General features: G+C 32.3%; 12 protein-coding genes across 25 annotated transcripts; 1 reads left to right on the top strand and 11 right to left on the bottom strand.

The window, feature by feature from the left end:
- Positions 1-1,774: 1,774 nt before the first annotated feature.
- FATB1B (myristoyl-acyl carrier protein thioesterase, chloroplastic-like) lies at positions 1,775-6,132 on the bottom strand. Of its 4 annotated transcripts, XM_006600108.4 has the most exons (8): positions 5,943-6,132; positions 5,754-5,825; positions 4,216-4,725; positions 3,909-4,042; positions 3,278-3,391; positions 2,717-2,888; positions 2,542-2,610; positions 1,775-2,459 (listed from the first exon to the last, which is right to left on the bottom strand). In XM_006600108.4, the coding sequence occupies exons 3-8, from the start codon at positions 4,705-4,707 to the stop codon at positions 2,190-2,192; spliced, it is 1,251 nt and encodes a 416-aa protein (XP_006600171.1). In that variant the 5' UTR covers positions 4,708-4,725; positions 5,754-5,825; positions 5,943-6,132; the 3' UTR covers positions 1,775-2,189. The 4 variants fall into 4 exon arrangements, with proteins under 4 accessions (XP_006600171.1, XP_006600170.1, XP_006600169.1 ...); XM_006600107.4 differs by lacking the exon at positions 5,754-5,825; XM_006600106.4 differs by having other exon boundaries at positions 5,754-6,132.
- Positions 6,133-18,595: 12,463 nt separating this feature from the next.
- LOC100788219 (dnaJ homolog subfamily C GRV2) lies at positions 18,596-35,932 on the bottom strand. Of its 2 annotated transcripts, XM_003549749.5 has the most exons (22): positions 35,015-35,932; positions 34,104-34,340; positions 33,830-33,917; positions 33,521-33,729; positions 32,703-32,804; positions 32,557-32,619; positions 30,095-32,329; positions 29,386-29,748; positions 28,988-29,128; positions 28,083-28,475; positions 27,461-27,955; positions 26,674-26,897; positions 26,213-26,557; positions 24,303-24,597; positions 22,773-23,225; positions 22,349-22,694; positions 21,906-22,249; positions 21,347-21,811; positions 20,349-20,473; positions 19,739-19,862; positions 19,219-19,287; positions 18,596-19,063 (listed from the first exon to the last, which is right to left on the bottom strand). In XM_003549749.5, the coding sequence occupies exons 1-22, from the start codon at positions 35,441-35,443 to the stop codon at positions 18,857-18,859; spliced, it is 7,752 nt and encodes a 2,583-aa protein (XP_003549797.1). In that variant the 5' UTR covers positions 35,444-35,932; the 3' UTR covers positions 18,596-18,856. The 2 variants fall into 2 exon arrangements, with proteins under 2 accessions (XP_003549797.1, XP_014625182.1); XM_014769696.2 differs by lacking the exons at positions 33,830-33,917; positions 34,104-34,340; positions 35,015-35,932 and having other exon boundaries at positions 32,703-32,814; positions 33,521-33,724.
- Positions 35,933-39,073: 3,141 nt separating this feature from the next.
- Positions 39,074-42,638, bottom strand: LOC100788744 (uncharacterized). Its single transcript, NM_001252735.2, is given in 3 exon segments — positions 39,074-39,683; positions 39,817-40,081; positions 42,162-42,638. Coding segments are annotated over 3 exon segments (933 nt in total). The 5' UTR covers positions 42,444-42,638; the 3' UTR covers positions 39,074-39,297.
- Positions 42,639-45,495: 2,857 nt separating this feature from the next.
- LOC100789274 (uncharacterized) lies at positions 45,496-48,726 on the bottom strand. Its single transcript, XM_003549751.4, has 4 exons — positions 47,466-48,726; positions 47,106-47,324; positions 46,552-46,643; positions 45,496-46,366 (listed from the first exon to the last, which is right to left on the bottom strand). The coding sequence occupies exons 1-4, from the start codon at positions 48,564-48,566 to the stop codon at positions 45,664-45,666; spliced, it is 2,115 nt and encodes a 704-aa protein (XP_003549799.1). The 5' UTR covers positions 48,567-48,726; the 3' UTR covers positions 45,496-45,663.
- Positions 48,727-50,711: 1,985 nt separating this feature from the next.
- LOC100802345 (glucan endo-1,3-beta-glucosidase 8) lies at positions 50,712-53,121 on the bottom strand. The gene is made up of 2 exons (XM_003550796.5): positions 52,513-53,121; positions 50,712-51,972 (listed from the first exon to the last, which is right to left on the bottom strand). The coding sequence occupies exons 1-2, from the start codon at positions 52,860-52,862 to the stop codon at positions 50,859-50,861; spliced, it is 1,464 nt and encodes a 487-aa protein (XP_003550844.1). The 5' UTR covers positions 52,863-53,121; the 3' UTR covers positions 50,712-50,858.
- Positions 53,122-55,750: 2,629 nt separating this feature from the next.
- Positions 55,751-60,579, bottom strand: LOC100790336 (tRNA (guanine(37)-N1)-methyltransferase 2). Of its 3 annotated transcripts, none has more exons than XM_006600712.4 (11): positions 60,274-60,579; positions 60,102-60,199; positions 59,901-60,005; positions 59,521-59,583; positions 59,163-59,236; positions 57,686-58,199; positions 57,506-57,595; positions 57,102-57,260; positions 56,514-56,620; positions 56,225-56,299; positions 55,751-56,099 (listed from the first exon to the last, which is right to left on the bottom strand). In XM_006600712.4, the coding sequence occupies exons 1-11, from the start codon at positions 60,423-60,425 to the stop codon at positions 56,040-56,042; spliced, it is 1,497 nt and encodes a 498-aa protein (XP_006600775.1). In that variant the 5' UTR covers positions 60,426-60,579; the 3' UTR covers positions 55,751-56,039. The 3 variants fall into 3 exon arrangements, with proteins under 3 accessions (XP_006600775.1, XP_006600774.1, XP_014625523.1); XM_006600711.4 differs by having other exon boundaries at positions 57,476-57,595; positions 60,274-60,578; XM_014770037.2 differs by having other exon boundaries at positions 57,476-57,595; positions 59,901-60,009; positions 60,274-60,415.
- A 527-nt stretch (positions 60,580-61,106) lies between these two features.
- Positions 61,107-69,577, top strand: HDA17 (histone deacetylase). Of its 4 annotated transcripts, none has more exons than XM_041011175.1 (19): positions 61,128-61,352; positions 61,486-61,603; positions 61,739-61,805; positions 62,077-62,274; positions 62,495-62,606; positions 63,630-63,706; positions 64,579-64,654; positions 64,733-64,797; positions 65,288-65,343; positions 65,853-65,976; positions 66,078-66,203; positions 66,313-66,363; positions 66,581-66,649; positions 67,281-67,389; positions 67,900-67,979; positions 68,229-68,311; positions 68,397-68,442; positions 68,665-68,836; positions 69,103-69,577. In XM_041011175.1, the coding sequence occupies exons 4-19, from the start codon at positions 62,200-62,202 to the stop codon at positions 69,192-69,194; spliced, it is 1,413 nt and encodes a 470-aa protein (XP_040867109.1). In that variant the 5' UTR covers positions 61,128-61,352; positions 61,486-61,603; positions 61,739-61,805; positions 62,077-62,199; the 3' UTR covers positions 69,195-69,577. The 4 variants fall into 4 exon arrangements, with proteins under 4 accessions (XP_006600778.1, XP_040867109.1, XP_040867110.1 ...); XM_041011176.1 differs by having other exon boundaries at positions 61,497-61,603; XM_006600715.3 differs by lacking the exon at positions 61,739-61,805 and having other exon boundaries at positions 61,107-61,352; positions 66,078-66,185; positions 69,103-69,492.
- Positions 69,578-71,866: 2,289 nt separating this feature from the next.
- Positions 71,867-73,447, bottom strand: MYB109 (MYB transcription factor MYB109). Its single transcript, NM_001248965.2, has 2 exons — positions 72,924-73,447; positions 71,867-72,688 (listed from the first exon to the last, which is right to left on the bottom strand). The coding sequence occupies exons 1-2, from the start codon at positions 73,349-73,351 to the stop codon at positions 72,208-72,210; spliced, it is 909 nt and encodes a 302-aa protein (NP_001235894.2). The 5' UTR covers positions 73,352-73,447; the 3' UTR covers positions 71,867-72,207.
- A 4,012-nt stretch (positions 73,448-77,459) lies between these two features.
- Positions 77,460-82,081, bottom strand: LOC100790861 (protein DENND6A). 3 transcript variants are annotated; one of them, XM_006600718.4, is made up of 6 exons: positions 81,768-82,058; positions 81,393-81,602; positions 79,507-81,290; positions 79,153-79,345; positions 77,799-78,132; positions 77,460-77,703 (listed from the first exon to the last, which is right to left on the bottom strand). In XM_006600718.4, exons 3-5 carry the CDS (start codon positions 81,120-81,122, stop codon positions 77,911-77,913), a joined length of 2,031 nt encoding a protein of 676 aa, XP_006600781.1. In that variant the 5' UTR covers positions 81,123-81,290; positions 81,393-81,602; positions 81,768-82,058; the 3' UTR covers positions 77,460-77,703; positions 77,799-77,910. The 3 variants fall into 3 exon arrangements, with proteins under 3 accessions (XP_006600781.1, XP_006600780.1, XP_006600782.1); XM_006600717.4 differs by lacking the exon at positions 81,393-81,602 and having other exon boundaries at positions 81,768-82,081; XM_006600719.4 differs by lacking the exon at positions 81,393-81,602 and having other exon boundaries at positions 81,667-82,058.
- A 4,435-nt stretch (positions 82,082-86,516) lies between these two features.
- LOC100791390 (uncharacterized) lies at positions 86,517-94,930 on the bottom strand. Of its 3 annotated transcripts, none has more exons than XM_003549755.5 (14): positions 94,471-94,930; positions 93,059-93,149; positions 92,716-92,800; positions 92,311-92,395; positions 91,920-91,989; positions 90,913-90,982; positions 90,045-90,090; positions 89,686-89,932; positions 89,403-89,608; positions 88,499-88,573; positions 87,891-87,960; positions 87,581-87,661; positions 87,024-87,103; positions 86,517-86,887 (listed from the first exon to the last, which is right to left on the bottom strand). In XM_003549755.5, exons 1-14 carry the CDS (start codon positions 94,584-94,586, stop codon positions 86,809-86,811), a joined length of 1,401 nt encoding a protein of 466 aa, XP_003549803.1. In that variant the 5' UTR covers positions 94,587-94,930; the 3' UTR covers positions 86,517-86,808. The 3 variants fall into 3 exon arrangements, with proteins under 3 accessions (XP_003549803.1, XP_025982210.1, XP_014625397.1); XM_026126425.2 differs by lacking the exon at positions 94,471-94,930 and adding an exon at positions 93,454-94,413; XM_014769911.3 differs by lacking the exon at positions 87,581-87,661 and having other exon boundaries at positions 94,471-94,929.
- A 4,914-nt stretch (positions 94,931-99,844) lies between these two features.
- Positions 99,845-111,356, bottom strand: LOC100792272 (DNA mismatch repair protein MSH2). The gene is made up of 13 exons (XM_003549757.5): positions 111,082-111,356; positions 110,881-110,930; positions 109,873-109,905; positions 108,173-109,246; positions 107,367-107,921; positions 107,118-107,228; positions 106,897-106,986; positions 106,725-106,796; positions 106,381-106,491; positions 103,682-103,808; positions 102,249-102,448; positions 100,919-101,071; positions 99,845-100,345 (listed from the first exon to the last, which is right to left on the bottom strand). Exons 1-13 carry the CDS (start codon positions 111,131-111,133, stop codon positions 100,145-100,147), a joined length of 2,829 nt encoding a protein of 942 aa, XP_003549805.1. The 5' UTR covers positions 111,134-111,356; the 3' UTR covers positions 99,845-100,144.
- A 13,268-nt stretch (positions 111,357-124,624) lies between these two features.
- On the bottom strand, positions 124,625-125,906 carry LOC106796621 (uncharacterized). Its single transcript, XM_041011038.1, has 4 exons — positions 125,852-125,906; positions 125,363-125,767; positions 125,147-125,281; positions 124,625-125,011 (listed from the first exon to the last, which is right to left on the bottom strand). The coding sequence occupies exons 1-4, from the start codon at positions 125,864-125,866 to the stop codon at positions 124,625-124,627; spliced, it is 942 nt and encodes a 313-aa protein (XP_040866972.1). The 5' UTR covers positions 125,867-125,906.
- Between the last annotated feature and the right edge of the window lie 2,512 nt (positions 125,907-128,418).

The following is a 128,418-nucleotide window of genomic DNA, read 5'->3' on the forward strand; positions in this document are numbered from 1 at the left end:
GGAACTGCAGGAAAAAAAAAGAAGACATCCCGCCAACTGCATTAGCGGGACTGCGGATAAAAAAAAGATATCCCGCCAACTGTATTAGCGGAACCGCGAAAAAACAAAACTCGCCATCTTCAGTGGCGCGGCACCAACGTGTGCAGAAACAGACCCGTGTTAAAAGTTTGAAAACAGACCCCATTAGTAAATAGTTTTTAAAACTAACCCTCTTTGGAACCTTTAACAGCGAGAATAGTTCTGTAAGAGGTGATTACAAAATATAGTACAGCGAGAATAGTTTTCAGAAGCTCAAAACCATAGTTTAGTAAAAAAAAAATTGTTCTTGCTAAAATCATGAATTTCAGTTTCAAACAAAAGTTTAATTTTACACATTATAATTATAAAAAAATTATATTATCAGCCAATTAAAAATTACTTTAGATATAATTTTTAAAATAATTATAATAAAAGTCAACTATCTTATCGCACAAAACAATTTATTTTTTTTATCAAAAGGACAATGTAAAAAAAAAATCATTCGGTTTATTCTAATTAAATTGTTGAAACAAAACTAATCATGCTGACTGTTTGTAACAGGAATTCTATTGGCGTGATTTGTAAATTTGTACATATAACTTCATTTGATTTTTGGTATATTTATTGTTTTCATAAAAGTATATTATTATTATTATTATTATTCAATTTTATACATACCTACAAACACATAATTAGTAAGAAAAAGTTTTGTAACTGTTTCAAATTAAAAGTATATCTTTATTTTTTGGAACAACAAACTACTTCGTGGGCTATTGTTTGTTGCAACAACTTTATTAACTATACAGTGACCCGTTAAGGTTATATTATATCACCCTAAGGCCTAAGAGATATATATGGATTATTGGATAAATTTATCAATAAATAATAAAATATTTGTAAGAGATACATAAATTTAAAAATTACAAGTTAACATTAATTTATACACATAATTTTTTATAGAAATCTTCTCATCTAATTCCTCTTAATATTGAAATGCATAAATTAATTTTAACTTTAAAAAACTAATTTGTTTTGCTTTGGATCTTCTTCTATAAATATTTACTGATAAGTTTATTCAACAGATCTAAAATTACTTAAAATTGCTAATTGCAATAACTGAATAGTAGCGAAAAAATAGACCAAAATTAACCTGATTCAGAAACAAAACAATCTAGTTGATCTTTTTTAAAAGTTGAATAATTTTTTGGTTACAAAAAGTTCAAAAAATGTATATCTTATAAAAGGGAAAAATAACATTTTAAAGAAAAAAACTGAATAGAAGAAATACGATTCGTCTCTAGTCTCTACTAATAAAAGTCAAAATGAAGTTCGGTCAACCGGACCGAATTTGGCTCCATGTAAATTGAAACTAACATTTAGAAACTTAGAATAATCATCAAATTACTAATACCTCCTCTCAAATTTTCTGACAAAAATTATAACCTGCATGTGTTTATCTTCTAAAAATACACGTCTCATTTCAAAATAACCAAAGCAAGCAAGAACTTGGACACATTCTTCATTGTTCAACGAGCAGATATTTTCAACCTTGTATAAAAGTTTTAAGTTCTAAAAGGTAAGAGTCGTGAGCCCAATTATAGGGTCCCAATACGTAGGACAGCACATGTACAGGCCCCCACACATTGGAGACTCACCCATCAACTTAAGATAATAAGTATTATTATAACAGGCTTGAAGGAGAAGGGATGTTTTGCACACAATAATTCCCATGTGGGAAGCTTGCATAAATACACGCTGGAGCATACAATCACGGTTGTATTGGATGGACAAGTCATTCTTGCATACAGGCTATACAAAAATAATAAGAATAATAATTATGCTGTGTTCACAATGAAAATTGCATCTTTAATTGAGCCAAGAGAAAAGAATAATAATATACATGCCTAGCTATTTTGATCAAGCAATTAAATATTGAAGACAGCCTAGCAGTAGCGCAATCAGAGATGAAATGAAATATGGAGCAGCAGAAAGAGAGAATGAGGTTTACTGCAGCTTTTCCCCCTTACCCACCAAAGTAACACAAATTAGAAGGATATAAAGATATGTAGATTGATTGGACAGACACAAGCAAAACTCTCCCCAGGGGCCAGAATAAGTCTAAACATAGCAAGGAGACTGATGCAACTCCAACCGTTAACCATTTCAAAATCTTAGGTGCTTTCTGCTGGAACCTGGTTCACAACACCAATGTTGTTCATAGGTTTGGGCCTCCACTCAGTCCTGCCCCTCACAATCTCAGCACCATTTTCGAGTCGAAGCAAATGCTTGCACTCAACATGTCCACTGTGAGCTAGATTGCCCATGTCGGCCCCAGATACAGCAGTCAGGGAATCCAGCACACTGTCCCTACCACACTCCCTCCTATACTCTAAAGTCACGGAAGAAAGCTCATGACTCTCCAAGATTGGCTGTGGAGCACTCTGCAAACAATCAAAGGACAGTCCTTTGGTTAACAACAAAACAAGGACTGCAGTGGATTAGAATACAAGAACAGAAAAATACCTCCAGAATCCAGTCAATGTACTTCACATTGTTGACATGCTGATTGATATCTAGATCACTCCACCTAGACTGGAAGAATGAAGATACATAATGTAAACTAATTAGAAAGCAACATCTGAAATAATTTAAGAAAAGAAATTAATGACAACAATTACAAAAAAACTAGTTGACATACACTTAAACCGGTACGAATATAATCTGCTGTGTTGTCGTCAAGTTTAGTCAGTTTTCTGTTATCCTCTTCTAGAATTGGATCAGAATCCACAAAATAAGATCCTATCTCCTGTCTGACTTCTTCTGGAATTTTAGACAGCCTCCGTGTCAGCTTATTCATCATGACCCAAACACTGTAGATCACCAAAACCATAACATACAGTTCAGAAAATGCTAATATGTAATTCATTACAAGCTCCAAGGTGATGCATCAGTACACATGATAAAGTCTGATAAATAAACTAAGATACAATGTTCAGTTTGTTCAATTAGAGGTTTTTGCCTGCAAAATATGTAGTTCATTATCTTTTTTAACATTGCAAAATTCAAATGATTTCCTCAAACTTCAGTCGTGACAAATTTGCATCTTCAAGAGAGAAAAGAAAGGGTTCCATAACTTTTGTAAATGTTTGAAAGATTTAAAATTGTGTCCAATCAGCATCGTGCACATTAAGATACACATCTTAAAATTTGCTTGAAGCAGAAGGAAAGGGGAAGGAAAATTACAGAGAATGATTTCTACCTGGAAGCTCTTGTCAAGATTTCACCAGTTTTGCAGTCACGTAAAACCCAATCACGGCGCATAGCATTCTTCCCTGATCCAGAAGCCCAGGTGTCTACTTGAACTACGTCACCCCTGAAGCAAACATAGACACACAATTTCAGCTAATTAGATTCAGAATAACCATAATAATACTAATAGCTTATCTAACTTCAATCCAACACCAAGAAGCCAGAATAATTGCATATTTTATACATCTAGTACTCAAACAGAACAGAGGGTATATAACTGGTAAGAAAACAATTGCAAAGAACACATAGTATCAGTTTCTCTTTTTACAATAATTAAACAAGGATAAGTCATCATATCTAATATGTAATTAATACTATACTACATCTCATGTATAGATCAACAGCTCTGTTGCACAAGGCTTCCCATAGTTCATCACGTATAAAGCTTGTGTATCTAATCAATTTTCATCCCAGACGAATTTCAAAAGTATTGTGGTTCTCATAATTAAGTCTCAATAGTTACCATGAATATATTTAGGAGTGATCATTCCTCATAAAGATCACTAAAATAGACAGAGAAATAGCAGCTTAACAAGGGCACATTGCGAATGACATGTAATGGGTGAATCTAGATGACTAACCATGTAGGATAGCGATCCACCACAACCTGCATCCGAGTAACTACCCATATCAAGTTCTTTTTGCACATTTCTGGCGTGGAACCGAAGCCATCACCAAGAAGCCCAGCACTTTTAACATGATTAAGTGCAGTTTCCTGTTGTTAAGCAAATAGTTGATATAAATCAAGTATGAAAAGTAACAACAGGATGATATTATCTATACATGAAATTCAATTATGCAGTGTAACTAAATATACAGCCCTGTCCTAGTCAAAACATACTCATCTCTGAAGCTCATAAAGATTCACTTGTATGAGGACGAACTTACTTGCAAATGGTTCATTACTGTTTCTATAGATGCGGTTCGATCAGCACCAATCTCATATGATCTAATAGAAAAGTTTTCACGGAACACGAGACCATCCTGAACAATTTTTCCTATCCCAAAGGGGTCAATAAGCATGTCAGGTCGCCTTGGCTTCCAATCAAGCATCATCCACTGCTTTTCAGCTGCCAAGAAAATTGTTGTAATGGCAGCAAGAAGCATGCTCCAATCAGGTAACTGGTTGATAAAAGTCCTGGGGGGAGGTGAAGGTAGATCATCCTCATGCTTCAAGATTTCTTTAGATGTAACAACTGTGGTTCCATTAATTTTCAAAGGGGCTTGTGCCTTTGCCTTCAAGCCACCAGAAGACACAGATTTGGATTTTAGACCTCCAAGGTTCGCAGGCCCACCACCAAGTTTGCTGCCTGCTCCACCAGAGTCCGGCGAGGGTGAAGTAACAGGGAAAAATGATGAAGTTGCAGCTGTTGCCACCATAATGAATTTCTACGGCAGCTGCATGCAAAATTTACGCAAGTCATTGTTTTTCTTCTCCTACCTTTCACGAAAGGGGATAATGAAAAAAATAGGCAAAGAAGCACTGTAAATGATAAGAGATAAAAAAAAAAAAAACAATCAACCACAAACGAGTGGAAGGGGTCAACCTAAACCTTAAATGATATCGAGAAATCAATCTAACTAAAAATGCTCCAAGTTCACCCAAAAATTATACTTCACCCCAAATAACAAATAATTACAGCACAGCACTTATAAGTAATATCACAAACAGAAGAGAGTGATCATAAATACTTTTGGCAAAAGAAACGGGAAAAAATGTAAAATAAAAAGCAAACTTGTTCTTATTAATACTAGTAAAAAAATAGCAACTCGAAACAGTGGCTCCAATTTCAGAACAGATCCATAGAATTCTCTTTTTTTATGCCCCCAGCCTCTATATTTGGAACTCCTGATTCAGAACTTAAACCTGCAAGTTTAACCTACGAAAAACAAACCAAAGAGCTCCCACGCATTGTTTCCCACTTCCTATAATCCAATTAAGCTTTTATCGGAAAGAATCGAGGAGGAAAATGTTTATACCCCCACAAAAAAAGCCTGATTAAAAACCACCCGTGTAAGTGATCGTAAAAAGAATGCTACAAAGTGTGTATAGATTCTACTTCAACTAAAATAGCAGCCTTATTTGATCACGTGTGAGATTCCAGAGGTAAAACAGGTCAATCAAGCGGAAAGTCACGAATAAGAACAAATTCGTCGTATAAGCCAGCGCAGATCTGAAAACATCGCAAACCGAAAAAAAAATGCAGAAACAAAGGCAAGACCGAAAACATCCCCAAAATTAAAAATAAAAACAAGGCAAAGAAAAAACGGAGAGGAGGAAAGCAAACAATGCAATCTGTAACGAAAATCAGAACCCCATTGCCTCGAAATTCACAACGAACAGACGCATCCAGCTCTCATTATTATTTTTATTTTTTTAAAATAATAATAGTCTAAAAAAAAAAGAAAAAAGAAGAATCGAGAACCTTGTAGGGTAGAACGTCTAGAAATGCAGAAAACGCGGGATTTTGTCTTGAATTATATGAGGAGTTGGATCTCTGAAGCGAAAAGGGAAGATTAGATGGAATGAGTGGAGAGTGGAGGTGCAGTTTGCGGACACGTACGTAGATCAGAGAGAAAGAGGAATTGATTGAATAGCAGATTTGTTAGCGTACCTGACTGAGTGAAGAAGAGGGAGAGGGAGAGAAAAGCGCTCAACAAACGAGAAGGAGAAAACCTGGAAAGTGGAAACAGGGAAGAAGGACTATTGTGTCATTTTGCTTCCTTGTTTCCCTAATTTTAAAAAAGAGAGACAGAGTTATTGTAATGTAATGCTCTCTTTATTATGTGTTGATTGGGATAAGGAATTAGCAATCCTGCCACTTCTTTTTATACCGTCCAGCTGGGCCTCCCGCCTCCCTTTCAAATATCAGCCACTATTTCTTAACCACATTAGTTATAATTTTTTGGTTGATGTTCGCTATGGTTTTTTCTGCTAATACCAGCTAGGTATTTTTGACCGACATCAGGCATGACTATTTTTAGTCAACATCGACTAGGTTCTTTTAGTCGATATCCACTAGAGTTTTTTCGGTCGACATCGATCAGAGCTATTTTTAGTCAACATTAACCAAGACTATTTTATAGTCGATGTTGGCTAGGATTTTTTGTCCGACATTGATTATGACTATTTTTTAGCCAACTTAGACTAGGGATTTTTCGGCCAACGTTGACCAATGATGTCTTTCAGCCGAGGTCAGGTAGGTTCTATTAGTTGACATTGACCAAGCTATTTTTTAGCCAATGTTGGATAGAATTTTTTTTTTGTCAACGCCTACTAGGGTTTTTAAGGTTGATGTTGGTTAGTAAGGGCTATTTATCGACTAAAAAATCCCTAGAAGACATCGACCAAAAAATCCCAAGCCGATGTTGGCCAAAAATAGTCTTAGTCAATGTCGTTCAAAAAAGCCTTAGTCGGTGTCGGCCAAACAAACCCTATGCGACATTGGTAAAAAAACCCTAGCCAGCATCGACAAAAAAATAAACTCAACCAACGTTAGCCGAAAAATAGTCCTGACTGACATCAGCTGACAAATATTCCCGACATACTTTGACAAAATAAACCTTATTTGATATCAACCGAAAAATAGCCTTGGTTGATGTCGGTTGAAAAACGTCACTAATTGTGGTCAGGAAAAACAACCCTAAATAAAATTATCAATATTTTGTATTTTTAAATTATTAAAAATGGAAAAATAATTTTTAATTAATATTTTAAAATTAGATTGTGTTTGTTTTCTATAAAGTTCAATATTGAAATTTCATCTATTTAAAATATAAAATTAAAATTTTACAGATGTAGAAAATTGAATTGCCTTATTCAAACAAATAATTTAAAATTGAAGAAATTTGAATTGATTTATCCAAACAAAGCATTTGAAAAATGAAGAAAATTAAAATTAAAACAACTCAAATTCCAAGCATTTTAAATTCCTTAAAATTTTGAAATTCCTAATCCAAAGGTAAGGGATTTAGCTCAATTAGTTGAATAAGATATGTAAGTTTTATAAATTTTTTGGTATCATATTTATTTTATATGGATGAGAAAAACATCTCATGACTTTTTTTTACGCTAGACCCTTATTTTATTGTTTCTATATATTTTAATGAAGGTTTAAAAAATTAATTTATAAAAAGAAGAAAAAGAATATTAATTACTGTATAAAAATAAGGTTTAATCTTATTTTTTCTACTTTAGAATTTTTAGATATTAGTTACTTTTCTTTTTTAATGCCTTTTTATTATAATTTTAATATAAATACATTTTTTTTAAAAAAATTTAGCTTTACACCTAATTAATATACTGAATTTCATATTTTATATAAATATTTGTAATTTCTTTACCCAATAAATTTAGTACGCCTCATTTTTTTCAGCTTAAATATCTCTTATACAATAAAATCTAATTTAATCTATTTTTCAAATTTATTATTTAAAATATTTTAAATTTTATTTTTATTTAATTTTTTAAAATAGAACATATACTTTCATTGTGTTGGAATTTTGCATCATTTACTTCATGTCTGTTATAGAATTAGGTGTTAATTAATACTACATCCTTTTCTATTTATAAAAAAATAAGTTATTTGTATAAAATATAATGTAACTTATTTTTCTTATAAAAAGAAACGGAACTAATACTACATTAGTTGTTAAGTTATATTATTATTATTATTATTATCATCATTATTATTATTATTATTATTATTATTATTATTATTATTATTATTATTATTATTATTATTACTGCTGCTGCTGTCAATCGATAAAATAGCATCTCAAATCCATTCGCAAAAAAAAAAAAAAAAAAAAATCTCAAATTGATGTATCTTCGATTTGTTACTCTCATTTTGGTTGTGTTGGAATAGTTTTATGCCTCTTGTTAGTATCTTATACTTGTCAGTAGCTATTAGTATTATTATCTACAAATCATCTTACGCAGATTAGCATGTTAAATATACATATTTTTTCAGTAAAAAAATATACTTATTTTTAAACTACTTTCAACATCTTTTATGCATTAAATTTTGTTATTCATTTTTTCTTAAATAATTTTGGAAAAAAATATGTAAAGAAAATTTGTATCTATTGCTGAGCAATTAAAGAAAAATAAAAATTTCAAAAATAAGGTAATTTTTTTATGTTTTATATTTTTCTCTTATAATGCATTTTTCAGAAAATCAACAGGAATTAATGCATTTGATTAAGTCTTTCCCTCATATGAGTTGCGACTTAGGTTTGATCATCAGATTTTATCTATTGGTTAACTAGGTTTTTAGTAATTTTTTAATGTTTGATTTCACATTAAATAATTGATTATGACTTAAAGTAATTTTAGGTAATTTTTTGTATTTAATCAAAAAATTTACATCGTTTTTTTTTTTACTTAAAATTTACAGTGAATTTTACTATTATTATTTTTATAATAAAAAATCTAAACATAAATGACATGACTTTAAATCCATTTTACAAAATTAATTCTGTCATCCGAGAACACAGCATCACTCTACAAAACAAGTTAATATATACAAGCATATTGTTAGGACGTAATCTTTGTTGATTAGTTGGAATTTTCTTTTTCTCATTATGCTAATGCATAACAGAGATTACGTCCTATTCCTATACAATTGTATTTTTGTTATTATTATTATTATTATTATTGCAACAACTAAAAGTTAATCAACTTCATGCAACTCACAAGTGATTATACGTTTTAACTGTTGTTTTGTCTTGTGAATGTGTTGTGCTTTAGATTTTTAACCTTAAATAATGAAAGTATAGATAAATAATAAATATATAGGTTCCTAAATACAACCAGAAAACACAAAGTATAGGCCGAAGAAATCATAAAATAAGAGAAAAAAGGATATTTGTTTCGTGAATGAAGGCCTATGAATCGTGGTCAATATCCATTTTCTCTCACAGAAGAAAACAAGGAAACAAAAATCGGAACTTTCTTCCATTTATTTTACTTTGACGAGGAGTCTCACATGACATCATAATCAATTAGCAGTTCGGTGAACGATATTTCCCAAGTTCTTGTTGGGTCGATAACTTTTTGCTCCAATCCACGATTTCTTTTGTTTTCTTTATCATCACAATTACTCAATAAATGTCATATATAATTGATGAACTCGTTATTCTTTATGATCTTACAGGGAGTAGTATTTTTGCATGGTGTAGTGTTGTAGATTCATTAAAACTATAAAGTAAAAATAGTCATACAAGAAGAAGGTTTATGCTTTATATTGTTAAAATTTATAATATATATTAATATTATTAGTCATTTTTCTGTTTAAAAAAATATGAATTTATATTGAATAATTTAAATTGTGATATAAATTTTTTAAAATATTAATAATTTATTTAAAAAAATATTAAAATTCAATTTATAGATCGAAATAAAAAAAACCATAGATTGAAAGTGATAAGCCGTTAAAAAGGTTGGTAGAAATTTTTAACTAGTTGCTAGGATAGTATGTGAATGCGCACCTTTATGATAAAAATAATAGAATATTAAAACTGTTCAGTTGAGAGAGTAAAAATAGTGAAAATCTTACGGAGGGTTTATTTGATTGGTAGATTTTTTTAGCCCCACCGGAGCCAAAAAAATAATCTCACGTTACCAAATAATAAAATAATTAATCATAAGTATTTTTTACTTGAATAAACAATAATGTTACATTCAGTCAATAATTAACTCCGAGAATGAAAATGGAACTTAAATTCTTTGTGAATATATATATATATATATATATATATATATATATATATATATATATATATATATATATATATATTCTTATATATTATCACACTTTTCTCTTAATGACTCTATCATTTAAGTTTTTTAATTTTTATCTTTTTTAAAAATTTTATTCATATACCAATTTTTATTTACGTTAATTTTTCTTACATGTATAAGTAGTGCAGATATGTATATCTATTTTGGTTCCATTATAGTGAATAGTAAAAGAGTACTGAGAAATTTTGTCATTAAGAACACGAGATATATGATATTTTAAGTATAATTTATTTGTCATTTATTAGTTTTATGATAAAATTTGTTTTATAAAAAAATACTCCAGCATCTCTAAAATAATAATTATAATATATATTTTTAGGAAAAAATAATTTAATCAAACATATGTTTTAATTATTCTCAAGAATATAAAAAATATTTCCAACTAAATTTATAATTAATCAAACACATTTTAATTAAATATTCAAAAATAAAATTTTCATGTTTTATTTCCATAAATAATATTCCTAAAACTGAAAAAAAATATCTTGCAAAAGATTGTTTAAGTTGTTTTTTTTAATTCATAATATAGGAGTAGATACGTTATAAAAATATAATAATTATAACATTAAATAATCTTATTAATTAAAAAACAAATACAATAGTAACTTTTTTTTCACAACAAAATAGTTATTTATTATTTTTATTTTTTCCTAAGTGATATATATATATATATATATATATATATATATATATATATATATATATATAAGTATTTGTTGAGTGAAGTCAACTAACTCTTAAATACATTATATATGTAGTTCAAGCAATAATCAATATTTTTTGTTTCTATTAAAAGTTTAAAACTATTATTTGATTTCTTATAACAAGGAAAAATCACATTATGACTAGATTTTAAACTTGAATTGAGTTTGAAGTTTGAAGTTTGAAAGGTATAGGTTGGTAAACCAACCGTTTGACCTTTTGGGGGTATTGAGAATCTAAAGCTTCAAAGAAAGATATTAGTATTTTACTGCATCATTCTAGAGTCTAGATGTTTCCATTTCCACCCAACAAAAGAGCTATCATTTTCACTATACTTGGAAAGCCGTCAACGTACTAAAGTATTCAAGTCTAATTTTCTACAATGCTAAAACCATATTCGTCCGTTAATATGATACGTAGTAGTTTTTTATTTGAGAATCATACGTAGTAACCATACATTATAAAATAACTATAAATTTCTATTCTGTAGGAATTAAATAACAAATTAAAGCTCTCCCGTTTTATCTCTAATTGTAAATTGAATATACAATGACTAAAAAAAATGAAGAATTTAAAGAATAAGTCAGAGTTTAAGGTAAGATAAGAACAAATTCTAATAAGTTTCTTTTTTATATATTCTTTAACCTAATTGCCAAGCCTTTATTGGCCTTTTTATTTTATGAAACATTAAAATTTAAAGACGTCAGCTATTCCTTAATATATGTATTTTTTATTAACGAGAAAAATGAATCATGTTAAACCAAGCTTATAACTCTCGTCTTCAATTCCCATCATATTTAATGATCATTACGTAGCTTCACAGCTTTAATCTGACGAACTATAAACTCAAAATCCTATTGATGAAGCTAACTTTTAGGCCAATAAGAATTCCGTTTAAGTTCAGCCTGAAGAACAGTAGCCGTCCCAACCGCAAATAAAAGCACCTGTGTAATTTAAATATTCTATAAGAAAGTCACATATACATAAAAGGAGTATGCTTGACAAAAAAAATTTCAGTTAATTTTTATTTTTTTATTAATTGAAAAGTTTATTTAATTTTTTAATAAAATTTTTTAGATGCCACTTAAAGTAATATTTTTAAAAGGTTAATTTTTATTTTTTTATATTTATTATTTGTTGTTCTTGAATATTTATTAGATTTTCTTTTTAATATTTTCGTAAAATTTGTTATCTTTATTTTTTTTACATTAAGATTTTTCATTTTATGTTTTTATTATACATGATATTGATAGTGATCTACTAATATATAATAAGTTTTTGTAGTTTTTTTTATATTTTATAAATAAAAAGCTATAAGTGTTTAAATTAATTTAATAGTAAAATTATAAATATTAATAAATATATTTTTATCAAGAAAATCAAATTAAAAGTTATATAAAAACATTACATAAATATGTCTATTTATGTAATTTTTTATTTTTCAATTATTTCAATCAATAATTTTATCAAACACTTATTTAATATGTTAGTCTTTAATTCTTAATTATTAGTTAATTTTGTCAACCATTACCTTAATGTTTCATATTATTTTTTTGTCAAACAACTCAAATATTATATTTAAAATAAATTAAAAATTAGAGAAATTATCATAATACAAAAAATATTCTTATAATTCGATAAAATTTTGGAAATTCTCTTATAAGTATATGTTTTGCCGATGAGGTTGATTTCCCCGTAATACTTCGAAGTATTTCTAATTTAAATCCGGTGAATAAACCATCCTTAAGAATAAACAATCAATATTATTTATAAAAAAAATCTAAACCAAATGGATACTATATTTTTTCCATTTAATAATTATATCTCCTTTTCTACTTCATATGCTGGCTAATCATTTGAGTGGAGTGTAAAATAGATAACGTGATGCAATTAACATAATCTAATTTTGCCTTTCAGTAATTAGTTTCGTTGGCTTGAGTGGTTATCTTACCATTATTTATATATCTAAATATAATTAGCTGTCAGCCTGTGGCACGCACACAATAAAAAAATGAATAATAAATAGATAGATAAATAAATAAATAAATAAATAGTGTGACTTGTGTTCATTAAATTAAGCTGTGTAACTTAGACAAATCAAGTTTACTTTCACCCCATTACTAAATGTGGACAAAACTTTGATGGGTCTGGAATCTTGGTGAGAAGCACGAAGAAGCCCATCAATTTGTGGACAAAAATTAACATAATAATAGCATTAATGAAAGACCGTTGAGAGAATGAGAAAAATGAATCACGAGGCAAATAACACATTAAAAGAGAGATACATTTGACTTTCGACAACTAAATAAAATTAATTTGGCTTCAATCGAGATCTCACCAACATCCATAAGAATTCAATTAAAGCAATATCCTATCACCCGAAGACATTTCTTTATTTCTCTTTCTTTCTTATGGGGTTCCATGAAGGGTAGGTTAGTTTGTTGAACCGTACGTACGTAGAGGAAATTATGGAGCCCTTTACGTATATCACATCCACGTACGTACATACAGCTGCTACTTCATCTTTTTCATTAAGCCACCTCACTTTAGTTTACATATTCACATTGACTTTGTACAAAAAAAAATTATAATACATATTCGTATTGACTTGTACTTTCATGTTAGTAGAGCTAGCTAGCACCTCCATTCTTGTGGACCATATATATACATCGTATCAGTTTCAACTTTCATGGGATGTTAATAGAAAGTGTATGTCATGAATATTTCATTTTTTGAATTTTGCATACTCAACTATAAACAAATTAATTAATCCGCACCTAACTTGTGCTCTAAATCAAGAGGAAGATAAAGGTCAAAGGAAAAGTGACAACCTTTGCTAACTTTTTGGACCCTTTTTTGCCGTACGTACGCGCACGTTGAGCGTAAATGAACCTATACTTCACATGCATACTTAATAAGAAATATATTATTAATTATAATAAATGTAAAAATATATGTGTTTTTTTAATTAATTGGATTTGTCTTCGTATATATTCCAAGAGGAAAAAATGTTATCATCCAATCACAAGGTATAGTGTATGATTATTATTTTTCATCAGCCAAAGTAAAGAATGATATTATAAATAGAGTAACAAAGGCATAAGAATACCCCAAACAATTAAATAATGTATGGTAAAATTAATAACTTTTAAAATAGTTATTTTAAAAATATATTAATGATAATTTGTGATTGAATAATAATATAAAATTATTTTATATTACCATTAAACTCAGATTTTAAACATCATAAGAATTGAATTATAATAAATGAGAATTAAAAATAATTGAGAAAAAAAACTTTATTAAAGGTGATCAATTATGTTCTTTGACAAAGATTAGTCACTAACTAATAAAATACATACCAATAAGTCATTCATTTGAATGATAGCAGACTTCATCTTTCTAAATAAGATCTCAAATTTGTGTATTATGAATAATATGATTATAAAAAAATTTCATTAAAATTGATGAGTTAGGTTTTTCAATACAGATTGATCACCAATAAAAATGATTATTTTATATCAATGTCATGATAATAATAATAAAAAAAAACTATCAGCATACATGCTTAGTCAAATTCTCATGATGAACTTGCGAATTTTTTGACAACATGAGCTTGCGAATTCTTATTTTGTCCCAAGGCATGTGGAGTTACTACGTAAAATGCGGCTTATTCTAATTATCTGAAAACAATTTTGAAGGGAGTTTAAGGTGGGATCAAAGTTTAACACGATGAGTCTTTAATTAGCAGGTTTTATGGTTATATTAATTAGCAGGTTAGGAGGAGCTCGACATAATTGATGCTAACGGGATTTATAGAGAGCTGGCCAAGCATTCATCTATTAATGCCAAATGTTGAAAATGCAAGGTTTGTTGGTGTTTTTTTTTAAAGTAACTAAAGATGCTCAATATCCATATTTCTTTTATATAGATATATAGATTTTCTTTCTTTCTGATTTTGGCTAAAAACATTTTTAGTTTGTTTCTGGCACTTTGTGCATAAGATGAAACTAATTAAGAAAAGAGATTGGTGTGCATTACCTTGCTACATTAAAAGTTTTTTATTTTATCACTTGAAACAAATTATTTTGTAATGGTAGCTGGGCACTCTTTGTGCCTCTTTATCAATATACTTATTTGCTTTTTTTTTTTATTTTTAAAAAAAATTAACTACCAAGATGCACGTGCACTATTGAAAAATTTGCCCTGTGATTTATATTAGTAGTTCTGATTTGATATATTAAATTACATTATATTTTATCATTTTTTTTTATCTATTTTAGAAATTTTAAGGCTCCAACTCGCATAGAAATTCATTCTAATTTATACTCTGTTTGGTTTAAATGTATAAAATGCAGAAGTCAAAGAGAAATAAATTACTAAAAAGGTGTTGTTTAAATAGATAGAAATAAGAAAATAAAAAAGAAATGAATAAAGTTCTGCATGCTTGTTTGGATAAATAAAAGAGTGGTTTCCAAAAACAAAAAAGATAAAAAGTGGAAATAAATAAATAGTATAAAATTTTAACACTAATAAAAAGATTAAACTTGTTCACTCTAGTATTTTCCTTAACACACAATTGTTTATTATTTTTAAATTATTATTATTATTAAAAAATACAAAAAATAGCAAATGCAGCAAACGTGCATTTTCATGACAACTTGGGGGAGAAATGTTCTTATAAGTGAAACTCCAAAGAAAACTTCTTTCTTATTTTTCCTGTTAAACAAAGTGAGAGAATTTAGTATGTTCATCATATCTCCTCATGCATTATATAGTATCACAACAATTTTCATGGTTCTAATTTCTAAAACTCCACTCTTGTCAACTGTCGTCTCACGATGACTTATTGCTCCTTGAGTACAAATACAAGGGAAAAGGTAAAGCCGAGTACAATAGACGAATGCAACCACTATATATACTAGACTACAAACTAGAAATTGAACGTTGATGAAGCTCTAGTGGCTACAAGTTTGTGACAATGTTGGATGAGCTCCTCTAATGGCTTTGTGGAGTGTATTGGCAAGGGAATGGTCCAATCTAGTTGTTCTAGATGCGTTTAGAAGCAAGCTACTAGATGATTTTGTTCTTTCCTCCTCAACGAATTAAGTTGACTTTGATGTGCCAATCTGTTAAACTTGCCAAGTTACCTATTTTCGATCAAATTATTTGCATGTACGATTTGACAAGTTAACTAGCTAGACCAGTCATATAACTGATCATTGATCAAACCAAATTATTCAGTCTGTATTTTATAACATTGGATGAGTCTTAATAGTCCCTAATCAGCATGCCGCTGTTACTGTTAGACATGAATTTCAACCAAGGATAAATAGTGTGTTGAAAAGAATAGCCTAACCAACAATGAGTGTTTTAAAGTTCCTACTTAAAAAGATTTTTTTTATAAATAATAGTTAAAAAGAATACTAAATACATCATATTATTTGTTTCTAATTATTTTAAACATATTTTTTTCGACATTTTGTATGTTTGATTGCAAAATTTGGTTGGACTCCTTACTTAACAGTGGTATTGCTCCTCTTCGATAGTCGCAATTCCAAAGACAATCCAATATTCGTGTTAACTAATATTATAACAAAGTAATTTCGTTGTTATCTTCAACTGCCCTTAACAATACAAAATGGTGTTATATATATTATAGAAGATTGATATAGCATAGGAGGAAAAGATGATAGAAAACCACTTAAGCTGATTTGGGCATGTAAAAAGAAAAGAGGTCACAATAGTATCTGTTATAAGAGTGAATAACATGATTTTTAGTTTGAAAAAAAGAAGAGAGACCAAAAAAGACATTGGAAAAAATTATCAAGAAAAATCTTAGACTTAATAATATTTTTAAAATTTTAATTTTTAATGTGTCGAATGAGATCGTGTAATTCATGTCACCGACTCATCTAATAGAATAAAATTTTATTGTTATTATTGTCATCATCTTCAATGGTCAAGAGATGTGAATGTTTCTAAAAAAAAAGTAGGAATATTTAAGAATTAAATATGGTTAGCATACACTTTGTACATCAATATAAATTGAATTAATCCAATTTATCAAAATTCTAATTATTGTAAGTTGTGTGTCAATATAATTCACACCTTATTTATAATATGGAAAAATGAAATTATAATATCAATCAATTACTGATTAATAGAAAATAAAATATTCTAATAATAAATACAATATCAAAGAATAATATCAAAACATATATATATATATATATATATATATATATATATATATATATATATATATATATGAAAAATGAAAAAAAATATCATAAAAAATTAGATATTACAATTATTTTCTCAATATAAATATATTTAAAAGTAATTATTATTATTATTTTAAAACATCATTATTATTATGACTGTTTTGGGATTGATACCCATCCAACCAATTAAAATATCATTTTTAGCACGCCTAACGTGCAGTAATGTAGAAAGGACTATGTTCACCACTTTTCTCTATTACTGCCCCCTCTTCTTTTGTTATTGCTTTTTTTTTTCTTTCTTCTGAATTTTCTTTTGATTTTGCTTTTACAAGTTTCCATTGTTATTTTTTTTGAAAAATTTAACAAAAAAATCATTTTTCCATTGTCTTAATTTCTTTATATATAAATCTAAAGATTTACACAAAATCTACATTGTTGGTGTATGTTAATCTTATGATTTATAATATCTTGATAAATATGAAAACTTTAATATATTTAATGATTGTCAGTTAGTTATCTTTAATTATTAAATTAAATCATTTGATTTTTTAAATTAATTATTTATTAAAATTATTAACAGTAATATATTTTTAATTTTTTTCATGCAATAAAACATATCATAACAGTTTATTTTTTACTAGTTAAAAAATACATTTATTAGAAAATAGAAAAAAATAAATGTATAATGTAATTACAATATAAACTTATTTATAAAATTATTATCTTACTCTTTATTTTATGCATTTTATTGTTAAAGCATTATGCAATATTTTTTTTAAAGGGATGCATAATTTTTCTTTAACCTATATTAAGGGTGAAAATTGTATATCATAAGCATAAAAAAATATAGACTTTATTATGGGAAACATTTGTAGAAAACATTATTTTGTTAATAAATTTTAGAAATAGTTAAAAAGAATCAATACAAATAATGTAACCGATTGCTTATCTTTAATTAATTGATAGTTATAAAATATGTTAAAGTTATCATATTTATTAAGATATTATAAACCATAAGATTAACTTATATTAACAGTATAAATTTGACTAAATTTTTTAGACTTACACATGATGTCAATGGATCATATATATATATATATATATATATATATATATATATATATATATATATATATATATATATAACTCAAACACGTTACCATTATCTTAAATTTTTTGACAAAAAAAAATTAATACAGTAAAAACATGTTTTGTTTTACTTTTTTTCTATTCACATTGAAAACTAGTTTCTATTATATATTTATACACAATGAGATGGATAAGAAGATAAGAGGCAAAAGAAAAGTGTCTCATGTGAAAGAAGAGAGTGGGATGGGACGGGAGAGAAGAGAAAAGGGTTAAATAGACGGGGAAGTGAAGAGAATGGAATGGTAGGGGGAGAGTAGCAGAGGGGGAAAAAAAGGAATAGAAGGGGAGGGGTGTGAGGGAATTGGGTAGAATACGGATTTTAGTTAAAACAAAAAGGTCAGCTGCTTCAGAGATCATGTCAATAACACCACAAATAAAACTCAACTTTGACGATAATGCGCAAAATCACCTCACTATTTTTAGCAATAGTAAATACATCATCCAATTTACAAGGAAAAAAGGAAGGGAAGGTGAAGATCCCCTCTTTACACAAACGAATAACTCTAGAGAAAATTGCGCATGCTTCCCAGTTAACCCAGGAGCAACTAGATAACAAAACTGTACAGTGCACTATACAGGTGGGTTACAGGTATAGGTTTGTTGGGTATATGCTCCATCATGTAAAAACATTTTATTTTTTTTAATACTATAAAGGTTGATCCTGCTTTCCATTGAAGTCGGGAGAGGATGATGGAGGAGTTCTAGAAGTAGTGGATTGTGGTGGAGCAGTAAGAGCATAAATGAGTCTCGACGATGATGAATTCTCAATGAGACCAGCAATGCCAGCAGCTGCAGATTGAGCATTTGAAGGGAGGAAGAGATCATGCTTCTGGTCTTTGTAAGCACTCCAAACCTGGAACGTAGGAGGGAAAATGATTGTAGAAGGTAAAAACTTAGATATGTATACTTGCAACAGGATGCAGCAAAATGCACAGAGGTGCCAAGAGGTAAAAGCCAAAAACTCGAACAACCATGCCATATTACTACTCTACATGTGTTGAGACTTACATCAGAATTGTTCAATAGTTCTCGCACTTTAGTGCAATGGGCTCCTTCAGTAGCAAAGGCATGCAAGACCTGATTAAGCAGATAAGTAACTAGTCAACAACAAATAATTAATCATCAACAGAAAATTGTTACAAATTAATCAATATCATTTTTTTTAGAAACAACAACTGCAAGTACTTTCTTTAATGTTAGTCAAATTGTGCAAATAAATTAATGAAAAAGAAATAAAATACCTGCAGAAAAAAATACAAAATCCAGACTCAAAGTAAATGCAAAATTATTATTTTAAAGTGCAAGATGTCAGAATTAAGAAATGGGAAATTTAAAAGTAATAGTTGATTCTATGGAAACTCAGATATACAAACAAAATGTGATCTGATTAAAAACCACTGAAACACCAGGTACTGGAGCATACAGAAATACAATTTTTTAAAAATTGCAGAAAATAGTAAAGAAGAAGATATGGAGGAGAGAGAAACTCAAACTCAAGAGGAAGAATAAAATTGACCGAGATTCCAACCTCAATAGCAAGCACCCTGCCAATAGATGCTTCAGATTCATTCCACTTCATCTGAGAACAAAAGCCATTCCTTCCACCAGCCCTCCAGTCAAGAAGACCAAGAAGAACTTCAACAAGACCAACTCTGCATTGTTTGTAAAATTTATTTTAGAATTGAGAGAGAGAGAGAGAGAGAGAGAGAGAGAGAGGGTTTGCAATTCTTAAAAAATATATATATAACAGAATCCAATGGCATCATGTGATTCTTGTAGCCAACCTCACTTGGTGGGATAAGGTGGTTGTTTGCAGTTATATTTCTGTAAAATTAAGGGGTATTTAGTAAGTTTTTTAATTACTGACTCAAATTTCAAACTCTTCACACATCACTACCACGACTGAACTTCAAATCTACAAAAACAAGGGGAAGTTAAAGGACTCAAACCAGGTTTTTATATAAACAAAAAAAAAGGCCTTATAATTGAAATTGATTTGATGAGTTTTCTCTTTCACTTGCATCTTGTGTAAGTTTTATGCAGCTAATGCAAAGTTATATCATGAACTTGGATCTCCAAGTCAAAAAATATTGAATCAGTTAAAAGCGCATCAATTTTCAATTATACAAGGTACTCACTTAAGTCCCTGTGCAACAAGAGCATCCCTGGCTCGGTTTCCGGCAACCACAACACGTTTTAGAGTCTCAAGAGCTAAAATGCTTCCACCTTGCCACCCTATGGCTTTCATTAGCAGCGGAACAACCTGGAAGAAGAAATTTAAACAACAAAATAAAATTTTTGTTTGGTCAAAGACAGTTAAAAATTAGGTCAATGCAAGTTATATATACAGATAATGGAAGTAGAGCAACAAAAGCATACTAACAATATCAAAAAGAAATTAGAACCCTCCCTAAAGCATGAGGCTATCAGAACATGTAAACTTTTAAATCTTTCTTTTTACATACTCATCAGCTAAGTCACTCAATATCAACTGCAGCTGAATGGTATGTCCTCCCACAATCAATATTTAGCCTTTATCACCAACAGAAGCATATCTAAACTCTCCACCCCACCCTAGGAAATAAATAATAAATAAATGACAGCTGTCATCGAACCAAAGATTCTCCAAAATAGCATGATTTTCCCTACAATTGCAAGTCTTAACATTTTCCGTTGAGACTTATATATTCTGAAGTAAAAAATAAGTTTAAAACTAGGATTAGCAGCTAAGAAACTGTTGAAAAAAAGTCAAAAGTTGCTTCTAGATCAGGTGAACCAGGATCACACACTTAATGGAATTTGGAGATGAACAATACAGGATCCAGAGAGATTTGAGGGAAACAAGTATTAGAGAGAGATGATCCCTGAGAAAAACAGAATATTCTCATGACAGACAAGCAAGTGTCGTATGATATGTTTTCACATTTATTTTTCTTTCTTTGCAATAAGAGGTAAGGATTTTGTTCAAAATATTATGGTATAAAGCAGGTAGACAAAAGACCATTTTCAGCAGGCTCCAAACCAAAAAAGGAGCCACGATAACAGTTTAATTAAAAGCAGAACATTGCATAACTGGCATAAAGCATTGTAAAATTGTAAATTAATAGATACTTATAGAACATGTCTTGTCAGCTACCTGAGGTGTTCCAACACTGGTTGCTGCCATGGCCTCCGCACAGGTGGTACTAGCTGCAAGTTGATGCAAGACACGCAAACAACTCAGGCGCACACGTTCTTGAGGAGTTTGTGTGTTCTCTGCTGATTCCTTATCTGGGTCATATGTTTGTTCTGCATGTCTCCCATTGTTTACCTCACCTGATGACATTGTTTCTCGCCTTCCCTCAAATGCAACAGCAGCAACTAGTTTTGGTACATATCCAAGATATCCAACATGATCTGCTAGTGCAGGATGCACACGCAGTAAGGAAACCAGTGCAGCCGACAGGAGCAAAGGAAGCTCTGGATCAATAACCTGCACCTCATAATGGGTGGCAGCAATGGACGACAAATACTGATCTAGTAGACCTTCCAAGAACCTTTTAGGGTTTCTAAGAGGGAATTTGGGATCTTTCAGAAACAGCCTAACATAGATGCCACCAACCTGCATCCACACAAAAGTTGAAATCCATTTATGAGAAAATATATTATTCTATACATAATTTTATAAAAAAAAATCACATATATCTGGTGAATACCTGTGGCTCATCTCTCATTTCCTGCTGTCCAGATGCCTGCTCAGGCACATCCCAATCAACAACACGCCCTTTCATCTGCTCACGGTATAGCTCTGATGCCATAGTGGAAATTTGTGCAGATAAGGAAGTCGCCATCGCTGGCGTCCATACAAGTTCTGGTGTCTCTGTAGTCTGCTCAAGGGCAACTACAACTGCTTCACCAGGTCCATCCCTGATTACTGATACAAGGCCATCAGGGAGAAACCTTGCAAGTGTGATAGAAACTCTTGGTCCGTGCATTGGTTGGCTAACAAGCTTCCCCAACAAGGAGGCCGCCATAGCTCTTTGCTGGAGTGGAATTTCTTCTGCATGGAATTATGATTTTTATCAATATGTATAAATCTGCAAACCGATTCTAAAAATGAGAATAATAAATGACCAACTAAGATGTACAAGTCTTCTACCCTTCAAAGGCAAGAGCAATTCAAGAATGTAGACAACACCCCCATGTTTGGCAGCAGCCCAGGCTAGCTCTGGTGTGCTTGCCAATGCGTAGAGAACATGGAGAGACCCTTCACGACAACTTGGGGATGAGTGAAGCATTTGTAATAAAAGCAGAAGACTAGATCCATCTGCAACCATGGCTTGCAAACAAGGAGCATGTGCTGTTAAGAGTGATAACACTCCTAGGCAAAGTTGAGGAATGTTACTGAGTGATGCTTCGGGCACAGAAAAGCATTCAAAAAGAGGCAGTAACTTGTCTTTATTAGAAAATATGGATGCCAAATTGGGATTATTAGTCAGAAGGTTCTGCAGAAAATAAAGAAGAATAGTCAGACATGCTGAATAAAAGTAGTTCACTACATAATAAGGCAGTTATGAATTAACCTGAAGGGAGGTCAATGCAGAACGGAGATTTTTAATCAGCTCAAGCTCTTCCTTCCCTAAAGATTGTTCTTCAGACATTGTGCCAGAATTTTCCAGAACCTGCTGCTCATTGACAGATCCATCAACAGCCTCACTTGTATGCTCAAAAGTCTCAAAGAAACTAGAGGTGCCTTCAACCTTATGACCGGCATCTTCAACACATTGATTGTGTACAAGATAAGATATAAAATCAATCAGAGCAAGGCAAAAAGTTTCTGGTTCACTAATTTCAAAGTCTGGTTGATCATTGTAGACTCTCAAGTAAACATTTCCAATGAATAATTCTCTGGATAGTGCTTTATAGACAAAGTCATGTGAATCCTTAATATCATATGAACCATCAGGACCTTGAGCTGCACGTTGCTGGTCCACAAATTTCAGCAACTCTGCTCGTGTTGAAGAGTTCCAGATAATCTGCACAGTATTCAAAAGATAGTATAAACATCAACATCAACATGCAAATACAAATAAGAAAAGGCTTAATTTTATTTTCTTAAAAGTTGAAACATAAATATTCTAAAGCAAAAAATGGTTAACTATTGCAGGAATTCATGGATTATCTCATTGAACACTACAGGTAGTCAGTAGATAGAACCTATTAAATGACCAGGAAGACTAGTGACTAAAAGAAACAACAAATAACTATACCAACTAATTTGTACGACTATATCAACAATACAATAGTCTGGTATATTTTCCTTTTGTGCCTTTTCTTCTTTAGGGGGAAGGAGAGTGCCATTTACACCGGTGTAAGTATTTTAGAAACATTAGGTTACATATTTTGAATTTTAATTGCTGTGTCAACTAGCAAGAAGCATAGTAGCAGGCTCAAAATGAGTTGAAGGCTCTAATAAATTTGTTCAATCAGTTTTAACATAAAAAGTTCAGTTCTACTTTCCCAGTTGCCAGAGGACCTATCTCCTTTTTGCCTATGTTGTAGATCTCTTCAGCCTATTCTTTTCTCTTCAAAAAAATTTCAGCTCTTCAGAGTTCAGATTTTATCTGACGTTCTTTTTCCCAAAATATTTAGGTTTTTCTTTATTCAACTCAAAATCTGCCAATCTTTTCCTTCCAAAATTTCTTCAGCTTAACAGTATTCTAAGTTCTTTCCTATAAAATGTGTAGCTTTTTATCATCGGCCAAACCAACAGTTCCTTTATCTCAGCATGCCGATTTTATTAACAATAACATCATTAACTTATCATCAATTTATTCTTACATCCTAAACAATAATCTTTTCTGACTGATTCAAAAATGGGCACAGACTAAAACCTAGCTACTAATGACTATGCATATAGTTTCTTGTCCAACATATTTGTCTTGTCACTTAAACTATGTTCCAATAACTGTGCAATCAGAGACATTAATAAAAACCTTTACAGAGTAAAACATTCATTTTTATTCCAATGGTAGTCCCACAAACAAGAAAACAAGTGCCCTTATCAAAACAATTCATCCTTACACAGGGTTAAGGATGATGAGAAAAAATACCTCTGGTGACTCCAGGTTTGCATTTAATTTGGACAGTAAATCTTTGGACATTTGATCTTTTAACATGCTAGAGAGCTTGGGAGTTAGCAAAACTCTGACGGCATCAGCAGCTGCCTGATTGTAAGGGGTTGCACTCTCATCTCCACACAAACCACTGAGCCTTGACAAAGCGTGTGATGCTTTTATGGCATGCATGTTTTTGGCAATTTGAACACTAGCACCGACACCATGAGATTCTGTTGCATCAGATTCTTCTGCAGTTGAGTCATACTGAAGCAGCAGAGGCAAAAGGTACCTATTATGGACCATATTAAATAGATAAGTCCAAAAATATTTACAAGTAAAACTAAATAGGATAAAAATATTCTTTATGTACCATAAATAATTATGGTCAACATATAAAAGTTAGAGCTCATTAGCTAACCAACAACTGAAAAAGTAATACTTCATTACCAGGATTAACTGAGATGCCTAGAGGAGTAAAGTATAAATTATAATACTAGGTGAGAATCAGATGGTATTATTATGTAAATTCCGTTTATGCCAACTAGATAATGTGTAAGGTTAATGTGTTGAAGTTAAGGTTAAATTGTTCGGGTACTACCCGAGTTTGATCCTTGGCGGAAGCAATTCTTGATCAGGCTTTACTTACCTCCTGACCGAACTTTGAATTAGTCAAGGTCCCTTTCCCTTGATGAACTGGAGGGTTAAGACAAAAAAAATGTAAATTTCTTTCTTATGCCTACTAGATAAAAGGTAGAGCTTGTACTATATTTGGTCAACTTTCACATAATGCTCAGTGCAGCACATTTAATGAGGTATTGAATCAAACACAAACAAAATTCAGGTTCCAAAAGGAACGCTTGTTTCAAAGTATCATGTTATATTCCCAAGAATATTATGACTAGGAATATTATTCCTGAATATATTTAAAATGTGCTTGGTTACATTTTAGACGATAACTTCCCTTACCACATGCGAATAAAATTGTAGGAAAGTATGGTAAAAATGGAAGTTACAACTTTCCCAGGAATCAACAGTACCCGGGAAGAATTTTTAAAAGCTTGTACATTCCCATGTTTACATCCCCAGGAATCAACTTTTAATCCGTGAAACAAATGCACTCATAAAGATTATCACAGATGGGAATAGCTCCCCAATTGAAGGGAAGCTAGTGTTTGAGGAGGAAACTCTATGTATGTCTTCTGTATTTGATGATATCAGTTTCATGCATTCAGGAGAAGAGTGTTGCCCTCAATGCCTCAGCTGGTAACCCTGTTACTGGTAACAATTCTTTGAGTAAGGAAAAAAATTAATTTTGGCTAATCATTTACAGGGAGTATTTGTCTTAATCCTTTTTTTCTTTCCCTTGTTAGTTGTTCCCACATCATTGTCCCATCATTCTTTGCCTAGCTCAGTTTCAAACTTGGATCCTGTTCATTCTATTACAGGGATCAACATGCGATACAAGATTTAGCCATTTAGGTGATGGTGTCCTACTTTAGAAGGAGACTGGAAGAGTGAGTCAGGAATGTCTCTGGAGATGTCAGAATTAAAAAAGAAAATCTTCAAGATTGATAGAAGGCATTCAGTTGTAAACAAAAGTTGCAATAAGATAAGGATGGCAACACATTCAAAGATCTCTCATAAGGTGATCCTAAGGAGGAAGAGGAATAGTTTAAGAGAATTGGAAAATAGAAACAGGATATCTAAACTGGGGAGAACTAGTCAAGACCATTTTGAGAACAAGAGTTGGAATGCACTTATAACAGTAAACCCATGTAACAAGCTGTACTTAAATACGTAACTGTAGAAGCTACTTATCCTATTTAATCGCTAGACTCACCCTCCTACAAACTTGAAATAGATATAAAATAATTTACCCTAAAACAATAATTGAAGAGGCATACCATAAAACACCAGCCTTCAATAAAGCATCTTGCAATTCAGAGGAAATAGAAACATTGGCAATAGTCTGTAAAGCAGCATTAACAGCTGCAGGTACAAGCTCAAATTCAGTACAGTGCACAATGTCCTCAACTAGTCCGGAAAACTCAAGTATCTCAGCTCTGGCAGCCTCAAACTGACTAAGAACTGAAAATGTTCGCATGATGTTTGTAACAATGATGGCAGATGGTTCATTTCCAGGAGTAGTTGGCTGAACAACACCCATGCAACGGGAAAGAAGAGTTGCAAGAAGATGTACTCCTCCATCCCTTACCAGCTCTTCACCATTCAATGAAGAAGATGCACATCTAACCATATGAAAATTCAATTAAGGATCAAAAGTTACCACAAAATGTTGCAACAAGGACATGAAAGAACATGAAACTTATTTGCATAATCCTAAGAAAGAACTTGAAACTCTTACGTCAGCCAGACAAGCTCTGATGCAGCAACAAGGAGAAGTGCTCTATCTGAAGAAAGAAAATTGTTGTCATCCTTGTCCACAGTAACAGCACTCAGCAACATGGGATAGCCGGCATATTTGAATGGCTCCAATACATCTCCATGTCTTCTGTATAAAATACATTGTCCCTTCAATAAAAGTAGCAATCTCCAAGGCTGGGGACCTTGCAACCCTTGCATGGTAGCCTATGTTTTGGTCACAAAAAATATAATCGAACAAATTATAAAAGGCATATGTATTCTTGCTTGCAAATGAAAAAAAAAAAAAAAAACTTTAGTAGAACAATTCATTGTAATGGAGGATATAAACACACACAAAGAAATCAAAATGAAAATCAATGAGCATTATGATTTTGATGGCCCATTTTTGTGCTAGTATACAACCATTGTAAGCTTGCATGCATGTATTCTGCAGTGGTGGTTCATTAGAAGATTAAAACATATAAGCTAAAAAATAAAATTGTATAAATGTGCAACTTTTTCCCCTATGAGGCTTTTAAGTCAATAGCATACCGAAGAAAAATTACAACTAGATTTCAGATTTGTATGCACAAGATACTTGATTCATAAATTAATTGCCCAAGAGTTAAGACAACACAAGTCTCCACAATTTTTAAGCTGAGATACTAAGACAATATAAGTATGAGAACCGTTATGTAGAAAACTAGAAATAATCATGCCATCTTAGTGACATTTACTGAAACATGATTCGAAAGAAGCCTGTGTATGACATGGAAACTTATGTTTACCTGGAGGCGTTCATAGGCCTTCTGTATAGCAAGAAACTTCTCCCTCCCTTCTGGATTTTTGTCAGGATGATATTTCATAGCAAGTTTCCGATATTGTCGCTTTAATTTTTCTTCATCAATGTTCTCAATCTGCTTCGATAAGCTAGATGCTTCATCCATAACTTCCAGAGAATTTCTTTTATTTACACCATCACTAGACACATCCTCAAAGGATACTTCAAGGATCTTGCAAGCTTCTTCTTCAGAAAGATCCATAGGCTTTCTAGTTAACTCTTCACGCCACATTACAAGTAGTGACTGAAGAAACTCTACATGTTCAACAATTGGCCAATTTGGAAAACGAATATCATCACATAGGTTCCTGAGGTAATAACGGTGACACCACATTTCATCTCTCAGCTCTGGGTATGTCACTGGAGGCATGGGGGCGTAGTCATATAAAACATGGCAATGCTGTGACAGTTTCTGCGGAAAATCACCAAGATGCTGCAAAACCTGATAAAAAGCGAAGGAGAATGGATTCAATTATACTATGTAAATATCATATTAGTAACCCAGTGAATGTAATATTATAAAAATTGAGGAAAAATAAAACTCATCAGGGTGGCTAAGTTTAGATTACCTGACGAATTAGATTTTCTGCCCTCATTTTGTGAGTCCATATTATCTCTGGCGTGTCAGAATCAGAAACCATTGCTGCAGCAAATGCTGCTGGACCACTACGTTCTAGTACGTACAACAAAGATTCAGGGAGAAGTCCACCAAGAACACTACGTTTTGCCAAAGGCAATGAAGTTGAAACTGCAGCCTCTTCCCCACCATGAAATGCTTGATGGACATGGGTGACAGAAAAGAGTTGCCCAATTGAAAGTAGATTAGACCCAGGATATGCCAGTGCAAAATAAAATGCACCAGTGCTGTATAGACGGACCATAGCTTTGGGATTCCGTGTAACAATAGCCTTAAGCAATGCAGCAGCTGCCTCAACAATACTTGGTTCCCCAGAAAGAAAGGCCTGTCCGCACCCCCAGAAAAACAAAATGAAATGGAAAAAAGGAAATCAAAATATTATAATATTTAATTTGTTTAGAAGTTGGAAGAGTAGACAAAACATACAATTTTATGATATCATTTTTATATCTTGGAATATTTTAGAGTATCCTAGATTATCTCTTGGGATTTATTCTTCTTTTATATTTTATTATTATTTGTTGAACTTTGTAGTTACAGGCATATAATATCATGTAAATAGGAATATTATCTCCAATATCTATTTGTATTTATTGCATTAAGTCTATATAAAACGAACTCCATTGTGTAGTCAAGACACACAGTTTCAGCCTCTCTTGCATCTGTTTCTCTCTCTTTCAACAAGAATGATAAAGACAATCAAGAATCAAAGAATCTAGCCAAAATAATTTTGGGAAAGAAATGCTACTTAGAAAGATGCAAGTCATAACTCATGATAACAAATATCAATATTTTCTAACATGGCTGATTAAAAAAATGAACAATTACTAAAATTACCTGTGCAATATGTGGAAGGCAGCGTGGACTTGACAAGATTCGCTTTACTCTAGGAGTTGGAGTAACAATCTCTCCAGCATCATCTAAATCTGAACGTGCAGACACCATGCTATGCAATATGGACAAAGCAGTGTCCCCAACCTGAATACAATATACATATTTTATCTATTAGTAGGATACAAGGAAAAAAAAATTAAAGAATGAAGTGTCAAAAAAATGTTTTTGACAAGACAATTTATTAGCCATAAACATAGCTATCTTCTATGACTTTCGGTAGATTTCCAAATGGGCCTAAGCTTATAGTTATCAACAATTCAAGATAACAGCACAAAATCTACAGAAAACATCACAAAAGAAATTATTATCAATATTATCTTCCAACTCCAGCATGATTCTACCTGAGGTGGGGTAAGGACAGGAACTCTGAGGGCAAGTGCCCAACGAAGCTCACGGATATCACGCAACTTTTTCCAATCTAGCATCCCAGATGCCCAAAACCTTGTTGTCCAATCAATAGCCTTCTTGGACCACAATCTTCTAATAGCATCTTTTTCCATAGGACCAACTTGAGCACCATCTTTATCAATATACAGCCATTCCTTAAGTGGTTCCATAAAAGCACTAGCAGCAATTAAATTGGATTGCAAGGGAATAGATGTCCTCTCTGAAGTTTCATGAACCGCAGTAAGCAGATCAACAGCTAATACACAACCTCCAACTAGAACACAAGCCTCAACATTTGATAAAACCTTCATCAATGCCTGAAATTCAGTAAACCATAGTTAATTTAAATTTTCAAACAATAGAATTGACATACTGCAATGTTTACTTGAGCATTTTGAAAACTTTATTCCATTTAGGATAATCATTAAATCAAATAATCAATATTGACCACCAATCCTGTTACAAATTGCAATTACCAGCAATGAAGGTCAAAATTTAAAATGTATTTTCTTTTTGCCCAAATAGTGCCAAAATTGCAGTACTCTAAAGGACAAGTATTAGGATGGCCTTTGAACAGAACTATGATACAATAAAAAAGCATAGTAATCCTTCCTCCCACTCAGAGAAGACAAAACAAGGAAAAAGTAAATTCAATTTGCACACCTTCAGAAGTAAAAGAAGTCGATGCCTCAAAGCACTGTCATCTGTCCTATCCAAGAGAACAGTAATGTGAGCTGTACCTTCAAAAGGGCCAATGGTCATGTAATGCTGCTCATATACAATTGCCATTGCCCTTGCACAAAGTTCTCTCACTGATGATCCACCACCTCCACCAAAACCATCTAATCTACCCATGTCGCACCAATCATCAGACGCACCTAATTCATCAGGAACAGCACCATCTACAGTAAGCCCGGTGTCAGCATCACATAAGAACCGATGGTAAAGTGCCCTGAAGAAAGCAACAGGATCACGCAATGGGAAGTCTTGCGCCCTGCCACCACTGCCACTCTCAAGCAGTAACCGAAGATAATACTGTCCCACGCAAACTTCTTTTGACAAGCTTGGGTAACGAACAGAAAATTCAGGGTAGTTCCAAGATATTTGTGGCACACTCTCAACCCCAGATACCATATCCAATGTAGCACCCCCTGGAACAATATCTTCAGTACGCTCTTTCTCAACATCTAGTTTATGAACTTCAGCTTGCAAAGATTCTCTCAATTCTTGCCTAGTACGCTCATTCCAAATCAAGTCTGCACGATTGTGATCAAGATCAAAAGCTCGCCAAAATTCAGGCCAGTTACATAGAAGTCGACCAGATCCTACAGGGGTGTTCTCCACAACAACTTGGGCGGGAGCAGGAATGCCTGCATTCTGCAAACCAACTGCATTGCTGTCAGGATCAACTGAATTTGAAAATTCAGATCCTGGAGCTTCATTTGAGTTTGTTGATACCGCAATAGCTGAATCCACAAAAGTTGAATGCCCATTTTGAACTTCTCCTGTAGAAGATCCATTGTTCAAATTTTCACTAGTGTGAACAACTGATGATTGAATATTTGAAGCCTGTCCAGAACCTGGGTCCATAACAGTTTTATGATAGCTGTCTGAGCCTCTAACAATAGCACCCACTGTCTGCCTAGCTGAATCAGAAGCATCAAAGTTATTAGCTGAAGGGAAAGGTTGTTCTTGCGAGGTAAGTCCTCTCCCAATGCGACCTTTCCTGTGCTGAAGTAAACGTCTTTTTCTTTTCCCAATTGATGACTCTTCTTGATTTGTGTCTTCGGCTAGAACTCCATCAGCACGTGTGTGCAAGTAAGCAACGAGGCCAGGAGGCAGTATTCGGGATAATAGCTCCAAAGCTGGTTGATAGGAATCTGCCCAAAGAGCAACAAGTTGTCGACTAACTTCACGCCGCTCACCAGACGGAAGGAAAAATGCATGCAGTAAATGTCTCAACAAAGCACCATCACGCAAAGAAGCATCCCGCATGGACTCTGCAGCAATAGCATCTTCTTCTGCAATTGATCGCATGATCATTGCTACTGTTTCTCTAACACTTTCAGCAGGGTGACCAAACAGTGCAAACAAGCGACGCTTCAACCCTGCAACTTGGCGTAACAATTCAACAAAAACAGTATATTGGGTAGTCTCACCATGTGGATCACAGATCATAGCCTCGAGCACTTCGACAACAGTCATTGACAGTAAAGGCGATACTGACGTGGGCTTTAATCTGTTGACAAGAATGATGATATAATTATGATTAGCAAACAAAACAGACTTTGTATGCATAATTGTGGCATGCCATTCTCCTTTAGAATCTGTTACATTTGCATCACCAGGCCCACCACCAATAAGTGCAGCAACAAGCCCTGCAGCCTCAGAAGCTACACCTTCTGAACCATTTCTGAGTAAACCCATTATCCTTCCAACTGCCGCCGGAAAAGACATCACATGTGAAGCTGCACTTCTTGAGGCAAGTAGTCTGCGTAAACATGCAATAAAACCCATCACAGTTGCTGCAGCTTTTGGTGAAGGGGGTGGCAATGGAGGAGATTCTGGAGGAAGATTTGGGGCAGCAGGAAGCATAGTAATCAAGGCCATCAAAGTAACCTCCGGTACTTCAACGTTTGTAGGCACACCACCATATGGTATACAGGCATTGAACTCCCTTATTCTACGCCATAGTTTAGCCCTAGATCCAGGAACAGAACCACCTTCAGCAACGGCATCTTTGGCAGCAGCTGCTAAATGTTTCAAATGCATGGATGCACTTTCTGCATCAGTAACAGGCTTTTGTTGACCATATTGCAAAAAAACTCTCCCACAGGGAGGATCAATACGATGACCAGGCATTGTCAGTCTTGGCAATACAGGTATGGCACATTGACCCTGTAAATAAACATCACTAGAAGTCAAACAAGCACTTGGACACTCCATTCTGCAATAAGACATTCTTTCTTTTTTATAACATCATATAAGATTGCCTCCAGTTCAGGAACAGGTTAAACAATGATATTATGAGATTAGACAAGCATTATAGGAAATAAATCACCATGCTTCAATGTACACATACAATTAAAAACAATTCTCAACCAAGATGAGATACATCTACCTACTTCAGTTTGTAAAGCATCACGAACTGCTGCAAGTAAGCTATCACGAGATGTGCTTGCATAAACCTACAATTCATGCCACATTGGTGAGAAAATTTATAGCATAAGTGCATAACAAATCATAACTAAATAGCACAACAAAAGCTTACATGGATGGGGCATCCATCACTAAATTCAATTGCAAACATCTGGGGCTCTTCAGCAAACCGAACAAGAGCACTTACTGAAGATAAAGGACGAACAGTAACAGCCTGCACACATCTAGTAAAAATTCTCAACACTTGACATAACCCCTCTGATTCTAAGTAAAACTCAGCTAGCATAGACACATATAAATGCATTAAATGAAATTGGTTGCATCAAAACATGTAAAGCCAACATAAAACTATTGACAAAAACACAAATCCACATTCTTTTGATGATGCATATATTGTTCAAGATTAATATATCTTTAAAATCTGTTCAACCTGGCTCAGAATAAGATACTGCTTGCTTGCTGTTACCATAACAAATTGAGGCCGCATTTGCTCAAGCTTTTTCTTAGTACAAAGTTTTTTTTCTAATTAAAAGGAACGTTTAAAAAAAAAACTGGATAACTTTTTAGGGGGGAAAATCAATTAGGACTTTTCTCAGACGAAAAAAGTTATATAATAAAAGCACTCTATTTCAAACCTTATCCACATGTACCCTAAATGTGCAGCCTTATAGAAAAAAGCATAAATCACCGTGGTAAAAAACTCCAAAAACCTATTGCACACAGTAGCATCTTATGCTGCAAATCTGTAATCATGTCATTCAAGATTTATTAAAAAACAATATTTGAGAAAAACAATAGTTTATCAATGCTTAATTTCTTGTGCAAGAAATTCCATCAGCACGTATCAATGCCTATAATAGATTTTCATCTATAAATGGGCCAAATGGCTACATCCTATTCACAAGTTGACTTAATAAATGCGTCACTTACTTCATAATTCTCAGGACGCCTTTCCACAAGTGAAACCTTTGTAAGAATGAGCTGACGAGATACAGAATCACCATGCTCACCTAGTCCTCCTTTTGGGCCAACTCCTAAGCTCAATCCTGGAACATTTAGAGTTCCATGGGCAGCAGAACGCAGCCTTGTTACAGACCATCCCCCCATTGGGGTATCTTCTGCTCCAACTGCCTCTTTTGCTGCATTACATTTGTTTGTTCAAGGTTAAAAAATAAATTCACTGCAATAAATAATGAATTTGAAAGTGGAAGGAACATAAACAAGGTTATGACTAGTTACCCCTTTGTTTTATATATTCAGAAATAGAGAGAGTTTGAGAACTCTCCACAGACAAGGATAGCCCAACAGTGGATTTTGCAGTTTTAGTCTGCAATAAAATTTATGCGCTGTTATTACTGTTGATATTAAAACAGGTAGCATTCCTTGGTTATCAAGAAAGCACAAGTAAACCATTCTTACAAATGCTGTTTTATTTCATGCCTAAAGGCAACGTAATTTAAGGATCCAATATCTCGCAGAATAAATATTGAAGTTTAAACAAATCCATCCATACCAAATTTGAGATAATAGCTGATATTGTGCATCCAGAAGCAGCTTGGAAAGCTTTAGATTTTCTTCCATATAAGGGGCAAAGAACAAATCCGCTACCATGATCAACATTTGTTTTTCCAAAAGCATCAGATAGAAGAATAATTGCAGGGGAATCCATGTCTCTAAAATCCAAGCACCAGCGAAGGTCACCCGATTTTGTATCGAGAAGTTCAACACCAACATAAGTTACTTTCAATTTCTGTGAAAGCCACCAGCCATATAGGATAATTAGTTTAGCTTATCAACCACTCATTCTTTTTTTTTTTTTTTGTATAAGTTCATCATACAGTATATCAAAGACAACTGCCGGTTATTAAAAAAAACTATCTCCCCACCATCCTAATCTCCACAATTCTCACAATATAAAACATTAAGGTAATGTTAGGATTAAGGATTTTAAAATTATAAGGAATTTGGCATGCATGGAATTGCTTCAATTAGATTATTTTCATTTACAAAATACTTTGTTTGGATAAGTCAATTCAAATACCTTGTGTTTCAAATGGTTTGTTTAGATAAAGTAATTCAATTTCCATATGTAAATTTCATTTTGTCAATTTATTAAAACCTTGCTTGACACACTTATTTTTTCTTTTCTCTTGATTGGCATGGAACAAATGAATGACACAAAAGCACATCCTCACAATTCATCCATCATCCACAACAAACTATGAACAACACAAGACAACTAATAAACAGTACCATAAACTATTAACCATCGCAATGCAAACAAAAATAATCCCAAAATCAAAATGCATGCATGTCAACTCTTCTCTGCTCTCTTTACTCACGTCCCGGATAAAGCTCACAGAAAAGCAATCATCATCGAAAAACAAGAGAACCAATCACAACTAAAGAAGCAATGTGACTTACAAAAGGAACCCACTGAGCTGCCCTTCGCCGAAGATGAAGCACCGGGAACTCAGCCACCGGCACCAACCGGTTCCACCGAATCCGGTGCAACTCCGTCAAAATACTCGCCCTGTACCGCGATGAGAACTTCGTGGCCTTGAATTTTCCGCGTCCATCGGTCCTCACACTGAGGTTAAACTCGTTCGAATTCTCGTCGCGGCCGAGAACGGGCGAGGCACCTTCGAAGTCCGTCGCCACGTCGTAAGAGTTCGTGACGGAGAGCGTGGAAGGATCGAGAGTGAGAACGGTGACGCTGGAAATGCAGAGAATCCGCTTGTAGCGACCACGCCACGAGTGCTTAACGACCATATACCGAGCCAAGTACTCGGGCTCCTCGAGCGGCGGGGGACCGGAAATGACGGCGGCGGAGGCGTTGGCGGCGTTTTCCATGACAGGCGGCGGGCGAAGCTGGACGGGGCGGTTGAGATCAGATGCGTAGCGGCTCACGGATTCGACCTGGGGGAGATACGCGAGGGTGTGGACACGTGGCGCATTGTGGAAGCGGAGGAAGAACCAGAGTCCCTGCTGCTGCGACGATGGAGGTGACGCCGCCGCCGCCGGGCTTCCGAGTGGCCGAGAGTGATTCGCCCCCAGCTCTGAGACTTAAGAGCGGTGTGGATTACATTCAGTTTTTCCGCGCGATCGAATCGGAACCCTAACTAAATTGATTTGTTCATCCAATGCGAGGTTTCGATTGGAGTTTCGATGAGGAAGGGAGGGGTTAGGGTTGCGGGAATCGGAAAACGGAAAATCGAATCGGAGCAAGCAGTCGCACGTTGGAGTGAGAGAAATAGCGAGAGAGAAGGGCGTAGTGGGAGGAGGGGGAGGAATAGGCGAGGACCGAACGCACCGTCTGATGCTGATCAAAATGACGTGGCCGTTTCTTATTCGCGATGACTCCTAATACCTCCTTCAGAATAAAGACACTAATGAAAAATCAAAATATTCTATTACGTGGTTTTTTTATTCTGTTTTAAGTTACAGGAGCAAAATTCTACTTATGTGGTTTTATACGTAAGAAACAAAAACGATAGTGTGTTTTAGAACAATGAAAAATCATATTTAAACTATTGGGATTTAACATTTTAAGAAAGATGAATTTTGTTTTATTTTAATATTTTTTCTCATTTACATAGTAGTTGCTGAATAAAGGAGGTGAAATTGATAATAATTAAAACTACTAAAACTTGGATCAAAATGCAGCTATTCAGTAAACAACTTGAAATGAAATAATATTCAAAATTAAATTCTTTCTTATTTTAAATTTATAAAATATAAAATGAATTGCTTCTAGTAATTCATTAGGTCTTGAAAGAAGAAAAGAAAAAAAAAATCATTATAGTAGATATTTTTTATTAGTTTAGTTTAGTTTGAACTCAATCATGAATATAAAACAACTTTAGATCACTAAGTTGTTTCTATTCAAAATTGGAAATTTTCTTTTTTCATCATAAGTCAAAATTAAGAAGTTTTTAACCCACTAAAATGGACTTTATGATGAGGATTGAGATAAATACATGACTTAATTTCTATTGACACTCTTGTTCACTAAAAATAATTCGAGAAGGTTCTCACTTTAAAGTTTAAACAAATTGGTCCTTTGTTTCATCACTTGTCCACATCTAGAAGACATTATTCTAAATATGCTTCCCTAGTTTTGGCATGAAGTACTACAATGAAAGCATTCTCTCGGCTTTAACATCGATATCAGGGAGACCTATTCGTGTTGATGTTAATATTATAGAAGCATATCAAGAGATGAGTTTGTTAGAGACTGTAAGAAAATTAATCAAGAACAACCTGTGGTAGGTAAGGTTTGGTTTAGAAATTTAAATTAGTTTAACATGGAATATGAATGTTTCCCTCCTTTACAAAAAATGTGGCCACTGTTACCATACTTCACTGAGTTATGGGATTCTCATGGGTGTGCCACCTGTGACATTGGAGCAATCCAACCAAATGAAGGGAATTCAACGTTGGTGCTTGACAAACAAGGGTCAACATGCAAATCCTAACACCGATTGTGAGGAGGTAGTTAATGAAGGTAATAGCAAATTTTACTTTTCATGTAAAATTAGGGGTATTTGTGGATTTGAAACCGGTTTTAGTCAAATTCAGGATTCAATCCAATCAAATTTAATCGATTTGATTCGGTTTGATTTTCATAATTTTTTTAAAAAACTCAACCAAATTCAATTCATCTATGAACGATTTGGTTCGGTTTGACCCAACGAGTTATCTATTTTAATTTAATTTTTTTTTCTTATAACTACTATTTTATATCATGATTCCTTCAAATATCTAATAAAATGAACACAATATTATTAAATGTCTGTAAAATTGATTCATTTAATACCATCAATATAATATTGTAAAATAAACTAATATAAATTAAGACAAAATATTATTAAGCGATATTTACTATAATAGTCTGAATCATAACTATTTTCTACAAACTAATTTTTTACCGTAAGCTTTGCTACAACCAAATTTAATGAAACAAATGAATAAAATATGATTCATTAATATTATAAATCAAATAGAAAAAATAAATATGAAAAAAGTAAAACAAATAACAATGTACGTTAAATTAATACCTTAAGAAGTTTCAATAGTGTCCAAGTCACAACACTTAGAATCCCAATATTAACAGTATTTAAATTCAAACCAAACAAGTATAAAAAAAATAAATCTATAAATCTAAAATTGTGACACAATCAACAATTTTGATCGATTCGATTCAATTTTACCCGATCAAACCTAAATTGTTTGAATCATTTGAGTCAATTTGAGTTCGTGAGTACTCCGTACCCATAAACTCTCCTAAGTAAACTTAATCGTGTTTATGACTTTTTATTTGATATAGATAAATTTAACAAAAATTACCTAAGTGAAAAATGATTTTTGTACAGTCACTTATAATGCTTATTACTTTTTGTCTATTCTATAATTTTAAATCACATCTGAATTAATTATACACACTTTCTTTTAATTTAAATATTTTTCTTTCAAAAATCATCTATTATATATTAATATTTTTCAATTACAGTAAATTATACTTAAAAAAATACACAACTTACTTATTAGCACTTTAATTAAATTTATGCACTAAGCTACTAAGCTACTGGTACTCATAAGTAAATTGATCGAATAAAGTTTATATTTATCTAATAAGTGTGAGGCGCTGACTTTATATTTATATTATCGTCCAAAATAAAGTTTCAACTACTTTCACGCCATGTGAGCTATTGTTGCACTATTTTCAACTTTGAACCGGGAGGCAATGAGACATCGTGCACAAACTGAAATTCAAAACCTAAAGCAATGGAAAGTGCCTCTAGAACTAACCCGTTCCTGCCAACTCAATACGGATTTTCTTCCTGCATATTTTGGGAAATCAAAAGATAGTCTTACATATAATCTATATCAATGGTCAAATTGTCAATTCACGTGACCCTACTTTACTAGCTTGAGGTTCTAATCAATTCAACTAATAAATTATGTTTTCACCAATCAAATTAATAGATTAATTATATTAAAAAATAATTAATATTAATATATAAATACTAAAATTTTTAATATATATTTAATACACATAAATTTATATAATTAATTTTAATCTAATAATATATTTAATATTAGATTAAAATTTATTATATAAACTTATATGTATATTAAATATCTATTAAAAATTGTAATATTATATATAATGATATTAATTTATTTTTTAACATAATTAACCTATTAACTAACGTTGAACCATGAGTCCAAGACCTACATGAGCCATTATTTTAAAATTATTTTGTTGTCAATCCTTATCAACCATACAGGCTATTTTGGATTTTTTCCTCACCATATTGGGTGTGTATGAAGAAATATGCGGAGAAAATCCAATCACCAGCTACTATCCAGATTTCATTCCAACCGGACCAAGAGACCTTCATTCGAATTCCAAAACAAAGAAAATAGATCCGGCAATAAGATAGGGGCAATACTGAAGAAAGATGAACAACAACAACATACACTAATAAATACTTCTATTCCCCACTAAATATAAAAATTAGACAAAACTTACTCAAAAGTCAAATTACCTAAAGCCGCTCCAATGTTTATTTTGCATTTGCAAATGAACAAAGAGCATATGCTCATTATATGTGATATAGAAAGATAGCAAATGAAAAAGGACAAAAGGAAAATTAAACACCAAAGAGAAGATACAGTCACTTTGACACCCACCACCCCGTTTACCGCACTGGTTGCTGATTGTAGTGGGCCTTCTCTTTTTTCTTGGATGCAGCCAGCCTTGCATTCCTTGCAGCAGCCTCATTTGCAGCAGCACGAGCAGCAGCATCCATCTCCTTGCTTGATTTCTTCTTCTTCATTGAAGCAACCTTCTTAAGCCTCTCTTTAACATCAATTGCAGATGCATCCTCAGCCTTCTCCGTTTCAGCAGTTTCAGAAGTTGCATTTCCAGTTCCAGCATCCACACCATGAGGCTGGTCTTGTGATTCTTTCTGCTCCTTTGAAGATTTGTCCTTCTTCTTCTTCTTTTTAGCATTTTTGCTTTCCCCGGTAGCATTCTCCTTCTTTTCCACAGCACCATTAGGATCCTCTTCTTTCTTCTCAGCACCTAAATTTTTTAAGGGCCAGACAAAAAATTCCAAGAAAATTTCAGTTAGATATATAGTTCAGTTGAGATAACTAATATATTTAGGGCAATTTAACTTTTTTATACATGAATATGATTGAAAGCACTACATTACCATTGGAATCATCTTCTTGGCCAGTGGGTTCCTTCGGTGTGTATCCTAGCTCAGCCAAAACAGCTTCAAGTTCTTCAAGCCCCTTTTTCTTTAATTCCTTCTTAGAAAGTTGCCTTTCAGCTTCTTTTGTAACCACTGGTGGTTCAGGAGGCTTCCGGAGAACAGGCTCAGCTTCTTCTGTCACTTCTAAGTCATTTTCATTTTCTTGTTCATCCTCAGCATCATCATCTGCATCATCAAGACCTTCCAACTCACTCTCACTTTCCTGGTTTCAAATATTCATCAAGTCGACCAGTTAGTGGATATGTAACCAACAAAACCACCCAGAGAGATAGTAGACATACATACAAAGGGAGAGAATTACAGTGAAGACTGGCTTATTGATTGATTTTAAGCAAAAGACAACACTCAGGCTCTTTTAGCTTCCTGATTGTGAGCAGGGAAAAGTAACCTCGTCTACATGTTAGATAATTTTATTCAGTTCTTTATTCCCAGTAATAGCCAATGAATGGATTTTTTTTTCCAGCAAATTTGCTAATGTGTACGAAGTACTAACCATCTTGGCTTAAGCTCCATTTTTAAGTTTGATTGTTGTTGGCATATAGTGTAAATCTTTATACCTTCCCCTTATTTTGCAGGAATTTAGCTCCCAATACCCCATTTAAATACTGTTCTCTTCTCAAAAAGAAAAATACAAGAACAGATTGTTCCTATAGCCTTTGAGATGCTTGCTTTAAGAACTATTTTAGCCAACATCAGCTTGCCTGATACTGATTAACAAAGAACTATCTTAGAAACTCTAAATTAGCTAGAATGATCCTATCATTTCTTTAAATGTTAAGGTAGAAAAAAGAACCTCCAATTATGTCATTTTTTATTACTTCCAAAACCAATTTGCAATGTGCAAGGCCTTTCCATGAAAATTACAGGCTACATTATTCCACATTAGTTTGTTGATGGTAACAATATAATAACAGTTTAACAACACAAGATCAGACACATGGGGAAGTATAAAGAACCATTGTACCATTATAGTCAAATCAGCAAAACAATAAAGACTAGACCATTAATTGCAAGTAAACAAAACGCCAAATCATGAAACCGTTAACAAAATCATCCACATGATAAACACAAGACCAGACACAGGGAAAGTATAAAAACCCGTTGCACCGTTATATTCAAATCAGCAAACCGACAAAGACTAGGCCATTGATTGCAAGTAAACAAGATGCCCAATCATGCAATTGTTAACATAAATCATATTACAACAGTTAAACACAAGATCAGACACACGGGGAAGTATAAAGAATCAGTGCACCGTTATAATCAAATCTGCAAAGACTAGGCCGTTAATTGCAAGTAAACAAGACGCCCAATCATGAAACTGTTAACATAAATCATACATACGCAACTCCTGAAGGATTGATAAATATTATCATAAAGCTAGACAACCAGAACAAGAACCAGCAAAGACAAAAACTGGGCCGTTAATTGCAAGTAGACAAGACACCAAATCAAGAAATCGTTAACGTTAACATAAATCATATATACGACAACTTGGTATGGATAGATAAACATTATCATGCAGCTAGACAACCGGAACAAGATTTGGATAATCATTATAAGAAAACAACAACACAAATTGAACATTTAACATTGTATCTTGTAAATTTGAAAGGTACTCAGCTTTCATGCAAATCATTCAATATTCAACACCAATCTTTCTCCCCAGATATATAAAGCCACCCGGCAACACTAAACACCACATGTAAACAAAACTTAAAAAATAACAGATAAATACGCCAACACAATCAAAATTCCTGTTGAAGCACTTACACTCCCATTTACATCATACATAGAAAATGAAATATTTCAGCGCAGATTAATTTCATCAATATGAGTTTATATAAGCATTATCCATAGATAGATAAACATACAGATTTTGGTATAGTAGTCGTCGTGTCCATGCAACTCAACCAATCCACAATCAGGTTAAAGAAAAAGACAGAGACAAACAAAGAACCATCCACACCAGAAACTAAAGGGCACACAAAATCATCAGGAGTAACTAGAACTATATACTGCATCAATTAATAATAACCATCAAAATTAGAACATTTTTTAAAGAAAATAAAAATCTAATAGAAAACACAGATTTTGGTATAGCAGATTAATTTTCATAGATAGATAGATATAGAAACACAGATTTCGGAATAGCAGTGATGTCCATGCAGTTGAACCAATCCACAGTCTGGTCAAAGACAAACAACAATCCAAATAAATAAGTAAAAGCAATGAATCTATAAGGAGGGAGGGAAAAAATAGGGCAAATAAAAAAATGAAACCTCAGCAGCAGCGGCGTCGTTTTGAGTGACGGTCGGCGCGGCCCAAACAGATTCGGGAGGAGCGGTGGTGGCGTAGTAGTCGTCGTCATCTTCGTCGTCAACATCGGCCCATGACTTGGAGGTGAGAGGCGCGGGGGCCCAAAAGACGTCCTTCTTGTCCTTGGGCTTGGACGGGCCCTGGTGGTCCTTCTCGGGCTTCTTCTTCTTCTTCTTGAGGCTTCCGAGGGCGGCGAAGACGTTGGTGCTGTTTATGGCGGGCGCCTCGTCCCTCCTGCTCCCCATTTCCACAACGGCTGCGAGGGGCAAGATCGAAAAATTGAATTTAGGGTTTTGCGGTGGTGTGATCTGATTCTGAGTGAGAGGAATGTGAATGAAAAAACGGTGCGTTTGGGTGGAATAGTGAGTTGAGGAGGGAGGCGGAGATCAACAACAACAACAAAAGATGGATGATGACTGTTTGCATAGCAATAGTAGCATACATACATACATGCATTGGGATTTTATTTATATGCGCATGTATGTTCATGGGCCTCCTCATTCCTCAATATCTTTTTTATCAAATTAAAAATGTATTTAACTACTCAATTCAATAATTAATTATTTTTTCATAGTTACGCATTTTTTTTAAATGAAAATAAAATTAGCATTCGTTCCAAACTAGTAACTTTCATCAAAGACAAACTAAAGTAAAAATATATATTTCTTTTTGTCTCATAATTGCCGTCTTAGATTATTTTATATGATAGTAAATAATAAATAAATAAAAATATAATAATTTTGTAAATTAATTTTATATCTTTATTCATTTATTTATAGATTTTATTGTTTGTCATTAATGTTACAAAAGATGTAACTAAAAAAATAAAAATAATTAATGTTATATTAAAAGTTAAAATAAAATTATTTTTAATTTTTTTTACATGATAATTATAATAAAATTGAGGGAATATATCATAATAAAAATATTTGAATCTTGAATTTATAGAAAAAATTATAATTCATAATATATTATTTTTCTCAAATAAAAGTATCGTCTCCCACAAAATACTTTAACAAACCAATTTAGGATGAAAAAATTTCGAGTACTTGGACTTTCGACACACATTGAAGCCGCGGCGGCATCTTTATGTATCTTTTAGGTCAGAAAGAAAAAAAAAATGTAGAAATTATTTTTCGCCTTAAGGTGAATCAATTATTGCTAGAGATCAAATCAAATATGCATCTAACCTGAGCATATTCGCTTATGTTAAAATTATAAATTTCGATCTAAAATATTTTTAAAAAATCTTATATAAATGTGAGGGTTAAGTTTATTTTATATGTATTTTAGAGAACAAGTTAAAGTATGGAATTTTGATAAGATTAATGAATTAAATTTTAATAATTTTTAATTTATTTTATAAATGAATTGGCGTAATTTTAATCATAAATTAATTTAAATATATTACAATATATCTAGAGAAATTTTTAGACATTGTATAAACAATAAATTTTAATTAATAATTAAAATTTTCCATTTTATTATTTCATTGAAGTGAATTGCCTTGGCCACGAATATTTATATTAATTATTAATTGTTTACACTGGTTCATACTTAAAATAAAAGTATGTTTGGCTTAAAAAATATTTTTTTATTTCTAATTTTCTCTAATAATTATGTGGCGCGTTTTTCTGTTTCATATTTTCAAAATGCTAGACAGTATTTTTTTTATAATTTTTAAACAAAATTTTAAAAATGAAACAGAAATTATATGATATTTTTATAATATTATGGAAAAATATTTTATCAAACCCAACGTGTCTAATGTTTAAAAAAAATTAAAATAATACTAATAAAATAAAATAAAATATCCGAATGTGATGTTATTATCATAATTCTTTCAAAACTTAAACTCCTCCGGAAAAAAAACGCAATTGAGCAAAAATATAATACATTTTTTTTTTCAGTAACTTGGTTTCAGTTTTCATAATTACTTGGTTGATTTTTTACACGCAAAATAGGGGCTTCTTTTGACAATTCATCCATTTTACATTCTGTCTTTGTCTTTACGTAATTTAACATCTCGCAAAAAGTATTCAAAATAAATCAGAAAATTAATGACTGAGAAATATTTTAAATGAATGTTAGAAATAATACATGCATTGAATAGATCTACGAAAACAATAAATGCAATGTGCCAAAAATATTCATGAAATTATTATTTTTTATTAATTATCATAAATATGGTGAGCGATACATCAAAAAGGTGAGATAAGATAGTAATTCCTAAATTTTATTTGCTTGCAAACAAAACAACCGCTTCCAAGTATCAGGTTTTCTAAATTTGTCCAAAATTATACATAATTCCAGTTCTTTCATCTTAAAATAGAGATATTTAATTTTTTTATTTTATAAAATCCATAAATTTGACCAAATTTTCAAATTTGTTTAGGTTTATTTTGTTAAATTAAACATTATACTTAATATATTCAGGTACCATTAAAAAATATTTTAATTAATTAAAATATAATAAATAAAAGTATTTAAAACTAAAAAATGAGTCAAAAATATGAATTTCTTAAAATAATAACATCAAATATTTCTATTTTAAAATAAAAGGATTAAAACTGTGATTTTTGACAAAAATAGGTGACAAAGTTGTCTGTAAGTTAAAATTGTGCCTTTATTATATATGAGAAATGAAAGTACTTTATATGATCGAAACCAAAGCAGAACTCGGAAATAACAATTTTTTATGTACTCAATATAATTACATCAAATAAAAGAATATAAAACATAATCAATATAATCACTTTATTAAACAATATAATATCGGAGACAATGATTTTTTTTCAATAAAATAAGAATTTATATTGATAAACAAAAATTTATAACTATTAAAATTTTGGGAGGAAGAATAAGTAAGGGAATTATAAGTTATAACATCTCAAGAAATATGAAAAAGCAAATAGAGAAACGTCTATCGAGACATAACTATTCATAAGATTAAAATGTTTTTTACTTTTACGCATTCACTTTCTTCACATTTCTCTTTTTTTTTTTGTTGTAAAAATTGATGTAAAATTTTGTTGTAATTACTTTTCCCATCATTCAGCAAAAAAAAATATCACTTTTCACATCACAAAATAGCTAGTTTGGGAAGAGAGAAATGCTTCCCGGTCGTGGCTATTAAAAAAGAAACAGGTTACTTAATTGATTTTCTTAAATTCAACCTATTCCAATTCAATTAAATCTTTTTAACTTTCATTTAAGTTTTGTGCGTTCTTAACTCATGGTAATTCAAAATGCTTCAGATATCGTTAGCCTTTGAAAAATGCATGCAACAACTAATAATCAAGCTATAAACTGATCAATCCTTATGTGAAAAAATACATTCAGTCCATTATCTCACCCACACCGAAATACAATGAAATAATAATAATAATTTCCCTATGACAGAAGAAGCACTTCCTTTCATCGATTTCAAGGTCCATAAGTTAAATGGGAGATAAACTCAAAAATTCATGATGAAGCAGAGGAAACAGAACTATCAAAAGTTGTTCCTACATGCTGAATAACAAATCCGTAGATCTTTCTCTTCAATTTCTCAATCTTTTCTGTAAGTGAGTCATCCCCTTTGGAAACAACACGGTCCAGCCATGCATTTACACGTTTCAAGTGTGACAAAACAACAGCAATGGAGCCACCATCCAGGGGCAATGCTTTTTTCCCATCAGCTGTACACTCTCCAAACACTTTGAATCCTGCATCAAGGGACTCTTCAACAAAATGTAGAAACCACATTTGCATTTCAGACAGCAAATTTGCTCCAAGCTCTACTGTCTCTTTCATTCCACTACCTCTTGTCCACACACCAATACTCAGACTGGATTGTGGTGATGAAGGAACCTTTTGGTTCTTAGCTGCACCGAGAGAGTGTCTTTTTGATAAGCTTTTTTGCAGTGTCGATGGAGGATCCGTGGTTGTGCCAGTAAGAAGGGACACTATCTGGAGATCAGTGGCCAAGGCAGCATCAACCCAAAGAGAAAGTGATTTTGAGTGTTCTGTTGGAATGCTTTCATCAGGTGTCTCAGAATTATGTCTGCTGGCAACGGATTCAACTGTTGCAGTTGATTTCAGAACATCATCATAGATAGTGAAGAATCTGTCTATGGTTGGCAATGGATTTCTGGCCTGGCACACTGAGCAGAGGTCTGAAAACATGCTGATAGGCAGAAAAAACAAACAAAAAAAAAATGCATCATTCATACTAGCCTAAGGAGGAAGTGAAATATGTGAAAGAAAGATATGAAGTGACTCCCTTTAATAGAAAAATGGAGTTTTCTATTGAGGGTTTAAAAATTGAAACCGCCAATGGAATTCAAAAGTGAGTTAAAGTGTAATTGTTACCTTAAATTTCTTATAATACATTCAGTAGCATTGGCCTCCTCTAACGCTTCAGCAGCAGCAGTAGAAGCAAGGATCTTCCTTTGCATTGCTTCCTGCATTGAGTTGATAACAAGGGATTTTAACATTTTAAAGTGAGTCAAGTAACCAAATGAAATCAACTGAGTCTGTTCTAGCCCTTCATCAGGATGATAACAAAGGATCTTAGCTTGTTTTGGTTGGATTAAAATCTACTTGTGTCGTGGACTAACAATTATGTCTGAAAAATCAGTGGTTTGGATGCTAACACTAGTAGAAACAAATTATAATATGCAAAAAGTATAATTCAATATAATTTGTACGTGAAAAATAAGTTGCTGCCCTTAATATTTCTCGTACACTTACTGTCCCCAGACTGCATTTTACTTTAGAAGGATGCAAAATATGTTTTTTTCTTGGGACAAAATTAAGGTGCAGTTGCATAGATATGTTCAGTATTATTATCTAATTGGAACTAATCAGTGCAATAAAAGTGTGACCCTGTGCCAAAAGCATTATTAATTTTTCAAAATCCATACCTTTCCAAGCCTAGCAAGGTTCCCAGACACAGCATCTAATGGAACACTTCCATCAGTCCATTTCTTCTCATGAATGGTGAAACCCGTTGCTGCAAAATTGGATTTCTCTTCAAGGACACAACTTTGAGGAGAACCAGCTTTAGTTTTCTCATTGCTCGAAGAATCATTACTACCTGGTTTTTTACCACTCACGTCACTTAACCGCCTTGACATCGCAGCCTGCAAATTTGCATCAGCATTAGTTGCATTGTTTCTAAAACAGGAAACAGAATTGCAATTTCCCACTTCATCCTCAATCACAAGCAATTGCACTCTAAATACTTTCTACTTTGTTCATCTCAAAATATCAATTTCATTTACCTGAGTACGCAAAATTGCTTGTGCATCAACCTTACTCTTGGAACCACCAGCTTCAACAGGCGTGGCCGGCGGTTGCTCATCCCAATTCTTCCGGGCACTCTTGGATCCAACCAACGCATCGGAGACCTTTGAGATTCCGGCGACAATGGTGGCCATCTTCTTCTTCCCGGAGGAGTCCACCACCAGCGGCGAAACCTTAAGTCCCCCGGACAACCTCCTCCCGGGAGAAAGCGAAGTTCGCCGTGGACTCGGCGACGGCTGCTTCCTCCCGGTCGGAGAAGGCTGCCGGTACCTCGACGGCACGATAATCGCCGGCTCCTTCGACACCTTCCGGTTCTCCTCCCGCGCCGAGACGAGGCTCGGAACCACACACTTGGAAGGCACCGGAGACGCGGACCTCTTCCCCTTCCCCGCGGGAGAGGGATCCCTCTCCGCCGCCGTAGTAATAACACTCTTATTCCTCCCGGCGGACTGTGACCTTTTGGCGGTCGCCGGAGATGAGAATCTCTGAGGCGGTAAGTTGTTGTCGCGAGGCGCGAGAGGGTCTCTGGAGATTATTCGTTCTTTGGTGCTGTCTTTGTGATTGTGATGTTGTTTTGGTTCTTCAGGGTTAGGGTTGGGGTTAGGGTTAGGGATTGGGGATTTATTATTGTTGTTGTTGAGGGAGAGGTGGGAGAGGGGGTCAAGTTCGGAATCGGAGAGGGGTTGGATGAGGAAGTGGCGAGAGGAGGGGGAGATGCGGGTGATGAGGGGCTCCGGGGTGCCGAGGAAGGGGTGGCGGCCGGCGAGGGGGCGGAGGTTGGAGACAGAGGGGAGAGGGGAGTCGAAGTGGAAGCGGTCGACGTGGACGAACTGGCCGAGCTGGAGGCGGTTGGAGAGGATGAGGTCGGTGTCGGGGTGGGAGAGGAGGACGTAGGTGGAGTTGAGGGAGTCGGAGAGGTTTAAATAGAAGCCCTGGTTGGACCAGAGGTCGGAGCCGGCGAGAGCGGGGACGATGCCGATGACCTGGAGGAGAGGGGAGCGGTGGTCGCCGGTGACGCGGGTGTTGGTGTTCATGGCCTGCAGCATTTTCAGGAGAATGCCTGGGGTGAGGGAAGCCATTGCTATTGCTCTGAGTGAGTGAGAGAGATGTATCTATGTATGTATGTGAGAGAGAGAGAGAACGGTTACTCTTCTCTCTCTACAGCTGCTTGAATTCAAATATTTCTCTCTCTACCGTTTCATGCCATTTATTTTTGAATTAAGCTGCCCCCACGCCTACGTTACCGTTGCACATCCTCTTCACATCTCGTCTCGTGCTCCTTAAATTTCTTCCTTTTGTTGGAAGCAGCCATTAACTTCACCGTCAGCATACACGGATCAAGATTCTTTTTAATATGATTATTACTTATTTCAATTTGATTTATTCTTATAAGTCATGATTTTAATTTTGAACTATTTGATTAAGATACTTAAGTCATCATTACTTGTCAAATAGAATTTCTAATATAAACATCTAAAAAATTTATTTTTAACTCAAAATCAATTTTAAATTATTCTCCTTTATAAAATTAAACATATGAAAATAAATCTAAAATTTGAGATCAATTTTAAACTTAAAATTAATTTTCTAACATAATACCAAATGGTCATTTACTCTTATTTCATTCTATTCATGTAACTTTCAACCTATAACAATTTTCAAATTTTTTGGATTGGGATTCCTTTTTCCGGTGTTTATTAATTGTTCACTTGTATTTTTTTTTAGAAAAATTGTTAACATGGTTGGTAGGATGGGTTATGCCTATGATAAGGTTGCCTGGATATAAGTCATCTCTATAATAGTAGTCCCTTAAGTTAGTTGCTTGAGAGATAAGTAACTAGTTTAAGGTTAATTGGATATCTCATGTTGATTTAGATATAGCGTGACTTCAATTTTTCCACCTTTCTGGTTTTCTACAATTTTTTTTATTGAATCCATTTAGGTTTGACTAAATGTGTGAAAGAGAGTCATGTGTTGATCATTTGACATGTATGTGATTGTTCATTTTCAAAAAAAAAAATAAAATTCCACAAATAAAGGGAAGGGTGTCGCTTCATGTTTATTCTTCTACTTCTCTTGCACTTCATTTCTTTTTTCCTTGCCTTTTGTGTTGCGTTAAGTTGGGGGGTTTCAATTTTCTACTTCTGATCTCTTTTTGTCAACTATCATTTCCTCACTTGGTTGTACTTATTTTTTAATTCTCATTGTAGTTAGGTTTTGAAGGGGTTGTCTTGTAGATAACGAGGTTTCATTTTTTGTTTTTTCATTCAATCCAGAGGGGGGTTGTCCATAATGATCCCTCATCCCCTTTTGGTGGGGACTTTCTTTTGCGAAGACAATCTTCACTTGGAAGGGTGTCAAGATTTACCCCTTTCATTCTTACATTTGTTTAGGTTGGGATGGTAACAAATGAGTCTCATTTAAGGACTTCTTGTCAATTTTAAAAGAATTTCTTTAGGAGGCACCAGGTGGATGCAACTTAGGTTTCATGGTTCTTTTCTAGAGGGGAGTAGGAGTGGCTTTCTTTTTGGGCTCTAAGTGAGGCTAATCAAGTCCCCCTTAATTATTGCTCAAGCTTCAACTAAGCAGTGGCATTTGAAATGACTCAGTGGTGGCAATTTGCAATTTGAAAACAGAATCCTAAGAAATTGAGTTGAGTTATAGTGACTATGGTGGTGATATTTTTTTGCCTTATTTAGGTTAGATTTTTCTCTAGCAATGTTGAAGAAATGTCAAAGGGAAAGATTCATCAAAACAAGGATGATTATCCTTTGGCCTTGAAGGAAGAAGATTTCATGTAGGTCAACATAAAGGCTCTAGGAACACAAAGTTGTTTTGTGGGTTTGTTAGACTTGACTCATTTTTATAGTTTTATACTATATTCTTTTCAAAATATTGGTGATGAGAATTGAAAAGTTGAATTTCCTTGTGAAGATAGACATATATGTTAATACATGATGGATTTAAGAGATGAGGTAAAACATTTTTTACTGACTTACTAAATCTTGTTAAAAAGTTGAATATTTGGTCAACTTTTTTTGCAAGTTACTTTTAGTTAAGTTTTTTTATTTATTTAAAAAAGCTATTTTTTCTTGTCTTGTTTAATCAAAGTTATGTTCTTTAATTTTATAAAAGTATTTTCTCTGAATATGTTTGACCCAGCTTCTCTTCTCAGAGAGAAGATAAACAAGAAAAAAAGTTACATCAAACACTACCTAACTATATTTGATAAAAAAATTATGTGTTTTTCTTTATAATATTATCATATTACAGTAGTTAACAACATAGAAGAATAAAAATCCTTGAAAATGAAGAAAAAAAATGGAAGGGGCACATTCTTTAAGTGCTCCATAGCTTCTTTAATCAGTAAACTATAGTAAAATTACAAATATATATATACCCAAAGCTTTCTTCAGAATGTTTGTTAGCCTTTCCTGCTGTAGTAAAGAAGAGCCATAAGAGATCATTATCGGGAATTGACAACCCTTTTCAGATGGATCCTCATCTGTTACTGTAGCCAAGCCAGAGAAATCACAATCCCAATCCTTTTGGTTATTTACTTGATAATACATATTAAAGGCATAAGAAGCATTCCCTTGGAGACTTAGACTGTTACAAGAAGAACCATAGCCCAAAGCAGTGCAATCTGATTTGCTACAAGCATAGTCAATACTCTCAGCTAAGTTATGCAGGTCCTTAACATTTGAATCCAAGATACACCATTGCTTTTCCATGTACCTTATACCCTCCACAGGGACCAAACCGTTATTCTCTTCAAGTCCTCTTAAGTCCAATTCATACTTTGGCTTGCCATCAAACTCAAAAATCCCCCAGTGCCTCTCAAAGTTGCCAGGAGCAATACTTTTAGCATTCTCATCAACCAGACTGAATAGATAAATGTCAATTATGCCTTTTCTTTTAGGGGTACCGTTTCCACTCAAAGCATGCTTAAGCAAACCCATGTTGAACCTTTTTGCATTCTGGACATTAGCATTTTTGTCACCATCAGTTGGCCATCCAACTTCTCCAACTATAACTTCAATATCTGGATACCCTGACTTCTCTAAGGCCCAGAGAAGGGTATCCAAATTTGCATCAAACACATTGGTATAAGCCGAATTACCGTCTATAAGAGGCCTGTTGCTCCCATCAAAAAATGCAAAATCAAAAGGGAAATGATCATTTCCATAAAGACTAAGGAAAGGGTAGATGTTGACTGTGAAAGGTGCATTGTTTGCATATAAGAATTGGACTATTTCAATGGTTTGGTCTCGTACTTCAGGCCTGAAGTCACCAGCTGATGGCACTTGATTTGAGTCAGGGGAATAGTAAACATCAGCATTGAAGGGAACAGTGACTTTAATCTGTGAACCAAAGCCCCAACTATTGAGTGCTGTTTGTATGTTCTTAAGAGCTGGCAGAGTTGACTGTAGATAGGCGCCATTATATTCCTTAAGGAAAGGTTCATTTCCCACAGCAATATACCTGCATCACAAGCATAGTTCAGAGTAGTGTTAAAATTGGACTTAAACATACACATGATAGAATATTAAGTTACATTACATAAAAGAATGATGCCATTTAAACTCCTTAATTGAGGTACTGTATCAGGCTTCTGATTTATCAACATTCGTTGAAACAGTAATCATATTTTATTACTACTTCAAGAAGCTAAGTAGATAAAGATCATGAATATGCATTGGAAGAAGAAGTGTGGTTTCAACTCCTTAGCATAAAAATCAATTGCTACCAAATGTAGTAATAGTGACTTCCATGAAAAATTTGGGATACTATAAAAAATTTGGACCAAGAAAAATGAAACACAAGCTAGTAGCATCTTGAATAAAAGAATAAGAAAATATAATAAACAAGAGAAAAAAAATGCAAGATACAAATGGAAGAAAGCAAGAGTGAGTCAAATAGTAGAAACATTGAAGAGCAAGAAACCATCTGCAAGGAAAAGACACACAAATGATGTGATCATGAATGTTGTATATATGTATAGTATACATTGGACTACTTAACTTGATATTTAGTCCACCAGGGTACATGTAACCAGTGACATTTTCATAAACCCAAGAATCTGCAACCTGAGGATTCCTACTCATTTCCTCCAACATGTTATTGGGTATTGCCAGCATCACTTCAATATCAGTCCCCATCAGTGCTGCCATAATCCACTCTTCAGCATCAAACAGCTTCAGTTTATCGATACGGTTTTCTTGAAGCATCTTGACCACCTTATTTGGGGGAAGCTTATGAGTTGCCATGGTTCCCCAGTTAACTCCAACACCTGAGCCGCATGAGGCCATGGTGAAGAACACAAGAAGGAATGCCGCTAGGTATCTAACACAAAGTGCCTTTTCTTGTTCCATTTTATGGCTTTTTTTTCTTTCTATATTCTGGTCTTGTTGGCCTTGCAAAGATTCAAGAATAATGACAGAAGAGAAGGCCAAACAAATGTTAGGAAAAAAAAGAGAAAGAGAAAGGGGAAGGTATGATTCTTCCCACAGGAATTTATAGAAAAGGAGAGGTTTTTTTTCTTTCTTAGTGCTGCGTGCGTTTCAGTGCCTTCACAGAGAAGGTAAAACAAGGACTGAAAATTTTGGAGTTTTATACAATATCATAAAAAAAGCAGGAAATGGAACAAAGATTCGTTCCTTAATTCAGTTATAATGCCAGCATGTGTTGCATTAGTGTTAAGCTCTTGGATGATCATCATCATCATAATCGTAATCACAATAATACTAGTAAAAGACTAAAAGGAGAAATCAAGTGGCTCTCCCCTGCCAGCCAGCATGCATACGAAATCACGCACATCACAGGGCATTTGGGCCATTAGATAATTAAAATGCTCTTTAGAGGGACAATATTTTATTTGATGTTTACACTTCTAAAGAGAAAATCTAATCATTGATTAAAAAAATCAATAGCTAATATTATATGCATATACATACTAATTACTAAATTACGTCATTATTATTAAAATCAATAGTTTTCTCATCTGCTACACAATTGGGTCATAGACTCATAGGTGTACCTGATGAGTAACATATATTTCGTCATTTAGTTATTTTCTTTGATAACAATGTGTGTATTTTTTCCCCCTTTGATCTCCTAATCTTAGATTGTTCTAGAATTGTCTCAGTATGCTATATGCAAGTCTGTCTCTACCCCACCTAATCATCACAATATATAAAAAGCAAAGCTAATTAACACACGTTGGAAGTTATAGCTTTAAGAGAAGTTTATAGTTTATACAGTCAAATCTCCATATTTTCATATTATAAGAAATATAAAGTATCAATTTAAAAGCTTCAAGCTCTCATTCTCAAAAGAAAAGGATAGAAGGCAATCACGTAGTATTCTCTTTGCCAACAAGAAGAAAATTATGCACAGAATATTCACAGAGCTACTTTCCTATAGTTTAGAAATATTCTAGGAGGATTACAATCAAAACCGATCACATTTTTTTTGCCAGCTACAATCAATCACATGCTAATATACATCTAATTATGTCAATATTTTCTTGTGATGCTCAAGTGACTGACTATAAGGCATGCTTGTTTAGTTTTTGGTGAACTGTCCAACTTAGTGCCCTCACTATATTATTTTATTTTATTTTGTGCTAACGAATTCAACAGTAGTGTTGTTGCTTTCAAAATAGAAAAGCTTATAAATAAGCGCATGCAAAATGGGGACACAAAACACTTTGGTTGTGGACAACGCATTGACTAGTAATTGACTAGAATAGAAGAGAGACAGACAGGGTCGTCAATTCTACAACTTTCCACCTTCAATTTACGTGTACTCTTAATCCTATTATCCTTTGTATATATCTTTTTAGTAAAGCATAGCCTTTTGCTTTAATAAAAGGGGAGTACGTTCTAAGGACTCAATTTTGTATTGCAAAGAGCAACAGCACTTCCCAAATCTAGAAAATTAAATAGTCAAAAGTTATCCTCACATGAGGCAGCATTCTAGTTTTTCAGTTATTGTTTTATGATTAAGACTTTCAAAATGTTGGACAAAAGTTTTTGTTTTATGAACATGATTTTAAAAATGAGTCATGTGTACACCTAGTTAATCCAAAATGTATTATATTTTACTAAAATGTAGGTGTAGATGCATGGTTATTAAATTTTGTAATATTACTAATGTCAAATTATCTGAACGTGATAATACTAGATTTTTTTATGATCATGATATTAATACGAAATAACTTTCGTTAAATAATTATTAATTTTAGTTGGAGGATATACAAGATGTATGTTCCATTCTTAATATAATTTATTTCATACTGAATGGTTAGTTAAGATTCTAACCTAAATCACTTGATTAAGAGACACAAATCAACATAATTTTCAATAATCAAAACAGCATACAAGTTCTCCTAACAAAAAAAAAAAGCAAACTAGATTCCTAGACTAAGATGTTTAATTGGAATGTTTCTTTTGTTATTTTTTTTTCCAACGTGACGCAGTATTTTTCAGTTCCAACGGATGAACGATTGTTTGCAAAGCAAGCATGAAACTTGTATTGGATCTTCTGATTAAACAAACTAAGCTGATAAACCGCTCATAAACTAGTCCACTTGTCCATTGTAATCCTCCACTAAGTCCTCTCACCCTTTTTTTTATCCTTTCTTTTTATCACTTTACTTTCGAACTAATCAAAATCACTATTTTGAGGAAACCTTTGACCTGATTCAAAATCTAATCCTTTAAAGAGATTACGATTGAATAAATGATTCTACTGTTTCCTTTTTTTTAGTTCATTAAAGGTTTTTCCTAATCAACAAGAGATTTATCTCTATTGAAATATAGAGATTACCTAATTAAATTGTCTTTCTAAAAAGCCGTTTTCTATACAGATAATTAGTAATCAAAATCACTGTACTTGAGGGACCCAGATATATATACCATCGTCGTATTTAATAATATATATTCCTTTTTGCCGAAAGAAGAGACATGATATCATTTAAGATTGCATTAGTCCAGTACTCATCCCCCTTTTTCCGATAAAAAGTAAACTAATATTTAATATATTAATTGAATTTAATACTTCTGATAGAAAATTCCAGTTTTTTTTATACAATTTAGTGAACCGTTATAATTGCGAAAAAAGTGTTGCTTTGCTTGATTTACAGCCAAGAGGCCAAAAAATTTCAACTTTGCTGTATATCCAAAAAGCACTCATGCACTATACAGATTTTGTGCTTGGCCCACAATTTTAGTAGAGTAGTTGTTGGTGGAATAATCCATACACTGCAAGATACAATAATATTATTGTTCACTGTGTATAATTCCAAAGAATATACCAAACGCAGTCAACTGGGCACTTTTTGCTTTGAAACACAAGTAGAGGAATAAAATCCATCTCAAGAAGAATGAATCCCACTCTATAGTTTCAATGAACATGGCCTATTCCTTCTGTTAAATTTGACACATGGCACTGAATGTCTGGATCCATCAATGCACCCCTGTCAAACCCTGAAAACTAAGGTAGTATTACACAAAGCTAACTTCCCTTCAGCATCACCAAGGACAATGTTATTGACTATCTTCTTTAAGGCATGCTTCTGGCAACCTGAAGCTTAAACAATACATTGCCTGCACAGTAAATAAAAAGCAAAAGCCATGAGTAGGTGTGATTATACAAGTTCTAGTGTTCTACAAATAAACTAGAAGAATGACTGGTTACCAAAATGATCTAAAAATTGATGAATTACTGATACCTTGTTTGGAGCCACATCCCTAACCCTATGAAATGTTGAGTCTTGTATACGAGTGTTCAAAGCAGATTCTGCCACCTGCAAGATAAAGTTCAATAAACTATCCAAACAAATAACATACACACATTTTATCATTGTTCATATCCAAATAAATAGCTAACAAAAATGTAGGTACCTAAGCCATCAAGATGAATGGAAGATTTTAAATACCAAAAAACAGTAAAGTCATTGATATTCTAACCTTAACATAGAAAAAGGAAAATGTGAAAGACTATTGGCAGAATGAACTCACAGCTATTATAGTCTCAGGAGTTTCAGTCGCCCTAATGAAGCAATAGCAGTGAATCCATGGTAGACATCCTTTCCAATATTTCTTCTGGATTAATCCCCTGAATGCATCTGGCAGGGCATATCTTCAGTCAGATATATGTCTATAAATCTTAAAATGGTAATGAAATTATAAAAAAAAGTCTTGTAAACGAATCTGCATACATTTAACCACATTGTAGAACACACAATAAACAATATGCTACGAAATAATGTCTTCAATGAATCTTGGTTTAAATTATGATAGCTAGCTCAATGGATCCATCCCTCACAAAAAATGAAGCAAGATAAAAAAAAATTCTCACAAAATTGATTATAAAAAATATACATGTTTAAATATATATCAATCTAAATTCACTTAAAACAGTAGAGCTGCTCACCAACCTAGGGGTGGAAGAGAAACTGCCTACAGTTTTAATATACTAAGCAAAGGAACATGTTCGAATACTCCTAAATCCTAATAGAAGGAAAAAACATAAGTGCCACAACCAAGGAAATAAGGCCACATAATTTGTAAAAAGAAAAAGGCACATTATATCAAATGACGTTGTACCTAGAAACTGAACAGCAGATGCAGGTAGGTTCATTATTACGTGATCAACATGTTCCCAAGTTTTTGTGACACAGATTTCAGAGCCTCTCATTCTTTTGTTTGTGCTTCCTTTTCTCCTACAACCTTCAAGAATGTCAGTTCCATGAGCCTCTCCATTCCCTGTCAAATGAAAACGGCTGTAATTCTAATTTCAACCTTACAGGTTGTTATCAATGTTGCAAATGTTTTCTTAGAAAAGATGGGGACTATTATAGAAAATATTTTATGTCTTTTAAATCTATAACTAAAATTGTAAAAATCTTTGCCAAGCTAGAAGATCAAGTAGCAGCTACATCTAGTGACAGCCTGATGTGATGTTGCAGTCTGTAGAATACCTTCATGATAACTAGTAGAAGATCTTTTACCAGCAATTACAGATGTAGCAGTGTGCCTTGTTGAACCCTTTACATCCTCTAACCCACTATTATTGCTATCTCCTAGGTCTTTGGTATCAACTACAGCAGGAATATTAGTATTAATTACCAAGGAACATTTTCTCATATCATAATTAAGATACTTGCAGTTGTTTACCAAAAAGAGATTACCAGTTAGCAACTCATTTTCAGAATTTGATTCAGCATTGTCTCGTGTATCCAAAATGGGAACTTCATGTGAGGTTTCTAATGTAACTTCATTATTTGGAACTTCCATCATCTGGGAGATGAATTTTCTAGCATCCATGTTGTATGCATAAATGCGATCATCAACCTTATTGATTTTGGCATTAATCCTCAGATAGTGAATGCTATCCGGATTTAAATCATTTGCATAGACTATGCATCCTTTTTGTGCAGCAGGAATGGCAAAAGGGCCTATACCAGTAAACATGTCACAAATGGTCTGTCCAGCTTGGAACATTGAGACTAACCTTTTGTGTTCATGTTCCAATCTCGAGTTCCAATAAACCAATCTGTAATCAAGCCTAAAAGTGGCACCATATTGCTTCACTTCTGTAATCATATTATGCTCTCCTGCTAAAATTTCAAACTCTGGCACACGAAATTCATTTGTAATGGTTCCAACTTTATTAACAATAGTTTTGATTCTTGGATAGTTTTTCTGAAAGAATAGTGAAAACATGAAAATTAATAGGAAGAACATGTAGCATGCTTAACAGTTTAAAGTTAAAATTCATAAACGAATCTTCAAATGGACATCTTCATAGCAATGTAAAGGGCATGTTATTCAAACATAAATGCAGACATCAATGTAGCCTCTTAATCTGCAGAATAAGTGATAACATCATTCATTTTGCTTCAAACATGCATAAACTAACACAGATGTACATGTCAGTAACATAGTACTAAAATGAGGAAGAAGCATCAAATAGATCCGATAGGAACTCATAATTAGAGTAGAAATTGGGAGACCGGAGATCATGCTCCTCACAAGCAAAATTTTTGTTAATTCTGAAAATGCAAGAAAAAATAAACAAAGATAACAAGGGAATTCTACAGATGCACAGAATAACCCAAACCAACTCAAAACCTCTCCATTTTACTTAACTCTGGCCTACCTCTCCCAGATCATTCCCTCCCCTTTTATCTCTACTGCTGCTAACAAGTTACCTCATTTTGCCATACTCCTTGCCATGTAGACAAGGTTGTTACAGCACTGCACAGTCCAAATTCCTCTTCTGCTCTTTATTCACATTGTCTTCAAAGTAGTAGTGATATGAGGTCAAACAGGATCAAAGATTTTAATGCTTAATTTACAGAAAACTTTACAAAATTAACAAAGTAAGACAGGGCAATAGAAAAAAAAACTAAACAGGGATTTAGAATAGGAAATGTTTTATACTGCAGCAATAGTTATTTACCCAAAAAGAGAATGATGTAATGCTGACTATTGCAAACCAAAATCAATTAAAAGGAATGAATTCAGTGAAGACAAACACATCTTCTGTATCATACAAGTAAACAAGATTAGTGCATTTCATAGCAGCAGTAAATAGACAAAGAATGCTTTAAAAAAAAAAGAAGATTGAAAATAAGACTTAAACCTTGATGAAGTCATACATACATCATAAATAACCTTTGCAATAACATCTTTGTAGGGAAGTAACTCATCGTGTAGGTTTAAATGGGCAATTTGACCTGTTTAAGTAGGACAGATGTTAGTTTACCATCAGTGGCTGACCAAACAGATTTAATTGTTAACAGAAATGAAGGCTCACTACTCCCTTTTGAAGGAATCATAATTAATGAATTTACAAATCATATGCATCGAGTTGATAAAAAAAAGGACATGAAATAAATTATATTTGTAACAGTTAAAACAGTAAAAAAAAAGTATTTAGAACCCAGAAAGAGCAATGTGAAATAACACATGTCAGATGCCATTCACAAAATGATCATAAATTCTAATTCTAAATACTTAACAATTGTTTCAAAGGACGAAGGCACCTCCACTCCAGTAGGCAGTATCTGCTTCAGCACATGATCTACAAACACAAATACAAATCACAATAATTTATTAGAATGGAGGAAAGCACAATGTAGGAAAAGGAAATAAATCAGGACATTACAAAAAGAATGCTTCTAACTAGTGTTGCAACGGAATAACAACTCAGCGTAATAGAGACACCACATCACTTGGGCAAATAATAAGAAAGCTGTAATTTCCTTTTATTTTTTTATAAGTAAAAAATGATTTTTTTTTATCAGAGTTACTGCAAACATTTTGAAGAAACTATTTCATAAACAAAAGGTTAAAGGCAGCATCAGCAGTATGGTTTAATAGAAGAAAATCCTGACTCGCCTGCACTCCAGTGAGAATACCCTAAAGTCAACGAATAGGGCACAATTTCAATCTCACACAAGCCCTTGAGCTCATCTAGCTTTTGTTTTGGAATATCAGATAAATCTGCCTCCAACATGCAAATCAAGTAAAAAAAAATAAGAATTTCCGCTGAAAGAAATGGATATTCTTCTACAGAAGCAAAAGCTAACACATACATACCTTGATTATGAACATTGTCAGAGAGTATAAGGTAACGGTTTTTGTCACAGGTTGGGTCCTCGGCGATGGGTTTAACTCGGGGCTTGTCGAGCAAGTAACTGCAGAATGAATGGAAAGGGAAGTCAGAAAGAGAGAAGGGAGAGTGAATAGAAAGATAGAGAGAGGTAGTGACCCGTTGAGGATTCTCGTGGCGAGCTTGCAATGTTGGCAAGGGATTCGAAGGGCCCAGAGTTTGAGGTGCACCTCGAACTTGCTCTCGTCCAACATTGAATTGAATTGAACACTGTCGGAGCTTAGTGATGGCGGCGGCGGCGGCGGCGACATCAAACGGAGAAGGGGATTTCGAGTGAATCCGACTTGGCAACGGTCGATATTGATTCCAACAGGGGAAGAATGAGACTTGTTTAGCGGTTTAGGGTTTTTGATTCAAACAAAAACCTAAGGCGTCTCAAAATCCTGTCCCTGTCGTGATATGCTGCAGCTAGCCCTTCTTTATTTTTTTTTTATAAATATTTTAGATTTTACACTATTATTTTTTATTTTACATTTGACAAAATTATAAATGTGATCTCCATCTGATTCTCCAATAACTTAATTCACAAATTTAATCCTCTAAAATCTTGCAATATTGGTCTCCAGGATGCAATTAACAATTGAAGAGTGATATTAACCTTGTCAATGTCCTGAAATATTAACTTTACACCCATTTTTTTATATAAAGTAGGAACCAAATTTGTGAATTAAATTAGTAGGATATGAAATCAAAAATTAGAGATAGAGATCAAAATATTAATAAACATTTTTATTAGAAGGGATAGAGATCAAATTATAAAAATAGAAAAAAATAAATTGATATATTCTTATATTTTACAAAAATGGGTGATAAAAATAGTTAAAAAAGTAAAAAAAAAATTAAGAATAAAGAGTGCGATTAAGTTGAAAATATTTAAAAAGGGATTGTATTGGAGTGGGACCATTTAAAAAACCAGACAGCTCAGGTCCAGTGTATTTGGGGCCTCAGATTGGGTCTATGCTTGTCTAATTCATATTTCCTAAAAAGAACAGAAAAAACATGTCATATAATAGTGTTGTTCCCTTCGTACCCTAAGCCAATACGTCAAACGGTGAATCTTGCACACACGGGTACTTCCTCCAAACCAACATTATGAACCCTACTCTTTTCACTAAACCCTCTTCTTCACTTCTCCCTCTTTCAATTCCCAGTTAGTTCCAACCGCTTCCTTCGCAAAGGTACTTCCCTTCTCACCCCTTTTTCTTTTTTTTTTTCTTCGTTGAATTTCTTGCCCCTATTTATAGGAGCATTGTCTTTTGCTGTTGTGTAATTTTGGTGGTGACTTTGTCTTACTCTGAGGAAATGTGGTAGCTGCTTGCTAGGTTTTCGAATAATGGTTAGTGGAGCTCTCAAAACGACTGAGAACAGTCTTCACAAGCAAGCTTCTCAGGTTTCCGATGCCAATGATGCAGTTGCTGACCCTGATATTGTATGTGCATGTTGGACCACCCTTAATTTTTTTTTTTGGCATAAATATTTTTTTCATACCTATAATATATCTTTTTTTCAGTTTACTACCTAAATTTTTTTTGCGTGATATTTTCAAACTTTTTGTTTTTGGCAGCTGTTAGTCTCAGTTTGGTTAGTGATTACATGGCAAGCTAACAAAGGGCCACATTGTCAAATCATCAGTTAAGTGATGGTAGTTAAGTGATGGTGTGACAGACTAATAGAGTGTCACATCGTCGTTTAACGAACTTAGACTAATAACAGACATAAAAAATAAAAGTTTGAAAATGTTAGTTAGTAAAATAAATAAATAAATAATTTTTTATGAAAAAGGAGTATATTACATGTATGGAAAACATATTCAAGCCTTTTTTTTTTATGAAATTGTAACTACTTAGTGTTGTGTGTTGTTTCTTAAACATGTTGTGTTTCATGTGTGGCTGTGTTGTTTAGCCTGCAAAGAGAGCCAGGCTGCAGAAGGAACAGAAGGATTTGACCTTTCAGGACATATATCAAAATGATGGCGTGTTTGACGACGAAGACAGTGATTGGGAGCCGTTTCAGTTACACAAGTGTATGGATTTTGAAATCAAAAAGTGGTTCTGCAGAAATTGTACCATGGTTAACCTCGATCACGATGACTGTTGCTACGTATGTTTGTAATTTACCTTGTGTTGTATTTTATGCCATGTCTTTTATTACGAGTTTATTTTTTGCGCATAGGAAGCCTTATTCTTATATGGATAGTTATCAATCATGATCCATGTGTCTTTATTTGGTGGTAATTAATAAACTAGTATTCTATCTTTTGTTTTGAAGCACTTTTTCACTTTGTTTTGGTGAATGATTTAGTGCTACCTTGTACATGCAGATATGCGGGGAGCATACGGATTCTAAAATCCTTAGCCATGGGTTTTTTGCATCTCCTTTAGCCCAAGATGAGAATCTGACTGAAGTCCAGGGGATCGCTAAAGGACTGAAAGGTGTATATGCATGTTTGGCTAATAATTGTGATAGTTGTAATTGAATCCAAATGGTTTTCAACATGCTTTCTTGGTACAAGAAATAATATTGGTTTCGGCTACAAATCTTGTCAAACTGTCATTTTTCAAGTTCAATAAATGGTTTCCTTAATGGCTGGTCATTTTAAGCTGTCATAGCCAAGGGTTTTTTGTTATTATAAACTTTGTAGCTTCCTCTGCTGTCACTAAAATTTATTATTATTTAGTTTTTTCATGTGGAGCAGAGTGGGGTGATGTAGGGTGGGAGCTTGGGTTAAATCAGTATCATTCACGAAACAAGGGGAGAAAAGAATGGACAATGAGATCTGTACATAACTATTAGTGGGTTGGTCTTCTGGTTAATGTATGGAATATAGAAGAAAAATATCTGTTATTAAGGAAAAACTGAACTAACTCAACATTTTAAGAAAAACCCTTTATATATATAGTTAAAAACATGTTGGTCCCTTAGCTATATCCGATCCTATCTGTTTAAGGCAATGTGATGAAAAGATGCTGAAAGACATAAAATATAAAATAAAATGAACAAAAGGCAGTTATTGGATTCAAAGTCATATAACCTTTTGTTAGTGATTTTGAAAACATAAATTCAAGAAAAAAATATAATTTTTCAAAATTTCCACTGAAGTTTTCTAGTTGAATGCCTTTTTTTTTTTTCCTTTTTTATCGTAGGTTTTAAAAATAGAGATGTGTAGGATAACTAAAATCCTAGGGAGTGTTTGTCTATGGCAAAAACAATTTAGACAGGCTGGGTATCAGTATTAATATTATAAATTCAAATTAAGGGTGACCAGTATGATAGTTGTTTCTATAGATTTTCCAAATAGCCGGCAGGGCCAGTCTGCCATTGTAATCTACAGATATTTTTTCTTTGCTAAGGTTTCCACAACTACATATTTTGATTCTTAGTTAAGATATGATTACTCTTTTCTCAGTCTAATGTGGTATAAACTCCAAATTTATTTTTTATCTATATCTTTGTAGATGTTGGCTCACAGGAATTAGTGGCAAATAGTTCTACAGCAATCGGCTTTGATGAGAGAATGTTGTTACATGCAGAAGTATGGTTCAGCTAATATTTGTTATGTCTTTTTTTATCTCATATCAAAATTGATGCTATGCTTTATTAGTAACCCACTACCTCATATAGATCTTGTCAAATTGGTTTAATATCCAATCATAGAAAGCATAAAAAATTCTTTTATTTTCTAGAAACACTAATGCTTTGGTTTTGTTTTGTGCTCTCTGAATATGTTTAACTGGAAGAGAGGATTTTCAGTGTTCACCCTACTCTAGGAATGTTATAGACAAGTGTGAGGACAGAGTGCAGTTTTAGGTTGATAATATATCAAAGTAGGGGCCTTTTCTTTCCAAGGATCTACTCATATTTTGAAAAACTGTTTTCCAATTTAGTTAATAATTTCAAGTATACTCAAATGTGCAGGTCATGTATGTACAATCTTTTAAATTTTGTATATGAAATAGTGCTATTCCCATTTTTGTTCTCGGACTATTCCTGTACTGTACTACCCATAATGATCTCCTTATAATTGCAAGAGTTTATGTATTTATGGCTGGCAACACCATATCTGAATAAGGGTAGGGAAGCAAGGTAAAAAAATTGTGGGACAAATATACTCATTTGACCTGCTGTCAGTCAACCTGAGTCTTCTCATATCTATATCCCTCTTCTTTTTCCACTCTTTTAAGTTGGAAAAAGCTTGATTGCTAGATCTATGGTCTACAATACACCGTGCAATAGTTTCAGTACAGTGCACTGTAATTTGGAAACACTTTGGTGTACCTTATACATGCAGCAGAATGATTGCAGTGTGGCTTTATACTGGGGATTACTGTATTTTGGAAACATTTTGGTGTACCTTATATGTCTGTTTATATGATATCTTTTCTAGTTGTTTTTGGGTTAGGATAGGTTGAAAAGAAATCCACTCTGCATCCTGAGAGGCCAGATCGTCTTCAAGCAATTGCTGCTAGTCTTGCTAGAGCTGGTATTTATCTATTACCATCAAAATTTACAGCTTAGCGTTACTACTACCAGTCTTGATATATTTTTATTGATCATGCAGGCATATTTCCTGGAAAATGCTATTCAATTCCTGCTAGAGAAATCACACCAGAAGAACTTATTACGGTAATTGATTTCTATTTATCTTGAATGAATATGCTGCAGTACATATTTCTAATACCTATGCATTACTTTTCTATTGAAGAATATGTGAGATACAGTAGGGCCTGGGCTGCAAACAAATGCAATTCAATTACTACGCATTAATGTTACTGATATATGCTTAATATTGTTAGGTAGGGTGTATTAATGATATGTACTGGTTTGGAAGGATTCAAACCCATAGATAATAGGACCAAAACTCATGTAATTGCTTTGTCACACCCCATTTTTTATTTGACACCATTAATCACCAATACCATTATTAGTTCTTAAAAACTTCCAGTTCAAAAATATATATAGCATATTGTAGTTGTCTTTTAGATTCTATGTTTATGGTAATAGGAAAACTTGTTTGTAGTTTCTGGCTCCCCTCTTTCTGTTATCTACCAGTAAATCTATTAAGTAACTCTTGGATCCTCACCCAATCTTATCCTTTACCATATTGGAATTAAAGGTTCATTCCTTGGAGCATATTGAATCTGTGGAAGTTACAAGCGAATCACTTTCTAGGTGTGTTAATATCACTCTCTGTTTCTCTCAAATGCATATTTTATTTTTCCTTTTTGCCTGTTTTTTAGAGTGCAAATAATCTTGGTTAAAATTTATTAGAAACTACAAAATCATGAGTGAGGCTCATTAAATAAGAAGTGAGATCTACAAATTTGTGATTTCTAATAAATTTCAGTTGATAGAAGTGTGTTGTTAGCATTTCTCTTTTTTAAGACTTGTACCCTGTTTGGTTCTCTTTGCTTACTTTTATACCTAAGCAGAAATCTCCTGGACCATTACCTGGATCCAGATCCTCTAATTGAATATTATATACTTTATGGGATTCTATTCAATGCTTTAGTGTTAGGATGCTTAATGCTTTTTGCTTTATGTTGACAGGATGTATTCATTATGATTAATGCCTATCTATAACTATAATGTATCTTTAGTACCTCTGGTACTTTTATCTAATAAAAACTACTTTCGCTGTCCAAAAAAAAAAATTATGATTAATGTCTCTGTGATTGCAGTTATTTCACTTCTGACACATATGCCAATGAGCATTCAGCACTTGCTGCTAGGTTGGCAGCTGGGTTATGTGCTGATCTAGCATCAGCAATTGTTTCTGAGCGAGCCAAAAATGGATTTGCTTTGGTATGAATCATTGAGTTACCTCTGAAAACTATCATCATTAGTTGCAGTTTAAGGTTGCTATCTATTAACTATTAATTTTATTTTTTCCCTCTATAAATCAGGTTAGGCCTCCTGGTCATCATGCTGGTGTAAGACATGCAATGGGGTTCTGCCTTCACAATAATGCTGCTGTGGCTGCATTGGCAGCTCAAGCTGCAGGGGCTAGGAAGGTGCTAATTTTGGATTGGGTAATGTTGCTACTCATAATATGCCTTCCTGAAATTGTGTGATTTTCCTGAAGGCCGGGGCTACACCCTTATTAAATTATGAGTTGATTGAGCTTCATGATTATCACAGGATGTTCATCACGGAAATGGGACACAAGAAATATTTGAACAAAACAAATCGGTGAGCTGTGTTTAATATTATAATTTGTTTGCTTTCTCTAACTGTTGTGTGATGAAATTTTAGCAACGTGCTATTCTTGCTCTTTTTCCCCTTTCTTTTTTATGTTTTCCACTACTTTTTTTTATAATTTTTTTAAAGTTTTATTGTGTCTTTAGTCACTAAGCTACTAATCTTTTCATGATTTTTCCTGTGCTAACAAGTTTTTTCTTTCCCATAGGTCTTGTATATATCATTGCATAGACACGAGGGAGGAAAATTTTATCCTGGTACTGGAGCTGCTGAAGAGGTACATGACTGCAGACAAATTTTCAAATTAAACTGCTGCTGCTGGCCAACTTAGCCAGGTGCTTTTTGGTCTGGTATTTGTGGAAATACTATTATTATTATTTATTTGGTAAAGTTTTTTTTTTAAAATATTTATAACGGGATGAAGATAAGTATTGCATTGAGTGACGTAACTTGGCTATTCTTCACGACTAGCAGAATCTAGCCAGAGTAGGTTTTACTTTTGTCCTGCAGTGCAGATGTGATTTGATTTTGTGGATTTTATTTGGTTTTGTGAAATCCAGCATATTGTTTCATTGTAAAATTCTGGAAGATCAATATACCTTTTATAGTGATGCTCAATGTTGAAATTATATTGCTGTTATTGCTGTGTGCTTTTGGTTGAGTGGATTTTTAGTTTGCCTCTTCTACTTTGATCTGTGCTCTGGTTGTGCCATTTTTTCTTTTGGGGTGTAAAATGCCTATACATCTTTAAAAGTTTCGTCTATTTTGCCTTGATATCTTTTTTTTTTTTCCTGAAACTTGACAGTCTTTTGACCTTTGTATTTCATGAATTATGAATTATAGGAGGAATAGTGGCTAATGAATTCAAATTTTGAGAAGTGGTCATAAGTCCTTTTTCATGTTTTCAGGTTGGTAGTATGGGTGCAGAAGGATACTGTGTGAATATTCCATGGAGTCGAGGAGGAGTTGGTGACAATGACTATATTTTTTCATTTCAGCATGTTGTCCTTCCTATAGGTTAGCATATATTGTGGCCTATTGAAATATATTTAATTTGATTCCTGGATGATGAATTGATCAATAATTTCAGAACTGTCTTTTAGGAAGAAAACGAACAAATGGTGAATGAAATCAACTATAAGTTGACCTCTTTTTTATGACCTCATTAATGATAATTAATGTTCTGGAACCTATTTGGTAAGCATGATAAACATTTGAACTATTTGTCAAAAGGTGATTATATATGATCAATAATATGCTTTTGGTTATTGATCTAATTTGCCTTGCACGCTGCCTTGGAAGATAAATTCTTTGGCAACGGCTAACTGGCAAGAATTTCAAAATTATTTGGGAATGAAAATTAATTTAGGGTGCTTAGGAATATTGGATTGTAGCATGTGTGTCTTAATAAGTGGCATTGTATAATATGATATTGATATTCTATTCTTCCCATCCCCTGGGCTGTATCTCTTAAAATATACAATATCCTCTTAAAAACATAAAATATGAGTGGGCATGCTTTTTCAGCTGCTGAGTTTAATCCAGATTTTACCATAGTATCTGCTGGATTTGATGCTGCAAGAGGTGATCCCCTAGGATGTTGCGATGTAAGATTTTTACTATTTCAATCTTTATTTCTTTTTTTAAAAAAAAATTATGAATGGATTAATTGGACTAAATCACTTGCTGTAATGTGCAATAAATTACACAAAATTGCCAAATAAAGAACTCAAGTGCATTTTACTGTTTGATTAAGGGTTATAAACATTCAATATACTTTAATTAAAATAACCAAATTTTACAACAGTAAATCATAATTTATGAGGTTTAATCTGAAACTTTCGTCAATGATGCAGATTACTCCCTCTGGCTATGCACATATGACACATATGTTGAATGCCCTTTCTGGCGGAAAATTGCTTGTTATTCTTGAGGGGGGGTTTGTAGCTCATGCCTTTCACACTTTTTTATCCCACTATGCTTTGTATTTTGCTTCATGTTGATTTACATACATGTTACTGCAGCTATAATCTTCGTTCTATATCATCTTCTGCAACTGCAGTAATCAAGGTGAATTCTTTTGCTCTTCATTATCGTTAGTGTGATCTCTGTTTGCGCTGTGCCTCCTCTTTCATTTCTTCTACCACCTTCAGGATAAAAGGTTGTATTTGGCTGGTTATTTTTAATTTAATGTATGTAATCTGTTGCATGGTTGTGACATGTGAGAATGATATATCGTAGCATATTTCTCCTTGATATATTTTGTTTCTTACTTGGGTTCTATTGGAACAGGTATTACTGGGTGAGAGTCCTGGATGTGAACTGGAAAATAGTTTCCCTTCCAAAGCTGGCCTGCAAACTGTTTTGGAAGTCCTCAAAATTCAGATGAACTTTTGGCCTGCCCTGGGTCCCATTTTTGTGACTTTGGAGTCACAATGGAGGGTGTACTGTTTTGGAAAAAAAAGTAAGGAACTGTCTTTGATTTGTATTCATTGAATTTCACACAACCTTATTTCTTTTATATATATATATATATATATATGGACTAGTTGGGGGAATGGGGACGAATGGTGGGATTACTTGTGGGCAGGGGGAAATTCGGTATCTTTTTTCCTGCTCTACCAATACTGTGCACTCTGAGAGATATTAGAATCTAGTATTTTTAGGGAAGCTTCAATTTAAAATACCTTATTAGCACTACTATTTATTATTATTATTATTATTTTGTAGGGAAACATATTAAGAAACGACACCGAATTCTGGTTCCAATGTGGAGGTGGGGACGAAAGTTTATTATTCCATTTTCTGAACGGCCACCTTAATGTAAAATCAAAATTATGTTGAGCTGATGAATTTTGTAAGCATGGGAAATACATAGTAGTTATCAGCATGCTGTACATTCCATCTTCAGGACAATATGATTTTTGTTTGATCGTGCAAATGATAGATTTGTGCGTAAGGGTGAGACAAATCGGGGAAAGAAGGGGAGGGTGGCAAGTGTTAAAGGATAAAAATGATTTCCCAGTTCCTTGTTTGATCATTGAATTTTGATAGTTTACCAACTGGGAAATATGAGAAATTAAAGCACTTTCTGCTCCAACAAAAAAAACTTGTGGCAAATTCAAAGATGTGTGGTGGTGACATGTCATCTTTTATTTTCATTGTTTCTGGTTTAAATCCAAAAACTTATAAACAAGTTTGAATACTTTTGCGGCATTAGTTGAAGTAAAACTGAAAACAAGATCTATCTTAACATGGGTTAATATGCTGCTGTCTTGTGGCCTTGTTTTTTAGTTATTTATATAACCATCTCAATAAAGTGGCTTTCATCCACTGGTTGATAGTCTTGAGAAGCATAACCTTTCAATTTGATACGTACAGAATTTTTCATTCTTGAACGTTACAACTGAGTTTTCAGTTGGTCAGGCGCAGTAGCCACTTGGTATAATTTGGGAGACAATGGTTCTGCCAGTTGTGGACTAAGCTTAAGTGGTAAGTTGCATTTGGTTTTGTCCTGGGGGACTTAATATGCTTAATCTCTACTGTTACGGAACAGCTGACAATGGAAGCAAACAAATTGTTGCCTATCTTGTTTGGCACCCTTTACACGAACTGAACTTTATTGAGCTGTATATGTGGATCTTGTCCGAAATAATTTGAGGGTTTCCAGTCCAGGGTTCTTTGTATGAGCCAGAGGATGGAGATGGAATGGAGGTGATGGCAAACATAGACATAGATATAGCAGTAGACATAAAGCCACCAATTCCTCCCTCTCTCCTCTATAAAACTCAGATATCTTGTGCTTGACTCAATATGAATTTGAATGCTTTTAATGAAGATCAAGTTACTTATTGTTTGCATTTAATTTAGTGAACATAAGAATAAGTGATAAGTTGCACGATCTTTCTAAAGTAGAAGATGTGTTTAAAGACAAGGCAAAAAGCAAATCAAATCAAATTACATAGATATGCCAATTCCAAAACTGTGCATTTCTAATCAAACAAATGATATATATGATCTCAAGCTAGAATTGATAAAAGTATATCAAGTGAACATAAATAATAATGATGATTTTTTTATTTACCTTTTTGACCATTTGCACGTCTGAGTTGTTGCCGCATTATTAGCCTTTCTATAATTTATATTGCAATTGTTTAATCACTAAAAGTAGAAAATAAATTATAAAATCAAAGTAAACAAAAGTCTAATTTCTCTCCACACTTATCCCATGTTTATATTGCAATTGTGTTCAATGTGAAAACAATGATAGAATAAACAAAACTAACAAATGATTAGTTCAATGATGCATGCCTAATTCTCTCTTTTTAAACAAGATCTTCAAATCTTATTTAAGAAAATTTTCAATAGATGAGTTAGTCCTACTATTATGACGAAGTTTGTAATTTGAATAAGATTGTCTTTTTGACTCATGGTTGTAAAAAAAAAAAAAAAACAATGAAGCGAGTTCTTATAATTGAAGTAAAATAGAAAAAACAACAAAAAAAAAAACAACTAAGAAACAAGCATTTATTTTAATTATCCAACTGCATGATAAGTGTAAAATGTCATAAAAGACTATATTTAACTACTTGACTATAATTCTACATTTTGTATCTACATTTTTTTTAACAAATATCACTTTTATATTTTAATTTATTTTAAATAAATTTTCATATGAAAAATTACAATAATTTTATTATTATTTTAAAAATATTTTTATTGAATAGAAATAGATAATACAAATGAATTTATATAATTTTTTATGAGATGAGAGATAGTGTAAAGGGTTTCTAAATATAGGCAAAACAAAGGAAGAATTTTAATAAAAAAAATGAGGATAAAAATAGAAAAAATAAACAATAAGTTAATAGCTTAGAAGCTCAAATAAACTTTGAAGTAAGAAAATAGCTTATTTGCTGCCAATTTTTTTTTATTAATATTCATGGGACTTCAACATATAACATTTAAGTACAATGGTGTGACAAAGCAAAAAATATATATTTTTTAATATACTGCAAAGACCCAAAATAAATTAATCGGGATAGAAAGATTAAAAATAAAAACTCCAAACCAAAATAAAGCTATTTTTTAATATTAATTAAATAATGAATTTAGTTAGAATGTATATTTTTATATTGTTATTTAATTATATATTGTTTTGATTAGTAAGATTGTCGAATTGAATTTATAATAATTACTTTAAGCATTATAGTATAATAACTTCTAATTAACTGAAAATATAAAAGTTTTAGCAGAAAACTATTAAACTCTTAAATAGTAGTATATAGTATATGAAAATTAATCTCTAACTCTGTGGACCAAAAAAAATAACTGCCTGAGTGCCTGTAACGGCTCCATTCTCACTCATTTCCATGCGTCTCTACCAGTCCCTTCTTCACGGCATCCATTACCTTCTCAACTTGAATGATTAGGCAAGTGCCCCAGAATATATATATATATATATAAAGAGAAATTCATTTCCAGCACCCAGAACAAGGGTGAAAGGTAATAGAGACATGACAATAGACAAACTTGATGATAAAGAGAAATTCATTTCCTTGGTATTTAAATCCATATCTATCTCCATATACACCACAAGGCAATTCTTAGGATTACATCTACATTGGAAAAAAGGGGTTGGCATTTAAACTAACTCTATACTGACATAAACTAAGTACCATTGGATCCATTCAACAATTTCCTTGCTTAAACTAAGAGTAGAATTTAATTTAAAACAACATATTTATGAATTTCCACAGAAAGGATTTTAATTCCATACTAATAAGAAAGAAGAAAAAAACCTAACTACAAATAAGAAAGAGAAAAAAAGAGTTGTTATTGATGCATTGTTGGAGGTGCCATTGGGTAAGCAAGAGGAAGAACATAAGGTGGATGAGGATGAGCATGGGGGTGGGGTCCAGGAGGAAGCATGACAGGAGTGCCAACTGCAGATGCCATGTGCCCTGGAGGAGCAGCCACAGGATGTCCAACTGGTGTTCCATACATGCCTAAACCAGGTGGTATGTGACCCTGAACTCTATGCTTAAGGGATTGTCCTACACCCATTGTGTTTGAAGGAATTGTGCTACTATGCTGCCCTGTAATAGGTGCTTGGTTATTAGCCACATCTCCATTGTTCACACTAGTGATATCATGGATACTAGACCTCCTCCTGTCTCTATTCATTGAATTCAACCTTATGAAGTACTTTTGTGCATGGCTTGCCACTTGAGTGGGAGTCCTAGATATCACAAAGTTCCTTGAAATGCTTCTCCAATCTCCTTTTCCAAACTTCTCTAGACCAAGTAAAAATAACCTGAAAAACAAAACAAGAAACTTGTTAATTAGTAATTACTCTTACCTGGATTCCCATTTTTTTTTTTTTGGTAGAGACATCAGGTGTCTTTCACATCAGAACAATTCTGTTTGAATCAAATAAGACTACTATGATGACCGGCTAATGGAATATATATGAACTATGGAGCATATAAAGTAAGAGAAGTTTCTTACTATGTGAGTTAATAGTTATTATAAATGTAATTGGAAATTACCTGTGTTCCTCTTCAGTCCATGGGATTCCTTTTCTTCTTTCTTGTTCTGATGACCTTGACAAGCCTCCTTTACCACTACTATGAGTGGTGGAGTCATGTCCTAACCCAGAAAAACCACGTCCATAATTACAATTTGATCTTTTATCTGAGCTTGTGGCCTTGGAAGAGCCATGAAAGTCCTTATTTGAAGATGTGATTTCCTCAGAAGCAGCATAGTTTGGGAATGATATGTGACCTGCCTCTATTGCACTTACATCCTCTACTAGAACCTGGTAATGTTGCTTCACATCTTCCATGCTTTTGCTGGGAACTGCTGAAGCAATTTTCTCCCATTGCTCTTTTGAGGATTCCTCAATCCAATGCATAGCTATGGCATTCTCAAATGCTTTTTCTTCCTCATAGCTCCAAATGGTTCCACTTGATGACATGGTGTCTCTTGGTTGGATTTGAAATTATGGTTCAACTTTGGAGGATGAGAATGGTGAAATTGGTAGCAGATGGGAGCGTAAGTCATTTTTTGGTGTGTGGACTTTTGTCTCTATTGAACAAAGTAGCTGAAGGGATGCGCAGGATAAGGAGAAGAATCATAATGTGTGTAGGATAAGAAGTAAAGTGGTATCAAACAATCAATTTCAAGAGGACCACACTCTGTAATTGAAGGGATGTGTAATTTGTCATGTAACATGTTCATTCATATTATTTTTTTCCTGTTTGCATATTACTGTAAAATCTCACTCAGTTATACTGACCAAAGTCTGTAAATGAGTGAGTAATATTTATTTACACCTTTCAAATATTACATCATAGTTATATTTTGTTTGTTTAGGGGAAAAAATTGTTAGAATTTTGTTTTAATTATGTAAAAGAAGAAAATAGCATTAAAATGGTGTAAACTTTTCAATGTACCTACATCATTTATGAATAAGTATATAGTAGGGCCAATAGAATTTTTTGTAATACAACCATAATCAAATGGAATCTCGACCATACAAATGAATAGACCACTGGGTATAAAGACAAGTTCATTAAGGTATGGGTTATTTTTCCCTTCTTATTGAATGATTTAGGTATAACTTGTAATTCTCCAACACGGCTAAAATTTTCTTGTCACTTGTTTCCATTTAATTACCGCTTTGAATTGAATTGACAGTGAGTGTACTCATTTAGTTTATCTGACACCGCTGAATATAGTAAAGCAATTAGAGGAGACAAGAGTATAAGTTTCAACCTACAATTTGCCATTAAAGAGGGTGTTTAGAAGAACTTAATTAGATTTTATTTTGTCACAATCTTATCATATAAACACTTAAATTTAAATTACAAGTGTTCAATTACATTTATAAAAATAAGTAACTTACAAACTTTTTTACAAGTTCGTATAAATAAGTTTAATGATAAAATTTATCAAAATATTTTATTAAAAATTAAACACTCACGGCATGTAATAAACTTAATCAAACAACATCACCTATATTTTATCAGGATATAAAATTCAAATCTGATATCATGCTGCCCTAATCCAAACTTCACATAATACATGACACGTGCCCGTACCCTCTAATGAAATTATAGTATTTGTCTTATTGAAAGAAAAAAGAAAACTAGAGACGTGGCGAATTCTCCACGTTTGCTCTGGGATAATATGAACCACATTTGCTAGTTTCCTTTTTCGCAAAGAGGAACCTATTCATTTACATTATGAAAACTAGCAAGAAGAAAGAATACTATCCACATCCACGCACTAATATTATAAAGTGAATAGTGTTCACATCAAAAAATATTATATGTACCGTTTCAAGTTGAAGCTAAGGATAGTACAATACAACGTCAAGTTGCACTATATCAATCGAAACTTCTACAATACTATTCTCCCTTTACCTCAGTTTTGGAAGAACGGGAATAGATTCTCAAGTCAATTTTTCACACACCACAACAAGGTCATTGGCTAAAATATAATTTTTTCTCCATTTTTAAAGTTTGACATATTAAGTTAATACTCTTTTACTTTGTTAATTTATTAAATAGCCATGTTAAACCAAAATAGTATTTTTTACTAACAATATTAATTTTAACTGATATGATATATGTTTTGACATATGACATTTTTTATAATTTGTTACATGTCACCAAATTCACAGATATTAATTAATATGAGAAACTAACAAAAGGACTAATTTAATTAGTCTAATAATCATAGAGACACCTTAACACATATCAAAGTGAAACATTTTAAACTTTAGAAATTAAACTAAAATAAGAAATTTAGATGAGGAATCAAAATTATATTTTAACTTATATATTATCTTTCCAAAACTGTCGTCATTTTTCTATACTAGTATTTTACACCATTGAATTTATTTCTGAAGCTGTTTTTGAATCCTGTCAATAATTTTTATACATCAACGAATTTACGCACATACAAAAAAATCACAGATATTAATTTCTAATTTCCCTTTAGCGTATGTAAGTTAGAAGTGACATCTATCAGATACGTCTAAAAGTAGTACAATTTTATCAGCAAGCAACAACAAAAATATTTTCCTTATGATAAAGACATGGCGATGTTACCATATAACTACTTTTCATTTACTGATATGATATATATAACCCCAGCTAGTTGGGGCACGGTAGAGCACCAACTTCTTAGAAGTATCTCACTTCTCAGATAAAATAAAACTGATACCACACATTCTTGTTTCAGACTCAGTTATCAATCAATGATGCTATGGAAAATGTTAACAAAGGTAGGTTCCACTGAGTTACGTTTAGTATTGAGGGTTTTGAATTCCATTGCAGCCTAGTGACTCTAAAATGGTAGGCATAATAAACAAAATACAGTGCAACCTACCTTTCTCTTTCTTTTTTTTTCTTTTTTTTACTGTTGAACGTTAATTGTTAATTTTTATTAGTAAAAAGATTTGAATCAATGATTACTTTTTTTCATTAATCTCTTCAACCAAATCAATATTATAACTCCGTGGTGCAACCTAATTGATTGGTGGACAAAGTATCCACATCCTAAAATTTTCATGTACCACATAGCTTCAGCTTTCTTTTCATGAAACAAATAAATCTGGGTCCTAATCCTTAGTCACGCTATATAAATACAACAGGATGTAGCAAATCGAGCATTGATATGACAAGTAGATGCCATGGTTGACACATGTCATAATAATCATAATCATAATCATGATAATAATGATCATAATTGTAAAATCTTTCTCATCTTTCCGGTTTCTCAACCGTATGTTGGACAATAAAGTCTGTTTGGTTGTTTGCATTATTTTTTGGACAAATCTATAAACATAAAATATAAAATAAAACCAAAGTCACATATTTGTAATCATTAAAAATAGAAAACGTTCTCTCAGATTAAATAGACCCTTAGCATTAGTTTGTAATCATTCACTTTTAAAATATTTATTTTAAAGTAACTTAAATAATAATTTGTGATTTAATAATAATATAAATGCATAAATATTAAATTTTAAGTTTAAAATGCCAAATTATCATTATTTTTATACACTTCTACTAGGGATATTTTTACACACTTCTCAGAAAGTGTGTACCGTTTCACAGGAGGTGAGATGTAACTGTAAGGCAGTCTTAGATATTTACCACACGATGATTGGAGCATGCATGCACTTTTTCAATTGGTCCTTTATTTTTATTTTACTTGTTTTGCTACATAGTCCTTGTTTTGTTTTATCTAATATTGCTATGTAGAGCGTTTTTAGAAACACGCTGCACAGCCAAACATAAAAACTCCAACTAGTAACAATTGTTTTGACATGAAAAACCATGTTCTTGGTCTCTGTTTCCAAACAATGCACTTAATTCTCTCTTCTTGGAGAAGACCCTGGTAAGCGTTGTAGTGACAATTTATGAAAGCCAACACACGGACATTCTGTACCGTTGATATCTATATATATCTTATGGCTAAAAAATTTCAAAGGGTGTAAGTTAGACGAAGTCTTTAAGTGATATTGTAATAAGCTTTTGCTAGTTTCCATACCTTTCTTAAAGTGGTCTTGTAACCACACATCAATTCGGCAAATTACAATTGTCACCATATTAATATCATTGTTTTATCAATATTTTTAAGTTATTAAAAATATGGATGCTGCAAAGTGACTCGTAAATAGCAATGTGAAACTGCCAGTGAGGGTTGCAACATGTTAGAAAATGCCTTAGTTATTCAGCTATGGAGGTTACTAAGTAATTGTCGGTAAACAGAGTCTTTAAGTGATATTATAGTAATGTTTTCTGTTATGTTATGCTTTTGAGAGCACTGATTTGTAGTTTCTTTTTTTAATTGTCAGATACACTTTAGCTCTGTATAAAGAGCAATATAATTTCTGAAATCTGTGTGCTTGCTGCTATAAAAAATATAATGTTCAGTTTCTTTGCCTTTTCATATTATTCTTTTAGTTTGTTTTTGCTTTGTATTTCCAAATACAAAACAACAAGATACAACCCATGTAAATGAATCTTTGCTCGAGAGATAATCCATTGCATACATTGAGAATTTTGGAATTGTAGAAAGCATGGAATAGAGATCATTACTAGAGGCTAAAATAAAGTGAATAATTTACAGCTTGGTCCTTCATAATAGAAACAATATGAAGCCACAATTATAACCGACAAAGGCAAGCTTACAACCTGGCTAGTTTCAAATAAATCAATTTTCCATGTATGTTTGTCAAGAGGCAAGTTCTCTCATGTCTGCTTCTCAAAGTGGATTGATCAATCAAATTGCAGTTATCACACAACTGTTTATCTGAAGAACAATATAAAAATCAGCAAACACGTTCTATTGAAATGAATCGCACGACATAAACAGGAAAATAAAATGTCTGCAAAAATAAGTCTTACCCCATGGCTCGTCAAAGGTCACAAATTCTCTCAATCAGACAGAAGTGGTGACTTAAAGGAAAAGTGTCTTTCGAGACCATAGGAAGACCACCTGTTTTCATGCTTTTACCATTCAAGTGGGTGATGTAGAAGACGCATCCCCGGCTTGAACAAGTGAGTGTGCTGAAAGTTTTGTCAATTCTGGGCTACCTTGCAGGAGGGATGCCCTTTGTGGATTTGAAATCATGAGCTGTTGCATATCTTTTGTAAGTGCGTTGAAAACTGCCTGAAGATCTCCCATTAGTTTGTGACAAGTTGCCGTGGAATCAATACCTCCATTTCCAGGTTGCTGCAGCTGATAATTACATTTGACAGAGATATAAAAGCACAGTGTATGTGTGATTTACAGCTAAAACAATCCTAGGTTTTACGCATATAACAATATCCTGCAGCACAGTATGCAATGAATAATAATGCACAGCCATGAGCAGATATACTATCAAAAGGCCAATGAAACTTTTCGAACTATGTTTGAGCCTAAGCAATGCTATGTCAATCCATGAAAATACAAATGATAGGTTTTCTTATAGATAGCATGGCAAAAACTTTCATCCCAAAACATCTTATTAGCCAAAGGCTCATGGTATCTGACACACAATCTCTTCTTATTCACAAACTCGATGATAGCAACCCACAACAAGACCCAAGGAGTAGGACCAATTGGGCTCATCGTCAGCAAGGCCCAAATGTCAGACCAGGCCTCCTTCCAAGCTTAAGGATTTTATTCGAATCTAGCCATAGATCTTTCATATAATAATGACCACGTCGATGGCTAAGATGTCATGACAGTTATTCTTATGTTTATTTAAGCTTGTTTACATGTATTTGGGACTCACAGAAGTTAATGAAAATTTCCTTTTTTCTTAAATAGTTTTGGTTACCCTAGTTTTAAGCTAGTTGCTCCTTGTTCACACACTGCCGCCACCCATCACTGGATGAGTGACACAAGCAAGCATTCTCCTCGATGACTGTTTCCCCACAATGTCCAGGATAATAAGACATATTCAGTTGTCATATACTTTTGTGTTGGCATCAGTCTTGGTATATTCAATTTGATCATTTATCTTGTTGGATCCAAAACTAGATATAAATTGCTAGTAAAAAGGGTCCAAGTCCTAATAAAACACCTTCTAAACTTGTGACATAATACATTAGATTAGATACTTAGTCCTTTGCAAATGAAAACAGTGAAAGTAATTTTAATTAAAATAGATGTAGACACATGTCACAAGATTGTCTTGGTGAGGGGAAAATACCAAAAGAAAGGCACTGTCAATTGAAAGCACAATTGGAGGACCCTAGGAGGGTAGTTTACCAGTAATTCTCTAAGCAGAAGTCTCTCTATAACACAGAAAGAATCCACAACTTCCAACTCAGACATTTTAGATATAAGATGCTGTATATCAGTTTTCATTCTTGCATGCCTCCACAATCTATCTTGTTCCTGTTCAGCTACAGCATGCCTCCTCTGAAACCAAGGCATGAAGTTGGGTCCGTTCAGGAACCGCCTGATAAAAAGGTTCATGTGAACCATAAAGACCATAAATCTAATAAGTGAAGTCAGAGGAACTAAAATTTTAGTGCAAGATCACACTGTAAAAGACTATCATACTGAGAGGTAGGCAGCAAATGATAGTACAAGACAAATCTTGCAAATAAAATTCATTACCTGTAGAAGTCAAGCCAGTTAGATTTCATTCGCTTCAAAATGAACTTCCCTGGACCTCTGGCTGATAAACTTGCAAGAAATTCATCAGCATTAAATGGAGGCAAAGAAGGAGGATCTACATAAGGAGAAGATCCTTCCAATGGCGCTGTAGTCCTAAAATATAGACCAAAAGGGGCCAAAAAATTAATTGTGAGCTCCAAGAAATGTCGCCGTAAGATCTCATTGTTAACAACTGACATTGACTCCTCAACTCTTGGCGACATGCCAGCATCTATAAGCCTATTTAAAATAGAGGTGTCTGGCTTAGTTGTGGCAGAATATGTAGTCCAAATGGCTTCCTTATGTTGTGTCATGAGACAAAGAGGACCTTCTCTCCGTAGCTTAATTGCATTCAATAAACTTGAAGGAGAAAACTTCTGCAGGGAAAGTTGTTGAAGCCCAAGACTTTCAGGTCTATTGGAAACCTTTCCAGTAGAAGACCTAGTCGAAAGGGGTACCCTGTTTGAACTAGGAGGTGGACTACCAACTGAGACAATGTGGGGGATTTTACGGAGAGCCTTAAGGAAGAAAATATTTGTCACCCCTAAAACCATTGGGGGGAAGGTTTCCCCTTCTCGAATTGAGTTCAAGCATGCAAACTCAGGATCATGAATAGTAAAATAAGGCCGGAAGTCAACACTGCAAAGTAATGGTGCAACCAAACTCACAAGACTAGCAACGGCCTCACAACATTGGGGAGGGGTTGGTGCAATGATAAGAATGGGTTCACCAACGAGTAACAACTCCCATAACAACCAAAGCTGCAATAGAAGGCCACGAAAAGCACCAAACAGATCTGAATCGTGAAAAAGGCCCTGTGGGATATACTGATTATTAGGAAGAAAAGGAGCCACAGGAGCAGCAGATTCATCAAGAGATACTCCATTTTCCATGGGCAAGCTGTGTGCAGGTGGCAGGTTCACTTTAAGCATTGTATTCCCAATTGGAAGATCCATTAACTTACCAGGAACAGGAGCAGGCCATGTTGAAACATAAGCAGCAATATGCTCCAGTGCTATCTTACCAATGTCAAAATATAAGGGACCTACAATTTGTAATAAAGGCCTGAACACACTAGAATAAGGACTGTGGGACAAAATAACCACAGACTTCTGCTCCCCTCCTCGCTTTAGCCTCTCATCGTGTCTCTGTCTATTAAAGACAAAGCCATACATGTATTTAGAAACATTACCACTACTTGTACTGGATAATCTTTTACTAACACTATTTTTATCTATGGACTTTAGAGAAAACTCCTTGTCCACTTCAGTTATCTTGGAATGAGTGGCATTGCTGGTTTGACATTTAAGGTGCCTACGGAATCGGAAAAAGAAGATACAATCATGAATGGTGGAGCGATTTTGTTGCTGGGAAATAGAATCTGGAAACGAACTATAAGCAATCTCCAGTTCCTCATCATGTGTAAGACAACCAGGTGGATAACATACTTCTACGAGTTGGCCTTGTTCAAGATCAAACCTTATAGCACATAAAGCAACAATCCATCTCTGTAAAGACTCTGGATCAAGACTGGGACTAAGTTCTTCTTTAACTTTAAAGGAAGGAGACTGACTCATATCCGATTAAAACACTAATAATACAAACTTTCAATGATCAAAATGATCAACACCACCTCTGACAACCATTTCCTGCTAGAAAACCAGCAGAATCTTCATTGATCAAAGAAGTTCAATTCAAGTTTCACACATGAAATCTCTCTCCCAGTTTACAGAGAACTCAAAAGCCTAACAAATAAACACAAAACAATGCATTAGTTTGCTTATATAACTCTATTTTGGGGTAGTATTAACAACAAACAAGTATGAGGTGTGTAACTCATTGCATACCAGAAACTAAGAAAGAAGGATAGCAATTAACAACTATAACACTTGAAACCTTTTCTCCGGAACAGTGCCAAAGCAGAAAGTTCAGTCAAACAACCATGTCAACTACTTATGTTACTTTGACTAAGAACCGAACAAGTTTTCAGAACAAAGGCTTAAGCAAAATCCAGAATTGCACATAGTTCCCTTCATGCATTTTCTCAGCAACCAAAACTATTAACAAAAATCATGGTGCTAGTCACAACTTCAATTTCAACAAGATCCATCAAAAGGGTACCTGAATATAGGAGTTAGGAACCAAGACACAGTTCCTAACACGAACCCATCTGGGTGGGCAACAAAAAGAAAGCCAAATTGATCGAAAAAAGTGGTATTTACCAGAAAATCAAACAAAGTTGGAAGCTTTAGGCCTTGGAACCAGTAACTATGGCTCCAAATTCCACAACTTTCTGTGCAGACGGCAATGAGTATCCAAATCTATGAACTTTCTGTGCAACAAAATTTCATTTGTTATTAAATATGTGGAAACAGTACTGCAACTGCAAGTTGTGTACATATTTGAAAATAGCCCTTCATCTAAATATCTGATTTTAACATTAAATTATGTTAGCATGTGAATGAGGGGTTTCTGTGTCTGCAGAAGCACAAATTTGGAGCTGCAAGTTTGAAGGCGAAATATAGTTTAAAAACCTATGGATTAAAACTAGTTTATAGGTTAAATTTGTAACATCTGGTTATCCGTAAAATAAAATAAAAAGTTTTATTTAAAAATTAATAAAGTTTTTTAGAAATTAAATAAATAAATAAAAAGAGTTTTTGAATTAAAATAAGAGTTTTATATTATTAGAAAATAAAATAATATTTTAATTGTTTATTTATTTAATAAAATAGTAAAATAGATTTTTTTTTTCTTATAAAATAAGAAAAATAGATTAAGTAATAAGTTTAGAGTATCCTACTTATAAATCACTCTTTTTATCTTCCAAGTTCGTTCTCACATTTTCTGTCTCACTACTTCTTTTTTCCTATATATATATATATATATATATATATATATATCTAAATTTATTCTAGTAAAACTACGATCTTGAATTTTTTAATCGTTAGATCATTCTGAAATTTGTACACCACTTTCAGAACTCATTTTCTCACATTCAAACCGTGAAAATTTCATAAATAATGTCTGTAGAGAGAGAAATATTCCTAACACGGAGAGTGAAATTGAGGTTTTAATCCCTTATCGTGCTCTCTAATGCTTTGGAAATCCTAACAGAACAACTAGAGAAAAACTTGAGGAATCTTAGGAAATTACCAGAGACATCGCTATCACTATCGGACTACACAAGTGAGACCGCTTAGAGGTAATGGATGCATTACTCACGCTTGAGGATTAGAATGAACATATATAGGGATCCTTAGAGGATAAATTTTGGGTTGTTTTGTGAATTTCAATTATGTTCTTATTCTTTTATTCGCGATTTGATTATGTTTGACGGACTGATTGATGTCCCGATGCAAAATTGTTTTGAAATTGATATGTTCCTATGTTGAGTGTGAAATAGAATATTGATTTACTTTATGAGGAAATGAGATATTGATTTTGTATTTTTCCCCTCTTCGTGCTTTTTAGGATTTTTTATATATAGTTTGAAATCAATATTATCATTTGGAATTAGAATAGGCTAACAGAAAGACATTCTTGATTATTATTTTAGTTTTAATATTTAGTATGAGTGTATATATCATTTCATATTGTTATTCTTTAAAACTGGCCAAAATCCATTTAACTATATGGTTCTTCGAATGTTTTAGTGAATCTTTGATGCAGTTTTGTTTGATTATATTTCACTTTGTAAATTCATGATTATAATATTTCTCTATTTAGTTATTTATATATGTAATACTATTTGTATATTATGAATTGTGATTGAAATTGAGTATAAGTAACAAGTTAAGCATGTGCTAATTTGTGAAATACAGGTAAACATATGATGGTGGATTGTAATATTATGAGGTGTTAAATTGTGGACATGAGATATGATTGTGAATAAGTGTGTAACTAATACTTGATGTGATATTACTTATATCTTGAGTTGTGAATTATACAATAACTTGATTGATGTTTACCTTGAGAAAAGTGTTTATACACGATGTATTAAAAGAAAAGTGTAGGATTTCAAGTTAGAAACTTGAGGTGTTAAATTGTAATGCAATGCACGAGGTGTTAAAAGGAAAGTGTAGGATTCCAAGTTATGAGTCTGAGGTGTTAAATTATAGCACAATACATGAGGTGTTAAAAGGAAAGTGTAAGGTTCCAAGTTAAGAACATGAGGTGTTAAATTATAGTGTATTGTGTTAAACATGTTTGAAAATAAGTGTGAGGTTGTGGGTATTGTATAATTCATGAGTAGTATTTGCATGCAAAATTTGTTTTAGAAGTTGGACATAAATCAGGAAGGTGAGACCCTAACAAATTCTTCTGAGTCTAGGCTTTGGGAGTAAATACACTCGGTTTGAGTACTCCTTTAAGCCTATGTTGATCCCATATGATTGGAACATTATCACAAAATAGAGTGGGCCTAACTAGTCACCTTATGATTTTCACTTAGTGAGAGTAACTTGACATACCCATTGTATGACGTGTCTTGTTATGTACTCCTCCTAGGCACCTTGGAGTTGTTATTCACTTATATGGTACTATATTGTATATATGATTAAGTCTTAGTGCATCATCAGTTGCATAACATATGTGTAATGATCATTGTGACTTGCTACATGATGGTGAGTAATGAATTGTGTGAGTGTGAGATGTTGTGCTATGCTTGAGATTTCCTCAACACATGATTAATGTGAAGATGTGGAATGTGATTAAATCCATGGGACAAATGATGTTACGCAATAAGTGATAAAATGATGTGAATTATGCTAAGTTGAACTTGTTATACTTATACTATATATAAGTGTCTTCATTTATCTCTACCTTTTAAGAATGTAATAACTCACTTGATGTGTGTTGTTTGTGTTTAGATCCTATGATGATCTCGAACCTTGTGTTCGTGGGAACATATGACTAGGTGAATTATTTTAAGGAACCTTGTGTTAGAGAACGTCAAACACAATGCTTTAATAGGATGTGACATTAAAGCATGAGTTTATGTTTTAATTACTTGATATTCCAAACATGTTATTTTACTTTACTTTATTTTGTTACTTAACTCGAGTTCTTTTGTAAACTTTAATGGTCTTATTTTAAGCCAAAAATGTTTCTGAGAAGTTTTATTTAATAACAGTGAAACGAATGTGGACCTTTTACCCACGTAAATTTCTTTACAATTTTATTAAATAAAATTGATTTAATTAGATTTCGCATTTTATATATTTTTTTCGTTTATATGCATGTTGAGATAGAAAGTATCAAAAAATTAATATTGTATTCCTTGAATTATTTGAAAAGTTTTTAGTAAGTATTTATAATTATAGATTTATTATTAAATCTCTGAACTTATAAAATTATACTATTTAATATTTAGGTTAAAGGAGTCTATTGAATTGGGATTTTAAAAAAAAATTACGTAAAAATTCTGTAAATTTTAAAGGGTTTTTATAAAAATATAATGACTTTTAAGTTTTTTTAGAAGATTTTTATGCCTACAAATCCGTCTAAAAAAATGCCCATGTAACATTCCTAATGTATTTGAGCAAGGGGTTTCCCTTCTACAAAACGGAAAATAAAAATTCACTTCATTAAGAAAATAAAACAACAACAGAACAAACAAGACAAATAATATTAGAAATACAATAATTTTTTATCAGTAAAAATAGTATATATTATTATGATTAACTACACCACCGTATAAGCACTGATCTTCAACAGAGTATTCTATATTAATGGACAGAAAAGGCACATAAATATAACATAACCAGTTGTTACTCTATATTAAAGTTTTCTTATAATGCCTCCAAAGAAGCTATACCTATACAATTTAATAAACACCCTTTTATATAAGAAATACAAGAATTGAATTGCGATTTTGAGAGAATAGAGAGAAAGGTATTGTGGACGTTGAAGAGTCCGGTTTCCAGGAAAGAAAAAAAAAATAGAGAGGATTTTTTACTGTAGAAAAAGCGCCTAGTAGTGCTACACTGCTACCGTATTCAAGAAGGATAGAAGAAATAATTATATGCAAGGGGAAAAAAAGTCAGAGAGAGGAAAAAAATCTATGGATTTATGGGAGATTGTTTGATGGGTAATTATAACTAAAAAAATCATATATAATTCATCAAAATCTAATTAACAAAATAATCTATCCAAATCTATATGATTTTTAATACTATATGACTTTTTTTTTAAAAATCTTAAAAAATCCTAATTAAATATTATCAAATGTCCTCTATAAATTTATGATAGTCTTGATTAAATACATGAGATTTTTTTATCCAAAAATAAATTATTTAAAATTCTCCTAAATTTGTAAATTGATATTCAATTATTTTAAAATTTTCAAATAGATCTTTTAACTAATTATTTTAATTGAGTCCTAAATCATATAATTCTTTTATTTGAATCTATAAAACTTTTTAAATTGCTAGAAATTATATTTTTTTATAATTATTTTAAGTCTTTATAAACTAACTCGAGAGATTTTTTCTAAGAATATAATTAAAAAAATTAATAAGAAACCTAACTAAACAAATTGAAATAGTTTAGAAATCACAGTAATTTAATCCATCTGAGGCACCTTGATCAAAATTTACTAACTTAATAACCATAAGCAATTGTGTAAAAAAAATAATCATAAGCAATTATGAACAATTTTCTCAGAAAATTTTCCACTTTCTAACTTTTAATGCCGTTAACAATTAAGTAATTTTAATATTTTACTCAATTTTAATTTATCTCTCAAGATTCTAAAGTGTTTTTTAGAAGATTCTAAAGTTATTAATATGGATTTAAAATTAGTTGCCAGTAATATTAATAATTATACAAAGAAAATATTGTATATTTTTTTATATTTAAAAGAATTAAAAAATATTTTTCAAACATTTTCAGAAATGCATTTCACCTCAGAAAAAGATTTAAAAGAAATGCATTACACGCTGATTGACCAAGGAACCGAAAAGAGAATATAATTCAACACTCATCACTCAATTGTAGAGCCTGTAAAAAGATAGTATATATATACAAATTACAGAAGAGACTGAATGCAAAACAAAACAAATCAAACTCAAAATCCAAAGTATATCAAGTGGATGCTCTATTTTTCTTCCTATCCTTTGATGCTGTATTAGACAGTCAAGTTGGTGTCGAATTAATGTCACTGCCAACACTGTACTAAGTATATTCACCCTGTTAAAACATGTTGTCTAGTCCCTTTCTTCTATGATCTTTTAACACGAAAAAAGTTGACCAAGTTAACATCTAAACATCATATACAGGCAGACGCTCAGCAATGGAGTCACGGCAAATCGGGCACTTCTTACACTTCTCTGAGCAAGTGCTGCAGTACATGGAAATCAAGCATAAGACCAAAGCTATTTTGACCAAGAAAAAAATTGATAAATAAAAAAGCATAAGGCCAAACTATAATGTAATGCATGAAGTTGTCCCATTGACCATCACATATTTGATCTCACCTGCAAAGAACACGATGCCTACATGGGAGCAGTACAACGTTAATCTCTCCCTCGAAACAAACTCTGCATAACACTTTCTCCTGATACCACAAGATATGAACAAAAAATTGGTCAAATGAAACTTAATAGTGAATCTAAACACAGCAGTGACTGACAACAATCAGAAACTTAACTTTAATCGGATGAATGGGTTAGAATTGTTGATATTTGTTGTCACAATATCAAAATAATATGTTAGGAAAGCACCAATGCACCATATTAGTGTGAATAACATTACCACATAATAGTTGCTCCAGTTTTATAATTCAGAAATGGTAGTATATTGAATTATTATGATCACAATCTATTCATATTTCCACTATATTCATTAGAGACTTGCCATTGTGACCAACTGATTAACATCAGAAGTCAAAATAAAGAATATTCTGACCAAATGATACCCCATTTATCCTTGCCATTGTGGAGGGCTTCTTCATACATCATATTAGAAACTTTGGAAGATATACAGCATAAGTACATGACTCACAAAATTACTCATTTAAGGTTATGTGTTATACATTTTGAAGTCTTTCATACTCCTGTTGGCTGAACTTTGTAATTTCAGTTTGTTCGCCAAGAGCTGCCTGGAGTCTCCAAACCTGACATTCGAAAATTTTAAGCATGCTAATGAAGGAAAACAAAGTTATTGGCTTCCTGAGAATTTTTGTTCCTAATATTGAACAAAGAACATAAGGAAATAAAACCTATGCATATTATTTCAAACATACTACACAAGGTCATATTCATCTATATGCATAGACGGATAGACCTGAATATACTACACAATAAATTTATATCTATATATTATATTATAAGAATTGTCATCACCTCCTCAGCAAGTTCCTTTTTTGGCATTTTCTTAACAATCTCAGGAGGATAACCACAAAATGTATTATACCTGTGCAGTGGGAAGTCAAAATGTACCAAGATCATTAGAAACAACTACAAGGTGAACATAAAGCAATAAAATTGAAACTAGCTTAATGTATCACGAGCAGAGGCAAAAAAGGATGTCTTCATATAGTATTGAACTTGTAAAGTATATATCATAGTCAAACAAATCTAGTGTCACTTGTCACTGTCAAACGGGAAAAGAAAAAAAACAGAAACCTACTATTCTGGTACTTAAAAGATAAAATGTCAGCCCAATTTGCTTCCCGTGTTAAATATTTCACTTGAGTACTTGATTGATTCAACTCATCTCAATTTGGTCTATCCATAATTCCATACACCCTATGTATATGGCAAGACTTAAAAAAAAAAAAAAAAAAGAACAAACTCAGACCAATAAAATAAGACTTACTGAAAATTAAACACTCACAAGCAAGCCAGATGAATTGACTAGAGACATTGTCGTAGATATGAATGAGACAGCATGCAAGTTACATTATTTGATGGTACACGCCAACGTAGTAATAAAATGAAATGAGGATTACCCAATTGCTCCCTCATGGTATAGTCGTGCTTGTTCTTCCCGACTCCCTTCATCAATTGACCACCAACCTAATAATCTGATTGCATGAATTGTCAGAATTCAGATGTGGTTGCAGCATAGTACATGCATATGGTAATTCAACAAGATCACAGCTTCACTTTTTGAAAACTTTGACCCAAATTAGATTTGTCACCTCCAATTAAAATAGTGGTAAAACTAATAAGGAGAAATATTCAGATTAATCCCTTGAAGTTTGGAGATATTATGGTCAGTTTGTGCACTAAACTAATCAGAGCATCTTTTTGAAAAATTTGACCCCAATAGATATTGGATTTGCATCTAAAGTCATAGTAGTGGCAAAAATAATAACAGATAAAAATCAGATTTCTCCCTGCACATTTGGGTTTGAAGACAACCTTGGGTAGTGGGTACACAACAAAGACATACATTGAATTTGTGAAACAAACCAATAAGAACATCCAGTTTGTCTGCATATTCTACATGAAAGGTCCCAAATTAAAAAATGCACATAATACACATAATACATTGTATCTATCCAAGAATTCTCCTAGGATTAGACATGATATCACTATGCAACCTCATGGACTCAAATAACTGAGCTGCTTTGATCCAAATTTTACTGAAAATAGCTTATAAAATAGAATGCAGTAATCAAGGATTTATTTAATTTGAGAAAAAAGAACAGGGGGAAAGGAGGTTTATATCACATGTGCCACTCGTTTGTTGACTGTTAAATTTAGTTATAAATTGGAAAAGAGCTCAGAAATAAGTGATAACAGAATAAAGCTCAGGGGAACAGAATGACAAATGAAATCAGACCAAACCACTCAGTTTAAATCTAAAGTTTTCCCTAACAATAATAGCAATAAAAGAAAATTCATTACCTAGAACCATGATGCAAGAACCCCAAGCAATCATGAGCTCTTGAAGAAAATCTAAAATATATTCCTCCACCAGCTCCACTTCGTAGCAGAAGCACAAGTTTCTCCCCTAATTTAGATGCAGATAACATTACCCCAGCTCCTTGCAGTAGGAAAAGGGGAGAGAAAATAACTGGAAGAGGTATATGTACAGCACAAGCAGGTGTTCCCTGAAATGCAAAACAGTTCAGATCTCCAAAAACAATATTCCAAAGGCTGGCCAAACACACAATTCAATATCATATACCTCTAGATGCATACAAAGAAGAACCTGGAATACAATAATTGGTACTTTCATGAAATGACCTCCTATGTCTTGAAGGCTACACATTCTCCCCTGGTGTTGATTTTCGTCTGTAGAAACCACTAAACCACTGTTCCAGTCAAGATATGTAATCGTAGTTGAAGATGAACTACTGGCTTCTCTTGAATTTCTATGAATGACTGGATTGGACCACTTTGTACATACAAGGAAAGCAAAGCACTCGGCAATACTGCAAAATTATAGGTCATAAAAACCTTATATAAAGCTTTCATGTCAGTATTTTAACAAACACAACTTATTAACAAAATGCATTTTTTAGCACTTAAGACAAAGAAACCTACGCAAAATTAATAAACAAGTCCCACCAGCCCAGAGCACCTACATCACCTGTAATAGACAAGAAAAATGAAGCCTTACTTATAGAAAGACGACATCATATGAATAAAATATCTTAGACATATAAATGCAAGAGTAACCAAACTGTATTAGTCATCACCTAGATGCTATCACTTAATACTTATCACAAATTTCAAAAGGATCAAATTTTATGCAAGATATGGACTCCGTATTTGCATTCTTAAATTAAAAAAAAAAAGAAAAAAAATATTCAACCTAATACTGTAGAATCATACTGTGCTTGTCTTTTTATCAAATATGTACAACATCCAGTCCAATGAAGCAGGTATATGGAAATGTATATTTCCATAACTTCAAACTGAGATAAAAATATATTTACAATGAATAATAATTTTTAGCACATATTTCAAGTTGAGTGAAATATGCATGAAGCATGAGAAATTGACCATTTGAGAACACATTGTTTGTGCCACTCAATATCTGATAACATGGGGAAAAAACAAAAAAGTACACTAAATTCTGATTCATTGTTTGAGTAATCACACCTTAAATCCAGCACAATAAATGGGTACTTAATTTGAGGGGAACATACTCTTATGAAGTATAGTCAAGAAAAATAAATTTGGTATTTATTTATTTGTATAACTTAAAAGTCTTATCTCGCCAGGGAAAATATTGAAGAAAAAATATAACAAAAATATACTGTCACCTTTTCAACAGCAGTATAAGACAAATTCCAAAAGGAATCATGAGATCACAACATTGTTATCATGAGATGAAAAAGTAATAACAACATAATTTATAAAGAAAGAGGGGGAAAAACATATATCAACACTTAGAAGAAAGAGTTACCACTAAGTTTTAGGAGTGTGAAGACTGTAGCAGCAATGAAGAACACCATAGAGATAGCAACCCAAAAATGCTACAAACAACAACATAAAAAGTATAAATGTATAATAAGGCTTTACCAATTTCAAGTTATAAAATATCTCAATGATAAAAAGAGGCAATTCAAGATCATAGTTGAAATCTGTCAAAAAAAAAAAAAAGACCACAGTTGAAAAAAGATAACAAACATTACAAAATTTCAACTTGACTCAAGCAGAAATTGCTATCAGAAAATTTCCAAATTTAAGTATTCCTTAAAAATTTGGTGCACATCACAATCAGAGAGTATTGGGAAACACCCAAGTCCCACATCAGCTAGAGATAAGGCCAATATAGAGTATATAAGTGGAGGACAACTCTCACCCTTCGAGCTAGCTTTTGGGGTTGAGTTAGGCTCAAACCTACATTCTAGGTGAGAGTACTGCACTGAATTTGGCATGACAAGATATCCTCAAAAGTAAACTAAAGCATAACAATATTAAGCAATTTTATAGTGCCAAAAATAGGATACCTGCAACAATTTATAACACTAAACTTCAAATAAAAATTAAAAAGTTTTTCAAAAAGGCAATAGCAGTTTCTGCACAGCACAATAGAATATCAAGTAAAAATTTAGAAGAGCATCAATACAGGGTTAATTGGAGATGGAATTGAAGCTACATTAACCTCAAATTCACTCTTCTGACAATAATTTGAAAACCTACAGCATACAGCTTCAACTGAATCCTAATGCAATTTTACTGTGGCATGTATACTTAGATAAAATAGAAATACTTTGGTGTCTAACCATCCCCATATAAAATTATCACATTGTCAATGACGAAAGAGTTGTTTCCTATTTTACTGTGGCATGAGCACCATGAAATAAGGACCTGTTTGTTTCCTATTTTTGAAAACTATTTTCTGTTTTTAAAAAAACTTGTTTGAGAAGAGTAGTTTTTGAAAATTATTTTCAAAACTAATATCCTTACAGGGAGAGTTTCCCATATAGCCTCATCACTCATATTTTCTTCATCCCCTGGCATTAGAGCCTTACACATCCTGCAAAATAAAAATATAGTTGGTTACAAAGGGCAGATAAATAATTGATGAATATGGGCCCCCACACCAATGAATTATTCTGAAGGGGTTAACATTCATCTCTCTAAAACAAAGCATGTCATAACAAACCCATTGTGCACATCAATAATTGAGATTTAAAAAATTCCAAAGAAGTAAGAGATGATAAAGGAATTCACTGAAGTATCTAGTCTAGCAGGTGTAAGGAACTCAGAAAATTACTCATGTAATCATTGATTTGTCTAACATAAGAGAACAACCCAAAAGAAACTACGGTCTATGGGAACATCCTAAAGAAGTTACCTGAAATTGTCAATGAGAATAATGATTTCAAATGTTAGTAAGGGAAGAAACACTATCTTTAGATCAACTGCAGCATAGCCAAGATCTGTGCAAGAACAAATGCATTAGTATAATTGGAGATTTTGCATAAATGTCATTACAGAATTTAAGTCTTCTATTGCCCCAAAAGTCTTTCATTTATAGACGGAAAAATGCTCACAATTATATAGTAGGAGCTTGTGAGCATCAAGTAACTGGAGGAACAAATCATAGTATGATACTAACTTCATATTTATTCACCAAAAAAAAAAAATACTAACTTCATATTTCTTTAGAGATACTCTATGCACAGATAACTGAAATACATATTTATTGAATACATGAAAATAATTGGAAATTTGTATTTATGCTAAGATGAAAGCATACCATATAAGCTCTCAAGGTATATACAAAGGAGCAATTCAAATGCAATAAGCAATGGTGTTGCAATGACGGCATGGCATGGTGCCCACTGTCACAATAGAGCAATTCAGTATGGTAAATTTATTCATCATAACATCATCAGGGGAAAAAACGCTATATAATAGTAATTTATACAAGAGAAAACAAGGAGCGCCCTATTTTGAGTTTTTATCCCTGATAGCCAAAGAACAATACACAAATTCATGGTTTGGAAATCAAATGGCCCAATACTGACAACCGCTACGGCTAAACTAAAACTCAAAATAGAAAATGACTTAAATTTCAGTTAAGAATCACATTGGCATACATTTCGATTACGTGGAGCAGATGGCGCAGGTAATGAAAACCTTCCTCGAGCCACAACACCATGGAACATCCAAAGAGGTGAAAATATTACCCTGTATATTAAAGTTGAAGTCAGTCGTCAACAAGCACCATCTTCTCAGAACCTAATATACACCACACCTTTCCATACATCTTTACAACCATAAAATTTCCATATTAGTGGACTTGCACCAAACCAACACCATGGCATACACTTCAGGACACATTTTACATTTTTTTCATTTATTTACATTTTTTTGCTAAAAGATTATGAATTTTAATGTACTTGCACCAAACAAACAGCATAATATGTTCTTGCACTGCACTTAATAATTTAGGGTATTACACAGCAATTATTTTAATTGAATCTCATAATACCTTCCAGATAACTATTAACTTTTTGAGGCACAACATCACACGATGATATGAAGCCACTTCACATTTCACCACCTATGGAGTCTTTCTAACCACTCAGGCTTCAACCTAAAGGTAGGCCCCCACTTTGATTTCTCAGGTAATCATTTTGGTAGCTTATTAACTACTTAACACACAGGCATCATTCCAACTCCAATTGAAGCAGAAGCTTGCACACTCTTTGATTATCTTGGTCTACCAAGTGTTTATTACACAATAGTGAAATGCACTTATTCCCATTCTCCCCGCTCAACCACTGAATCGAATTATCTCCAGCCACCCAACTACACCCAAAATAGAGGTTCAGAAAGGAAGCAAACTAACACTGCCAATAACCCCAAGTTCCAGGTTTTAGGTGGGAATTATACTATTATCAAAACGGGTTCTACAACCTCTTATAGAAGCATAACTCTTGCAAACACTTTTAATAGTAAAAAAGAAAAAAAAAACTTTACGTCACAGAACTCACTACCAAGTGAAAAACCACCAACATTGTCGGTTTGTACTCTGCAGTCTGCACGTGTTTCCATAAACAGAAACACATTGATTTTAAATTAATTAATCGATTAATACTACCATCAAGTAGTACCACCCCTATATTCTTTCTTACCAGAAAATTCAACCGTGCCAATTTTGAGTCAAATAATCATCAAAGGCAAAACCATAATGATCAACACAAAACAGGTCTACAAAGCAATGCATGTGGGGCCAAACCCCTCATCTCCAAAGGAAAATAATAATAATAATAATAGCAAGTCTCGGGTTCGAGCCTTGTGATGGAAAAAACGTGGTTGGGAGGTGGTCAGCCAGGTTCCTAAAAGAGGATGGTCATCGGCAAATCCGGTGATACTCCATACCAATAACATGGTTAAATAATAATAATAATAATAATAATAATAATAATAATAATAATAATAATAAAGAAGCAGACAAATAGAAAATCGGCGTTGAATTGAAAGGGTTCTGGGAAGAAAAACAAACCACCAAGAACAAGAGAGGTTGTGATCGAGCTTGAGAACGAGGAAGAGAGTGAAGCACAAAAGGAAAGTGTGTGCAGCCAAGGCCTGTGCTGAATTCAATACCCTGCGCCAGCTCATCTTCCCTAACTCTCTCTTTTTCCTTTCTGATTGATTGATACTATTTTTAACACAGCACACAGAAACCAAATCCTAATCCAGAAAACAAACCACACAAAATTTATACACAAACACCACTTGATGGATGGACACAACAATCCAAAAAATATATAAACAAAAAAAAAAAAGCCCTAGGTTAGGTTTCCAAGTGAGTCAGGCACAGTGTATTAGTAGTGTTGGGTTGAATTCAATTTCTAAGTTGGGAGATGAAAAAGAAAAAGCAAGGGGTGCCATCTGAAAGAAGAAAAGCAAACATTCATGTTTGGTCTGCTTCAATAGGATTATTATCAAGATTAGAATAACCTCTTTTTTTTTTTTTTTAATGTCTCTATATATTTTATATATTTTTTTATGGGCAACTATTGTGAGTTCAATTAATCTTTTTTGTCTTGACTTGAGGTATTGGGGTGGAGTCAACTAGGTGGGTAAATTACTTTATTATTATTATAAACATTTAAATAATAATGTTATTTTATTTTTTTAAATATTTTTCAATATTCAAAGAAACAGTGAATGTTATTAATATTATGATATGATGACCATGAAGAATGAATGAATATAAATGTATCTAAAAAGATGAATATACCTTAAAAAAAGATGAATATAATAAAATTAACAAAACCCACTTAGTCTCTCTTTACCGTTTGTTTTGCTCTTCGTTCGACACTTTGGCTTGGCTTCAACGCGCGCCGGTCCCAACCTCCATGTTTTGATTTGGGTGGTTGTCGGTGTTTAATGTTTATACTCTCCTATTAGTAATATTAGTTTTTTCATAATGCCTAATAATATTTTTCTAACAATATTAAATATTTTTATCTTTCATTTAATACTGTAATAATATATAAGAGAATATATCATTTTTCTTTTAATATACTTTGAGTAAATGACTATTTTCTCCCTCCTTTTAATCCTTTTAATTTACTGTGTTTATTTTTGGTTAACACGTTCTGATGCACTTCATCTCTCATCACAATTGAGTATTTCGAAAGTTAAAACAAGCACAACATTAGCCACAGTCAAAATGAAAGGCGTGTGTGTCTGAAGTGATGAATGATGAGTGATAGTGATCTCAATCCGCAAGCACACGCTAAGCAAAGTATATAATATGCTTATATTTATTTCTCTTGTTTTTAATTGATATACTAACTATGTTTTTTTTTTCTCGTATCCCTTATACATACGCCATATTAAAATAATTTTATGATTGTACATACACTAGTTATAAATTCAATTTTTATAACTTTTGTCTTAATGAATCTACTTATGGATTTTGATTTATAATATTAGTATAGAGTCGGCTCGTGCATGAGATACCACATCAACCATGTAGCTGTATAAGACTGATTAAGACCTCTAAAATGTATTGGGTCAGCATAAAACTTTATTTATTATTTTTTTTTCCAATAAAATATACTTTTAGTTAAAATAGATATTTAAAATGTTTTATAACAAATAGATATTTTTAACATTTTTTTGATAAAAATCGTTTCGTACTTAAAAATTAAAACTTATAAAGACACTTTAAAATTTGAATTATAATTTTTAAATAATATATTTTAATTTACCCTTATATTTTCCAACAATTATTATGTCATTAAGTAACTTATCAACTCTCTTTTTTAACATTTTTTTTCACTTGTATAGAATAACAATTTATAAATTTTATGGATAAACTTGTTCATAAGTACTTATACCATAAGAAAATAAGAATAAAAAATGAAATAAGTCTCTTCATAAATTAAAATTAATTTATACATGAATTAATTCATAAAAAATCATATTAACTAATCCAAAAATTAATTTTAAGTTTATGCTTAAGTTAATTTCCTTCTCTAACTTATATCAACCCGTTTGTGGCATCTTGCATTGATTCTCTTGCAAGTATCACTATGGTTTATTGATGGTTCAATTCTGATCTAAAACCATATTCATGAATCATTGAGTTTTATGTTTTTTTCTAAACAGAGGCTTAGGTTGCTCACACAAAACTAGCTTCTCCTCACCACTTGATAAAATATCATATCTTGCTTTTGGTAAGGCATGATTGGGAATGATGCAATTAATGAAAGAGATCAAATGAGACGAAATTTTGTGGGATAGAGGGTAACTCATGAGTCATGAGCAATGGCAGAAATTCTTGCCCATCTCTTGAGACAAGAAACACTATTTCAAGTTGAGGGTCCATATGTCCCACAACTTTTTATTCAAGCAATGAACGTCTCATTGTTGGTTTAGAAAAGCCCTTCTTTTATTTGTTCAAGTAAAAGCTTTATAATGTTAACCAATCAAAAGTCATTATTAGTAAGATTTTTAAAATAATTATCATAAAAGATATTAAACTTACCATAAATAATAATAATTAAATAATAATGTAAAAATCAGTACATACGTTATTTGTTTAGAATAACAGTATCATTTTTTAGGTGCGATTCTTACATTTTTTTATTTTTAGATTCTTTTTTTTTTAAAATTACCTTAGTTTATTGAGTCACATTAACTATTTTTCAGTAACTAACTTATTAAATCACCTTAGTAGTAAATAATTAGAACTTTTTTTGATAAACTAAATTTTCAAATTTTAACGAGTTATTAGACATTAACTATTATTTCCAAAACCAGCCTAGGTAACTACTAACTACTATTATTTGGGCCGTTTTCTTATACAAATGAAAATGATAGCGTGCGTTATTACCAAACAATTATGGGGTCATTATCAATTTACAGGAATTGCAGCCAACATAATATATTACTAATAGTTCTGAAATGAAATTACAGTGTCACAATTGATCGCACCCGTATGGAGACAGGATAGGTGAATTGAATTATATGATTTTTCAAAGATTTTGTTGGTCCCCGTAACTTTTAGAATTTAGACCCACTAAATCTTTTTGAACTTATAAAACATATTATTTAATATTTTAAAAATTGTAAACCATAATGAAATGGCTATAATAAGGAATAATAATTTTATCACAAATTTTGTTATAGCTGTTTTTATATATAGAATACTACAATTCAGCAATATATATATATAGAATATTACAGACTACTTTTAATTTTAAATTATCAGGGGATCTTACTCTTACCATTGGGATTGGGGGTAAAATGTCCTTTGACTACACCCTACTGTTAGATATTCAACATTAGATAGAATCATCAAATCTGTCTTCTCTCGCAGATATTCAATAATTTTCTTTTACTATAGTGTGTTTATATTTCAAAAGTTGTCTCAAATCATGGTTTGGCAAAAGTTTAGTTCTTGTTTGTGTTTTTTTTTCTTTCCAAATCACAAGATGCATTTGCTAAATTTTTATGAAATAGATAACACAAAAATATTTATCTTGTGTTTTGTTTAAAAAGTGGCAAAGGCAAAAAACAATAAAACACAAAATAAGTCTAAAATTTGATACTTATTAAACCAAGAAAAGAACTTTTTATTCAAGGTATAATATGAAAAATGCGCAACCATTTTTTGTGTTGGGTACTAGAGTGGTGAAATAGTATCACACAATCAAAAATCAGAATTAAAAAAAGGCATGAGCAAGAATAGAAATATTTTTTTTACATCACTCTGAATACAAAGAAAGATCAATTACACTTTCTCTTGAAAATAGAAGAATAAATTCACTAAGAGAAAACCTCATTGGAGAATACAGTCTTCTCTCTAAATATTTCTATCTGATATTGGACTGTTATGATTGTCGAAAATGTTATAGATGATGGAAAAACTCTATATTTATAGGCAAATGTTGAGCTTCATCATTTACTTCATCGAAATGGAGTTGGAAAACATTACTCTCTACCTTCAACATAGCCATTTTTTATTTAAGAGGTAAGAAAAACCTCATCATATTTTAGAATTTGAACAATGAAGGGAACCGGCTCTAGTTTTTTTTTTTCAATTAAATAGTATGCAGTTAATGATTATTTTTCTTTTAATATTTTATCATAAAAATTATTTTTAATCAATGAAACTTTTCAATTTTTTTTAAAAAAAATACAAAGGATCCCAACCCCTATGCGAGACGAGAAGTCGAACCTGAGTTTTAACTTTTAGTACTGTTTATTTTATTTTTTATTCGCTGCAATGTATACTTGCTGGCAGGAGTTATCTATTTACTTTGGTTAATCGAGTTTTTTTTTTTTTTTTGAGGAAGGAATACTACTTTAATTGATAAGAGTGGCTTTTTTTTTTGAGAAATTGATAAGAGTAGCTTGGAGATGCATGGCAGATATTTTATTTTAATTCACTATTAAAACAATAGAGTATATTATTTTATTAATAAATTAAAATTTAAACTTATAACATGTTTGATTATACTTTCATTCCCTATAAAGTATAAACTTGACTTCTCAAACCTCGATTAACCATTCCCTCGAAAAAAAAATTATATATTAATTATTCGTTGGGAAGGTTTTAGTCCCTCAATGGGAAACTAGACTGATTTTGTATTTTGGCATACAGTAGGGAGTAGTAGGCTGCGTGGATGACTTTTTAACTAGTTTTTGAAAGTTGGTTAGCGGCAAATTTTTTTGGCTTAGCACCATAAACAAAGTTGGTTAGCATCTGATGATGTGATAATAAATTTATAAAACCAAGTCTTAGAAAATTAACAAGTTGCAACCACACGCCCCCATCAGCATCCCTTTACTTGCACAACGAAGCTTAGTGACAAGTGACTAACGATTTGAGTCTATAAATAACTGGATAAGAAGCACTTATATGGAAAATGACAATTAAGTATCCACCACGTCCTACCACCATGACAAATACATATGATATCTACAAAGAAAAAGACATAGTGCTCAATACCTGTTCTGACTCACATCAATCTTTTAGCAAGATCTTTTATTTTTTCCATCATAGCATAGCACAGGTCGTGTGCTCCTCTTATTATTTATATTTCATCGGCTGCCATATTTTCTTTTAACTTTAATATAATATCTTGACAAAAGGAAGCAGATTATATATATTAATATATCTTGTTCTGCTGCCATATCTATTTTCATTGTTTTGCTTCTAAACTTAATATAATATCTTGACAGAAGAGAAAGATATTCTTATATCAACTTAGAATTGCACAAACTGCATTCATCTTATTTCTTAATTGTTGCTTAAATTATCTAGTCATATAATGACCTGTTCTGTCTATCTCAACCGTAAAATTGAATAAATTAATGGTAAAGTTTCTATACTCAGACAAATCTGGAAAACATGCTTTGATAATACGACCAATAGCTGTTAAATATATTATCCATAGGGTACCAGGACGCAAGCCCATATGGTCTTTTAACATTTTGAAAACTAAAATAAAAGGCAAGCAAGATTCGAATACACATTTCTCTTTTCTAGCAGGGCTATGCTAGAAGCTTTAACCTTCCCTACACTCAGCGTATAAATGAACAAAACACCCTGGTACAGTTCTGTTTTTTACCCAATCCATTGAACACATCATGTACATCAAGAAGCTCTTCAAAATTCACAACATGCATGGGTACTGACTATGTTTTTTTTCATACTACAAGAACTGTTGCAGCCAATTACAGTTTTCTGCATCCTTCTCCAAAGTATCTGTTAACTTCTTTACTTCTTGCAAAGCTTGCATTTTGTCCATGGTTTCTAGAGGCAAAGCAACAAATGCTTCTAGAAATTGGCGAGCCTTTGCAGCCCCTTGAGACATGTCATCGGGTTCAAATGCTCTCTTACGTTTAGAACCTACCTGCAAAATATAATTGCAAATTTTTAGTGACATTCCAATGACGTAGGTTTCTAAAATGAAGAGAACTATAGTAACTTTTTTATTATAATTTTGCAGAGAGAAGCACAGATTTCCTGTAGGAATATTGAGGCTACTATTTCTGACATTCTTTTTACGAAATTCAGACAACTAAAAAAAGGTTTCTGACATGTTAACAATAAAATATTAAAACAAGAAATTAAAAGTAGCTCAGCAAACAGAGGCACACACGAGACAGTGACATCCTTTGAAGTTTGAACATAAGTATTAAATTAAGTACATGAGCAAGTGACATGTTCCCTCCATGGTATATTCACATGAAACCAGCTTTACGTAGAAGATTCTTCCCATGCTGAATAAACTACGAATATACAAGACATGTGATATATTATAAGAGTATACTCTTATATATATCAACCAAACATTATTTTACTTGGTGAAGTTTTGTAATTATCCTCATCTGTTTATGAATTTATTCTGAGGAATAATGTGTTCAATTCATACCACACATCAATGAGGCATAAAAATTAAACAAAAAAATGCTGTAAGCAATACCTCCTGTGTAGTATGATTTAAGGATGTTGCAGAAGGAGAAAAGTCTTCTAATTCTGCTGCCTTTTCTCTAGCTAGGGTAACAACACTTTCAGGGAAGTTTGCAAACTCGGCAACATGAATACCGAAACTCTGATCACAAGCTCCAGGTTCAACCTACAAATTAAAACATGTAAAAAAAGAATGAGTTGATGCAAATGCAGATTTCTATTTGACCACACTACTATAGTCTCTGAACTAGATGTCCAGACTTCTAGAGATGGTAATTTATAAGCACATTGCCACAAAAGGTCATCCAAAATATGTTAATAATCAATAATAGCAAGGATCCTACAAGATTATGAGTGGATGCTACATTTGGGACAGACTATAAACAATGAAATACATAATCAATAATAACAAGGTGTTTGCTGTACATAGGTAGAATGATGAGTCATTCAATCTCTGTTCATGCTGTTTTTGAGGAAACTGGGTAGGTCTCTTTTTTCCTTTGTGTAAGTACTTAGGTGATGAAAAACGTGACTCTGGCTGGTTGTTGATTGATTGTTCTGACTTCAGAATAATGGTCAATTATTTGCTTAAAGAGATGTATCACTGGCAAGAAATAAGAGGATATTTTTCATTATAGACCGAAGTCTAATTGTAGTTAATACTCAGGCCAAACATATTACATATATATACTTTAATTATTTTTAATTTTCCTTCTCTTTAAAGCTTCTCATATCCTTCAATTTCTTAGCAATATCACCTGACCTTCAAGTAAACCACAGTATAGAAGAAACATCATCAAAGGATCTGCCAAATCTGGAAAAGAAAAAAAATGCAGGGAGGGTATGGGAGAAAAATCTGCCAAAGATTTTGGCGGTATGTGAAACAAAAAAGTGCAACAAGATGAACCCTATTAGATTTATTTCAAGCCTCTAAGGTCATGCTCTTTTTCTTTTCAATTTGTGATGATTTATACCATAATAGGAGCTCTACCACTTAAACATCATATTCTTTCCAGTGATATTGGAAAGAGTAATTGTGCTATTTATTAAAAAAACACTTTTTAAATAAATAAAAAATCATGTTTATTTTTCTTTTGTGATAATTAGATAAGTTTGTCAAAAGCAGTTTTACTTCTTTTCTCAGAAACTAGAAAGTGCAACTTCTAGGAGGGGAAAGCTCTAAAAAGGCTTTCAGAAAAGTGCTCTCCCCCCCCCCCCCCCCCCCTCCCTCAAACTTGTCTAAAAACATCCTTAGTTTCATGACTCATGAGGAACACACATCATAAAGCTGATAGGAAAAGGTAACTTGCTATGTGAAAAGAATGTTTAGAATGCATTTTTACCTTGTATAGCATGGTTAGCTTTCGAGTTGATGAGTCAATATGTGCACTAACATGATAGTTTGCCACACCAACAATTTGCTTCTGTGAATCATTGCTTACATTTTCAAGGGCTAATGCAGTCAATTCGTGAAAGTGGGTGGCAAACAAAGTAGGTGCTTTGATTACTTCAACAATATGCTCACAAATGGCCCAAGCTAAACCTGCATATCACATAAAAACTTATTTCAACTTTTAATGCATGAAATGTTTAAGGGCTTTCAATCATCAGCCGGAGTTAAATCAACTGTTTCGAACTGTTAGTTTATTAGGATAACTTGGCACCAACACATAAACCACTTAATAATCTTTTGCAGAACAAAATTCTAAATCCAACCATTATGTTACAAGTAATCACCAAATTCACCTTGCATGCAAAATTTAAGAAAAATGGATATCAATAAACTTTTATTAACATAATTACTTTTTACTCATTATATTTGACAAGAATATATTGATGTATAAACTAGTTTCATCATGTCAACATAAAATTTTGAAGATACTTCATGTGATAAGAGCTTTAAATCCAACACTAGATTCTGTGCAGACAGCATCCTATAAAGTTATACAATGCCATTTGTATGGTTGTATTTGTATCCAATAAAAGAAAGAATTATGCAATGATGTAACAATGATTGTTTTATACTGTTGTCTGCAGAGGCTAACTCATACATAGAAAGCCTTGTCAAAAATATTTATTCCCTTTTTTAATCTTTAAGCTGTATTTTTATTCTATATTTGATTATATAACTCCAATGAATATTCAACTTTGAACAACATAGAACACCTATATGAATAATCACTTTGTAAATTAGCAAAAGACCAAAATAATATTGTTAGCTTTTTATTTGGTAAACATCACTCCTAGGATTTGGCAACCTTAATATCTCAGACCATGGAATTTATAGAGTGCAGTCCCTTAAGTTAGATGCAACTCGGACAATTCTTGAGAAAACAAAGTTGCACTTGTGCCATCAATCATAACTTTTGGCCTAGTCATAAGAGCTTGATCTAACAAGTGGTATCAGAGTATTGTTGACTTCAACTATAGCTTTTAGCCTAGTGGTAAGCAAATGAAGGACTGTATTACAGCAGAGAATTTTCAAGAACACAAAATTTCAAAAAATGGTCCAGCTATAACAAGTAATTAGTGTCTAAAGACAAAGTAATAAAAAGAAATTATATGACAAGTTTTAGTTTTAAGAATTAAGATAGAAACTGGGTTTTGCAATTTTTTTAATTTTCTTTTTCATCTTAGGAAAGCGATTGTACAGCTAACTAAAAAAGCACATGAGTAACTTAGAGTTGTCCACACATATATTTTGACAATTATGATTCACATTTAAGAGGGTGCAACACCAACACATTAAAGGAACACTTTTAAGTGTGAAACAAACCAAATCCATCATAAGTTGATGTCCCACGTCCCAACTCATCAATGATTATCAAGGACTTGTCAGTAGCTCCCTTTAATATTGATGCAGTTTCAAGCATTTCTTGCATAAAGGTAGAAACTCCACGAAGCTGGGGAATTAAAAAAATCAGAATTCATATTAAGGATATAACATTAACTAGAGATTTAATAATCACCAAGCAGTAACATTATGCAGTTTTTATATATTAGCCTGAAAAAGAATAGAATAACATTATAGATACCCTTACAGCCACCTTAACAATTTTGATCATTTTTAAGCAACTCCAAATACCCAAATCCCATTAGAGTTGTTACTTTTTCTAATGAAAGAAAATTAAATTAAAAGTGATATAAGAAGTTCAATTTCATGCATAACTAGGTTTTATTCAGTGCAATGCACAGGTTTGATTATATTATACTTTTTTTATATTTTTACTTAATATTATTTGTATTTAGTATTATTTTTAAAAAATATATAAATAAATAAACTTATCATTTTTAAAATATGTAGTATCACATTAAAATTTAGTAATAAAAGATTAACTGTATTTCTAATTGAGCAGATATTATCCTACAAAATATTAAGTCTATTGAGATTTATTCCATGAAGAACAATAGTGATGTAATACCTGTATGAAATGTATAAGTTCAAAAGAAAAATAGTAAATATAAATTTATAATTATTTAAATTAAAATTTATTAAACTTGTGCTTTGCATGAGTTTATTTAAATATAAGAAGATAATTTAAATATATAAAATATTTTAAAATAAAATGATTATTAATTTATAATTTATTATAAATAATTCATTTTAAATGAAATTTTTAAGTATTACATGTATTCTTTTAAAATTAAGCATATTGATTGTCAATTTTTTCATGAAATTATCATTATAAAATAAAATAAATATTATAGTAGCTTATAAATATTTCCTTATAATTATATATAAAAAGAGAAAAATATAAAATAAATATTAACCTAACTCTAAGATTATCAAAGATATGAGTTTAGTTTTCTAGCACATGATCATAACAATGGTTTAATGGTTCTAAAAAAAAATCATAATGGTGTGAGTAATTTCATATTTATATAATTTTTTGCTCATATAATCAATGTGAAGGGAGAGAAAAAACATGAACAAAAATTTATTTTTCATTTTCAAGTCTATTTTTCCTTAAAAAAAGCTAAAAATAATAGATATGAATATATAATACTCCTCTACCCCTTTTTATAAGGAAAAAGTGAGTTTATTGTTTTGGTCTTAAATTGCAAGAAACATGAATCCACTTAATTTTCTTTTATACCTTTGATTTTGATTTATTGTGAAAGGTGCACATTGATCCTCCATGCAAGTGGATGCATTTATTGACCAACAATTAACCATGATTGGTGGAAAACATAGCCGCTCTTGAATGATGTGTTGTCATTAACTATTACCACCCCTCTCTAAGTATTTTTTTTTTTAAGAAAGATTTAAATTTATGATATTATTCATTAAAATCAACTAACTTACCTGCATACATACTAGGTGTATTTGTCTTTTTTTTTTTTCACAAAGGACTCGAGGGAATACTATATAATTATTAAATTTGACTATTTATTTAATCTATTTTCGATATAATGTTAACATGTAATTTTTAAATGCATTTATTATCAAAATTAAAATTTATTAAAATAGATTTTATTAAATACATATAATTGTTAGTTATTTTTAAAGAATATTTGAAATGATGTTAAATATATTAATTTTAATTATGAGATATTATTGAAGATTTGAATTGACTGGCCTCACATCATAGACTGAACACTCTCATTTAGTATAATTAATATTGTATAGCATTATCATAATTGTTGTTGTTCAAAGAACTGAGAATAGTAAAGCAATATCAATGGAGAAGTGAAAATGAATACTATTTTGGAATAGCTACATTATCTCTTATTTTATTAATTTTCTCTATTTTTATTTAATATATAAAAGATAATAATAATAGTAAATCAAGAGACATTGAATCGTAATTATCTTTAATAAAAAAAATATAAAAGATTAAGTTTTAAAATTAATAATCTTCCATTAACCATATCAACGACTAATGTAAAATTAAAGTTTCGATCAGATGTCTCAAAGATGTTGAAGTGAATGTTACATAAGAGAATCAAATCAACAATGGTTGTGATTTTAAAATTTTGATCCGACCACTCTCAAAAATTCAAGTGAAGTTTACTTTTATATATATATATATATAGAGAGAGAGAGAGAGAGAGATAGATAGATAAACTATAAAATAAATAGTATTAAATTTTATATATGTATAATCTTATATTATTTTAAAAGTAAACATTATTTTAAAATTAATTAAAAGAAAGGAGTAAAAAATCAATCATAAGTAAAAGTAAATGAAATTTTACACTTCGTTCTAAAAATTAATCGTAAGTAAAAGAAGAAAATGACAATAAAAAAAGTTTTAATAATCAAATTAGTAATCAAAGTTTATATATATATATATATATATATATATATATATATATATAGATAGATAGATAGATAGATAGATACTAACAGGAACATAAAAAATATTCTACATGTAGCTTTATGTTGAGTGAAAGTCTCAGAAAAGCTATTCAAAGAGGGAGGGGGAGGGGGGAGGCTGCTAACAGGGGCAAAGAATATGGTATAGAACTCACTTGACAGTCACCAGCACCAACACGGGCAAAAATGCAATCACGGACAGATATGCTGGCATTGTCACAAGGAACAAAGGAACCAACTTGTGCCATCAAAATATTAACACCCACCTACATATAGGGAAAAAAAACTGTTAACCAAATCTCCAACCTCAGGTGGCAAGAATGCAAGTATGTGAATTGTGAGGACTAAAATGTCTTCAGAAAGAATATTCGGGCACCCAAAATTGATGGTCATAATTAACACCAGAACAAAAGTAGAAGGATGAGATCTGACAATAAAATTTATAAGACAATCAAATGATGATTAATTTTTACAATAAAATGGAACAGAAGATAAGCACCTGTCGGATAAATGTTGATTTCCCACCCATGTTAGGTCCTGTTATTATTTGAAACCAAGTTTTTCCTCTGACCTAATTTGTTACAAGAAGCAAAAAAGGAAAAATTATAAGTTCCCAATTTAAATGAAGAAATGCTTACTTTCCATGGATCTCATGAGTCACAAATACTTACAAGCTTACAATCATTTGGTATAAAATTCACCCAGTCTTGTGCCTCTACACAAGGGTGTCTGCATCCTTCTAAAGTAATATCTCCTTCGTCCTATTAAAGTCAAAATGACAATGTTCAATGCTATTCCGAAAAATATCTCTCCAACCAAAACAGGGGATAAACAGAGAAGGGAGGCAAATGCGAGAAGAATGCAGTAATTGTGAAAATAGCAAATTAAGTACCGATGAAGTGATGTCAGGCCTTGTGTAGGGAGTAGGACAACTAGAAGCCAAATCAGCAAAGCTCAGTAATACATCCAATTCAGAAATTATTTCAGCTAAAGATTCAAACACCTGCAGAGCAAAAAATATTCAATTTAGCTTATTTTGTATTTGATACAGCTTAAGATTGAAAGCTTTTGAAAACACAAAACAAAAACTATTTTTTTCCCAAACATTAGTCCAATCTAAACTTGCTATACATATACTCACCTCAGAGAAAGTTGCCGCAGTTTGAACTACTCTATCAACTAACTTTTTTTGACAACTTTTATACTCCTCAAGAATTTGTTGATATTGGTCCCCTAGTTTCTTGAGCTTCGTGTTGGTAAATTTCACTCCATCTTTACGGGTTTCCAGTATAATAAACTGAGTATTGAGCTTCTTCCTTATTTTTGGCTCTTCCTTCTTTGTGATTCTGAAAACATGTCCAAATTGTGTGCCCTTGTCTAACTTTAATGCCTTGTCCATAGGCAGATCAAGATCATCAGCAGTTTGTCTATGCAAGTTTTGTATTTGGCTCTCTAGTAATTCTTGTTGGTCCTTTAGGTTAGCTAGTATAGAGTCATAGCTTGGAGAAATCATGTATTCCCTATTCTCCAGTTGATCAAGGTCAACAGAAGCTTCTACAAGCCCAATGAATTTGTTCAGGTGCTCATCATCAGTCCATAACTCAATAGGTTCCAGATACCTACTCCTCATCATTGTGGAAAATTGTCCATCATATCTTTCCAAAGCACTTTTGATGTAAGGTAGTCTAATACTTGACTGCACTCAAAGACAGTAATGGTGGAGTTAACAACAGGCCATATCTTTATCCAAACAAGGACAGTTCTATATAATTAATAATATGGTTAGCATGGATGTATTATCTATGTAGTTAATGACAATGATGATGAAAAAAATAATAATAGTCTTGAATCACAAAACAAGCACAAATGCAATTGTAAGATAGCCATAACATTGGTGAAATTCTACACCTTATCAAAACCTAACAGTAACTATAGATAAGACTCTACCTGATAAAGTTTAACAATATGTTGCAGACCAGCTCGTCGCTTCTGAATATTGTGCATCAATCGCTCAATGTCTGATATTCTTTTCAGATGCTGCCTCAGATCTTGGCGAAGAGCAGTGTCCTCTACAAATGCTTGAACTATGTCCAACCTGGAATTAATTTCTTTTACATCTACTAATGGTTGTTTTAGCCAGACGTGCAATAACCGTTTTCCCATTCCAGCAGTACAAGTCCTATTCATGAGACCAAACAAACTGAAATTTTTGTTTGCATCAGTTTTGCTTTCCAGGACATTAAGTGCTCTCATGGCTGCAGAGTCTAACCTCATGTAGCTGTCAAGATTGTAACTACGCAGAGTATAATTTTCATAATTGCTTTCATCTGCCAGTAACTCTGCATAAGATAGTAATGCCCCTAAAGCACCAGGTGCAAATTCAAATCCAGACACTAAATCTCGAACTGGTTCAATAGGACCTTTAACAAGCCTGCCAAGATCCTGTACCAGATCCCTAGTTTTAAATTCAGATTTCTTTTTCTCAGTTAACATCACACCACATTTAGTCAACACATCACACAACATTCTATTTTCAGTAGATTTGCCAGACTCTATAGGCAGAATGCACTCTTTGCACCCAAGTGCAACAAATGCTGACTCCACATTCGTGAAGTGACTGTCATCAAGGAATTCAGCCATCCCAAGTACTCTCTTAGTTAGATCAACAAATCCTAACCCAATGGTGCACCCATTTTCCCGATAGTTAAGTGACAAAGCAACAACAACTGGAGAATCTTGCATTTCACTGTTAGCAAACAGAACATCTTCAAAACTGCCAATATTACCAGGTGTTCCACTTTTGACCAGTCTCCAATTAGAACCACTACCTTCATAGAGCTCAAGAGTATGGTCTGTTCTCTCCAAAAGGAGATCACGAGCAATTGTTTCAAACATGTTCCTGCTGACACTTACACTGGAAAGAGCATTTGATCCACTGCCCAGTTGTCGCATAGCTGTAGTAGTGTGGTAATAGGTCTTTGCAATGAATGTAGCATTCTCACCATGGGCAGTATAATAGTCCTGAATAATTTTAAAAGGGCATTCAATCCAATTATGATCATCATAATGCTAGAGAATCCCATTGACATAATATAAAGAAAAATCTATTTAACAAAAATCCATTCTGAAAAGTTATAACAAAAATTGTAGAAACTCTTCAAAAGATGAAAAGAAGTAGCAACAAGTTGGTTTGTAAACCAGAAAAACTAGATAATAGCTTTTTCGGAAGATGTGCTTTCAGGGTTAATAAGCTTTAAGCATCGTATTTAAACAATCCACAAACAATATTTAACCAAGATATCTTTATATTATAGCACATATTAAACAGTAATCAACAAGACTACATGAGCCTTAAAAAATATAGGACCTAGTCCTATCCAAATTACTTCAGGATTACAAATTTTGAAAATCTTCTAATAAATATTGCTGAGGTGAGTGAAGTCACTTTAAATAAATTTATTCTTCTTCAGGAAATCCATAGAAAAATAAGTGACAACTGAAGAGATTATGACATTTCAGAGATCAGAAGCTGCCTCTCAAAATATCTTGAAGACATGCTGGTATGGGAATTGTACTACTCGGCATCCATTGAACAGAGTCATTAAAAACATAATAATGAAAAAGATGAATATCGTCCATAAACTTACCCGGCGATCAAAAAACCGTACAGCCCTTGGATCCTGTAGCAGAAACATGAAAATAAACATAATAAATGGAAAACGAACAATACCAATTTAAAACGTGAGTTAAAGGGATAGAAAATGGATTGTGTGCATGCATGCCCATATGCCATTTCATCATGGCATTGATTTCATGTAACAATGAGGAAATGAAAAATTAGTTAAACAACAATATCAGAAAAGCAGCCCACAACACCAAGCCAGCCCACTCATCAGGCCCAAGCTCAATATTGCTCCTAGAAGTTTCTAGCAGTTTCTAGAATATCTGTTGATGCTATGAGCTGTTTATGCAGCTGTCATGTATAGCTGTTATTAGCTGTCATTTTGCATAGGTGTCTTTTTAGCAGATTCCTTCTTATCCTTTGATATAGCTGTATATTTATTTTAATGTATGCTGCCAATGATTTATTCAATGAAGTGAGCATTTCATCATTTTTGTCTAAGTTTTCATCCTCTCCCATATATCCAAAAGTCCTTTTAAACAATGCTTGGACATTCCATTACATGTAAAATAATAGGCATGGAAAACAACAAACATTAAAATATTCACTACTACGTATATAAGTTGGGGAAGGATTGACCCACTATAAAATTTCATATTCTTTCTAAATAACTTTGTGCAGAAAATTATTTTAATTGGTCTAAATAAGTTATAAGTAATTATCATGTAGCTGCTTCTGGGCCTAAATTTAGAAAATTTAAACAAGAATAAGTATATGACGAAGTGGTTGATACTTGATATATGCTTAATTTGTAGACACTTCAATGAAGTAAGAAACAAAACAACAATGTTAGGCTAATGTGAAATTTCATGAGCATAATGGATGAAAGATTTATACTTTTAGCAATAAAAAATAAAATGGCACATACATATAATGCTAATAAGTAAAGTAATGACACTCTCGCGAGAGAGAGTCATGCTCAATTCCGAGAGAGAGACAATGGAACACGACGATGGAGGAAAAAAATACTTACATCAGGTAGGGTTTTGAAAAATGACAGAAACCCTTGCGCTTGCTTAGAATCTGGCAACAGTAATGAAAGAAAACGACGAAAGCCATTAGTAACTTGAACTAATCACCAATAACAAAAAAAAAAAAAATGGTTCGCATATAACTGGAATTAAAATATGAACAATTATCTCTTCTTATAAAAGGGGGAAAAGATACAGGATACCTAATTTGAGCTCAGGGAGTTTATTATTTAGGTCGTCGAAGTTTTCAGCCATTGCTGCAAATAGGGTTCAAGTAGTAGAGCGAAACTGTGTCTGTGATTGTGAAGTGTAATCAACTGAGAGAACGCGCGCGTGCGTGTGTTTGTTTATATATGAGTGATGAAGTTAAAGCGTTTCTACTTTCTGTGGTGTTGTTGGTGGCGGGAAATACTCGCGGGCTTTTCGTAGGCCTCAGGCCCGACGCTGAAGTTGAAGCCCGTGACTTCACTCGTCTGGGTAACTGCTATTATTTTCAACCAAGCCCGGTCCAAAGAGATATCTTAAGTATATGTTTTTTATGGCCAAATTGAGGTTCTTTTATCACACTTGTTTGTAATTTTTTTTAGTAAAATTAGTACTTTTGTCTTCAAAATTTAATTTATATTTTTTATTTTGAAAACACAATTACATATACAACTAAATATAACTAAAAAAATTGAGGAAGAGTTTTATTGCTTTCATAATTATAATGGTCTAATCTTTTTCTTAACCATAAGATATTTAGAGTTTTTATTTGATATCTAATTAATTTTCTCTTATGGTATAATTGATCAATTTTAGAATAAAGTGACATTATCGATCATAATTTTATGTCTAAACTAAAAAAAGATGTAATCAAAATAATTTTATCTTGTATAATGATATCATTTAACTCGATTATTTTTTCAATGATACTTTTAAGAATATGATTTCGTACCAAAAGAAAATTGTATATGAAGATCAATCGGGTAGAAGAAAGATTAGACTTAATTTGTTTTAATAATTAAAATTATTAAGAAAAATGTTAACAAAATAAGTCGATAATATAATATAAATACTAAAGTATTTAAAATACTTTTTAATGTATGTATCACTTATGCTGTAAAAACATGTATTTATCACTCATATGGTGTTATTCATAATACCTAAAATATAAATTAAATATCCATTTTTTCAGAATTAATAGTTGTTACTGTTAAAAAAATTTAATTTAAAACTATTTAAATCACCAATGTTATAAGAAGAATTGAATGAAATTATCATATTATTTATTGAAAAAATATTAAATTTACTTAATTATAATTTATTGATTAAAAAATTCAGTTAAAAAACAAACAAAATGATAAAATATATCATATTAAGTTTCACAGATAATTTTTCCAAAAGTGTCAAAGTTTTATGCACGGCTCTAATTATTAGTTTACCTAAAATTTCTTTTTTTTTCTCCATTATTTTTCTTCCCTCATTATCAACAGCCATGCCCTATATATAAAAGTTTTATTCTTATTTTTCATAATGTACCAAGTTGTATCATGTTGGAAAAAGAGACAATTGATGGTGTCAAGTTTGTCAAATGATTACATGTCCCAGCAAGCAAAGGTTTAGAAAAATTATTGATGGGGTACATCCAAGAGTGCATTATCCATATGGACTGGAGCTTGGATAGATATTGAAGCCCTGGTCCTTTGAGTTGGGATAGGATTTTATAATCTTCAAGTGTGTTTTTAAACTTTGAAGGTACTGTGAACCACCACAAAGTTTTCAACATTAGAAGACAAATGGAAATACATTTGATTAATTAGAAACCTCATATAATGGAGACTTAAATTGGGAAGGGAAATGTTTGTTATAACTCCAATTTCCTTTGGCACAATTCAAATAAATTTAAAAAGTTTAAGAACAATACTCAAGTAATAACAAAATAATTCAAGCATAAAAATTCATATATTCAAGCAGTAACAAGATATGGAAAAGAAAATTAAAACATAAAATTTCAACATCAAAAGTCTGTCATCAAGAAGAATCAGAACATAGAAAAATTACATCAGTCAAATTCAACTAAGAATAGTGAATAAAATTCCAACATCAAAATTCAACTAAGAACAATATCTAAATGGTAAAATTACTAAGTCCCTAAACTGGTTGAGAATTTTCAAATAGGTTCATAAATTATTATTTTTAACTGGAACCTTCTTCTTGTATGTTATATTTAATCGAGTCTCTAGCTGATGCAAGAGAGACGCTAATTTGAAATTAGCATCAATTTAAGCCAACACTGAAGTTTTTTGTTTTTAAATTAAGATTAAATTGTAATTTTGGTTCTTCTAATTTCTCAAATTTATAATTTTAGTTTTCTATAAGATATGATCTCCCAATCTTATATATTAATGATTTTGATCCTTCTAATAAATTATTAATAAATAATTCTAACTAATATTAAGTTAATTATAAATTAATCAAAATATTAATTATTAGAAAAAATTATAAATTAATCAAAATATTAATTATTAGAAAAATTGAACAAAAAATTATTGATCATAATTTTTCACAATAGTTTTTTTCCTCTTCTCCACCAACACCTCTTTTACTTTCACCGTCCCATGTGACTTCACCAGTATTAACACTATATTAGGATTAATAATTTTTTTATTAAAGTTTTTTTATTGATTAATAATTTTTATTTAACTTAAAATTAATTTAATATCTCTAATGATCATAATTAATAGTTAATAATTTATTAGAAGGCCAAAATCACAAATTTATAAAATTATAAGGGACTAAATATTATAATTAAAAATTAAGAAAATCAAAATCATCATTTTAGAAAATTAGGAGATCAAAATTATAATTCAGTATTTTCTTTAACCTTGTTGACTTGATCAATTAACCTTTTGTTGACTTGATCTTGATCAAATCGATTATTGCGCAATTCAATTTCTTTGAGAATAAGTCGAATAAAATTATTTGCTTACACATGTTTATACTTGTTCAAGCTGGCACACTTTTTTTGTTTTATTGCATTCAACTTGAAAATTAAGTCAAAATTGGTTATTTATACTTGTTAATTGGCTAATCAAGATCTTAATCTAATTCAAAAAATTAAGATTTTGACTCATATAAATGTCATCAATTGAAAGCTAATCGTTGTTAGATTGCAGAACTTTTAGAGAAACACTATAATTGAATTCGAAGTCTCGAAATTTTTTCCTCTAAAAAATAATTATCGTAATTTTCATTGAGAATCAAACTGTACTGAAACACAAACACTAGCTAGAATATTCAAAATTTGAATCAAAACATACAATCATAACATACAATCGAATCAAAACTAGATATGGAAGAATGTTAAACAGATTTATATATACGATGCTTATTGAATTATTTTAAAAGTTAATAAATTATCATATATTGAATTGTAATTAGATGATTATGTAACATATATAACTCTCCTTCTCTAATTAAAATTACTTAAAAAACTACTATCCATATATAACTCTCTTTCTCTAATTAAATTTACTTAAAAAAGTCTAACTTTTCCACTTCTTGTTTATCATTAAGAATGGCTAAAACTGTATAATTTTTTTAATTTAATTATTAATAGAGTGCGTGTTTGAATTAAAAAAAAAGTGATTCCATAATATAATTTTTAGGTTTTTAAATTATTTTATTAATTTTTTTAGGGTAATTATATTTAAATTTTGTAAAAGTCTTAAAAAAGTAACTTTTGTTTTCATTTAATTTTTTAGAACATACATAATTATTTTAATTAGGAAAATTTATTTAAAAAGAAAAAAAAAGCCCTTAACGTGGTACCACAGTCCACACTACTACCACCTCTCCATTACACCAGTGCGACCAGTGAGATTCAATAATTCAGATTTACAACTTTATATATGTACTCGTTGAACTTTGTTTTAATTATTTGAATGACATATCCCCGATGTTTTAACTAAATCATGTACCTGCCTTCAACAAAAAAACTAAATCATGTACCCCTTTAATTTATATGTATACCTGAATGTAACTGTCTTTGTCGCCCCCTCCCCCACCCATTATGTTTGTCCATGCACGCCACCCAACATGATTGATGAACCTTACAACATTTTCTGTGTGTATAAAAGCTTTAATTTACAATTGTTCAAGAATTATATACTATGATATATATGAAGAGTTATATATATTTCCAAGAATTATATATATGGCCCTGAGCATTTAGATGGTTTCTGTTTTGTGACACATGCTGACACAATGACTAAACAGCTTCTAGCATGGCCCCCCTCCTTTAATCTTTTCCCCCCCTTCTTCTTCTTCTTCTGTTCATAAAGAAACCCAATTCTTTGCTTGATAATTTCCACTGAATGTTAGTCATCATTCACAAGCATGATCAGTTCTTAGAAAGTTAATGCATGTAGCATCATCTTTATCATGATATCATATACGCAATATATATGGTATTCTGTTAATGTGACCTTTTAGCTAGAGTTGTAAATAAAATACACGGTGGATGGTTTTTGTCATATATGCCTAAATGTCATTTATTATTATTGCATTGAATAACCGCATTGAATCAATAAAAAGGTTGAAAATGTTAGTTCAAATTTTATTAATTAGGATAAGAATGATGAGAAGAATTGCCAAAGAACAAAGTCATTTTGACTTTTATATATCGAACACTTTGAATTCTTTGTCTATATAGATTTAATTAGAATATATTTTTATAATATCATCTTACCATAGATGGTCATATAATTAAAATTTATCATTTTTTGTAATAGTTATTTTAAAACATTTTCAATTGGTTCATAGTGTAAAAAAATTCACACTAACATTGTATCAAAACTAATCTCTCTCTTTCTCTATATATTATGTATCATGTATTTAAATTTTATTCATATTAAATGAGTTTTTTAAGGCTTTCTCATTAAAACTTCAATAAAATATTTCAAATATGAAACAGGCAAGTTTAATACACATATTAAAAATTGTTAATTACTGTGACATTATAAAAGTATTAATCCAATCGGGGAACATATAGAAGAAGGGTCAATTAGTCAATATTCCCAGTTTGGCAATAATTAAGCTACCTCGTTTTATCTGTCAAAGGAAAATGTTCCAAGTTGGGTTGTAATTAACAATCAACTATTCATTGGCATGCTGACAATGAAACGCTACAGAGTACAGAGGCATCGCTTCTAGCTCTTTATTTTATGCATGTCTAAATATATCTAGTAAAATCCACGAATTAATGTTTGAATCATGAATTAGTTAGTTGATGGCGGTGATTATTTCATTTTCTATCTATCTGAAATCAATTTTAACTTGTGCTGTAATTTGTCTTCGTATCAGACCAAGCAAAAAAGAACAAGGGTAAGACACAATACCCTTTCGTATAGGACATGAAAAGACATAACTCCTTTAAAAGCACCTATCATTGCAATGTACTACCGTTTTCTTTCACTATCTTCCCAGAAAGAATTTAGCGTCACACGGTTCTTAATTATGGCAAAGACGATAAAAATAAATAATCCTGTAATTAAGTATCCATAATTGACACTACTACCCAAATTAATAGAATCATTCCTTATATAAGTATCATAGATTCCCTACCTCCTAATTTATAACAGAATCTTAAAAGGATGATATACATGCAGTAATTTAGTATACTTGCTGATATTGATATATATAAATAGGAAAATATCTTTTCATGGTTTAATCATGAATTATGATTCGTTATTTAGTAATTTTTAAGTTATATATACATGTATTGGTGGATATCACATTTAAGAGTGACAATTATCTATCAACCCATATGTTTCATAAGAGATAATTAAGTTTGACATAAATTTGAACTGTGATTCGTCCCTTTTTATAAATTTACCTCTTCAACTAAATCTAGGTTTGTATTTGGATATATTTCCTACTTTACTTTTAATACACTTTTAGAGCGATACCGAAAGAATATATCAGCTTATAAGGAATTTTAATTTAATTTAACTTTTTGTAATAAATTATTCTAATGTAGGTTTCTTTGAGGATTTGAGGTGACATAATTAGAGCATTCAACAGTGTGATCTATCTACATCTACCTTTTGACCCATTTAGGCCTTTATCCATGAGTGATTACATTGATTTCGGTATGCTCGAGATGGGAAGTTGGTTTCTATTATCGTGGAGTTGACGCTCTTTCCTTAGAATGAGTTTCATATATAATCCAATGTGATCGAATGGATTTGGGTTCCTATTGGAAAAATACATAGTCCTCCAACCTTGAACTAGTTAGAAGGGCTAAGAGGCTAAGGGTGAGCGAATCAGATTGAGTTTCGAGCCAGGAAGCTACACAATCTTATAACCTAGAGCTAAAAGATCGAAGAGATTAAGGATGAACAGATAGAGCCGATCCACCTGTAAGTGAAACTTAAAACAATTTTTTTTTAAAAAAATTACTTTAAATGAGATAACTATGAGACTTTTTTTCCAACATATGTCACCTTTTTCATAATAAATGAGATATTTTTTGCTTTATAAAAATTAAAAACAAATCATTTTTATTGATAGACCTAAAATTTATACTTTAATTATTTTACTTTTGTGCTCACCCTACAACACTTTATTTCGGGTTCTAACAAGGAGGATGCACAAGTACTTTTATTTAAACCTTTCCCAACTGATGAAGTCTTCACCTAATAATTAAAATAATTATAAAATTTTAATGATTAGAATTATTCTCAGCCTAAAATACTTCCATATTTTCCAACAATGGCAGGAGACCAAATTTGATCCTTAGAGGGTTGCATTTAATTTCAAGAGCACGAGAAGATGATTAAAGACAAAATTAATTAAGGACTTAGACACTTACACTGTTTGTTTTTGACCGTTCCTACTTTTCATTGCACGTGCAATCTTATCTTTCTTTACAGTAGATTGGCTTTGAAAACGTGATCCAAAGGAGATACTACATGTGGATGAAGATGTGCGTGCCATTACACTAAGTTTAGGCAGGAGATATAAGTGCCTTCCAGAGTATTGGCTACTCTAAAAGCTGCAGCTGCTACTATATTTGGGGAACAAGCAAAGGAGATGACCAAGAACTTAAACTGCACAAATAATAGTCACAAGGATGAAAAGTCAATATTGGCTGCCACTAAAAGATTTACACTTTTATAAATTAGAACAAACTTTCTTTTTCTTTTTTTATGGACCAAGTTTTATCAAAAGACTGGAGTATTAATTTATCTAACTGTAAAAACCAATAAATTAACAATCAATATTTACTAATAAAAAAATAAAATAAATGAGACAGAATATTAACTTGACTACTTAAGCTTTAACCAGTAAACAAAAGTATTACAACTTTACAAGGTTAAATAAGAGGGAAAGAGACAAACAAACTACAGGATCGATACGCTAATTAATCAGAACGAACTTGATTAAGTACATTCATATGCACTTCCCTCATTTATGAGTAACTAGTATTAGTATCCGTAAGGGAACACAGAGACATACAATATAAATGTAGAATAAAAGAAAAAATAAATTTTGTTTCGATAAAATAAAATATTGAATAATTTATTCAAGTGAAATGATAATAAATAAGACATAGATAATTATTGAGTAATTTTTACTAGTTACAGTAAATTTATAAAAAAAATCTACATACTATTTTAATTGTCATGTTAAATTTATTAATGTAAGTGATGTATGAGACACACATACTGTAACTGATCTCAACAAACATTATTCTATACATAGATGATAAATATTTTGTAGGAAAATATTTTCGTGAACGCCCAATATATATTATCTAACACCTAAAAAGAGTAAAAAAGAGAGAGAAAAATATAAGTAATATAAGTATGATATGATTGGAAGAGATATAGAACAATGAAAATTGTTGATGAGATGTATAAAATTATGAATGATTCACGTATTATTATTCTATTTTGTATTTACCCGCTAAGAAAAATTTAGATTCGTGAGAAATATTTCCTACAGGCTCTAACTTTTTATTGTTATTATTACCATCCATATATTTGTACTCGTTTAGACATTAAAGTTAAGAGATCGATACTTTTGTAATTAAGTAATTGAGTGAAACTTATAAGAATTAGTCATTCATGGAAATAGATATTAATTATAAGGATTAATACATTTTCATTTATATATATATATATATATATATATATATATATATATATATATATATATATATATATATATATCCAATTCCGTAGCTCTTCATACTTACAACTAGCATGAAAGAAGAAATTAAACAAAACACAATCACATCTGTGCGCACGTGTTTATTTGTCAAGCATCCTACTTATTTTTGGTATTGGTATTTTGGGTTGACATAGTATCATAATAAAAATAATTTATAGAACTTTGTAATATAGTACTAAATTATTACTCTCAAACGTGCTTCAAACTCCTGCCAAAATGTTAACTGTAAGAATATTGTAGATAAGAGCACGATAGTGAAAACAAAATGATTGCCCACAAAGCTTACTTCATAGTACTGAGGAATTGAATGAGGATACTTTATCTTGTTATAATACAGTGTAGGCATCCACTCAGTCAAAATACATTGGACACTGATTAATAGTACGGTGGCATAATGATGGAAGATTGATTCTATAATATTGCAAAATGACCTGCACTTAAATAACCACCAGTTCAAACAATTAGCTAGTTATAGTCACGGTTTTCACTAATTTATCGATCTGATACCCAATTCATCAGCAGAATAAAGTTAACAGGCATAAATCTTAATCGGGTCATTATAATTAGATGGTCCAGTTCATGAAACAGTCAGAATTTACAACACTGGTTATACATCCCTCGACGATATCGATACACGTCCAATGTCCCAAATACTTATTTGCAGCGGATTGATCTACTTGTATATAAAGTCCATGGCCAACAACTGATTTTAAGTTTTCTTAGAGTCCATGAAAGAGTGTGAAAGGTGCTAGTTTTTGTGTGCAGGTTTTATGTACACTGCCAACAAATCTCAATTTACTTATAATGAACCTTACTCGTCATTTTTGTAATTTACAAGAAATTTTACCTAAATCATAAAAAATATGTTAAAAAGAACGTATGTCATCTTATTTACACTCTTATAATAAGTAATGTCACTCATTTTAAACAGCCAGTAGATTGCATTGTGTCAATCCAACCCAGAGTCTTCAGATCATGTCCACTTTTCCTGTAAAGATGTTATCCTTGTGTTGTCTCACTTAATTTTATTATTCTTGGCTTGCCTTTTAAACAGCTCTTTCCATCATAGATAATTTTCTGCAGCACATAGGGGCCTATGGATGATAGGAAGGTTAAACATCTGGGTAGTTACTTTGGTTCACTGCTTTTTCGTCAATATATATGTACTCTAACCAATGTGTAATCTTCAACTAGCTAGGAGTTATTCGATTTATATATGTAGAATCTTGGTCACTGTTGAAACTAGTTCTTGATTACAATGGATCGAACTTTGTTGCTAGCTAGTTTCTGAAAGATTATACTATAGGTTATTATCCTTATATACCCTGTTTCAATCAAATTTCGCTATAAACCAACTTACAATTAATACTTTACTGATGCAAATAGACGACTGCAAAACCTTTACGGACGTCACTTTTTGAAGACAAGATATTTGATTTATCAAAAAAAAAAAAAAAGAAATGAAGACAAACAGTCTTTGCATTACCATTTACCACAACTTTTTTCTCAATTCCTAATTATAAATTCTCAAATTTAATACTGATAAAAATTTCAAATTTAATTTGAAATAAATTTGTAATCTTTCTCTCTTTATTTTATATTTTTCTTATTTCAAATTAATTACCTATACTCTAACCAAAAGTAATTGGTCGTAGGGAAACATTACCCCCTAATGTTAGGGTCCAAAATGTCACAGCCATTAATTATTTTACAGAAGACTTTACCTAATTATAGCTCAGATTTAAATGCTAGTTCCACATTTTATTTCATCTTTGAAAATGCCTAGTCAAGAGGAAAAAAAATAATTAAACTTTAAAATTCGCTATGCTGCACCTAATTAAATTCTTATATAGTTATATTTTTTTGTATCTACAATATTTAGAAGCATTTATATAATGTACAACAGGTAATGTACTGGTAATTATTTCTGATAAAAAAAGACATGTACAGGTAATTAATAATTATAGATAACCAATCAATACAAGCTTTAGACAAAGGACAACAGTGGAAATCAAAATCAAAACTTTATTGTCGCTTCTCTTTAATTCTACCATTGGAGGTAACCCTAACGACTGCGTGTAGATTTTAATCATAAAATCATTGGGCCCTACCAATTAACATTGATTTGGGAAAGTTGCCTAGGGTGTGAAAGAAACTTTAGGGCCATCTAATCAAATCATAGAAGAAAAAAGATAATACAATTAATGCAATGAAGAACTTGCTCTTATTAATCAATTTAATTTATTATAGTTAAACTCTTGGTAGGAGACAAGTTCCTCTCATAATGGACGAAGATGGGTATGATTTCTGCTTTCTGTCAAAAGCTATACTTCAATAATGAATACAGCTTCAACCAAAAAAATCCAAAAGAAGAACCAAACAATTCTATCTTGGTATCCAGTTAACTCCACAGAACACAAACAACCTAGTCAAGTTCTGATGTTGAGGGGAAAAGCCAATGGAATACTCCAACATGAAAAATATCTGTATACCCACTTGAGGTACATGGGTGCCCTCTATGTATATGTAAAGTTTGCAGAATAACTTGTGTTACTTAATTTAATGCCCTAATCACTAGCAAATGTCCTTTTTCTTCTGGCCCACACGTACATTAATTATTTTATTAGATCATATATGACTGGTCGGAATTCATGAACTTCAGATACTTTCAACATGAGGGGAAGATGAATTAATTATAGGCTTATCATCCATCAGAATCATATATGAATTCCTGAAAACTTAGTACATAACTAATTTCTGATTCAAAGGAAACAATTTATTTGAGGTAACAACCCCTCACTATCAACATTTTAATTTGTTTTAGTCTGCACAAAGTCAGAATTATTTATCTATATCCAGTTGTACAAGTTAGACAAGTGGGTAGCCATTTTGTTTATAAATGATTATGATCAACTGATTAAAACCCACAAATTATGTGTCTCTATACAATAAGGAAAAAAAAACAAGGGGGAAAGAAACAACAAGTTTTGAAACAAATGAGTTGAAATTGAAGCTTGCAATTTCAACCACAAATGCTTTCTCGTTCCTTTTTCCTTATATAGTACAGACAGGAAAAAAAAAAAAAAAGACAAAAACCATCCATACACACAGAAATGAAATTAAAGGCATTTTGAGAAAATTTAAGCACGACTTTTTTGGAGGATAATTGTGCTCTCGCAATCAAGCACTCCCTACTACATATATTATCGTGTATGTACTACTACACAAATTAACCAGTGCTTAATTTGTTGTCATAGTTATCTCATCCTGCTTGAAAACAACCCCAGACCAACCCCTTTGCTTTGCCATATATCGTGTGGTCCTTGTAATTATGCCATCTAAAGTGGTCTTGATCGAGACTGCTATAGCTAGAGAGAGAGAGAGAGAGAGATAAGTATCGGTGGGGAGGACGGCATGTATAAATGGAAAGACACAAAGAGAAAGGGAGAGAAAAAAACAGAATTTTTTTGGTGTAGTACTATATAGAGTGCTTTCAAGTGTGGATGGACTATTGCCACCATTTTGACAACCAAGTTGAGAGAGAGAGATCATGGGGTGTTTTTTTTTCTTTTTTATCCATGAAAAGTTGCAATTGGTTGGTTATTAATTAGGGCTTGATGGAAGGTGTCATACTCTATTCACATATATGCCAGTGGCAAGTACAGGCACACAAGTGCACAACTGCGCAAGCCATTTCATTTCTTTCTTCACACAGATGTGGTAGACAAAGAAAGAGAGAGAGAGTGAGGCTACTTTGCTATATATATATATCAAAGTAAGCATAAGCGATAAGCACACGCGGCACGCATGGGAAGAGAACCAACTACAACAACATGGCAAATTTCCCCATCTGGGGTAGTTTTAGAAACTATTTCCCCAGATGGGGTCGTTTCTAAAATAATTACAGCATGGGGCAGTTTTTTACGTGCATGCAAGACCCTAACTGGTGTCAGTGAGCAACCCGCCACACCCAGTGGCGATATGACCGTGCAGAGCCTAAGTCGCCGGTCCTAATGGCGAGACGCAGAAGCAGCTGGGAACCGCCAGTTTGACTGGCGAGTTCCATGGTACAGGCTGCAGGCGCTTTTGCAGGGGTGCAGGAGCTTGCTTTTCAGAAAAGGGAGTTGCAACTGCCATTGGCGAGTTGCCTGCAAGTTGCAACTCCCATTGGCGGGTTGCACAAGAAGAAATAGCCATCACCAATGGCGATTTGTTGGCTATAAATACCAGTGCTCACGTTTTGAACTTGAACTCACGTTTTCAGCTCCAAATTAGAAATAAATCTTTCATTGCTCACGGCTTCAAATTAGAAATTTCTTTCTTCTTTCATTGTATGCTGAGCTCTAGTTGTGTGTGGTCAGTGACTTAGAGTTTTCTGAATACAGAAAGAGCCTTGAGTTTTGTAAGTGTGTAGGGATTTCTGTTTTAAATTTGTTTGGTTGAAGTTAAATATTTGAATTAGGTTTATAATTTTGAAATTAATAATTTGTGTTATAATTTTTGTAACCTATATTTTTATAGCAGTTAGAAGGTATACTTTTTAGTAACTCTTTAATTAAATTAGTTTTATATTTTTATTTCGTAATATCCCATAAAATAATTTGTATTATTTATTTTTAAGTAATTTTTTGTAGCAGTTTCAATGTATAAATTTTATGAAATTTTTATTTAAATTAGTTTTATATTTTATATGATTGTTTGTGTGTATAAAATAGAAGAAATTTGCCATCAAAATTTTAATTGGTTTAAAATTTGGTTCTTGAGAGTTAAATTTGTGAATGAAGTTCGTAAATTTCTGTCAAATAAATTATATTATAAGATATTTTTGAAGTAATTTTTTAGACCAATTTGAAATTATAATTGTTAATAATTTTTTAATTAAATTAATTTTATATTTTATATCCCTTGTTTGTGTGTATAAAAGAGAAGAAATATGTCATGATATTTATTTAAATAAAAAAAATTTGAGTCTTGAAAAAAGTTGGTAAATATGAAAAAAATTATATAACAGTCAAAATAATTGTAATTGATAATAAATTTTTGTTATAATTTTATGTAAGTAATTATTTATAGAAGTAAATATGAAAAAAATTATATATAGGTCAAAAAAATTTGGTTCTTTAATTAGAAGTAGATTTTTGCTTTAAAGTAATTTTTTGAAGTAATTTTTTTATTTCTTAGTTTGCAGTAAAATAATTTATAACATAATTTTCTTGTAATAATTTATAATTAAAACTAGATTTAAGGTTTAAGAAAAAAATTTTAACTAATTTTTTTTATTTCTTAGTTTCCAGTAAAATAATTTGTATTTGTATTATAATTTTTTTAAAGTAATTTTTAATTAAAACTAGATTTTAGCTTTCAAGTTATTTTTTGTAAGTAATTTTTTTTTCTTAGTTTCCAGTAAAATGAATTGTATAATAAATTTTTAAAGTAATTTTTAATTAAAAGTGAATTTCAGCTTTGAAGTCATTTTTTATATTTGTTAGTTTGCAGTAAAATAATTTGTATTATAAATTTTTTAAGTCAGCAATGGGATGTGCCACATGGTCGATCCCACCTTCGGGCTTGACGATCCGGATTTCTTCTTGCGCGCTGTCTCCGCCCTTGTTCCTCAGCCTCTGCAGAAAACTCGTGACGCAAATCAACACCTAATAAATCACCCATAGGAGGGATTGCTCCAGGTACATCCCATTGCTGACCTAATGGGGCATTAGGTGTTGCCATTGGGGCATCATGTTGCTGCGAAGGGGTCATGGTCGGCCATGAAAAATGAGGCTGTGTTTCGGCAACACCACCAAACGAATGTTCGCTTGCAGACATATCAGTGTCATGGCCCTCGAAAGGATACTGATACATCTGCGAAGGATACTGAGCAAATGTTGGTGGCGTGTAATACATTCCATGACCACGCTGCTCCATATGTTGGGAAAAATCTTCCGCTTGAACAATCTCCCTTCGTCTGTCAAAACCTCGAGTTTCAACACTTGACTGAAGCATGTGAAACTCTTGTGGGGGAAATCGACGCTCTGATGCTGGACCATGTGCCACAGGCTCAGTGATCCTCTCTTGCTCTTGGGATAAAATCGCTAACTTTTCCACATATGGCACGAGATCATCAACTGTCCATGTGTTTCGCCCTTGGGGTGACACCATATACTGCAATGTCTCGGTAACTTCACCCTGCAATTATTAGGGTAAGGAAATTAATGTCGATGCTTTAAAAAGTAAATTGAAGTTAAATAATTAAAAAGAAATAAATACCAATGTAGCCGTGTTTGCATTGTTTGGGTCGATAAACATTTTTGTTTTGCGCCTATACCACACCATGTAATCCGAGTTAAAACTCAATAGGCCCTCTTGTCGAGCATAAACGTCGACCCTAAACTCAGCTCGATTATTCCACTGACTGATAAATGGGGCCAACAGCTGGAACCAATTTTCATCCATTTTGCCTTTCAGTGTTAGCCCGTGGACATTCCATGGTTGCGAAGGAGACTCCGGAATAGGTTGTTGCATTCCAAATTGTCGCAACACTCTATCCGGTTGGTGCCACTCTACAACATGGAAACAAATGAGTGGCACCACTGCGCACCACGACATACTGCCAACCAAACAAATGGGAGGCAACATCGACATAACAGTTGCTGTGTAAGGCTCCCACAGAAACTGCATACAATAACACAATTGTTAATTTATCTTAAACCATGACATTTTATTTATTATTTAACGAATATATCATGATCTTGTTACCTCATGTCGTTTCATGATATCCAATTTGCGACGGAAAACTATTAGATCATCATTGCCAATATGTTGGTTTCCACGTCGCAGCCACCTACAAAAAAAATATGAAATAATTAGTGCGGACGCGTTACATTATTGATTATTTTCAAATGATTTTTTTTTCAAAGCAACTAACCTGTGTCCGAGTGGTTTGTTTTCTATTATAGAAGGAGTTCTCTTTGGAGCCAAAGTCGTGCAGCGTTCCCATGCCCACAATTGGATTAAGATGCACATACCTCCGATTGATTTTATTTTGTAATCGGTGGCGCTGCACATCTCTCTGTATAAATAAGCAAGCACGGCAGGTCCCCATGCATACGCGCTGCACTGTTCAAAGTCCCGTAAAAATTGGAGGTACCTTAGGGAAACTTTACTGCTGCTTTTGTCAACAAATAGAACTCCTCCTATAAATCTGAGGATCCATGCACGGGTAAACCTTTGTAATTGTTCTACGTTACCATCATGGATATTTATTTCTGAAAAATGGTGAGCCAGCCAACTTAATTTGACCACACTACCTTGAAGTTCACCTTCCTGTGGTCTGACTCCCAATAATTCTTCACACAATTCAGCCCAATCAAGATTAGTCTGACCAATTAATAGTGCCCCCTCAGTATGAAGACCTAACAACACTGACACATCTTGAAGAGTAATCGTAGCCTCTCCGCATCTCAAGTGAAACGTGTGTGTCTCGGGCCTCCATCTTTCAATAAAGGCTGTAATTAATGAAGAATTAATTTTCAGGTACCCCATTTTCATTATCCAATAGAATCCTGATTGGCGAAGCAGAGGAATAATTTCCTCTGGTATTTCTTCTTGTCCTTGATACATGGGTACGGCTCGTCTGATATGTAGTTTTCTGTCTGCTTCTCCATTCCAAACATGTTCGGAAACATGTTTAGGTTGCAGCCATAAGACGTCTCCTTCTATTGGACCAGACTTAATGTGTATACTAGATGAAGATGATGATGAAGATGCCATTGATGCTGTAAAGTTAAATATAATACAAAAAATTGACAACAAAAATTTTACATTAAAAAAATTAACAAATTTAATAGCTACACAAATTTAAATAAATGTTCTAAAATAATCTACATATAACAAAATTACAAATTTAATAGCTACACAAATTAAAATAAATGACCAAATTAAAATACATAGATTTGGAACACGTACAAAAATTTAACACAAAAAAACATAAAATACTACCTAAAATAGTCTACAAATACAAAAATTAAAAATTACATACCTACACAAATTTAAATAAATTACCAAATTCAAATACATAACAAAATTAAAAATTTAAACACGTACATAAATTGTACACAAATAAACTTAAAATACTACCTAAAATAGTCTACAAATAACAAAATTAAAAATTAAATAGCTACAAAAATTTAAATAAATGACCAAATTAAAATACATAATAAAATTAAAAATTGTTACACGTACATAAATTTTACACAAAAAAACTTAATTTACTAAGTAAAATACTCTATACATAACAAAATTAAATATTAAAATACGTACATAAATTTAATTAAATGACCATATTTTTTTTCTAATTATTAAAATTTAAATTAAATCAAAAATATTATACACAAAAAAATGGTATTAAATCAAAAAAATTTCATGGAATAAATAATTTAAAGAACGTGTATATATATATATATATACATATATATATATATATATATATATATATATATATATATATATATGTATATATGTATATAATTAATAAAATATCATATATTTCAATAAAAACTATAAGTAAGTCAATTAAATAATATTCACATTCTAACTAAACCTAAAAATATCATATATAAAATACAAATAATATCATACAAACCTAATAAATCTAAACCAAATAATAATAACATAATAACTAAAATTAACCTAAAAATCATTTTATCACAAATAATAACATACAAATTTTAAAAATGTTAACAAAATCATATTAATAAATCCAATACAACTAACCTACAAATCATAATATACAAACTCAAATTTGTAACATAATTAACCTAACATATATCTATATATATAACGTGCAAATCATAAGAACCTAACTTAAATCATAATATACCACTATAATTAAAGAAAATAATATATATCAATTTAACTATAACTAATCTAACATATATCTAAATATATATAACATAACTAATAATATATTATTTTTAAAACCTAACTTAAATAATATTGACATTTACCTATCAACTAAAGTTATAAACTTAAGAATCACTTACCAAAATAACAAAAACGCACTGAGAAACTTATGAAGAAAATAGCACAGCAATGGAAGCAAAGCAATGGAAGGATCAATGGAAGCAAAGGCACGAAGGAAGCTAGCTGGTGCACTCTCGGACTGAGCCACGAAGGAAGCGTAGCTGGTGCACTCTCGGACTGAGCTTTTATAATGGAAGAAGCATATTTAGGAGCAACCCGCCAGCATGGCTGGCGATCCATGCCCAAGGCAAATCGCCATTGCCATTGGCGATTTGGCCTTGACTGACGCGACGCGCTCTGCC

Source organism: Glycine max, chromosome 17, assembly GCF_000004515.6.
Source record: "Glycine max cultivar Williams 82 chromosome 17, Glycine_max_v4.0, whole genome shotgun sequence".
Classification (NCBI taxonomy): domain Eukaryota; kingdom Viridiplantae; phylum Streptophyta; class Magnoliopsida; order Fabales; family Fabaceae; genus Glycine; species Glycine max.

Bases quoted from the DNA above. Each gene is read 5' to 3' on its own strand.
- LOC100788219 (XM_003549749.5), bottom strand. From the start codon at position 35,443: ATGGAAAACGCCGCCAACGCCTCCGCCGCCGTCATTTCCGGTCCCCCG. The intron at 32,330-32,556 runs GTAGGTAGATGT...GTTTATTTACAG, and splicing joins GTGATGCTTTACAAACTGAA to GGTCAATGTGCCATACCTGT. The intron at 19,064-19,218 runs GTAAGTCTCAAC...CCTACGTTCCAG, and splicing joins AACTATTGAACAATTCTGAT to GTTTGGAGTGCTTACAAAGA.
- LOC106796621 (XM_041011038.1), bottom strand. The intron at 125,282-125,362 runs GTATTTATTTCT...TAATAATTGCAG, and splicing joins ATGCAAACACGGCTACATTG to GGTGAAGTTACCGAGACATT. The intron at 125,012-125,146 runs GCACATGGTCCA...CATATGGAGCAG, and splicing joins AGAGGATCACTGAGCCTGTG to CGTGGTCATGGAATGTATTA.
- LOC100802345 (XM_003550796.5), bottom strand. From the start codon at position 52,862: ATGGAACAAGAAAAGGCACTTTGTGTTAGATACCTAGCGGCATTCCTT. The intron at 51,973-52,512 runs GTTAAGTAGTCC...CTTGTGATGCAG, and splicing joins CCTGGTGGACTAAATATCAA to GTATATTGCTGTGGGAAATG.
- LOC100790861 (XM_006600717.4), bottom strand. From the start codon at position 81,122: ATGAGTCAGTCTCCTTCCTTTAAAGTTAAAGAAGAACTTAGTCCCAGT. The intron at 79,346-79,506 runs GTAATGAATTTT...CCTTTTTATCAG, and splicing joins AACTGGCTTGACTTCTACAG to GCGGTTCCTGAACGGACCCA. The intron at 78,133-79,152 runs GTAAACTACCCT...TGTAATTATCAG, and splicing joins TTCTGCTTAGAGAATTACTG to CTGCAGCAACCTGGAAATGG.
- MYB109 (NM_001248965.2), bottom strand. From the start codon at position 73,351: ATGTCATCAAGTGGAACCATTTGGAGCTATGAGGAAGAAAAAGCATTT. The intron at 72,689-72,923 runs GTAATTTCCAAT...TTTGTTTTTCAG, and splicing joins TGGACTGAAGAGGAACACAG to GTTATTTTTACTTGGTCTAG.
- LOC100792272 (XM_003549757.5), bottom strand. From the start codon at position 111,133: ATGGCTGAAAACTTCGACGACCTAAATAATAAACTCCCTGAGCTCAAA. The intron at 107,229-107,366 runs GTGAGTATATGT...TTTGCTCTGCAG, and splicing joins CTGCGGCAACTTTCTCTGAG to GTGTTTGAATCTTTAGCTGA. The intron at 100,346-100,918 runs GTATTGCTTACA...TATATTTTGCAG, and splicing joins TAAATCATACTACACAGGAG to GTAGGTTCTAAACGTAAGAG.
- LOC100789274 (XM_003549751.4), bottom strand. From the start codon at position 48,566: ATGGCTTCCCTCACCCCAGGCATTCTCCTGAAAATGCTGCAGGCCATG. The intron at 47,325-47,465 runs GTAAATGAAATT...GCAAATTTGCAG, and splicing joins AAGCAATTTTGCGTACTCAG to GCTGCGATGTCAAGGCGGTT. The intron at 46,644-47,105 runs GTATGGATTTTG...AACTCAATGCAG, and splicing joins ACCTTGCTAGGCTTGGAAAG to GAAGCAATGCAAAGGAAGAT.
- FATB1B (XM_006600107.4), bottom strand. From the start codon at position 4,707: ATGGTGGCAACAGCTGCAACTTCATCATTTTTCCCTGTTACTTCACCC. The intron at 4,043-4,215 runs GTAAGTTCGTCC...GCTTAACAACAG, and splicing joins CAGTAATGAACCATTTGCAA to GAAACTGCACTTAATCATGT. The intron at 2,611-2,716 runs GTATGTCAACTA...TCATTCTTCCAG, and splicing joins ATATTCGTACCGGTTTAAGT to TCTAGGTGGAGTGATCTAGA.
- HDA17 (XM_006600713.3), top strand. From the start codon at position 61,508: ATGGTTAGTGGAGCTCTCAAAACGACTGAGAACAGTCTTCACAAGCAA. The intron at 64,798-65,287 runs GTAATTGATTTC...TTGGAATTAAAG, and splicing joins CACCAGAAGAACTTATTACG to GTTCATTCCTTGGAGCATAT. The intron at 68,837-69,102 runs GTAAGGAACTGT...ATTATTTTGTAG, and splicing joins GTACTGTTTTGGAAAAAAAA to GGAAACATATTAAGAAACGA.
- LOC100790336 (XM_006600711.4), bottom strand. From the start codon at position 60,425: ATGTCGCCGCCGCCGCCGCCGCCATCACTAAGCTCCGACAGTGTTCAA. The intron at 60,200-60,273 runs GTCACTACCTCT...TTCATTCTGCAG, and splicing joins GCCACGAGAATCCTCAACGG to TTACTTGCTCGACAAGCCCC. The intron at 59,237-59,520 runs TTAAGTATTTAG...CTACTTAAACAG, and splicing joins TTCGTCCTTTGAAACAATTG to GTCAAATTGCCCATTTAAAC.
- LOC100791390 (XM_003549755.5), bottom strand. From the start codon at position 94,586: ATGAGCTGGCGCAGGGTATTGAATTCAGCACAGGCCTTGGCTGCACAC. The intron at 90,091-90,912 runs GTAACTCTTTCT...TGTCTATTACAG, and splicing joins CACACTCCTAAAACTTAGTG to GTGATGTAGGTGCTCTGGGC. The intron at 87,662-87,890 runs GTGATGACAATT...TTCGAATGTCAG, and splicing joins AAAAGGAACTTGCTGAGGAG to GTTTGGAGACTCCAGGCAGC.